Consider the following 144,179-nt stretch of genomic DNA (forward strand, 5'->3'; position numbering starts at 1 on the left):
AGTGATTTTCAAGCTTACAGGGGCCCTAAACACAAGATTTGAGAAATGGGTAAACGTGAATGAAAATGGCCAATTTACTCACTCTGCGGCCTTAAAAAGTGTTTCTCCTCCACGGGAAGTGAATAAAATAACATTTGGGGGCCTTTATTGCTCAATCAAAAACGCCCGTTTTTTGGTGAAAGAGATAACCACCCCCTTACGACATTCTTCAGAAATGAAAAAAATGGTCCATTTTCAAATGTTGCGTCTTTGAACTACAATTCACATTTGTACGTGGATAATCACTTTTAGAGATAAAATTAGATGTTTAAAGTGATTTTCAAGCTTCCAGGGGCCCTAAACACAAGATTTGAGGAATGGGTAAATGTGAATGAAAATGGCGAATTTATTCACTCTGAGGCCTTAAAAAGTTTTTCTCCACCCCAGAAAGTGAATTAAATAACATTTGTAGGCATTTATTGTTCAATCAACAACGCCCGAGTTTTTGATGAAAGAGATAACCACCCCCCCTTACGACATGCTTCAGAAACTAAAAAAATTGTCCGTTTTCAAATGTTGCCTCTTTGTACCACAATTCACATTTGTACGTGGAAAATCACTTTTAAAGATAAAATGAGATGTTTAAAGTGATTTTCATGCTTCCAGGGGCCTTCAACACGAGATTTGAGGACTGGGTAAAAGTGAATGAAAATGGCCAATTTACTCACTCTGCGGCCTTAAAAAGTGTTTCTCCTCCACGGGAAGTGAATAAAATACCATTTGGAGGCATTTATAGTTCAATCAAAAACGCCTGTATTTTGGTGAAAGAGATAACCACCCCCCCTTACGACATGCTTCAGAAACGAAAAAAATGGTCCATTTTCAAATGTTGCGCCTTTGAACTACAATTAACATTGTACGTGGATAATCACTTTTAGAGATAAAATGAGATGTTTAAAGTGATTTTCAAGCTTCCAGGGGCCCTAAACACAAGATTTGAGAAATGGGTAAACGTGAATGAAAATGGCCAATTTACTCACTCTGCGGCCTTAAAAAGTGTTTCTCCTCCACGGGAAGTGAATAAAATAACATTTGGAGGCCTTTATTGTTCAATCAAAAACACCTGTTTTTTGGTGAAAGAGATAACCACCCCCCCTTACGACATGCTTCAGAAACGAAAAAAATGGTCCATTTTCAAATGTTGCATCTTTGAACTACAATTCACATTTGTACGTGGATAATCACTTTTAGAGATAAAGTTAGATGTTTAAAGTGATTTTCAAGCTTCCAGGGGCCGTAAACACAAGATTTGAGGAATGGGTAAATGTGAATGAAAATGGCCAATTTATTCACTCTGAGGCCTTAAAAAGTTTTTCTCCACCCCAGCAAGTGAATTAAATAACATTTGTAGGCCTTTATTGTTCAATCAAAAACGCCCGTTTTTTGGTGAAAGAGATAACCACCCCCCCTTACGACATGCTTCAGAAACGAAAAAAATGGTCCATTTTCAAATGTTGCGCCTTTGAATTACAATTAACATTGTACGTGGATAATCACTTTTAGAGATAAAATCAGATGTTTAAAGTGATTTTCAAGCTTCCAGGGGCCGTAAACACAAGATTTGAGGAATGGGTAAATGTGAATGAAAATGGCCAATTTATTCACTCTGAGGCCTTAAAAAGTTTTTCTCCACCCCAGCAAGTGAATAAAATAACATTTGGAGGCCTTTATTGTTCAATCAAAAACGCCTGTTTTTTGTTGAAAGAGATAACCACCCCCCCTTACGACATGCTTCAGAAATGAAAAAAATGGTCCATTTTCAAATGTTGCGTCTTTGAACGACAATTCACATTGTACGTGGATAATCACTTTTAGAGATAAAATTAGATGTTTAAAGTGATTTTCAGCTTCCAGGGGCCCTAAATACAAGATTTGAGGTATGGGAAAATGTGAATGAAAATGGCCAATTTATTCACTCTAAGGCCTTAAAAAGGTTTTCTCCACCCCAGCAAGTGAATTAAATAACATTTGTAGGCCTTTATTGTTCAATCAAAAACGCCCGAGTTTTTGATGAAAGAGATAACCACCCCCCCTTACGACATGCTTCAGAAACTAAAAAAACGGTCCGTTTTCAAATGTTGCCTCTTTGAACTACAATTCACATTTGTACGTGGATAATCACTATTAGAGATAAAATTAGATGTTTAAAGTGATTTTCAAGCTTCCAGGGGCCCTAAATACAAGATTTGAGGAATGGGTAAAAGTGAATAAAAATGGCTAATTTACTCACTGTGCGGCCTTAAAAAGTTTTTCTCCGCCACGGGAAGTGAATTAAATAACATTTAGAGGCCTGTATTGTTCATGCAAAAACGCCCTATTTTTGACGAAAGAGATAACCACCCCCTCTTACGACATGCTTCAGAAACAAAAAAAACTGGTCAGTTTTCAAATGTTGCCTCTTTGAACTACAATTTACATTTGTACGTGGAAAATCACTTTTAAAGATAAAATGAGATGTTTAAAGTGATTTTCATGCTTCCAGGGGCCTTAAACACGAGATTTGAGGACTGGGTAAAAGTGAATGAAAATCGCCAATTTACTCACTCTGCGGCCTTAAAAAGTGTTTCTCCTCCACGGGAAGTGAATAAAATACCATTTGGAGGCATTTATAGTTCAATCAAAAACGCCTGTTTTTTGGTGAAAGAGATAACCACCCCCCTTTACGACATGCTTCAGAAACGAAAAAATGGTCCATTTTCAAATATTGCGCCTTTGAACTACAATTAACATTGTACGTGGATAATCACTTTTAGAGATAAATGAGATGTTTAAAGTGATTTTCAAGATTCCAGGGGCCCTAAACACAAGATTTGAGAAATGGGTAAATGTGAATGAAAATGGCCAATTTACTCACTCTGCGGCCTTAAAAAGTGTTTCTCCTCCACGGGAAGTGAATAAAATAACATTTGTAGGCCTTTATTGTTCAATCAAAAACGCCAGTTTTTTGGTGAAAGAGATAACCACCCCCCCTTACGACATGCTTCAGAAACGAAAAAAATGGTCCATTTTCAAATGTTGCGTCTTTGTACTACAATTAACATAGTACGTGGATTATCAATTTTAGAGATAAAATGAGATGTTTAAAGTGATTTTCAAGCTTCCAGGGGCCCTAAACACAAGATTTGAGAAATGGGTAAACGTGTATGAAAATGGCCAATTTATTCACTCTGAGGCCTTTAAAAGTGTTTCTCCTCGACGGGAAGTGAATTAAATTACATTTGTTGGCCTTTATTGTTCAATCAAAAACGCCCGATTTTTGATGAAAGAGATAACCACCCCCCCTTACGACATGCTTCAGAAACTAAAAAAACGGTCCGTTTTCAAATGTTGCCTCTTTGAACTACAACTCACATTTGTACGTGGATAATCACTATTAGAGATAAAGTTAGATGTTTAAAGTGATTTTCATGCTTCCAGGGGCCTTAAACACAAGATTTGAGAAATGTGTAAAAGTGAATGAAAATGGCTAATTTACTCTCTCTGCGGCCTTAAAAAGTTTTTCTTCACCACGGGAAGTGAATTAAATACCATTTGGAGGCCTTTATTGTTCAAGCGAAAATGCCTGATTTTTGATGAAAGAGATAACCACCCCCCCTTACAACATGCTTCTGAAACTAAAAAAATGGTTCATTTTCAAATGTTGCATCTTTGAACTACAATTAACATTGTACGTGGATAATCACTTTTAGAGATACAATGAGATGTTTAAAGTGATTTTCAAGCTTCCAGCGGCCATAAACACAAGATTTGAGAAATGGGTAAAAGTGAATGCAAATGGCCAATTTACTCACTCTGAGGCCTTAAAAAGTGTTTCTCCTCCACGGGATGTGAATTAAATAACATTTGGAGGCCTTTATTGTTCAATCAAAAACGCCTGTTTTTTGGTGAAAGAGATAACCACCCCCCCTTACGACATGCTTCAGAAACGAAACAAATGGTCCATTTTCAAATGTTGCGTCTTTGAACTACAACTAACATTGTACGTGGATAATCACTTTTAGAGATAAAATGAGATGTTTAAAGTGATTTTCAAGCTTACAGGGGCCCTAAACACAAGATTTGAGAAATGGGTAAACGTGAATGAAAATGGCCAATTTACTCACTCTGCGGCCTTAAAAAGTGTTTCTCCTCCACGGGAAGTGAATAAAATAACATTTGGAGGCCTTTATTGTTCAATCAAAAACGCCCGTTTTTTGGTGAAAGAGATAACCACCCCCTTACGACATTCTTCAGAAATGAAAAAAATGGTCCATTTTCAAATGTTGCGTCTTTGAACTACAATTCACATTTGTTCGTGGATAATCACTTTTAGAGATAAAATTAGATGTTTAAAGTGATTTTCAAGCTTCCAGGGGCCCTAAATACAAGATTTGAGGAATGGGTAAATGTGAATGAAAATGGCGAATTTATTCACTCTGAGGCCTTAAAAAGTTTTTCTCCACCCCAGAAAGTGAATTAAATAACATTTGTAGGCCTTTATTGTTCAAGCAAAAACGCCCGATTTTTGACGAAAGAGATAACCACGCCCCCTTACGACATGCTTCAGAAACAAAAAAAATGGTCCGTTTTCAAATGTTGCGCCTTTGAACTACAATTCACATTTGTACGTGGAAAATCACTTTTAAAGATAAAATGAGATGTTTAAAGTGATTTTCATGCTTCCAGGGGCCTTAAACACGAGATTTGAGGACTGGGTAAAAGTGAATGAAAATGGCCAATTTACTCACTCTGCGGCCTTAAAAAGTGTTTCTCCTCCACGGGAAGTGAATAAAATACCATTTGGAGGCATTTATAGTTCAATCAAAAACGCCTGTATTTTGGTGAAAGAGATAACCACCCCCCCTTACGACATGCTTCAGAAACGAAAAAAATGGTCCATTTTCAAATGTTGCGCCTTTGAACTACAATTAACATTGTACGTGGATAATGACTTTTAGAGATAAAATGAGATGTTTAAAGTGATTTTCAAGATTCAAGGGGCCCTAAACACAAGATTTGAGAAATGGGTAAACGTGAATGAAAATGGCCAATTTACTCACTCTGCGGCCTTAAAAAGTGTTTCTCCTCCCGGGAAGTGAATAAAATAACATTTGTAGGCCTTTATTGTTCAATCAAAAACACCAGTTTTTTGGTGAAAGAGATAACCACCCCCCCTTACGACATGCTTCAGAAACGAAAAAAAATGGTCCATTTTCAAATGTTGCGTCTTTGTACTACAATTAACATTGTACGTGGATTATCAATTTTAGAGATAAAATGAGATGTTTAACGTGATTTTCAAGCTTCCAGGGGCCCTAAACACAAGATTTGAGAAATGGGTAAACGTTTATGAAAATGGCCAATTTATTCACTCTGAGGCCTTTAAAAGTGTTTCTCCTCCACGTGAAGTGAATTAAATTACATTTGTAGGCCTTTATTGTTCAATCAAAAATGCCCGATTTTTGATGAAAGAGATAACCACCCCCCCTTACGACATGCTTCAGAAACGAAAAAAATGGTCCATTTTCAAATGTTGCGCCTTTGAATTACAATTAACATTGTACGTGGATAATCACTTTTAGAGATAAAATCAGATGTTTAAAGTGATTTTCAAGCTTCCAGGGGCCGTAAACACAAGATTTGAGGAATGGGTAAATGTGAATGAAAATGGCCAATTTATTCACTCTGAGGCCTTAAAAAGTTTTTCTCCACCCCAGCAAGTGAATAAAATAACATTTGGAGGCCTTTATTGTTCAATCAAAAACGCCTGTTTTTTGTTGAAAGAGATAACCACCCCCCCTTACGACATGCTTCAGAAATGAAAAAAATGGTCCATTTTCAAATGTTGCGTCTTTGAACGACAATTCACATTTGTACGTGGATAATCACTTTTAGAGATAAAATTAGATGTTTAAAGTGATTTTCAAGCTTCCAGGGGCCCTAAACCCAAGATGTGAGAAATGGGTAAAAGTGATTGAAAATGGCCAATTTACTCTCTCTGAGGCCTTAAAAAGTGTTTCTCCTCCACGGGAAGTGAATAAAATAAGATTTGGAGGCCTTTATTGTTCAATCAAAAACGCCTGTTTTTTGTTGAAAGAGATAACCACCCCCCCTTACGACATGCTTCAGAAACGAAAAAAATTGTCCATTTTCAAATGCTGCGTCTTTGAACTACAATTCACATTTGTACGTGGATAATCACTTTTAGAGATAAAATTAGATGTTTAAAGTGATTTTCAGCTTCCAGGGGCCCTAAATACAAGATTTGAGGTATGGGAAAATGTGAATGAAAATGGCCAATTTATTCACTCTAAGGCCTTAAAAAGGTTTTCTCCACCCCAGCAAGTGAATTAAATAACATTTGTAGGCCTTTATTGTTCAATCAAAAACGCCCGAGTTTTTGATGAAAGAGATAACCACCCCCCCTTACGACATGCTTCAGAAACTAAAAAAACGGTCCGTTTTCAAATGTTGCCTCTTTGAACTACAATTCACATTTGTACGTGGATAATCACTATTAGAGATAAAATTAGATGTTTAAAGTGATTTTCAAGCTTCCAGGGGCCCTAAATACAAGATTTGAGGAATGGGTAAAAGTGAATAAAAATGGCTAATTTACTCACTGTGCGGCCTTAAAAAGTTTTTCTCCGCCACGGGAAGTGAATTAAATAACATTTAGAGGCCTGTATTGTTCATGCAAAAACGCCCGATTTTTGACGAAAGAGATAACCACCCCCTCTTACGACATGCTTCAGAAACAAAAAAAACTGGTCAGTTTTCAAATGTTGCCTCTTTGAACTACAATTTACATTTGTACGTGGAAAATCACTTTTAAAGATAAAATGAGATGTTTAAAGTGATTTTCATGCTTCCAGGGGCCTTAAACACGAGATTTGAGGACTGGGTAAAAGTGAATGAAAATCGCCAATTTACTCACTCTGCGGCCTTAAAAAGTGTTTCTCCTCCACGGGAAGTGAATAAAATACCATTTGGAGGCATTTATAGTTCAATCAAAAACGCCTGTTTTTTGGTGAAAGAGATAACCACCCCCCTTTACGACATGCTTCAGAAACGAAAAAATGGTCCATTTTCAAATATTGCGCCTTTGAACTACAATTAACATTGTACGTGGATAATCACTTTTAGAGATAAAATGAGATGTTTAAAGTGATTTTCAAGATTCCAGGGGCCCTAAACACAAGATTTGAGAAATGGGTAAATGTGAATGAAAATGGCCAATTTACTCACTCTGCGGCCTTAAAAAGTGTTTCTCCTCCACGGGAAGTGAATAAAATAACATTTGTAGGCCTTTATTGTTCAATCAAAAACGCCAGTTTTTTGGTGAAAGAGATAACCACCCCCCCTTACGACATGCTTCAGAAACGAAAAAAATGGTCCATTTTCAAATGTTGCGTCTTTGTACTACAATTAACATTGTACGTGGATTATCAATTTTAGAGATAAAATGAGATGTTTAAAGTGATTTTCAAGCTTCCAGGGGCCCTAAACACAAGATTTGAGAAATGGGTAAACGTGTATGAAAATGGCCAATTTATTCACTCTGAGGCCTTTAAAAGTGTTTCTCCTCGACGGGAAGTGAATTAAATTACATTTGTAGGCCTTTAATGTTCAATCAAAAACGCCCGATTTTTGATGAAAGAGATAACCACCCCCCCTTACGACATGCTTCAGAAACTAAAAAAACGGTCCGTTTTCAAATGTTGCCTCTTTGAACTACAACTCACATTTGTACGTGGATAATCACTATTAGAGATAAAGTTAGATGTTTAAAGTGATTTTCATGCTTCCAGGGGCCTTAAACACAAGATTTGAGAAATGTGTAAAAGTGAATGAAAATGGCTAATTTACTCTCTCTGCGGCCTTAAAAAGTTTTTCTTCACCACGGGAAGTGAATTAAATACCATTTGGAGGCCTTTATTGTTCAAGCGAAAATGCCTGATTTTTGATGAAAGAGATAACCACCCCCCCTTACAACATGCTTCTGAAACTAAAAAAATGGTTCATTTTGAAATGTTGCATCTTTGAACTACAATTAACATTGTACGTGGATAATCACTTTTAGAGATACAATGAGATGTTTAAAGTGATTTTCAAGCTTCCAGCGGCCATAAACACAAGATTTGAGAAATGGGTAAAAGTGAATGCAAATGGCCAATTTACTCACTCTGAGGCCTTAAAAAGTGTTTCTCCTCCACGGGAAGTGAATTAAATAACATTTGGAGGCCTTTATTGTTCAATCAAAAACGCCTGTTTTTTGGTGAAAGAGATAACCACCCCCCCTTACGACATGCTTCAGAAACGAAACAAATGGTCCATTTTCAAATGTTGCGTCTTTGAACTACAACTAACATTGTACGTGGATAATCACTTTTAGAGATAAAATGAGATGTTTAAAGTGATTTTCAAGCTTACAGGGGCCCTAAACACAAGATTTGAGAAATGGGTAAACGTGAATGAAAATGGCCAATTTACTCACTCTGCGGCCTTAAAAAGTGTTTCTCCTCCACGGGAAGTGAATAAAATAACATTTGGAGGCCTTTATTGTTCAATCAAAAACGCCCGTTTTTTGGTGAAAGAGATAACCACCCCCTTACGACATTCTTCAGAAATGAAAAAAATGGTCCATTTTCAAATGTTGCGTCTTTGAACTACAATTCACATTTGTTCGTGGATAATCACTTTTAGAGATAAAATTAGATGTTTAAAGTGATTTTCAAGCTTCCAGGGGCCCTAAATACAAGATTTGAGGAATGGGTAAATGTGAATGAAAATGGCGAATTTATTCACTCTGAGGCCTTAAAAAGTTTTTCTCCACCCCAGAAAGTGAATTAAATAACATTTGTAGGCCTTTATTGTTCAAGCAAAAACGCCCGATTTTTGACGAAAGAGATAACCACGCCCCCTTACGACATGCTTCAGAAACAAAAAAAATGGTCCGTTTTCAAATGTTGCGCCTTTGAACTACAATTCACATTTGTACGTGGAAAATCACTTTTAAAGATAAAATGAGATGTTTAAAGTGATTTTCATGCTTCCAGGGGCCTTAAACACGAGATTTGAGGACTGGGTAAAAGTGAATGAAAATGGCCAATTTACTCACTCTGCGGCCTTAAAAAGTGTTTCTCCTCCACGGGAAGTGAATAAAATACCATTTGGAGGCATTTATAGTTCAATCAAAAACGCCTGTATTTTGGTGAAAGAGATAACCACCCCCCCTTACGACATGCTTCAGAAACGAAAAAAATGGTCCATTTTCAAATGTTGCGCCTTTGAACTACAATTAACATTGTACGTGGATAATCACTTTTAGAGATAAAATGAGATGTTTAAAGTGATTTTCAAGATTCAAGGGGCCCTAAACACAAGATTTGAGAAATGGGTAAACGTGAATGAAAATGGCCAATTTACTCACTCTGCGGCCTTAAAAAGTGTTTCTCCTCCCGGGAAGTGAATAAAATAACATTTGTAGGCCTTTATTGTTCAATCAAAAACACCAGTTTTTTGGTGAAAGAGATAACCACCCCCCCTTACGACATGCTTCAGAAACGAAAAAAAATGGTCCATTTTCAAATGTTGCGTCTTTGTACTACAATTAACATTGTACGTGGATTATCAATTTTAGAGATAAAATGAGATGTTTAACGTGATTTTCAAGCTTCCAGGGGCCCTAAACACAAGATTTGAGAAATGGGTAAACGTTTATGAAAATGGCCAATTTATTCACTCTGAGGCCTTTAAAAGTGTTTCTCCTCCACGGGAAGTGAATTAAATTACATTTGTAGGCCTTTATTGTTCAATCAAAAATGCCCGATTTTTGATGAAAGAGATAACCACCCCCCCTTACGACATGCTTCAGAAACGAAAAAAATGGTCCATTTTCAAATGTTGCGCCTTTGAATTACAATTAACATTGTACGTGGATAATCACTTTTAGAGATAAAATCAGATGTTTAAAGTGATTTTCAAGCTTCCAGGGGCCGTAAACACAAGATTTGAGGAATGGGTAAATGTGAATGAAAATGGCCAATTTATTCACTCTGAGGCCTTAAAAAGTTTTTCTCCACCCCAGCAAGTGAATAAAATAACATTTGGAGGCCTTTATTGTTCAATCAAAAACGCCTGTTTTTTGTTGAAAGAGATAACCACCCCCCCTTACGACATGCTTCAGAAATGAAAAAAATTGTCCATTTTCAAATGTTGCGTCGTTGAACTACAATTCACATTTGTACGTGGATAATCACTTTTAGAGATAAAATTAGATGTTTAAAGTGATTTTCAAGCTTCCAGGGGCCCTAAACACAAGATTTGAGAAATGGGTAAAAGTGATTTAAAATGGCCAATTTACTCTCTCTGAGGCCTTAAAAAGTGTTTCTCCTCCACGGGAAGTGAATAAAATAAGATTTGGAGGCCTTTATTGTTCAATCAAAAACGCCCGTTTTTTGGTGAAAGAGATAACCACCCCCCCTTACGACATGCTTCAGAAACTAAAAAAATGATCCGTTTTCAAATGTTGCCTCTTTGAACTACAATTCACATTTGTACGTGGAAAATCACTTTTAAAGATACAATGAGATGTTTAAAGTGATTTTCAAGCTTCCAGGGGCCCTAAACACAAGATTTGAGAAATGGGTAAACGTGAATGAAAATGGCCAATTTACTCACTCTGCGGCCTTAAAAAGTGTTTCTCCTCCACGGGAAGTGAATAAAATAACATTTGGAGGCCTTTATTGTTCAATCAAAAACACCTGTTTTTTGGTGAAAGAGATAACCACCCCCCCTTACGACATGCTTCAGAAACAAAAAAAATGGTCCATTTTCAAATGTTGCATCTTTGAACTACAATTCACATTTGTACGTGGATAATCACTTTTAGAGATAAAGTTAGATGTTTAAAGTGATTTTCAAGCTTCCAGGGGCCGTAAACACAAGATTTGAGGAATGGGTAAATGTGAATGAAAATGGCCAATTTATTCACTCTGAGGCCTTAAAAAGTTTTTCTCCACCCCAGCAAGTGAATAAAATAACATTTGGAGGCCTTTATTGTTCAATCAAAAACGCCTGTTTTTTGTTGAAAGAGATAACCACCCCCCCTTACGACATGCTTCAGAAATGAAAAAAATGGTCCATTTTCAAATGTTGCGTCTTTGAACGACAATTCACATTTGTACGTGGATAGTCACTTTTAGAGATAAAATTAGATGTTTAAAGTGATTTTCAAGCTTCCAGGGGCCCTAAACACAAGATTTGAGAAATGGGTAAAAGTGATTGAAAATGGCCAATTTACTCTCTCTGAGGCCTTAAAAAGTGTTTCTCCTCCACGGGAAGTGAATAAAATAACATTTGGAGGCCTTTATTGTTCAATCAAAAACGCCTGTTTTTTGGTGAAAGAGATAACCACCCCCCTTTACGACATGCTTCAGAAACTAAACAAATGGTCCATTTTCAAATGTTGCGTCTTTGAACTACAATTAACATTGTACGTGGATAATCACTTTTAGAGATAAAATGAGATGTTTAAAGTGATTTTCAAGCTTACAGGGGCCCTAAACACAAGATTTGAGAAATGGGTAAACGTGAATGAAAATGGCCAATTTACTCACTCTGCGGCCTTAAAAAGTGTTTCTCCTCCACGGGAAGTGAATAAAATAACATTTGGGGGCCTTTATTGTTCAATCAAAAACGCCCGTTTTTTGGTGAAAGAGATAACCACCCCCTTACGACATTCTTCAGAAATGAAAAAAATGGTCCATTTTCAAATGTTGCGTCTTTGAACTACAATTCACATTAGTACATGGATAATCACTTTTAGAGATAAAATTAGATGTTTAAAGTGATTTTCAAGCTTCCAGGGGCCCTAAATACAAGATTTGAGGAATGGGTAAATGTGAATGAAAATGGCGAATTTATTCACTCTGAGGCCTTAAAAAGTTTTTCTCCACCCCAGAAAGTGAATTAAATAACATTTGTAGGCATTTATTGTTCAATCAACAACGCCCGAGTTTTTGATGAAAGAGATAACCACCCCCCCTTACGACATGCTTCAGAAACTAAAAAAATTGTCCGTTTTCAAATGTTGCCTCTTTGTACCACAATTCACATTTGTACGTGGAAAATCACTTTTAAAGATAAAATGAGATGTTTAAAGTGATTTTCATGCTTCCAGGGGCCTTCAACACGAGATTTGAGGACTGGGTAAAAGTGAATGAAAATGGCCAATTTACTCACTCTGCGGCCTTAAAAAGTGTTTCTCCTCCACGGGAAGTGAATAAAATACCATTTGGAGGCATTTATAGTTCAATCAAAAACGCCTGTATTTTGGTGAAAGAGATAACCACCCCCCCTTACGACATGCTTCAGAAACGAAAAAAATGGTCCATTTTCAAATGTTGCGCCTTTGAACTACAATTAACATTGTACGTGGATAATCACTTTTAGAGATAAAATGAGATGTTTAAAGTGATTTTCAAGCTTCCAGGGGCCCTAAACACAAGATTTGAGAAATGGATAAACGTGAATGAAAATGGCCAATTTACTCACTCTGCGGCCTTAAAAAGTGTTTCTCCTCCACGGGAAGTGAATAAAATAACATTTGGAGGCCTTTATTGTTCAATCAAAAACACCTGTTTTTTGGTGAAAGAGATAACCACCCCCCCTTACAACATGCTTCAGAAACGAAAAAAATGGTCCATTTTCAAATGTTGCATCTTTGAACTACAATTCACATTTGTACGTGGATAATCACTTTTAGAGATAAAGTTAGATGTTTAAAGTGATTTTCAAGCTTCCAGGGGCCGTAAACACAAGATTTGAGGAATGGGTAAATGTGAATGAAAATGGCCAATTTATTCACTCTGAGGCCTTAAAAAGTTTTTCTCCACCCCAGCAAGTGAATTAAATAACATTTGTAGGCCTTTATTGTTCAATCAAAAATGCCCGTTTTTTGGTGAAAGAGATAACCACCCCCCCTTACGACATGCTTCAGAAACGAAAAAAATGGTCCATTTTCAAATGTTGCGCCTTTGAATTACAATTAACATTGTACGTGGATAATCACTTTTAGAGATAAAATCAGATGTTTAAAGTGATTTTCAAGCTTCCAGGGGCCGTAAACACAAGATTTGAGGAATGGGTAAATGTGAATGAAAATGGCCAATTTATTCACTCTGAGGCCTTAAAAAGTTTTTCTCCACCCCAGCAAGTGAATAAAATAACATTTGGAGGCCTTTATTGTTCAATCAAAAACGCCTGTTTTTTGTTGAAAGAGATAACCACCCCCCCTTATGACATGCTTCAGAAATGAAAAAAATGGTCCATTTTCAAATGTTGCGTCTTTGAACGACAATTCACATTTGTACGTGGATAGTCACTTTTAGAGATAAAATTAGATGTTTAAAGTGATTTTCAAGCTTCCAGGGGCCCTAAACACAAGATTTGAGAAATGGGTAAAAGTGATTGAAAATGGCCAATTTACTCTCTCTGAGGCCTTAAAAAGTGTTTCTCCTCCACGGGAAGTGAATAAAATAACATTTGGAGGCCTTTATTGTTCAATCAAAAACGCCTGTTTTTTGGTGAAAGAGATAACCACCCCCCCTTTACGACATGCTTCAGAAACTAAACAAATGGTCCATTTTCAAATGTTGCGTCTTTGAACTACAATTAACATTGTACGTGGATAATCACTTTTAGAGATAAAATGAGATGTTTAAAGTGATTTTCAAGCTTACAGGGGCCCTAAACACAAGATTTGAGAAATGGGTAAACGTGAATGAAAATGGCCAATTTACTCACTCTGCGGCCTTAAAAAGTGTTTCTCCTCCACGGGAAGTGAATAAAATAACATTTGGGGGCCTTTATTGTTCAATCAAAAACGCCCGTTTTTTGGTGAAAGAGATAACCACCCCCTTACGACATTCTTCAGAAATGAAAAAAATGGTCCATTTTCAAATGTTGCGTCTTTGAACTACAATTCACATTTGTACGTGGATAATCACTTTTAGAGATAAAATTAGATGTTTAAAGTGATTTTCAAGCTTCCAGGGGCCCTAAATACAAGATTTGAGGAATGGGTAAATGTGAATGAAAATGGCGAATTTATTCACTCTGAGGCCTTAAAAAGTTTTTCTCCACCCCAGAAAGTGAATTAAATAACATTTGTAGGCATTTATTGTTCAATCAACAACGCCCGAGTTTTTGATGAAAGAGATAACCACCCCCCCTTACGACATGCTTCAGAAACTAAAAAAATTGTCCGTTTTCAAATGTTGCCTCTTTGTACCACAATTCACATTTGTACGTGGAAAATCACTTTTAAAGATAAAATGAGATGTTTAAAGTGATTTTCATGCTTCCAGGGGCCTTAAACACGAGATTTGAGGACTGGGTAAAAGTGAATGAAAATGGCCAATTTACTCACTCTGCGGCCTTAAAAAGTGTTTCTCCTCCACGGGAAGTGAATAAAATACCATTTGGAGGCATTTATAGTTCAATCAAAAACGCCTGTATTTTGGTGAAAGAGATAACCACCCCCCCTTACGACATGCTTCAGAAACGAAAAAAATGGTCCATTTTCAAATGTTGCATCTTTGAACTACAATTCACATTTGTACGTGGATAATCACTTTTAGAGATAAAGTTAGATGTTTAAAGTGATTTTCAAGCTTCCAGGGGCCGTAAACACAAGATTTGAGGAATGGGTAAATGTGAATGAAAATGGCCAATTTATTCACTCTGAGGCCTTAAAAAGTTTTTCTCCACCCCAGCAAGTGAATTAAATAACATTTGTAGGCCTTTATTGTTCAATCAAAAACGCCCGTTTTTTGGTGAAAGAGATAACCACCCCCCCTTACGACATGCTTCAGAAACGAAAAAAATGGTCCATTTTCAAATGTTGCGCCTTTGAATTACAATTAACATTGTACGTGGATAATCACTTTTAGAGATAAAATCAGATGTTTAAAGTGATTTTCAAGCTTCCAGGGGCCGTAAACACAAGATTTGAGGAATGGGTAAATGTGAATGAAAATGGCCAATTTATTCACTCTGAGGCCTTAAAAAGTTTTTCTCCACCCCAGCAAGTGAATGAAATAACATTTGGAGGCCTTTATTGTTCAATCAAAAACGCCTGTTTTTTGTTGAAAGAGATAACCACCCCCCCTTACGACATGCTTCAGAAATGAAAAATATGGTCCATTTTCAAATGTTGCGTCTTTGAACGACAATTCACATTTGTACGTGGATAATCACTTTTAGAGATAAAATTAGATGTTTAAAGTGATTTTCAAGCTTCCAGGGGCCCTAAACACAAGATTTGAGAAATGGGTAAAAGTGATTGAAAATGGCCAATTTACTCTCTCTGAGGCCTTAAAAAGTGTTTCTCCTCCACGGGAAGTGAATAAAATAAGATTTGGAGGCCTTTATTGTTCAATCAAAAACGCCCGTTTTTTGGTGAAAGAGATAACCACCCCCCCTTACGACATGCTTCAGAAACAAAAAATATTGTCCATTTTCAAATGTTGCGTCTTTGAACTACAATTCACATTTGTACGTGGATAATCACTTTTAGAGATAAAATTAGATGTTTAAAGTGATTTTCATGCTTCCAGGGGCCTTAAACACGAGATTTGAGGAATGGGTAAATGTGAATGAAAATGGCCAATTTATTCACTCTGAGGCCTTAAAAAGTTTTTCTCCACCCCAGCAAGTGAATTAAATAACATTTGTAGGCCTTTATTGTTCAATCAAAAACGCCAGTTTTTTGGTGAAAGAGATAACCACCCCCCCTTACGACATGCTTCAGAAACTAAAAAAATGATCCGTTTTCAAATGTTGCCTCTTTGAACTACAATTTACATTTGTACGTGGAAAATCACTTTTAAAGATAAAATGAGATGTTTAAAGTGATTTTCATGCTTCCAGGGGCCTTAAACACAAGATTTGAGGAATGGGTAAAAGTGAATGAAAATGGCCAATTTATTCACTCTGAGGCCTTAAAAAGTTTTTCTCCACCCCAGAAAGTGAATTAAATAACATTTGTAGGCCTTTATTGTTCAATCAAAAACGCCCGAGTTTTTGATGAGAGATAACCACCCCCCCTTACGACATGCTTCAGAAACTAAAAAAATGGTCCGTTTTCAAATGTTGCCTCTTTGAACTACAATTCACATTTGTACGTGGAAAATCACTTTTAAAGATAAAATGAGATGTTTAAAGTGATTTTCATGCTTCCAGGGGCCTTAAACACAAGATTTGAGAAATGGGTAAAAGTGAATGCAAATGGCCAATTTACTCACTCTGAGGCCTTAAAAAGTTTTTCTCCACCCCAGCAAGTGAATAAAGTAACATTTGGAGGCCTTTATTGTTCAATCAAAAACGCCCGTTTTTTGGTGAAAGAGATAACCACCCCCCCTTACGACATGCTTCAGAAACGAAAAAAATGGTCCATTTTCAAATGTTGCGTCTTTGAACTACAATTCACATTTGTACGTGGATAATCACTTTTAGAGATAAAATTAGATGTTTAAAGTGATTTTCAAGCTTCCAGGGGCCCTAAATACAAGATTTGAGGAATGGGTAAATGTGAATGAAAATGGCGAATTTATTCACTCTGAGGCCTTAAAAAGTTTTTCTCCACCCCAGAAAGTGAATTAAATAAAATTTGTAGGCCTTTATTGTTCAATCAAAAACGCCCGAGTTTTTGATGAAAGAGATAACCACCCCCCCTTACGACATGCTTCAGAAACTAAAAAAAGATCTGTTTTCAAATGTTGCCTCTTTGAACTACAATTCACATTTGTACGTGGAAAATCACTTTTAAAGATAAAATGAGATGTTTAAAGTGATTTTTATGCTTCCAGGGGCCTTAAACACAAGATTTGAGAAATGTGTAAAAGTGAATGAAAATGGCTAATTTACTCACTCTGCGGCCTTAAAAAGTTTTTCTCCGCCACGGGAAGTGAATTAAATAACATTTGGAGGCCTTTATTGTTCAAGCGAAAACGCCTGATTTTTGATGAAAGAGATAACCACCCCCCCTTACGACATGCTTCAGAAACGAAAAAAATGGTCCATTTTCAAATGTTGCGTCTTTGAACGAAAATTCACATTTGTACGTGGATAATCACTTTTAGAGATAAAATTAGATGTTTAAAGTGATTTTCAGCTTCCAGGGGCCCTAAATTACAAGATTTGAGGAATGGGTAAATGTGAATGAAAATGGCCAATTTATTCACTCTGAGGCCTTAAAAAGTTTTTCTCCACCCCAGAAAGTGAATTAAATAACATTTGTAGGCATTTATTGTTCAATCAACAACGCCCGAGTTTTTGATGAAAGAGATAACCACCCCCCCTTACGACATGCTTCAGAAACTAAAAAAATTGTCCGTTTTCAAATGTTGCCTCTTTGTACCACAATTCACATTTGTACGTGGAAAATCACTTTTAAAGATAAAATGAGATGTTTAAAGTGATTTTCATGCTTCCAGGGGCCTTAAACACGAGATTTGAGGACTGGGTAAAAGTGAATGAAAATGGCCAATTTACTCACTCTGCGGCCTTAAAAAGTGTTTCTCCTCCACGGGAAGTGAATAAAATACCATTTGGAGGCATTTATAGTTCAATCAAAAACGCCTGTATTTTGGTGAAAGAGATAACCACCCCCCCTTACGACATGCTTCAGAAACGAAAAAAATGGTCCATTTTCAAATGTTGCGCCTTTGAACTACAATTAACATTGTACGTGGATAATCACTTTTAGAGATAAAATGAGATGTTTAAAGTGATTTTCAAGCTTCCAGGGGCCCTAAACACAAGATTTGAGAAATGGGTAAACGTGAATGAAAATGGCCAATTTACTCACTCTGCGGCCTTAAAAAGTGTTTCTCCTCCACGGGAAGTGAATAAAATAACATTTGGAGGCCTTTATTGTTCAATCAAAAACACCTGTTTTTTGGTGAAAGAGATAACCACCCCCCCTTACGACATGCTTCAGAAACGAAAAAAATGGTCCATTTTCAAATGTTGCATCTTTGAACTACAATTCACATTTGTACGTGGATAATCACTTTTAGAGATAAAGTTAGATGTTTAAAGTGATTTTCAAGCTTCCAGGGGCCGTAAACACAAGATTTGAGGAATGGGTAAATGTGAATGAAAATGGCCAATTTATTCACTCTGAGGCCTTAAAAAGTTTTTCTCCACCCCAGCAAGTGAATAAAATAACATTTGGAGGCCTTTATTGTTCAATCAAAAACGCCTGTTTTTTGTTGAAAGAGATAACCACCCCCCCTTACGACATGCTTCAGAAATGAAAAAAATGGTCCATTTTCAAATGTTGCGTCTTTGAACGACAATTCACATTTGTACGTGGATAGTCACTTTTAGATGTAAAAATTAGATGTTTAAAGTGATTTTCAAGCTTCCAGGGGCCCTAAACACAAGATTTGAGAAATGGGTAAAAGTGATTGAAAATGGCCAATTTACTCTCTCTGAGGCCTTAAAAAGTGTTTCTCCTCCACGGGAAGTGAATAAAATAACATTTGGAGGCCTTTATTGTTCAATCAAAAACGCCTGTTTTTTGGTGAAAGAGATAACCACCCCCCTTTACGACATGCTTCAGAAACTAAACAAATGGTCCATTTTCAAATGTTGCCTCTTTGAACTACAATTCACATTTGTACGTGGAAAATCACTTTTAAAGATAAAATGAGATGTTTAAAGTGATTTTCATGCTTCCAGGGGCCTTAAACACAAGATTTGAGGAATGGGTAAAAGTGAATGAAAATGGCCAATTTACTCATTCTGAGGCCTTAAAAAGTGTTTCTCCTCCACGGGAAGTGAATTAAGTAATATTTGTAGGCCTTTATTGTTCAAGCAAAAACGCCCGATTTTTGACGAAAGAGATAACCACCCCCCCTTACGACATGCTTCAGAAACTAAAAAAATGATCCGTTTTCAAATGTTGCCTCTTTGAACTACAATTCACATTTGTACGTGGAAAATCACTTTTAAAGATACAATGAGATGTTTAAAGTGATTTTCAAGCTTCCAGGGGCCATAAACACAAGATTTGAGAAATGGGTAAAAGTGAATGCAAATGGCCAATTTACTCACTCTGAGGCCTTAAAAAGTGTTTCTCCTCCACGGGAAGTGAATTAAATAACATTTGGAGGCCTTTATTGTTCAACCAAAAACGCCTGATTTTTGACGAAAGAGATAACCACCCCCCCTTACGACAAGCTTCAGAAACTAAAAAAATGGTCCGTTTTCAAATGTTGCCTCTTTGAACTACAATTCACATTTGTACGTGGATAATCACTTTTAGAGATAAAATTAGATGTTTAAAGTGATTTTCAAGCTTCCAGGGGCCCTAAATACAAGATTTGAGGAATGGGTAAATGTGAATGAAAATGGCGAATTTATTCACTCTGAGGCCTTAAAAAGTTTTTCTCCACCCCAGAAAGTGAATTAAATAACATTTGTAGGCCTTTATTGTTCAATCAAAAACGCCCGAGTTTTTGATGAAAGAGATAACCACCCCCCCTTACGACATGCTTCAGAAACTAAAAAAACGGTCCGTTTTCAAATGTTGCCTCTTTGAACTACAATTCACATTTGTACGTGGATAATCACTATTAGAGATAAAATTAGATGTTTAAAGTGATTTTCAAGCTTCCAGGGGCCCTAAATACAAGATTTGAGGAATGGGTAAAAGTGAATGAAAATGGCTAATTTACTCACTCTGCGGCCTTAAAAAGTTTTTCTCCGCCACGGGAAGTGAATTGAATAACATTTAGAGGCCTGTATTGTTCATGCAAAAACGCCCGATTTTTGACGAAAGAGATAACCACCCCCCTTAACGACATGCTTCAGAAACAAAAAAAATGGTCAGTTTTCAAATGTTGCCTCTTTGAACTACAATTTACATTTGTACGTGGAAAATCACTTTTAAAGATAAAATGAGATGTTTAAAGTGATTTTCATGCTTCCAGGGGCCTTAAACACGAGATTTGAGGACTGGGTAAAAGTGAATGAAAATGGCCAATTTACTCACTCTGCGGCCTTAAAAAGTGTTTCTCCTCCATGGGAAGTGAATAAAATACCATTTGGAGGCATTTATAGTTCAATCAAAAACGCCCGATTTTTGACGAAAGAGATAACCACCCCCCTTAACGACATGCTTCAGAAACAAAAAAAATGGTCAGTTTTCAAATGTTGCCTCTTTGAACTACAATTTACATTTGTACGTGGAAAATCACTTTTAAAGATAAAATGAGATGTTTAAAGTGATTTTCATGCTTCCAGGGGCCTTAAACACGAGATTTGAGGACTGGGTAAAAGTGAATGAAAATGGCCAATTTACTCACTCTGCGGCCTTAAAAAGTGTTTCTCCTCCATGGGAAGTGAATAAAATACCATTTGGAGGCATTTATAGTTCAATCAAAAACGCCTGTTTTTTGGTGAAAGAGATAACCACCCCCCCTTACGACATGCTTCAGAAACGATAAAAAATGGTCCATTTTCAAATATTGCGCCTTTGAACTACAATTAACATTGTACGTGGATAATCACTTTTAGAGATAAAATGAGATGTTTAAAGTGATTTTCAAGATTCCAGGGGCCCTAAACACAAGATTCGAGAAATGGGTAAATGTGAATGAAAATGGCCAATTTACTCACTCTGCGGCCTTAAAAAGTGTTTCTCCTCCACGGGAAGTGAATAAAATAACATTTGTAGGCCTTTATTGTTCAATCAAAAACGCCAGTTTTTTGGTGAAAGAGATAACCACCCCCCCTTACGACATGCTTCAGAAATGAAAAAAATGGTCCATTTACTTGTTTTCCCCTGCTAAATTTGTTAGTAACTTAATCCTCCGTGAGAGTGTGTGAATAGAAAGCCTATACTTTGTGTGGTGATTTGACGACCTCGTACAGTTACGCTAACCGGCATTTTTAACAATTGTACATATTTTAAATTGCTGTATTTTAATCATCGGACACTGACCGCCTGCATGTTTTGACGCGATCTAGTCGTCACAGGGGTCCCGATCTTCTCTCCTCTTCCGGTGCAGCCGAGCACAGCGCTCTCGCCGGCTGGGTAAAACGGAACCGCCATCTTGGGGGGAGGCAGGGTAGCGCTCCAGCTCCTGGACGCCTCCCACCCTCCTCCCACCCCACAGTAAGTTATGGATAAAAGGAAAGGGCTTTCCCGTCCGCGCAGCGGGCGGGCGCAGCGGGCGCGCCGATGGCGCGCCGAAGGCGCGCCTAAGGCAAGCCCGTCTGCGCCCGTCCGCGCCGGACTCGCGCCTAGCGCCAGCACCCCTGTTCCACTCGCCCCTAAAATCCGCTGGTCCTCAGATCAATTGCTTCACCTCCGTCCTGCCACTTGCGCCCCCGCTAGCGGCTGTAATACTTGTAGCCTGGAATTTACTGCATATTCCTGCCCTCACTGCAACTTCTCTCTTCCTGTGGTATCTAAAGTGCTGCTACTTTCCCCAATTGTTAATGTCCAGCCTCCCACCACCATAAAAGCCGCATTAGTTAATTGCAGATCTCTTCCAGCCCACGCCCATGATATCTGGTTATCTCTTGACACCCACAAATGGGATCTATTGTTTCTTACTGAAACTTGGATAAAAGACTCTTCTAAACCAGATATCACTCTAGCTACTCCCCCTGGTTACTGTTTTACTGGCATTAATCGAGACAATTCTAAGACCGGAGGGGGTCTTGCGATTATTGCTAAATCCCATCTCAAATTAAACCTTACAAAAATTCCCAATTTAGGTCTCATTGAAGCCGCTTACTTTACAATCTTGGACACTGCCAGGACCATCTGTGCTGGCATATTGGTTTATAACCCCCCTGCCGTTACCTCTTCCTCTCTTACTACCTTGATGCATTCTATCGCTGATTTTTCTCTTAAACACCCTCATTTCATTGTCTTAGGAGATTTTAAATTACATATTGATAATCCTTCCTGTACTCTAGCCTCCTCTTTGTTAGAAACTTTACAAGGACTCACCCTGTCCCAATTTGTGACAGACCCAACTCATAAAGCTGGCCACACACTTGACCTCATTTTTTCCAATCATCCTACCCTCTCCACCCTCCCCCCCACTCCTTTGATTTGGACCGATCACTTTCTCATTCCTTTTTCGTTCTCGGCCCCCACCCCTCTCCCCCTATCCCCCTTAATCGAGTTAAAGGACGTAAATGGGCCAAAGTTACTTGTGACTCTGTGGAAGCTCATCTCCATTTTCGTTTTAACCATCTAAAAGACCTCAATTCTGAAACTTTGAGATTTAATTTGTCTCTCTCCGATGCGCTTGACTCTGTTTCCCCTCTTGCTCCTCTTACTTCCTTCAGATCTCGCCCTTCTGCCCCTTGGTTTTCCCCTCTGCTGCGTGAGGAAAATAGCAAGTGTAAGCAGCTGGAACGCAAATGGAGAGTAAACTATGATCCTTTAGCCAAATCGGCTTACAAATCTGCCCTAAATCATTTCCACAAACTTAAACGCTCTTCTATGAGAGCTTACTTTTCCAATCTTATTCAACAGGCGCAGAATTCCTCTAAAACCCTCTTCTCCATTGTGAAAGATTTCGTAAACCCCCCTGCTTCAAAATCCCTCTGTACCCCCACTCAAGATCTCTGCAATGGATTGTCTGATTTCTTTCAAGAGAAGATAGTTAAACTTTCTTCCTCCTTTGCAGCGACGACTCCTGACCACTCTGAAGATCGCTCTTGCCCCCTCTCCTGTTCTTTCAATTCTTTTTGCGAGCTAACTCCAGACCCTGCGTTAGTCTTGCTACACAACGTCAAGTCTGGTTCCCCCCTAGACCCAGTCCCGGCCAAAGTTATGAGCACTCTCGCCCCCATTCTAGTGAACCCGTTTCTTTCCATCTGGAATGCCTCTTTGTCGCTTAGCCAATTTCCCTTAGTTTGGAAACAGGCCAGGATTGTCCCCATACTGAAAAAACCCGGTGCCGATCCTTTTCTCTTTAGCAATTACCGACCCATTTCGCTTCTGCCTAAACCTGCCAAGATTCTGGAGAAGGTGGTACAGAAACAGTTGGCACTGTACCTTGAGTCAAACCAGCTACTACACGACTCCCAGTCCGGCTTTAGAACCGGCTATAGCACTGAGACAGCGCTGCTTGAAGTCTCAGAAATCATCAGGGAATCAGTGGATAGGGGCGAGGAGGCCATGTTGGTCCTACTCGACCTATCCGCTGCTTTTGATACTGTTTCCCATAAAATACTTACCACCCGCTTACAACAGCTAGGGGTGGGTGGGACAGTGCTGGCCTGGATCACTTCTTTTTTGTCTACTCGTTCTCAGAGGGTTTTGATGCACCCTTTTGAATCCGAGGACAAACCCCTCTTGTGCGGAGTGCCCCAGGGCTCTGCTTTGAGCCCTCTACTCTTCAATGCTTATGTGGCTCCTCTGGCCAAGGTAGTTGAGTCCTGGGGTGTCAGGGTGGTCTCCTATGCTGACGATACTCAGCTTATTTTCTCCTTTCGAGACCATTCTGACTCCTTCTTTTCCAACTTTAGAAACTGCCTTGGCAACATTTGCACCTGGATGTCAGCTAATCATCTTGCCCTTAACACCGACAAAACGGAGGTTCTTTTTTTCAGTAAGAAATCCCCCCCCCCTGCTATCCTTTGGTGGCCTACCATCTTGAATCCTCCTCCCACCCCCGTTCAGGCAGCTCGTAACCTTGGCTTCACTTTTGACAATTCTTTGTCTGGAAGTGTACAAGTCAACAAAGTGGTAGGGGCCTGTTTCTCCAAATTACGTATGATCAGGAAAATCTTCCCCTTCCTTCCTCAATCTTCACGCAAAACTGTGGTCCAGGCTCTTATCACCACCCATTTGGACTATGCTAACAGTCTTTATGCTGGTGCCACTCTATACCTTATCGACCGCCTGCAAATAGTTCAAAACGCGGCAGCCCGGCTCATTGGTAATATCCCTGCCCGTACTTCAGTCAAAGCCTACCGAGAAGACCTTCACTGGCTTCCCATTTCACGTCGCATCGATTTTAAAATCCTGACCCTGACATTTCGGGCTATTCATGGAATTGGCCCGCTTTATTTGAGAAAGCGTCTCAAAATCTCTGTTTCAGTTAGGCATCTAAGATCCAACAACCTTCGTCTTCTGATGGTACCAAGATTCAAGCTTTCTCGGAGTGGCGGCAGATCTTTCACCGTCACTGCCGCAAAGCTCTGGAACGGCCTTCCCCTTGATCTCAGGTTTTGCGAATCTGAGCAAGCTTTTCGACGCAAACTTAAGACCTGGTTGTTCTCTAAGCGTTAGGGCCTGGCATTGTCAGATTCTCGCATTCTCCTAGTCCCTCTGTGGGATATGACTCTGGTTACTCTTTTTGGGGACAATTTTGTAATCTTAGCGCCGGGACACCTCCGCCAGAGGTAGCTGTGCGCTTTACAAGCTTCATAAATAAATAAATAAATTTTCAAATGTTGCGTCTTTGAACGACAATTCACATTTGTACGTGGATAATCACTTTTAGAGATAAAATTAGATGTTTAAAGTGATTTTCAAGCTTCCAGGGGCCCTAAACCCAAGATTTGAGAAATGGGTAAAAGTGATTGAAAATGGCCAATTTACTCTCTCTGAGGCCTTAAAAAGTGTTTCTCCTCCACGGGAAGTGAATAAAATAAGATTTGGAGTCCTTTATTGTTCAATCAAAAACGCCCGTTTTTTGGTGAAAGAGATAACCACCCCCCCTTACGACATGCTTCAGAAACGAAAAAAATTGTCCATTTTCAAATGTTGCGTCTTTGAACTACAATTCACATTTGTACGTGGATAATCACTTTTAGAGATAAAATTAGATGTTTAAAGTGATTTTCAGCTTCCAGGGGCCCTAAATACAAGATTTGAGGAATGGGAAAATGTGAATGAAAATGGCCAATTTATTCACTCTGAGGCCTTAAAACGTTTTTCTGCTCCACGGGAAGTGAATAAAATACCATTTGTAGGCCTTTATTGTTCAATCAAAAACGCCTGTTTTTTGGTGAAAGAGATAACCACCCCCCCTTACGACATGCTTCAGAAACGAAAAAAATGGTCCATTTTCAAATGTTGCCTCTTTGAACTACAATTCACATTGTACGTGGAAAATCACTTTTAGAGATAAAATGAGATGTTTAAAGTGATTTTCATGCTTCCAGGGGCCTTAAACACGAGATTTGAGGAATGGGTAAATGTGAATGAAAATGGCCAATTTATTCACTCTGAGGCCTTAAAAAGTTTTTCTCCACCCCAGCAAGTGAATTAAATAACATTTGTAGGCCTTTATTGTTCAATCAAAAACGCCTGTTTTTTGGTGAAAGAGATAACCACCCCCCCTTACGACATGCTTCAGAAACTAAAAAAATGGTCCGTTTTCAAATGTTGCCTCTTTGAACTACAATTCACATTTGTACGTGGAAAATCACTTTTAAAGATAAAATGAGATGTTTAAAGTGATTTTCATGCTTCCAGGGGCCTTAAACACAAGATTTGAGGAATGGGTAAAAGTGAATGAAAATGGCCAATTTATTCACTCTGAGGCCTTAAAAAGTTTTTTATCCACCCCAGAAAGTGAATTAAATAACATTTGTAGGCCTTTATTGTTCAATCAAAAACGCCTGTTTTTTGGTGAAAGAGATAACCACCCCCCCCCTTACGACATGCTTCAGAAACGAAAAAAATGGTCCATTTTCAAATGTTGCGTCTTTGAACTACAATTCACATTTGTACGTGGATAATCACTTTTAGAGATAAAATTAGATGTTTAAAGTGATTTTCAAGCTTCCAGGGGCCCTAAATACAAGATTTGAGGAATGGGTAAATGTGAATGAAAATGGCGAATTTATTCACTCTGAGGCCTTAAAAAGTTTTCTTCACCCCAGAAAGTGAATTAAATAAAATTTGTAGGCCTTTATTGTTCAATCAAAAACGCCAGAGTTTTTGATGAAAGAGATAACCACCCCCCTTACGACATGCTTCAGAAACTAAAAAAATGGTCCGTTTTCAAATGTTGCCACTTTGAACTACAATTCACATTTGTACGTGGAAAATCACTTTTAAAGATAAAATGAGATGTTTAAAGTGATTTTCATGCTTCCAGGGGCCTTAAACACAAGATTTGAGGAATGGGTAAAAGTGAATGAAAATGGCCAATTTACTCATTCTGAGGCCTTAAAAAGTGTTTCTCCTCCACGGGAAGTGAATTAAGTAATATTTGTAGGCCTTTATTGTTCAAGCAAAAACGCCCGATTTTTGACGAAAGAGATAACCACCCCCCCTTACGACATGCTTCAGAAACTAAAAAAATGATCCGTTTTCAAATGTTGCCTCTTTGAACTACAATTCACATTTGTACGTGGAAAATCACTTTTAAAGATACAATGAGATGTTTAAAGTGATTTTCAAGCTTCCAGGGGCCATAAACACAAGATTTGAGAAATGGGTAAAAGTGAATGCAAATGGCCAATTTACTCACTCTGAGGCCTTAAAAAGTGTTTCTCCTCCACGGGAAGTGAATTAAATAACATTTGGAGGCCTTTATTGTTCAACCAAAAACGCCCGATTTTTGACGAAAGAGATAACCACCCCCCCTTACGACATGCTTCAGAAACTAAAAAAATGGTCCGTTTTCAAATGTTGCCTCTTTGAACTACAATTCACATTTGTACGTGGAAAATCACTTTTAAAGATAAAATGAGATGTTTAAAGTGATTTTCATGCTTCCAGGGGCCTTAAACACAAGATTTGAGGAATGGGTAAAAGTGAATGAAAATGGCCAATTTATTCACTCTGAGGCCTTAAAAAGTTTTTTATCCACCCCAGAAAGTGAATTAAATAACATTTGTAGGCCTTTATTGTTCAATCAAAAACGCCTGTTTTTTGGTGAAAGAGATAACCACCCCCCCCCCTTACGACATGCTTCAGAAACGAAAAAAATGGTCCATTTTCAAATGTTGCGTCTTTGAACTACAATTCACATTTGTACGTGGATAATCACTTTTAGAGATAAAATTAGATGTTTAAAGTGATTTTCAAGCTTCCAGGGGCCCTAAATACAAGATTTGAGGAATGGGTAAATGTGAATGAAAATGGCGAATTTATTCACTCTGAGGCCTTAAAAAGTTTTTCTCAACCCCAGAAAGTGAATTAAATAACATTTGTAGGCCTTTATTGTTCAATCAAAAACGCCCGAGTTTTTGATGAAAGAGATAACCACCCCCCCTTACAACATGCTTCTGAAACTAAAAAATGGTTCATTTTCAAATGTTGCATCTTTGAACTACAATTAACATTGTACGTGGATAATCACTTTTAGAGATACAATGAGATGTTTAAAGTGATTTTCAAGCTTCCAGCGGCCATAAACACAAGATTTGAGAAATGGGTAAAAGTGAATGCAAATGGCCAATTTACTCACTCTGAGGCCTTAAAAAGTGTTTCTCCTCCACGGGAAGTGAATTAAATAACATTTGGAGGCCTTTATTGTTCAACCAAAAACGCCCGTTTTTTGGTGAAAGAGATAACCACCCCCCTTACGATATGCTTCAGAAACAAAAAAATGGTCCGTTTTCAAATGTTGCCTCTTTGAACTACAATTCACATTTGTACGTGGAAAATCACTTTTAAAGATAAAATGAGATGTTTAAAGTGATTTTCATGCTTCCAGGGGCCTTAAACACGAGATTTGAGGAATGGGTAAAAGTGAATGAAAATAGCCAAATTACTCACTCTGCGGCCTTAAAAAGTGTTTCTCCTCCACGGAAAGTGAATAAAATAACATTTGGAGGCCTTTATTGTTCAATCAAAAACGCCTGTATTTTGGTGAAAGAGATAACCACCCCCCCTTACGACATGCTTCAGAAACGAAAAAAATGGTCCATTTTCAAATGTTGCGCCTTTGAACTACAATTAACATTGTACGTGGATAATCACTTTTAGAGATAAAATGAGATGTTTAAAGTGATTTTCAAGATTCCAGGGGCCCTAAACACAAGATTTGAGAAATGGGTAAACGTGAATGAAAATGGCCAATTTACTCACTCTGCGGCCTTAAAAAGTGTTTCTCCTCCCGGGAAGTGAATAAAATACCATTTGTAGGCCTTTATTGTTCAATCAAAAACACCAGTTTTTTGGTGAAAGAGATAACCACCCCCCCTTACGACATGCTTCAGAAACGAAAAAAATGGTCCGTTTTCAAATGTTGCCTCTTTGAACTACAATTCACATTTGTACGTGGAAAATCACTTTTAAAGATAAAATGAGATGTTTAAAGTGATTTTCATGCTTCCAGGGGCCTTAAACACAAGATTTGAGGAATGGGTAAAAGTGAATGAAAATGGCCAATTTATTCACTCTGAGGCCTTAAAAAGTTTTTTATCCACCCCAGAAAGTGAATTAAATAACATTTGTAGGCCTTTATTGTTCAATCAAAAACGCCTGTTTTTTGGTGAAAGAGATAACCACCCCCCCCCCTTACGACATGCTTCAGAAACGAAAAAAATGGTCCATTTTCAAATGTTGCGTCTTTGAACTACAATTCACATTTGTACGTGGATAATCACTTTTAGAGATAAAATTAGATGTTTAAAGTGATTTTCAAGCTTCCAGGGGCCCTAAATACAAGATTTGAGGAATGGGTAAATGTGAATGAAAATGGCGAATTTATTCACTCTGAGGCCTTAAAAAGTTTTCTTCACCCCAGAAAGTGAATTAAATAAAATTTGTAGGCCTTTATTGTTCAATCAAAAACGCCAGAGTTTTTGATGAAAGAGATAACCACCCCCCTTACGACATGCTTCAGAAACTAAAAAAATGGTCCGTTTTCAAATGTTGCCTCTTTGAACTACAATTCACATTTGTACGTGGAAAATCACTTTTAAAGATAAAATGAGATGTTTAAAGTGATTTTCATGCTTCCAGGGGCCTTAAACACAAGATTTGAGGAATGGGTAAAAGTGAATGAAAATGGCCAATTTACTCATTCTGAGGCCTTAAAAAGTGTTTCTCCTCCACGAGAAGTGAATTAAGTAATATTTGTAGGCCTTTATTGTTCAAGCAAAAACGCCCGATTTTTGACGAAAGAGATAACCACCCCCCCTTACGACATGCTTCAGAAACTAAAAAAATGATCCGTTTTCAAATGTTGCCTCTTTGAACTACAATTCACATTTGTACGTGGAAAATCACTTTTAAAGATACAATGAGATGTTTAAAGTGATTTTCAAGCTTCCAGGGGCCATAAACACAAGATTTGAGAAATGGGTAAAAGTGAATGCAAATGGCCAATTTACTCACTCTGAGGCCTTAAAAAGTGTTTCTCCTCCACGGGAAGTGAATTAAATAACATTTGGAGGCCTTTATTGTTCAACCAAAAACGCCCGATTTTTGACGAAAGAGATAACCACCCCCCCTTACGACAAGCTTCAGAAACTAAAAAAATGGTCAGTTTTCAAATGTTGCCTCTTTGAACTACAATTCACATTTGTACGTGGATAATCACTTTTAGAGATAAAATTAGATGTTTAAAGTGATTTTCAAGCTTCCAGGGGCCCTAAATACAAGATTTGAGGAATGGGTAAATGGAAATGAAAATGGCGAATTTATTCACTCTGAGGCCTTAAAAAGTTTTTCTCAACCCCAGAAAGTGAATTAAATAACATTTGTAGGCCTTTATTGTTCAATCAAAAACGCCCGAGTTTTTGATGAAAGAGATAACCACCCCCCCTTACAACATGCTTCTGAAACTAAAAAATGGTTCATTTTCAAATGTTGCATCTTTGAACTACAATTAACATTGTACGTGGATAATCACATTTAGAGATACAATGAGATGTTTAAAGTGATTTTCAAGCTTCCAGCGGCCATAAACACAAGATTTGAGAAATGGGTAAAAGTGAATGCAAATGGCCAATTTACTCACTCTGAGGCCTTAAAAAGTGTTTCTCCTCCACGGGAAGTGAATTAAATAACATTTGGAGGCCTTTATTGTTCAACCAAAAACGCCCGTTTTTTGGTGAAAGAGATAACCCCCCCCTTACGATATGCTTCAGAAACAAAAAAATGGTCCGTTTTCAAATGTTGCCTCTTTGAACTACAATTCACATTTGTACGTGGAAAATCACTTTTAAAGATAAAATGAGATGTTTAAAGTGATTTTCATGCTTCCAGGGGCCTTAAACACGAGATTTGAGGAATGGGTAAAAGTGAATGAAAATAGCCAAATTACTCACTCTGCGGCCTTAAAAAGTGTTTCTCCTCCACGGAAAGTGAATAAAATAACATTTGGAGGCCTTTATTGTTCAATCAAAAACGCCTGTATTTTGGTGAAAGAGATAACCACCCCCCCTTACGACATGCTTCAGAAACGAAAAAAATGGTCCATTTTCAAATGTTGCGCCTTTGAACTACAATTAACATTGTACGTGGATAATCACTTTTAGAGATAAAATGAGATGTTTAAAGTGATTTTCAAGATTCCAGGGGCCCTAAACACAAGATTTGAGAAATGGGTAAACGTGAATGAAAATGGCCAATTTACTCACTCTGCGGCCTTAAAAAGTGTTTCTCCTCCCGGGAAGTGAATAAAATACCATTTGTAGGCCTTTATTGTTCAATCAAAAACACCAGTTTTTTGGTGAAAGAGATAACCACCCCCCCTTACGACATGCTTCAGAAACGAAAAAAATGGTCCATTTTCAAATGTTGCGTCTTTGTACTACAATTAACATTGTACGTGGATTATCAATTTTAGAGATAAAATGAGATGTTTAACGTGATTTTCAAACTTCCAGGGGCCCTAAACACAAGATTTGAGAAATGGGTAAACGTGAATGAAAATGGCCAATTTATTCACTCTGAGGCCTTTAAAAGTGTTTCTCCTCCACGGGAAGTGAATTAAATTACATTTGTAGGCCTTTATTGTTCAATCAAAAATGCCCGATTTTTGATGAAAGAGATAACCACCCCCCCTTACGACATGCTTCAGAAACTAAAAAAACGGTCCGTTTTCAAATGTTGCCTCTTTGAACTACAATTCACATTGTAAGTGGAAAATCACTTTTAGAGATAAAATGAGATGTTTAAAGTGATTTTCAAGCTTCCAGGGGCCCTAAACACAAGATTTGAGAAATGGGTAAACGTGAATGAAAATAGCCAATTTACTCACTCTGCGGCCTTAAAAAGTGTTTCTCCTCCACGGGAAGTGAATAAAATAACATTTGGAGGCCTTTATTGTTCAATCAAAAACGCCTGTTTTTTGGTGAAAGAGATAACCACCCCCCCTTACGACATGCTTCAGAAACGAAAAAAATGGTCCATTTTCAAATGTTGCATCTTTGAACTACAATTCACATTTGTACGTGGATAATCACTTTTAGAGATAAAGTTAGATGTTTAAAGTGATTTTCAAGCTTCCAGGGGCCGTAAACACAAGATTTGAGGAATGGGTAAATGTGAATGAAAATGGCCAATTTATTCACTCTGAGGCCTTAAAAAGTTTTTCTCCACCCCAGCAAGTGAATTAAATAACATTTGTAGGCCTTTATTGTTCAATCAAAAACACCCGTTTTTTGGTGAAAGAGATAACCACCCCCCCTTACGACATGCTTCAGAAACGAAAAAAATGGTCCATTTTCAAATGTTGCACCTTTGAATTACAATTAACATTGTACGTGGATAATCACTTTTAGAGATAAAATCAGATGTTTAAAGTGATTTTCAAGCTTCCAGGGGCCGTAAACACAAGATTTGAGGAATGGGTAAATGTGAATGAAAATGGCCAATTTATTCACTCTGAGGCCTTAAAAAGTTTTTCTCCACCCCAGCAAGTGAATAAAATTACATTTGGAGGCCTTTATTGTTCAATCAAAAACGCCTGTTTTTTGTTGAAAGAGATAACCACCCCCCCTTACGACATGCTTCAGAAATGAAAAAAATGGTCCATTTTCAAATGTTGCGTCTTTGAACGACAATTCACATTTGTACGTGGATAATCACTTTTAGAGATAAAATTAGATGTTTAAAGTGATTTTCATGCTTCCAGGGGCCTTAAACACAAGATTTGAGAAATGGGTAAAAGTGAATGAAAATGGCCAATTTACTCATTTTGAGGCCTTAAAAAGTGTTTCTCCTCCACGGGAAGTGAATTTTGTAGGCCTTTATTGTTCAAGAAAAAAGGCCCGATTTTTGACGAAAGAGATAACCACCCCCCTTACGACATGCTTCAGAAACGAAAAAAATGGTCCATTTTCAAATGTTGCGTCTTTGTACTACAATTAACATTGTACGTGGATTATCAATTTTAGAGATAAAATGAGATGTTTAAAGTGATTTTCAAGCTTCCAGGGGCCCTAAACACAAGATTTGAGAAATGGGTAAACGTGAATGAAAATGGCCAATTTATTCACTCTGAGGCCTTTAAAAGTGTTTCTCCTCCACGGGAAGTGAATAAAATAACATTTGGAGGCCTTTATTGTTCAATCAAAAACGCCTGTTTTTTGGTGAAAGAGATAACCACCCCCCCTTACGACATGCTTCAGAAAGGAAACAAATGGTCCATTTTCAAATGTTGCGTCTTTGAACTACAATTAACATTGTACGTGGATAATCACTTTTAGAGATAAAATGAGATGTTTAAAGTGATTTTCAAGCTTACAGGGGCCCTAAACACAAGATTTGAGAAATGGGTAAACGTGAATGAAAATGGCCAATTTACTCACTCTGCGGCCTTAAAAAGTGTTTCTCCTCCACGGGAAGTGAATAAAATAACATTTGGAGGCCTTTATTGTTCAATCAAAAATGCCCGATTTTTGATGAAAGAGATAACCACCCCCCCTTACGACATGCTTCAGAAACTAAAAAAACGGTCCGTTTTCAAATGTTGCGTCTTTGAACTACAATTCACATTTGTACGTGGAAAATCACTTTTAAAGATCAAATGAGATGTTTAAAGTGATTTTCATGCTTCCAGGGGCCTTAAACACGAGATTAGAGGACTGGGTAAAAGTGAATGAAAATGGCCAATTTACTCACTCTGCGGCCTTAAAAAGTGTTTCTCCTCCCGGGAAGTGAATAAAATAACATTTGTAGGCCTTTATTGTTCAATCAAAAACGCCAGTTTTTTGGTGAAAGAGATAACCACCCCCCCTTACGACATGCTTCAGAAACGAAAAAAATGATCCATTTTCAAATGTTTCGTCTTTGTACTACAATTAACATTGTACGTGGATTATCAATTTTAGAGCTAAAATGAGATGTTTAACGTGATTTTCAAGCTTCCAGGGGCCCTAAACACAAGATTTGAGAAATGGGTAAACGTGAATGAAAATGGCCAATTTATTCACTCTGAGGCCTTTAAAAGTGTTTCTCCTCCACGGGAAGTGAATTAAATTACATTTGTAGGCCTTTATTGTTCAATCAAAAATGCCCGATTTTTAATGAAAGAGATAACCACCCCCCTTACGACATGCTTCAGAAACTAAAAAAACGGTCTGTTTTCAAATGTTGCCTCTTTGAACTACAATTCACATTTGTACGTGGAAAATCACTTTGATAGATAAAATGAGATGTTTAAAGTGATTTTCAAGCTTCCAGGGGTCCTAACGATAAGATTTGAGAAATGGGTAAATGTGAATAAAAATGGCCAATTTATTCACTCTGAGGCCTTAAAAAGTTTTTCTGCTCCACGGGAAGTGAATAAAATACCATTTGTAGGCCTTTATTGTTCAATCAAAAACGCCAGTTTTTTGGTGAAAGAGATAACCACCCCCCCTTACGACATGCTTCAGAAACGAAAAAAATGGTCCATTTTCAAATGTTGCCTCTTTGAACTACAATTCACATTGGAAGTGGAAAATCACTTTTAGAGATAAAATGAGATGTTTAAAGTGATTTTCAAGCTTCCAGGGGCCCTAAACACAAGATTTGAGAAATGGGTAAACGTGAATGAAAATGGCCAATTTACTCACTCTGCGGCCTTAAAAAGTGTTTCTCCTCCACGGGAAGTGAATAAAATAACATTTGGAGGCCTTTATTGTTCAATCAAAAACGCCTGTTTTTTGGTGAAAGAGATAACCACCCCCCCTTACGACATGCTTCAGAAACGAAAAAAATGGTCCATTTTCAAATGTTGCATCTTTGAACTACAATTCACATTTGTACGTGGATAATCACTTTTAGAGATAAAGTTAGATGTTTAAAGTGATTTTCAAGCTTCCAGGGGCCGTAAACACAAGATTTGAGGAAGAGGTAAATGTGAATGAAAATGGCCAATTTATTCACTCTGAGGCCTTAAAAAGTTTTTCTCCACCCCAGCAAGTGAATTAAATAACATTTGTAGGCCTTTATTGTTCAATCAAAAACGCCCGTTTTTTGGTGAAAGAGAACCCCACCCCCCCTTACGACATGCTTCAGAAACGAAAAAAATGGTCCATTTTCAAATGTTGCGCCTTTGAATTACAATTAACATTGTACGTGGATAATCACTTTTAGAGATAAAATTAGATGTTTAAAGTGATTTTCAAGCTTCCAGGGGCCGTAAACACAAGATTTGAGAAATGGGTAAACGTGAATGAAAATGTCCAATTTACTCACTCTGCGGCCTTAAAAAGTGTTTCTCCTCCCGGGAAGTGAATAAAATAACATTTGTAGGCCTTTATTGTTCAATCAAAAATGCCCGATTTTTGATGAAAGAGATAACCACCCCCCCTTACGACATGCTTCAGAAACGAAAAAAATGATCCATTTTCAAATGTTGCGTCTTTGTACTACAATTAACATTCTACGTGGATTATCAATTTTAGAGATAAAATTAGATGTTTAACGTGATTTTCAAGCTTCCAGGGGCCCTAAACACAAGATTTGAGAAATGGGTAAACGTGAATGAAAATGGCCAATTTATTCACTCTGAGGCCTTTAAAAGTGTTTCTCCTCCACGGGAAGTGAATTAAATTACATTTGTAGGCCTTTATTGTTCAATCAAAAATGCCCGATTTTTGATGAAAGAGATAACCACCCCCCCTTACGACATGCTTCAGAAACTAAAAAAACGGTCCGTTTTCAAATGTTGCCTCTTTGAACTACAATTCACATTTGTACGTGGAAAATCACTTTTATAGATAAAATGAGATGTTTAAAGTGATTTTCAAGCTTCCAGGGGCCCTAACAATAAGATTTGAGAAATGGGTAAATGTGAATAAAAATGGCCAATTTATTCACTCTGAGGCCTTAAAAAGTTTTTCTGCTCCACGGGAAGTGAATAAAATACCATTTGTAGGCCTTTATTGTTCAATCAAAAACGCCAGTTTTTTGGTGAAAGAGATAACCACCCCCCCTTACGACATGCTTCAGAAACGAAAAAAATGGTCCATTTTCAAATGTTGCCTCTTTGAACTACAATTCACATTGTAAGTGGAAAATCACTTTTAGAGATAAAATGAGATGTTTAAAGTGATTTTCAAGCTTCCAGGGGCCCTAAACACAAGATTTGAGAAATGGGTAAACGTGAATGAAAATGGCCAATTTACTCACTCTGCGGCCTTAAAAAGTGTTTCTCCTCCACGGGAAGTGAATAAAATAACATTTGGAGGCCTTTATTGTTCAATCAAAAACGCCTGTTTTTTGGTGAAAGAGATAACCACCCCCCCTTACGACATGCTTCAGAAACGAAAAAAATGGTCCATTTTCAAATGTTGCATCTTTGAACTACAATTCACATTTGTACGTGGATAATCACTTTTAGAGATAAAGTTAGATGTTTAAAGTGATTTTCAAGCTTCCAGGGGCCGTAAACACAAGATTTGAGGAAGAGGTAAATGTGAATGAAAATGGCCAATTTATTCACTCTGAGGCCTTAAAAAGTTTTTCTCCACCCCAGCAAGTGAATTAAATAACATTTGTAGGCCTTTATTGTTCAATCAAAAACGCCCGTTTTTTGGTGAAAGAGAACCCCACCCCCCCTTACGACATGCTTCAGAAACGAAAAAAATGGTCCATTTTCAAATGTTGCGCCTTTGAATTACAATTAACATTGTACGTGGATAATCACTTTTAGAGATAAAATTAGATGTTTAAAGTGATTTTCAAGCTTCCAGGGGCCGTAAACACAAGATTTGAGGAATGGGTAAATGTGAATGGAAATGGCCAATTTATTCACTCTGAGGCCTTAAAAAGTTTTTCTCCACCCCAGCAAGTGAATAAAATAACATTTGGAGGCCTTTATTGTTCAATCAAAAACGCCTGTTTTTTGTTGAAAGAGATAACCACCCCCCTTACGACATGCTTCAGAAATGAAAAAAATGGTCCATTTTCAAATGTTGCGTCTTTGAACGACAATTCACATTTGTACGTGGATAATCACTTTTAGAGATAAAATTAGATGTTTAAAGTGATTTTCAAGCTTCCAGGGGCCCTAAACCCAAGATTTGAGAAATGGGTAAAAGTGATTGAAAATGGCCAATTTACTCTCTCTGAGGCCTTAAAAAGTGTTTCTCCTCCACGGGAAGTGAATAAAATAAGATTTGAAGGCCTTTATTGTTCAATCAAAAACGCCCGTTTTTTGGTGAAAGAGATAACCACCCCCCCTTACGACATGCTTCAGAAACAAAAAAAATTATCCATTTTCAAATGTTGCGTCTTTGAACTACAATTCACATTTGTACGTGGATAATCACTTTTAGAGATAAAATTAGATGTTTAAAGTGATTTTCAGCTTCCAGGGGCCCTAAATACAAGATTTGAGGAATGGGTAAATGTGAATGAAAATGGCCAATTTATTCACTCTGAGGCCTTAAAAAGTTTTTCTGCTCCACGGGAAGTGAATAAAATACCATTTGTAGGCCTTTATTGTTCAATCAAAAACGCCTGTTTTTTGTTGAAAGAGATAACCACCCCCCCTTACGACATGCTTCAGAAACGAAAAAAATGGTCCATTTTCAAATGTTGCCTCTTTGAACTACAATTCACATTGTACGTGGAAAATCACTTTTAGAGATAAAATGAGATGTTTAAAGTGATTTTCATGGTTCCAGGGGTCTTAAACACAAGATTTGAGAAATGGGTAAAAGTGAATGAAAATGGCCAATTTACTCATTTTGAGGCCTTAAAAAGTGTTTCTCCTCCACGGGAAGTGAATTTTGTAGGCCTTTATTGTTCATGAAAAAAGGCCCGATTTTTGACGAAAGAGATAACCACCCCCCTTACGACATGCTTCAGAAACGAAAAAAATGGTCCATTTTCAAATGTTGCGTCTTTGTACTACAATTAACATTGTACGTGGATTATCAATTTTAGAGATAAAATGAGATGTTTAAAGTGATTTTCAAGCTTCCAGGGGCCCTAAACACAAGATTTGAGAAATGGGTAAACGTGAATGAAAATGGCCAATTTATTCACTCTGAGGCCTTTAAAAGTGTTTCTCCTCCACGGGAAGTGAATAAAATAACATTTGGAGGCCTTTATTGTTCAATCAAAAACGCCTGTTTTTTGGTGAAAGAGATAACCACCCCCCCTTACGACATGCTTCAGAAACTAAACAAATGGTCCATTTTCAAATGTTGCCACTTTGAACTACAATTCACATTGTACGTGGAAAATCACTTTTAGAGATAAAATGAGATGTTTAAAGTGATTTTCATGGTTCCAGGGGTCTTAAACACAAGATTTGAGAAATGGGTAAAAGTGAATGAAAATGGCCAATTTACTCATTTTGAGGCCTTAAAAAGTGTTTCTCCTCCACGGGAAGTGAATTTTGTAGGCCTTTATTGTTCAAGAAAAAAGGCCCGATTTTTGACGAAAGAGATAACCACCCCCCTTACGACATGCTTCAGAAACGAAAAAAATGGTCCATTTTCAAATGTTGCGTCTTTGTACTACAATTAACATTGTACGTGGATTATCAATTTTAGAGATAAAATGAGATGTTTAAAGTGATTTTCAAGCTTCCAGGGGCCCTAAACACAAGATTTGAGAAATGGGTAAACGTGAATGAAAATGGCCAATTTATTCACTCTGAGGCCTTTAAAAGTGTTTCTCCTCCACGGGAAGTGAATAAAATACCATTTGGAGGCCTTTATTGTTTAATCAAAAACGCCTGTTTTTTGGTGAAAGAGATCACCACCCCCCCTTACGACATGCTTCAGAAACGAAAAAAATGGTCCATTTTCAAATGTTGCATCTTTGAACTACAATTCACATTTGTACGTGGATAGTCACTTTTAGAGATAAAGTTAGATGTTTAAAGTGATTTTCAAGCTTCCAGGGGCCGTAAACACAAGATTTGAGGAATGGGTAAATGTGAATGAAAATGGCCAATTTATTCACTCTGAGGCCTTAAAAAGTTTTTCTCCACCCCAGCAAGTGAATTAAATAACATTTGTAGGCCTTTATTGTTCAATCAAAAACACCCGTTTTTTGACGAAAGAGATAACCACCCCCCCCTTACGACATGCTTCAGAAACTAAAAAAATGGTCCGTTTTCCAATGTTGCCTCTTTGAACTACAATTCACATTTGTACGTGGATAATCACTATTAGAGATAAAATTAGATGTTTAAAGTGATTTTCAAGCTTCCAGGGGCCCTAAATACAAGATTTGAGGAATGGGTAAAAGTGAATGAAAATGGCTAATTTACTCACTCTGCGGCCTTAAAAAGTTTTTCTCCGCCACGGGAAGTGAATTAAATAACATTTAGAGGCCTGTATTGTTCATGCAAAAACGCCCGATTTTTGACGAAAGAGATAACCACCCCCCTTTACGACATGCTTCAGAAACAAAAAAAATGGTCAGTTTTCAAATGTTGCCTCTTTGAACTACAATTTACATTTGTACGTGGAAAATCACTTTTAAAGATAAAATGAGATGTTTAAAGTGATTTTCATGCTTCCAGGGGCCTTAAACACGAGATTTGAGGACTGGGTAAAAGTGAATGAAAATGGCCAATTTACTCACTCTGCGGCCTTAAAAAGTGTTTCTCCTCCACGGGAAGTGAATAAAATACCATTTGGAGGCATTTACAGTTCAATCAAAAACGCCAGTTTTTTGGTGAAAGAGATAACCACCCCCCCTTACGACATGCTTCAGAAACGAAAAAAATGGTCCATTTTCAAATGTTGCGTCTTTGTACTACAATTAAAATTGTATGTGGATTATCAATTTTAGAGATAAAATGAGATGTTTAAAGTGATTTTCAAGCTTCCAGTGGCCCTAAACACAAGATTTGAGAAATGGGTAAACGTGAATGAAAATGGCCAATTTATTCACTCTGAGGCCTTTAAAAGTGTTTCTCCTCCACGGGAAGTGAATTAAATTACATTTGTAGGCCTTTATTGTTCAATCAAAAATGCCCGAATTTTGATGAAAGAGATAACCACCCCCCCTTACGACATGCTTCAGAAACTAAAAAAACGGTCCGATTTCAAATGTTGCCTCTTTGAACTACAACTCACATTTGTACGTGGATAATCACTATTAGAGATAAAGTTAGATGTTTAAAGTGATTTTCATGCTTCCAGGGGCCTTAAACACAAGATTTGAGAAATGTGTAAAAGTGAATGAAAATGGCTAATTTACTCTCTCTGCGGCCTTAAAAAGTATTTCTCCACCACGGGAAGTGAATTAAATAACATTTGGAGGCCTTTATTGTTCAAGCGAAAATGCCTGATTTTTGATGAAAGAGATAACCACCCCCCTTACAACATGCTTCTGAAACTAAAAAAATGGTTCATTTTCAAATGTTGCATCTTTGAACTACAATTAACATTGTACGTGGATAATCACTTTTAGAGATACAATGAGATGTTTAAAGTGATTTTCAAGCTTCCAGCGGCCATAAACACAAGATTTGAGAAATGGGTAAAAGTGAATGCAAATGGCCAATTTACTCACTCTGAGGCCTTAAAAAGTGTTTCTCCTCCACGGGAAGTGAATTAAATAACATTTGGAGGCCTTTATTGTTCAACCAAAAACGCCCGTTTTTTGGTGAAAGAGATAACCACCCCCCTTACGATATGCTTCAGAAACAAAAAAATGGTCCGTTTTCAAATGTTGCGTCTTTGAACTACAATTCACATTTGTACGTGGAAAATCACTTTTAAAGATAAAATGAGATGTTTAAAGTGATTTTCATGCTTCCAGGGGCCTTAAACACGAGATTTGAGGACTGGGTAAAAGTGATTGAAAATGGCCAATTTACTCACTCTGCGGCCTTAAAAAGTGTTTCTCCTCCACGGGAAGTGAATAAAATACCATTTGGAGGCATTTATAGTTCAATCAAAAACGCCTGTATTTTGGTGAAAGAGATAACCACCCCCCCTTACGACATGCTTCAGAAACGAAAAAAATGGTCCATTTTCAAATGTTGCGCCTTTGAACTACAATTAACATTGTACGTGGATAATCACTTTTAGAGATAAAATGAGATGTTTAAAGTGATTTTCAAGATTCAAGGGGCCCTAAACACAAGATTTGAGAAATGGGTAAACGTGAAGGAAAATGGCCAATTTACTCACTCTGCGGCCTTAAAAAGTGTTTCTCCTCCCGGGAAGTGAATAAAATACCATTTGTAGGCCTTTATTGTTCAAGCAAAAACGCCCGATTTTTGACGAAAGAGATAACCACCCCCCCTTACGACATGCTTCAGAAACTAAAAAAATGGTCCGTTTTCAAATGTTGCCTCTTTGAACTACAATTCACATTGTAAGTGGAAAATCACTTTTAGAGATAAAATGAGATGTTTAAAGTGATTTTCAAGCTTCCAGGGGCCCTAAACACAAGATTTGAGAAATGGGTAAACGTGAATGAAAATGGCCAATTTACTCACTCTGCGGCCTTAAAAAGTGTTTCTCCTCCACGGGAAGTGAATAAAATAACATTTGGAGGCCTTTTTGTTCAATCAAAAACGCCTGTTTTTTGGTGAAAGAGATAACCACCCCCCCTTACGACATGCTTCAGAAACGAAAAAAATGGTCCATTTTCAAATGTTGCATCTTTGAACTACAATTCACATTTGTACGTGGATAATCACTTTTAGAGATAAAGTTAGATGTTTAAAGTGATTTTCAAGCTTCCAGGGGCCGTAAACACAAGATTTGAGGAATGGGTAAATGTGAATGAAAATGGCCAATTTATTCACTCTGAGGCCTTAAAAAGTTTTTCTCCACCCCAGCAAGTGAATTAAATAACATTTGTAGGCCTTTATTGTTCAATCAAAAACACCCGTTTTTTGGTGAAAGAGATAACCACCCCCCCTTACGACATGCTTCAGAAACGAAAAAAATGGTCCATTTTCAAATGTTGCACCTTTGAATTACAATTAACATTGTACGTGGATAATCACTTTTAGAGATAAAATCAGATGTTTAAAGTGATTTTCAAGCTTCCGGGGGCCGTAAACACAAGATTTGAGGAATGGGTAAATGTGAATGAAAATGGCCAATTTATTCACTCTGAGGCCTTAAAAAGTTTTTCTCCACCCCAGCAAGTGAATAAAATAACATTTGGAGGCCTTTATTGTTCAATCAAAAACGCCTGTTTTTTGTTGAAAGAGATAACCACCCCCCCTTACGACATGCTTCAGAAATGAAAAAAATGGTCCATTTTCAAATGTTGCGTCTTTGAACGACAATTCACATTTGTACGTGGATAATCACTTTTAGAGATAAAATTAGATGTTTAAAGTGATTTTCAAGCTTCCAGGGGCCCTAAACACAAGATTTGAGAAATGGGTAAAAGTGATTGAAAATGGCCAATTTACTCTCTCTGAGGCCTTAAAAAGTGTTTCTCCTCCACGGGAAGTGAATACAATAAGATTTGGAGGCCTTTATTGTTCAATCAAAAACGCCCGTTTTTTGGTGAAAGAGATAACCACCCCCCCTTACGACATGCTTCAGAAACAAAAAAAATTATCCATTTTCAAATGTTGCGTCTTTGAACTACAATTCACATTTGTACGTGGATAATCACTTTTAGAGATAAAATTAGATGTTTAAAGTGATTTTCAGCTTCCAGGGGCCCTAAATACAAGATTTGAGGAATGGGTAAATGTGAATGAAAATGGCCAATTTATTCACTCTGAGGCCTTAAAAAGTTTTTCTCCTCCACGGGAAGTGAATAAAATACCATTTGTAGGCCTTTATTGTTCAATCAAAAACGCCTGTTTTTTGGTGAAAGAGATAACCACCCCCCCTTACGACATGCTTCAGAAACGAAAAAAATGGTCCATTTTCAAATGTTGCCTCTTTGAACTACAATTCACATTGTACGTGGAAAATCACTTTTAGAGATAAAATGAGATGTTTAAAGTGATTTTCATGCTTCCAGGGGCCTTAAACACGAGATTTGAGGAATAGGTAAATGTGAATGAAAATGGCCAATTTATTCACTCTGAGGCCTTAAAAAGTTTTTCTCCACCGCAGCCAGTGAATTAACTAACATTTGTAGGCCTTTATTGTTCAATCAAAAACGCCCGTTTTTTGGTGAAAGAGATAACCACCCCCCCTTACGACATGCTTCAGAAACTAAAAAAATGATCAGTTTTCAAATGATGCCTCTTTGAACTACAATTCACATTTGTACGTGGAAAATCACTTTTAAAGATAAAATGAGATGTTTAAAGTGATTTTCATGCTTCCAGGGGCCTTAAACACAAAATTTGAGAAATGGGTAAAAGTGAATGCAAATGGCCAATTTACTCACTCTGAGGCCTTAAAAAGTTTTTCTCCACCCCAGCAAGTGAATAAAATAACATTTGGAGGCCTTTATTGTTCAATCAAAAACGCCCGTTTTTTGGTGAAAGAGATAACCACCCCCCCTTACGACATGCTTCAGAAACGAAAAAAATGGTCCATTTTCAAATGTTGCGTCTTTGAACTACAATTCACATTTGTACGTGGATAATCACTTTTAGAGATAAAATTAGATGTTTAAAGTGATTTTCAAGCTTCCAGGGGCCCTAAATACAAGATTTGAGGAATGGGTAAAAGTGAATGAAAATGGCCAATTTACTCACTCTGCGGCCTTAAAAAGTGTTTCTCCTCCACGGGAAGTGAATTAAATAACATTTGTAGGCCTTTATTGTTCAAGCGAAAACGCCCGATTTTTGACGAAAGAGATAACCACCCCCCCTTACGACATGCTTCAGAAACTAAAAAAATGGTCCGTTTTCAAATGTTGCCTCTTTGAACTACAATTCACATTAGTATGTGGAAAATCACTTTTAAAGATAAAATGAGATGTTTAAAGTGATTTTCATGCTTCCAGGGGCCCTAAACACAAGATTTGAGAAATGGGTAAACGTGAATGAAAATGGCCAATTTACTCACTCTGCGGCCTCAAAAAGTGTTTCTCCTCCACGGGAAGTGAATAAAATACCATTTGGAGGCCTTTATTGTTCAATCAAAAACGCCTGTTTTTTGGTGAAAGAGATCACCACCCTCCCTTACGACATGCTTCAGAAACGAAAAAAATGGTCCATTTTCAAATGTTACATCTTTGAACTACAATTCACATTTGTACGTGGATAATCACTTTTAGAGATAAAGTTAGATGTTTAAAGTGATTTTCAAGCTTCCAGGGGCCGTAAACACAAGATTTGAGGAATGGGTAAATGTGAATGAAAATGGCCAATTTATTCACTCTGAGGCCTTAAAAAGTTTTTCTCCACCCCAGCAAGTGAATTAAATAACATTTGTAGGCCTTTATTGTTCAATCAAAAACACCCGTTTTTTGACGAAAGAGATAACCACCCCCCCCTTACGACATGCTTCAGAAACTAAAAAAATGGTCCGTTTTCAAATGTTGCCTCTTTGAACTACAATTCACATTAGTACGTGGAAAATCACTTTTAAAGATAAAATGAGATGTTTAAAGTGATTTTCATGCTTCCAGGGGCCTTAAACACAAGATTTGAGAAATGGGTAAAAGTGAATGAAAATGGCCAATTTACTCATTCTGAGGCCTTAAAAAGTGTTTCTCCTCCACGGGAAGTGAATTTTGTAGGCCTTTATTGTTCAAGAAAAAAGGCCCGATTTTTGACGAAAGAGATAACCACCCCCCCTTACGACATGCTTCAGAAACGAAAAAAATGGACCATTTTCAAATGTTGCTTCTTTGTACTACAATTAACATTGTACGTGGATTATCAATTTTAGAGATAAAATGAGATGTTTAAAGTGATTTTCAAGCTTCCAGGGGCCCTAAACACAAGATTTGAGAAATGGGTAAACGTGAATGAAAATGGCCAATTTATTCACTCTGAGGCCTTTAAAAGTGTTTCTCCTCCACAGGAAGTGAATTAAATTACATTTGTAGGCCTTTATTGTTCAATCAAAAACGCCCGATTTTTGATGAAAGAGATAACCACCCCCCCTTACGACATGCTTCAGAAACTAAAAAAACGGTCCGTTTTCAAATGTTGCCTCTTTGAACTACAATTCACATTTGTACGTGGAAAATCACTTTTATAGACAAAATGAGATGTTTAAAGTGATTTTCAAGCTTCCAGGGGCCCTAAAGACAAGATTTGAGAAATGGGTAAATGTGAATAAAAATGGCCAATTTATTCACTCTGAGGCCTTAAAAAGTTTTTCTGCTCGACGGGAAGTGAATAAAATACCATTTGTAGGCCTTTATTGTTCAATCAAAAAACGCCCGTTTTTTGGTGAAAGAGATAACCACCCCCCCTTACGACATGCTTCAGAAACAACAAAAATGGTCCATTTTCAAATGTTGCCTCTTTGAACTACAATTCACATTGTACGTGGAAAATCACTTTTAGAGATAAAATGAGATGTTTAAAGTGATTTTCAAGCTTCCAGGGGCCCTAAACACAAGATTTGAGAAATGGGTAAACGTGAATGAAAATGGCCAATTTACTCACTCTGCGGCCTTAAAAAGTGTTTCTCCTCCACGGGAAGTGAATAAAATAACATTTGGAGGCCTTTATTGTTCAATCAAAAACGCCTGTTTTTTGGTGAAAGAGATAACCACCCCCCCTTACGACATGCTTCAGAAACGAAAAAAATGGTCCATTTTCAAATGTTGCATCTTTGAACTACAATTCACATTTGTACGTGGATAATCACTTTTAGAGATAAAGTTAGATGTTTAAAGTGATTTTCAAGCTTCCAGGGGCCGTAAACACAAGATTTGAGGAATGGGTAAATGTGAATGAAAATGGCCAAATTATTCACTCTGAGGCCTTAAAAAGGTTTTCTCCACCCCAGCAAGTGAATTAAATAACATTTGTAGGCCTTTATTGTTCAATCAAAAACGCCCGTTTTTTGGTGAAAGAGATAACCACCCCCCCTTACGACATGCTTCAGAAACTAAAAAAACGGTCCGTTTTCAAATGTTGCCTCTTTGAACTACAATTCACATTTGTACGTGGAAAATCACTTTTAAAGATAAAATGAGATGTTTAAAGTGATTTTCATGCTTCCAGGGGCCTTAAACACAAGATTTGAGAAATGTGTAAAAGTTAATGCAAATGGCCAATTTACTCACTCTGAGGCCTTAAAAAGTGTTTCTCCTCCACGGGAAGTGAATTAAATAACATTTGGAGGCCTTTATTGTTCAACCAAAAACGCCTGTTTTTTGGTGAAAGAGATAACCACCCCCCCTTACGATATGCTTCAGAAACAAAAAAATGGTCCGTTTTCAAATGTTGCCTCTTTGAACTACAATTCACATTTGTACGTGGAAAATCACTTTTAAAGATAAAATGAGATGTTTAAAGTGATTTGTATGCTTCCAGGGGCCTTAAACACGAGATTTGAGGAATGGGTAAAAGTGAATGAAAATAGCCAAATTACTCACTCTGCGGCCTTAAAAAGTGTTTCTCCTCCACGGGAAGTGAATAAAATAACATTTGGAGGCCTTTATTGTTCAATCAAAAACGCCTGTTTAGTGGTGAAAGAGATAACCACCCCCCCTTACGACATGCTTCAGAAACGAAACAAATGGTCCATTTTCAAATGTTGCGTCCTTGAACTACAATTAACATTGTACGTGGATAATCACTTTTAGAGATAAAATGAGATGTTTAAAGTGATTTTCAAGATTCAAGGGGCCCTAAACACAAGATTTGAGAAATGGGTAAACGTGAAGGAAAATGGCCAATTTACTCACTCTGCGGCCTTAAAAAGTGTTTCTCCTCCCGGGAAGTGAATAAAATACCATTTGTAGGCCTTTATTGTTCAAGCAAAAACACCCGATTTTTGACGAAAGAGATAACCACCCCCCCCCCTTACGACATGCTTCAGAAACTAAAAAAATGGTCCGTTTTCAAATGTTGCCTCTTTGAACTACAATTCACATTGTAAGTGGAAAATCACTTTTAGAGATAAAATGAGATGTTTAAAGTGATTTTCAAGCTTCCAGGGGCCCTAAACACAAGATTTGAGAAATGGGTAAACGTGAATGAAAATGGCCAATTTACTCACTCTGCGGCCTTAAAAAGTGTTTCTCCTCCACGGGAAGTGAATAAAATAACATTTGGAGGCCTTTATTGTTCAATCAAAAACGCCTGTTTTTTGGTGAAAGAGATAACCACCCCCCCTTACGACATGCTTCAGAAACGAAAAAAATGGTCCATTTTCAAATGTTGCATCTTTGAACTACAATTCACATTTGTACGTGGATAATCACTTTTAGAGATAAAGTTAGATGTTTAAAGTGATTTTCAAGCTTCCAGGGGCCGTAAACACAAGATTTGAGGAATGGGTAAATGTGAATGAAAATGGCCAATTTATTCACTCTGAGGCCTTAAAAAGTTTTTCTCCACCCCAGCAAGTGAATTAAATAACATTTGTAGGCCTTTATTGTTCAATCAAAAACACCCGTTTTTTGGTGAAAGAGATAACCACCCCCCCTTACGACATGCTTCAGAAACGAAAAAAATGGTCCATTTTCAAATGTTGCACCTTTGAATTACAATTAACATTGTACGTGGATAATCACTTTTAGAGATAAAATCAGATGTTTAAAGTGATTTTCAAGCTTCCAGGGGCCGTAAACACAAGATTTGAGGAATGGGTAAATGTGAATGAAAATGGCCAATTTATTCACTCTGAGGCCTTAAAAAGTTTTTCTCCACCCCAGCAAGTGAATAAAATAACATTTGGAGGCCTTTATTGTTCAATCAAAAACGCCTGTTTTTTGGTGAAAGAGATAACCACCCCCCCTTACGACATGCTTCAGAAACGAAACAAATGGTCCATTTTCAAATGTTGCGTCTTTGAACTATAATTAACATTGTACGTGGATAATCACTTTTAGAGATAAAATGAGATGTTTAAAGTGATTTTCAAGCTTACAGGGGCCCTAAACACAAGATTTGAGAAATGGGTAAACGTGAATGAAAATGGCCAATTTACTCACTCTGCGGCCTTAAAAAGTGTTTCTCCTCCACGGGAAGTGAATAAAATAACATTTGGAGGCCTTTATTGTTCAATCAAAAATGCCCGATTTTTGATGAAAGAGATAACCACCCCCCCTTACGACATGCTTCAGAAACGAAAAAAATGGTCCATTTTCAAATGTTGCCTCTTTGAACTACAATTCACATTGTAAGTGGAAAATCACTTTTAGAGATAAAATGAGATGTTTAAAGTGATTTTCAAGCTTCCAGGTGCCCTAAACACAAGATTTGAGAAATGGGTAAACGTGAATGAAAATGGCCAATTTACTCACTCTGCGGCCTTAAAAAGTGTTTCTCCTCCACGGGAAGTGAATAAAATAACATTTGGAGGCCTTTATTGTTCAATCAAAAACACCTGTTTTTTGGTGAAAGAGATAACCACCCCCCCTTACGACATGCTTCAGAAACGAAAAAAATGGTCCATTTTCAAATGTTGCATCTTTGAACTACAATTCACATTTGTACGTGGATAATCACTTTTAGAGATAAAGTTAGATGTTTAAAGTGATTTTCAAGCTTCCAGGGGCCCTAAATACAAGATTTGAGGAATGGGTAAATGTGAATGAAAATGGCGAATTTATTCACTCTGAGGCCTTAAAAAGTTTTTCTCCACCCCAGAAAGTGAATTAAATAACATTTGTAGGCCTTTATTGTTCAATCAAAAACGCCCGAGTTTTTGATGAAAGAGATAACCACCCCCCCTTACGACATGCTTCAGAAACTAAAAAAACGGTCCGTTTTCAAATGTTGCCTCTTTGAACTACAATTCACATTTGTACGTGGATAATCACTATTAGAGATAAAATTAGATGTTTAAAGTGATTTTCAAGCTTCCAGGGGCCCTAAATACAAGATTTGAGGAATGGGTAAAAGTGAATGAAAATGGCTAATTTACTCACTCTGCGGCCTTAAAAAGTTTTTCTCCTCCACGGGAAGTGAATAAAATACCATTTGGAGGCATTTATAGTTCAATCAAAAACGCCAGTTTTTTGGTGAAAGAGATAACCACCCCCCCTTACGACATGCTTCAGAAACGAAAAAAATGGTCCATTTTCAAATGTTGCGTCTTTGTACTACAATTAAAATTGTATGTGGATTATCAATTTTAGAGATAAAATGAGATGTTTAAAGTGATTTTCAAGCTTCCAGGGGCCCTAAACACAAGATTTGAGAAATGGGTAAACGTGAATGAAAATGGCCAATTTATTCACTCTGAGGCCTTTAAAAGTGTTTCTCCTCCACGGGAAGTGAATTAAATTACATTTGTAGGCCTTTATTGTTCAATCAAAAATGCCCGATTTTTGATGAAAGAGATAACCACCCCCCCTTACGACATGCTTCAGAAACTAAAAAAACGGTCCGATTTCAAATGTTGCCTCTTTGAACTACAACTCACATTTGTACGTGGATAATCACTATTAGAGATAAAGTTAGATGTTTAAAGTGATTTTCATGCTTCCAGGGGCCTTAAACACAAGATTTGAGAAATGTGTAAAAGTGAATGAAAATGGCTAATTTACTCTCTCTGCGGCCTTAAAAAGTATTTCTCCACCACGGGAAGTGAATTAAATAACATTTGGAGGCCTTTATTGTTCAAGCGAAAATGCCTGATTTTTGATGAAAGAGATAACCACCCCCCTTACAACATGCTTCTGAAACTAAAAAAATGGTTCATTTTCAAATGTTGCATCTTTGAACTACAATTAACATTGTACGTGGATAATCACTTTTAGAGATACAATGAGATGTTTAAAGTGATTTTCAAGCTTCCAGCGGCCATAAACACAAGATTTGAGAAATGGGTAAAAGTGAATGCAAATGGCCAATTTACTCACTCTGAGGCCTTAAAAAGTGTTTCTCCTCCACGGGAAGTGAATTAAATAACATTTGGAGGCCTTTATTGTTCAACCAAAAACGCCCGTTTTTTGGTGAAAGAGATAACCACCCCCCTTACGATATGCTTCAGAAACAAAAAAATGGTCCGTTTTCAAATGTTGCGTCTTTGAACTACAATTCACATTTGTACGTGGAAAATCACTTTTAAAGATAAAATGAGATGTTTAAAGTGATTTTCATGCTTCCAGGGGCCTTAAACACGAGATTTGAGGACTGGGTAAAAGTGAATGAAAATGGCCAATTTACTCACTCTGCGGCCTTAAAAAGTGTTTCTCCTCCACGGGAAGTGAATAAAATACCATTTGGAGGCATTTATAGTTCAATCAAAAACGCCTGTATTTTGGTGAAAGAGATAACCACCCCCCCTTACGACATGCTTCAGAAACGAAAAAAATGGTCCATTTTCAAATGTTGCGCCTTTGAACTACAATTAACATTGTACGTGGATAATCACTTTTAGAGATAAAATGAGATGTTTAAAGTGATTTTCAAGATTCAAGGGGCCCTAAACACAAGATTTGAGAAATGGGTAAACGTGAAGGAAAATGGCCAATTTACTCACTCTGCGGCCTTAAAAAGTGTTTCTCCTCCCGGGAAGTGAATAAAATACCATTTGTAGGCCTTTATTGTTCAAGCAAAAACGCCCGATTTTTGACGAAAGAGATAACCACCCCCCCCTTACGACATGCTTCAGAAACTAAAAAAATGGTCCGTTTTCAAATGTTGCCTCTTTGAACTACAATTCACATTGTAAGTGGAAAATCACTTTTAGAGATAAAATGAGATGTTTAAAGTGATTTTCAAGCTTCCAGGGGCCCTAAACACAAGATTTGAGAAATGGGTAAACGTGAATGAAAATGGCCAATTTACTCACTCTGCGGCCTTAAAAAGTGTTTCTCCTCCACGGGAAGTGAATAAAATAACATTTGGAGGCCTTTATTGTTCAATCAAAAACGCCTGTTTTTGGTGAAAGAGATAACCACCCCCCCTTACGACATGCTTCAGAAACAAAAAAAATTATCCATTTTCAAATGTTGCGTCTTTGAACTACAATTCACATTTGTACGTGGATAATCACTTTTAGAGATAAAATTAGATGTTTAAAGTGATTTTCAGCTTCCAGGGGCCCTAAATACAAGATTTGAGGAATGGGTAAATGTGAATGAAAATGGCCAATTTATTCACTCTGAGGCCTTAAAAAGTTTTTCTGCTCCACGGGAAGTGAATAAAATACCATTTGTAGGCCTTTATTGTTCAATCAAAAACGCCTGTTTTTTGTTGAAAGAGATAACCACCCCCCCTTACGACATGCTTCAGAAACGAAAAAAATGGTCCATTTTCAAATGTTGCCTCTTTGAACTACAATTCACATTGTACGTGGAAAATCACTTTTAGAGATAAAATGAGATGTTTAAAGTGATTTTCATGGTTCCAGGGGTCTTAAACACAAGATTTGAGAAATGGGTAAAAGTGAATGAAAATGGCCAATTTACTCATTTTGAGGCCTTAAAAAGTGTTTCTCCTCCACGGGAAGTGAATTTTGTAGGCCTTTATTGTTCAAGAAAAAAGGCCCGATTTTTGACGAAAGAGATAACCACCCCCCTTACGACATGCTTCAGAAACGAAAAAAATGGTCCATTTTCAAATGTTGCGTCTTTGTACTACAATTAACATTGTACGTGGATTATCAATTTTAGAGATAAAATGAGATGTTTAAAGTGATTTTCAAGCTTCCAGGGGCCCTAAACACAAGATTTGAGAAATGGGTAAACGTGAATGAAAATGGCCAATTTATTCACTCTGAGGCCTTTAAAAGTGTTTCTCCTCCACGGGAAGTGAATAAAATAACATTTGGAGGCCTTTATTGTTCAATCAAAAACGCCTGTTTTTTGGTGAAAGAGATAACCACCCCCCCTTACGACATGCTTCAGAAACGAAAAAAATGGTCCATTTTCAAATGTTGCATCTTTGAACTACAATTCACATTTGTACGTGGATAATCACTTTTAGAGATAAAGTTAGATGTTTAAAGTGATTTTCAAGCTTCCAGGGGCCCTAAATACAAGATTTGAGGAATGGGTAAATGTGAATGAAAATGGCGAATTTATTCACTCTGAGGCCTTAAAAAGTTTTTCTCCACCCCAGAAAGTGAATTAAATAACATTTGTAGGCCTTTATTGTTCAATCAAAAACGCCCGAGTTTTTGATGAAAGAGATAACCACCCCCCCTTACGACATGCTTCAGAAACTAAAAAAACGGTCCGTTTTCAAATGTTGCCTCTTTGAACTACAATTCACATTTGTACGTGGATAATCACTATTAGAGATAAAATTAGATGTTTAAAGTGATTTTCAAGCTTCCAGGGGCCCTAAATACAAGATTTGAGGAATGGGTAAAAGTGAATGAAAATGGCTAATTTACTCACTCTGCGGCCTTAAAAAGTTTTTCTCCGCCACGGGAAGTGAATTAAATAACATTTAGAGGCCTGTATTGTTCATGCAAAAACGCCCGATTTTTGACGAAAGAGATAACCACCCCCCTTTACGACATGCTTCAGAAACAAAAAAAATGGTCAGTTTTCAAATGTTGCCTCTTTGAACTACAATTTACATTTGTACGTGGAAAATCACTTTTAAAGATAAAATGAGATGTTTAAAGTGATTTTCATGCTTCCAGGGGCCTTAAACACGAGATTTGAGGACTGGGTAAAAGTGAATGAAAATGGCCAATTTACTCACTCTGCGGCCTTAAAAAGTGTTTCTCCTCCACGGGAAGTGAATAAAATACCATTTGGAGGCATTTATAGTTCAATCAAAAACGCCAGTTTTTTGGTGAAAGAGATAACCACCCCCCCTTACGACATGCTTCAGAAACGAAAAAAATGGTCCATTTTCAAATGTTGCCTCTTTGAACTACAATTCACATTGTACGTGGAAAATCACTTTTAGAGATAAAATGAGATGTTTAAAGTGATTTTCATGCTTCCAGGGGCCTTAAACACGAGATTTGAGGAATAGGGAAATGTGAATGAAAATGGCGAATTTATTCACTCTGAGGCCTTAAAAAGTTTTTCTCCACCCCAGAAAGTGAATTAAATAACATTTGTAGGCCTTTATTGTTCAATCAAAAACGCCCGAGTTTTTGATGAAAGAGATAACCACCCCCCCTTACGACATGCTTCAGAAACTAAAAAAACGGTCCGTTTTCAAATGTTGCCTCTTTGAACTACAATTCACATTTGTACGTGGATAATCACTATTAGAGATAAAATTAGATGTTTAAAGTGATTTTCAAGCTTCCAGGGGCCCTAAATACAAGATTTGAGGAATGGGTAAAAGTGAATGAAAATGGCTAATTTACTCACTCTGCGGCCTTAAAAAGTTTTTCTCCGCCACGGGAAGTGAATTAAATAACATTTAGAGGCCTGTATTGTTCATGCAAAAACGCCCGATTTTTGACGAAAGAGATAACCACCCCCCTTTACGACATGCTTCAGAAACAAAAAAAATGGTCAGTTTTCAAATGTTGCCTCTTTGAACTACAATTTACATTTGTACGTGGAAAATCACTTTTAAAGATAAAATGAGATGTTTAAAGTGATTTTCATGCTTCCAGGGGCCTTAAACACGAGATTTGAGGACTGGGTAAAAGTGAATGAAAATGGCCAATTTACTCACTCTGCGGCCTTAAAAAGTGTTTCTCCTCCACGGGAAGTGAATAAAATACCATTTGGAGGCATTTATAGTTCAATCAAAAACGCCAGTTTTTTGGTGAAAGAGATAACCACCCCCCCTTACGACATGCTTCAGAAACGAAAAAAATGGTCCATTTTCAAATGTTGCGTCTTTGAACTACAATTAAAATTGTATGTGGATTATCAATTTTAGAGATAAAATGAGATGTTTAAAGTGATTTTCAAGCTTCCAGGGGCCCTAAACACAAGATTTGAGAAATGGGTAAACGTGAATGAAAATGGCCAATTTATTCACTCTGAGGCCTTTAAAAGTGTTTCTCCTCCACGGGAAGTGAATTAAATTACATTTGTAGGCCTTTATTGTTCAATCAAAAATGCCCGATTTTTGATGAAAGAGATAACCACCCCCCCTTACGACATGCTTCAGAAACTAAAAAAACGGTCCGATTTCAAATGTTGCCTCTTTGAACTACAACTCACATTTGTACGTGGATAATCACTATTAGAGATAAAGTTAGATGTTTAAAGTGATTTTCATGCTTCCAGGGGCCTTAAACACAAGATTTGAGAAATGTGTAAAAGTGAATGAAAATGGCTAATTTACTCTCTCTGCGGCCTTAAAAAGTATTTCTCCACCACGGGAAGTGAATTAAATAACATTTGGAGGCCTTTATTGTTCAACCAAAAACGCCCGTTTTTTGGTGAAAGAGATAACCACCCCCCTTACGATATGCTTCAGAAACAAAAAAATGGTCCGTTTTCAAATGTTGCGTCTTTGAACTACAATTCACATTTGTACGTGGAAAATCACTTTTAAAGATAAAATGAGATGTTTAAAGTGATTTTCATGCTTCCAGGGGCCTTAAACACGAGATTTGAGGACTGGGTAAAAGTGAATGAAAATGGCCAATTTACTCACTCTGCGGCCTTATAAAGTGTTTCTCCTCCACGGGAAGTGAATAAAATACCATTTGGAGGCATTTATAGTTCAATCAAAAACGCCTGTATTTTGGTGAAAGAGATAACCACCCCCCCTTACGACATGCTTCAGAAACAAAAAAAATGGTCCATTTTCAAATGTTGCGCCTTTGAACTACAATTAACATTGTACGTGGATAATCACTTTTAGAGATAAAATGAGATGTTTAAAGTGATTTTCAAGATTCAAGGGGCCCTAAACACAAGATTTGAGAAATGGCTAAACGTGAAGGAAAATGGCCAATTTACTCACTCTGCGGCCTTAAAAAGTGTTTCTCCTCCCGGGAAGTGAATAAAATACCATTTGTAGGCCTTTATTGTTCAAGCAAAAACGCCCGATTTTTGACGAAAGAGATAACCACCCCCCCCTTACGACATGCTTCAGAAACTAAAAAAATGGTCCGTTTTCAAATGTTGCCTCTTTGAACTACAATTCACATTGTAAGTGGAAAATCACTTTTAGAGATAAAATGAGATGTTTAAAGTGATTTTCAAGCTTCCAGGGGCCCTAAACACAAGATTTGAGAAATGGGTAAACGTGAATGAAAATGGCCAATTTACTCACTCTGCGGCCTTAAAAAGTGTTTCTCCTCCACGGGAAGTGAATAAAATAACATTTGGAGGCCTTTATTGTTCAATCAAAAACGCCTGTTTTTTGGTGAAAGAGATAACCACCCCCCCTTACGACATGCTTCAGAAACGAAAAAAATGGTCCATTTTCAAATGTTGCATCTTTGAACTACAATTCACATTTGTACGTGGATAATCACTTTTAGAGATAAAGTTAGATGTTTAAAGTGATTTTCAAGCTTCCAGGGGCCGTAAACACAAGATTTGAGGAATGGGTAAATGTGAATGAAAATGGCCAATTTATTCACTCTGAGGCCTTAAAAAGTTTTTCTCCACCCCAGCAAGTGAATTAAATAACATTTGTAGGCCTTTATTGTTCAATCAAAAACACCCGTTTTTTGGTGAAAGAGATAACCACCCCCCCTTACGACATGCTTCAGAAACGAAAAAAATGGTCCATTTTCAAATGTTGCACCTTTGAATTACAATTAACATTGTACGTGGATAATCACTTTTAGAGATAAAATCAGATGTTTAAAGTGATTTTCAAGCTTCCAGGGGCCGTAAACACAAGATTTGAGGAATGGGTAAATGTGAATGAAAATGGCCAATTTATTCACTCTGAGGCCTTAAAAAGTTTTTCTCCACCCCAGCAAGTGAATAAAATAACATTTGGAGGCCTTTATTGTTCAATCAAAAACGCCTGTTTTTTGTTGAAAGAGATAACCACCCCCCCTTACGACATGCTTCAGAAATGAAAAAAATGGTCCATTTTCAAATGTTGCGTCTTTGAACGACAATTCACATTTGTACGTGGATAATCACTTTTAGAGATAAAATTAGATGTTTAAAGTGATTTTCAAGCTTCCAGGGGCCCTAAACACAAGATTTGAGAAATGGGTAAAAGTGATTGAAAATGGCCAATTTACTCTCTCTGAGGCCTTAAAAAGTGTTTCTCCTCCACGGGAAGTGAATACAATAAGATTTGGAGGCCTTTATTGTTCAATCAAAAACGCCCGTTTTTTGGTGAAAGAGATAACCACCCCCCCTTACGACATGCTTCAGAAACAAAAAAAATTATCCATTTTCAAATGTTGCGTCTTCGAACTACAATTCACATTTGTACGTGGATAATCACTTTTAGAGATAAAATTAGATGTTTAAAGTGATTTTCAAGCTTCCAGGGGCCCTAAATACAAGATTTGAGGAATGGGTAAATGTGAATGAAAATGGCGAATTTATTCACTCTGAGGCCTTAAAAAGTTTTTCTCCACCCCAGAAAGTGAATTAAATACCATTTTTAGGCCTTTATTGTTCAATCAAAAACGCCCGAGTTTTTGATGAAAGAGATAACCACCCCCCCTTACGACATGCTTCAGAAACTAAAAAAATGGTCCGTTTTCAAATGTTGCCTCTTTGTACCACAATTCACATTTGTACGTGGAAAATCACTTTTAAAGATAAAATGAGATGTTTCAAGTGATTTTCATGCTTCCAGGGGCCTTAAACACAAGATTTGAGAAATGGGTAAAAGTGAAAGAAAATGGCCAATTTACTCATTCTGAGGCCTTAAAAAGTGTTTCTCCTCCACGGGAAGTGAATTAAGTAATATTTGTAGGCCTTTATTGTTCAAGCAAAAACGCCCGATTTTTGACGAAAGAGATAACCACCCCCCCTTACGACATGCTTCAGAAACAAAAAAAATGGTCCATTTTCAAATGTTGCGTCTTTGAACTACAATTCACATTTGTACGTGGAAAATCACTTTTTAAGATAAAATGAGATGTTTAAAGTGATTTTCATGCTTCCAGGGGCCTTAAACACGAGATTTGAGGACTGGGTAAAAGTGAATGAAAATGGCCAATTTACTCACTCTGCGGCCTTAAAAAGTGTTTCTCCTCCACGGGAAGTGAATTAAGTTATATTTGTAGGCCTTTATTGTTCAAGCAAAAACGCCCGATTTTTGACGAAAGAGATAACCACCCCCCCTTACGACATGCTTCAGAAACAAAAAAAATGGTCCATTTTCAAATGTTGCGTCTTTGAACTACAATTCACATTTGTACGTGGATAATCACTTTTAGAGATACAATGAGATGTTTAAAGTGATTTTCAAGCTTCCAGGGGCCATAAACACAAGATTTGAGAAATGGGTAAAAGTGAATGCAAATGGCCAATTTACTCACTCTGAGGCCTTAAAAAGTGTTTCCCCTCCACGGGAAGTGAATTAAATAGCATTTGGAGGCCTTTATTGTTCAACCAAAAACGCCTGTTTTTTGGTGAAAGAGATAACGACCCCCCCTTACGATATGCTTCAGAAACAAAAAAATGGTCCGTTTTCAAATGTTGCCTCTTTGAACTACAATTCACATTTGTACGTGGAAAATAACTTTTAAAGATAAAATGAGATGTTTAAAGTGATTTTCATGCTTCCAGGGGCCTTAAACACGAGATTTGAGGAATGGGTAAAAGTGAATGAAAATAGCCAAATTACTCACTCTGCGGCCTTAAAAAGTGTTTCTCCTCCACGGGAAGTGAATAAAATAACATTTGGAGGCCTTTATTGTTCAATCAAAAACGCCTGTTTTTTGGTGAAAGAGATAACCACCCCCCCCTTACGACATGCTTGAGAAACGAAACAAATGGTCCATTTTCAAATGTTGCGTCTTTGAACTACAATTAACATTGTACGTGGATAATCACTTTTAGAGATAAAATGAGATGTTTTAAAGTGATTTTCAAGCTTACAGGGGCCCTAAACACAAGATTTGAGAAATGGGTAAACGTGAATGAAAATGGCCAATTTACTCACTCTGCGGCCTTAAAAAGTGTTTCTCCTCCACGGGAAGTGAATAAAATAACATTTGGAGGCCTTTATTGTTCAATCAAAAACGCCCGTTTTTTGGTGAAAGAGATAACCACCCCCTTACGACATTCTTCAGAAATGAAAAAAATGGTCCATTTTCAAATGTTGCGTCTTTGAACTACAATTCACATTTGTACGTGGATAATCACTTTTAGAGATAAAATTAGATGTTTAAAGTGATTTTCAAGCTTCCAGGGGCCCTAAATACAAGATTTGAGAAATGTGTAAATGTGAATGAAAATGGCGAATTTATTCACTCTGAGGCCTTAAAAAGTTTTTCTCCACCCCAGAAAGTGAATTAAATAACATTTGTAGGCCTTTATTGTTCAATCAAAAACGCCCGAGTTTTTGATGAAAGAGATAACCACCCCCCCTTACGACATGCTTCAGAAACTAAAAAAATGGTCCGTTTTCAAATGTTGCCTCTTTGTACCACAATTCACATTTGTACGTGGAAAATCACTTTTAAAGATAAAATGAGATGTTTAAAGTGATTTTCATGCTTCCAGGGGCCTTAAACACAAGATTTGAGAAATGTGTAAAAGTGAATGAAAATGGCTAATTTACTCACTCTGCGGCCTTAAAAAGTTTTTCTCCACCACGGGAAGTGAATTAAATAACATTTGGAGGCCTTTATTGTTCAAGCGAAAACGCCTGATTTTTGATGAAAGAGATAACCACCCCCCTTACAACATGCTTCTGAAACTAAAAAAATGGTTCATTTTCAAATGTTGCATCTTTGAACTACAATTAACATTGTACGTGGATAATCACTTTTAGAGATACAATGAGATGTTTAAAGTGATTTTCAGGCTTCCAGGGGCCTTAAACACGAGATTTGAGGAATGGGTAAAAGTGAATGAAAATAGCCAAATTACTCACTCTGCGGCCTTAAAAAGTGTTTCTCCTCCACGGGAAGTGAATAAAATAACATTTGGAGGCCTTTATTGTTCAATCAAAAACGCCCGTTTTTTGGTGAAAGAGATAACCACCCCCTTACGACATTCTTCAGAAATGAAAAAAATGGTCCATTTTCAAATGTTGCGTCTTTGAACTACAATTCACATTTGTACGTGGATAATCACTTTTAGAGATAAAATTAGATGTTTAAAGTGATTTTCAAGCTTCCAGGGGCCCTAAATACAAGATTTGAGGAATGGGTAAATGTGAATGAAAATGGCGAATTTATTCACTCTGAGGCCTTAAAAAGTTTTTCTCCACCCCAGAAAGTGAATTAAATAACATTTGTAGGCCTTTATTGTTCAATCAAAAACGCCGAGTTTTTGATGAAAGAGATAACCACCCCCCCTTACGACATGCTTCAGAAACTTAAAAAATGGTCCGTTTTCAAATGTTGCCTCTTTGTACCACAATTCACATTTGTACGTGGAAAATCACTTTTAAAGATAAAATGAGATGTTTCAAGTGATTTTCATGCTTCCAGGGGCCTTAAACACAAGATTTGAGGACTGGGTAAAAGTGAATAAAAATGGCCAATTTACTCACTCTGCGGCCTTAAAAAGTGTTTCTCCTCCACGGGAAGTGAATAAAATACCATTTGGAGGCATTTATAGTTCAATCAAAAATGCCTCTATTTTGGTGAAAGAGATAACCACCCCCCTTACGACATGCTTCAGAAACTAAAAAAACGGTCCGTTTTCAAATGTTGCCTCTTTGAACTACAATTCACATTTGTACGTGGAAAATCACTTTTATAGATAAAATGAGATGTTTAAAGTGATTTTCAAGCTTCCAGGGGCCCTAAAGACAAGATTTGAGAAATGGGTAAATGTGAATAAAAATGGCCAATTTATTCACTCTGAGGCCTTAAAAAGTTTTTCTGCTCCACGGGAAGTGAATAAAATACCATTTGTAGGCCTTTATTGTTCAATCAAAAACGCCAGTTTTTTGGTGAAAGAGATAACCACCCCCCCTTACGACATGCTTCAGAAACGAAAAAAATGGTCCATTTTCAAATGTTGCATCTTTGAACTACAATTCACATTTGTACGTGGATAATCACTTTTAGAGATAAAGTTAGATGTTTAAAGTGATTTTCAAGCTTCCAGGGGCCGTAAACACAAGATTTGAGGAATGGGTAAATGTGAATGAAAATGGCCAATTTATTCACTCTGAGGCCTTAAAAAGTTTTTCTCCACCCCAGCAAGTGAATTAAATAACATTTGTAGGCCTTTATTGTTCAATCAAAAACGCCCGTTTTTTGGTGAAAGAGAACCCCACCCCCCCCTTACGACATGCTTCAGTGACGAAAAAAATGGTCCATTTTCAAATGTTGCGCCTTTGAATTACAATTAACATTGTACGTGGATAATCACTTTTAGAGATAAAATGAGATGTTTAAAGTGATTTTCAAGCTTCCAGGGGCCGTAAACACAAGATTTGAGGAATGGGTAAATGTGAATAAAAATGGCCAATTTATTCACTCTGAGGCCTTAAAAAGTTTTTCTCCACCCCAGCAAGTGAATAAAATAACATTTGGAGGCCTTTATTGTTCAATCAAAAACGCCTGTTTTTTGTTGAAAGAGATAACCACCCCCCCTTACGACATGCTTCAGAAATGAAAAAAATGGTCCATTTTCAAATGTTGCATCTTTGAACGACAATTCACATTTGCACGTGGATAATCACTTTTAGAGATAAAATTAGATGTTTAAAGTGATTTTCAAGCTTCCAGGGGCCCTAAACCCAAGATTTGAGAAATGGGTAAAAGTGATTGAAAATGGCCAATTTACTCTCTCTGAGGCCTTAAAAAGTGTTTCTCCTCCACGGGAAGTGAATAAAATAAGATTTGGAGGCCTTTATTGTTCAATCAAAAACGCCCGTTTTTTGGTGAAAGAGATAACCACCCCCCCTTACGACATGCTTCAGAAACGAAAAAAATTGTCCATTTTCAAATGTTGCGTCTTTGAACTACAATTCACATTTGTACGTGGATAATCAGTTTTAGAGATAAAATTAGATGTTTAAAGTGATTTTCAGCTTCCAGGGGCCCTAAATACAAGATTTGAGGAATGGGTAAATGTGAATGAAAATGGCCAATTTATTCACTCTGAGGCCTTAAAAAGTTTTTCTCCACCCCAGCAAGTGAATAAAATAACATTTGGAGGCCTTTATTGTTCAATCAAAAACGCCTGTTTTTTGTTGAAAGAGATAACCACCCCCCCTTACGACATGCTTCAGAAACGAAAAAAATGGTCCATTTTCAAATGTTGCCTCTTTGAACTACAATTCACATTTGTACGTGGAAAATCACTTTTAAAGATAAAATGAGATGTTTAAAGTGATTTTCATGCTTCCAGGGGCCTTAAACACAAGATTTGAGGAATGGGTAAAAGTGAATGAAAATGGCCAATTTATTCACTCTGAGGCCTTAAAAAGTTTTTCTCCACCCCAGAAAGTAAATTAAATAACATTTGTAGGCCTTTATTGTTCAATCAAAAATGCCCGAGTTTTTGATGAAAGAGATAACCACCCCCCCTTACGACATGCTTCAGAAACTAAAAAAATGGTCCGTTTTCAAATGTTGCCTCTTTGTACCACAATTCACATTTGTACGTGGAAACTTACTTTTAAAGATAAAATGAGATGTTTAAAGTGATTTTCATGCTTCCAGGGGCCTTAAACACAAGATTTGAGAAATGTGTAAAAGTGAATGAAAATGGCTAATTTACTCACTCTGCGGCCTTAAAAAGTTTTTCTCCACCACGGGAAGTGAATTAAATAACATTTGGAGGCCTTTATTGTTCAAGCGAAAACGCCTGATTTTTGATGAAAGAGATAACCACCCCCCTTACAACATGCTTCTGAAACTAAAAAAATGGTTCATTTTCAAATGTTGCATCTTTGAACTACAATTAACATTGTACGTGGATAATCACTTTTAGTGATACAATGAGATGTTTAAAGTGATTTTCAAGCTTCCAGGGGCCATAATCACAAGATTTGAGAAATGGGTAAAAGTGAATGCAAATGGCCAATTTACTCACTCTGAGGCCTTAAAAAGTGTTTCCCCTCCACGGGAAGTGAATTAAATAACATTTGGAGGCCTTTATTGTTCAACCAAAAACGACTGTTTTTTGGTGAAAGAGATAACCACCCCCCCTTACGATATGCTTCAGAAACAAAAAAATGGTCCGTTTTCAAATGTTGCCTCTTTGAACTACAATTCACATTTGTACGTGGAAAATAACTTTTAAAGATAAAATGAGATGTTTAAAGTGATTTTCATGCTTCCAGGGGCCTTAAACACGAGATTTGAGGAATGGGTAAAAGTGAATGAAAATAGCCAAATTACTCACTCTGTGGCCTTAAAAAGTGTTTCTCCTCCACGGGAAGTGAATAAAATAACATTTGGAGGCCTTTATTGTTCAATCAAAAACGCCTGTTTTTTGGTGAAAGAGATAACCACCCCCCCTTACGACATGCTTCAGAAACGAAACAAATGGTCCATTTTCAAATGTTGCGTCTTTGAACTACAATTAACATTGTACGTGGATAATCACTTTTAGAGATAAAATGAGATGTTTAAAGTGATTTTCAAGCTTACAGGGGTCCTAAACACAAGATTTAAGAAATGGGTAAACGTGAATGAAAATGGCCAATTTACTCACTCTGCGGCCTTAAAAAGTGTTTCTCCTCCACGGGAAGTGAATAAAATAACATTTGGAGGCCTTTATTGTTCAATCAAAAACGCCCGTTTTTTGGTGAAAGAGATAACCACCCCCTTACGACATTCTTCAGAAATAAAAAAAATGGTCCATTTTCAAATGTTGCGTCTTTGAACTACAATTCACATTTGTACGTGGATAATCACTTTTAGAGATAAAATTAGATGTTTAAAGTGATTTTCAAGCTTCCAGGGGCCCTAAATACAAGATTTGAGGAATGGGTAAATGTGAATGAAAATGGCGAATTTATTCACTCTGAGGCCTTAAAAAGTTTTTCTCCACCCCGGAAAGTGAATTAAATAACATTTGTAGGCCTTTATTGTTCAATCAAAAACGCCGAGTTTTTGATGAAAGAGATAACCACCCCCCCTTACGACATGCTTCAGAAACTAAAAAAATGGTCCGTTTTCAAATGTTGCCTCTTTGTACCACAATTCACATTTGTACGTGGAAAATCACTTTTAAAGATGAAATGAGATGTTTCAAGTGATTTTCATGCTTCCAGGGGCCTTAAACACAAGATTTGAGAAATGGGTAAAAGTGAATGAAAATGGCCAATTTACTCATTCTGAGGCCTTAAAAAGTGTTTCTCCTCCACGGGAAGTGAATTAAGTAATATTTGTAGGCCTTTATAGTTCAATCAAAAACGCCTGTATTTTGGTGAAAGAGATAACCACCCCCCCTTACGACATGCTTCAGAAACTTAAAAAACGGTCCGTTTTCAAATGTTGCCTCTTTGAACTACAATTCACATTTGTACGTGGAAAATCACTTTTATAGATAAAATGAGATGTTTAAAGTGATTTTCAAGCTTCCAGGGGCCCTAAAGACAAGATTTGAGAAATGGGTAAATGTGAATAAAAATGGCCAATTTATTCACTCTGAGGCCTTAAAAAGTTTTTCTGCTCCACGGGAAGTGAATAAAATACCATTTGTAGGCCTTTATTGTTCAATCAAAAACGCCAGTTTTTTGGTGAAAGAGATAACCACCCCCCCTTACGACATGCTTCAGAAACGAAAAAAATGGTCCATTTTCAAATGTTGCTTCTTTGAACTACAATTCACATTTGTACGTGGAAAATCACTTTTATAGATAAAATGAGATGTTTAAAGTGATTTTCAAGCTTCCAGGGGCCCTAAAGACAAGATTTGAGAAATGGGTAAATGTGAATAAAAATGGCCAATTTATTCACTCTGAGGCCTTAAAAAGTTTTTCTGCTCCACGGGAAGTGAATAAAATACCATTTGTAGGCCTTTATTGTTCAATCAAAAACGCCAGTTTTTTGGTGAAAGAGATAACCACCCCCCTTACGACATGCTTCAGAAACGAAAAAAATGGTCCATTTTCAAATGTTGCCTCTTTGAACTACAATTCACATTGTAAGTGGAAAATCACTTTTAGAGATAAAATGAGATGTTTAAAGTGATTTTCAAGCTTCCAGGGGCCCTAAACACAAGATTTGAGAAATGGGTAAACGTGAATGAAAATGGCCAATTTACTCACTCTGCGGCCTTAAAAAGTGTTTCTCCTCCACGGGAAGTGAATAAAATAACATTTGGAGGCCTTTATTGTTCAATCAAAAACGCCTGTTTTTTGGTGAAAGAGATAACCACCCCCCCTTACGACATGCTTCAGAAACGAACAAAATGGTCCATTTTCAAATGTTGCATCTTTGAACTACAATTCACATTTGTACGTGGATAATCACTTTTAGAGATAAAGTTAGATGTTTAAAGTGATTTTCAAGCTTCCAGGGGCCGTAAACACAAGATTTGAGGAATGGGTAAATGTGAATGAAAATGGCCAATTTATTCACTCTGAGGCCTTAAAAAGTTTTTCTCCACCCCAGCAAGTGAATAAAATAACATTTGGAGGCCTTTATTGTTCAATCAAAAACGCCTGTTTTTTGTTGAAAGAGATAACCACCCCCCCTTACGACATGCTTCAGAAATGAAAAAAATGGTCCATTTTCAAATGTTGCGTCTTTGAACGACAATTCACATTTGTACGTGGATAATCACTTTTAGAGATAAAATTAGATGTTTAAAGTGATTTTCAAGCTTCCAGGGGCCCTAAACCCAAGATTTGAGAAATGGGTAAAAGTGATTGAAAATGGCCAATTTACTCTCTCTGAGGCCTTAAAAAGTGTTTCTCCTCCACGGGAAGTGAATAAAATAAGATTTGGAGGCCTTTATTGTTCAATCAAAAACGCCCGTTTTTTGGTGAAAGAGATAACCACCCCCCCTTACGACATGCTTCAGAAACGAAAAAAATGGTCCATTTTCAAATGTTGCCTCTTTGAACTACAATTCACATTGTACGTGGAAAATCACTTTTAGAGATAAAATGAGATGTTTAAAGTGATTTTCATGCTTCCAGGGGCCTTAAACACGAGATTTGAGGAATGGGTAAAAGTGAATGAAAATGGCCAATTTATTCACTCTGAGGCCTTAAAAAGTTGTTCTGCTCCACGGGAAGTGAATAAAATACCATTTGTAGGCCTTTATTGTTCAATCAAAAACGCCTGTTTTTTGGTGAAAGAGATAACCACCCCCCCTTACGACATGCTTCAGAAACGAAAAAAATGGTCCATTTTCAAATGTTGCCTCTTTGAACTACAATTCACATTGTACGTGGAAAATCACTTTTAGAGATAAAATGAGATGTTTAAAGTGATTTTCAAGCTTCCAGGGGCCCTAAACACAAGATTTGAGAGATGGGTAAATGTGAATGAAAATAGCCAATTTACTCACTCTGCGGCCTTAAAAAGTGTTTCTCCTCCACGGGAAGTGAATAAAATAACATTTGGAGGCCTTTATTGTTCAATCAAAAACGCCCGTTTTTTGCTGAAAGAGATAACCACCCCCTTACGACATTCTTCAGAAATGAAAAAAATGGTCCATTTTCAAATGTTGCGTCTTTGAACTACAATTCACATTTGTACGTGGATAATCACTTTTAGAGATAAAATTAGATGTTTAAAGTGATTTTCAAGATTCCAGGGGCCCTAAATACAAGATTTGAGGAAAGGGTAAATGTGAATGAAAATGGCGAATTTATTCACTCTGAGGCCTTAAAAAGTTTTTCTCCACCCCAGAAAGTGAATTAAATAACATTTGTAGGCCTTTATTGTTCAATCAAAAACGCCCGAGTTTTTGATGAAAGAGATAACCACCCCCCCTTACGACATGCTTCAGAAACTAAAAAAATGGTCCGTTTTCAAATGTTGCCTCTTTGTACCACAATTCACATTTGTACGTGGAAAATCACTTTTAAAGATAAAATGAGATGTTTAAAGTGATTTTCATGCTTCCAGGGGCCTTAAACACAAGATTTGAGAAATGTGTAAAAGTGAATGAAAATGGCTAATTTACTCACTCTGCGGCCTTAAAAAGTTTTTCTCCACCACGGGAAGTGAATTAAATAACATTTGGAGGCCTTTATTGTTCAAGCGAAAACGCCTGATTTTTGATGAAAGAGATAACCACCCCCCTTACAACATGCTTCTGAAACTAAAAAAATGGTTCATTTTCAAATGTTGCATCTTTGAACTACAATTAACATTGTACGTGGATAATCACTTTTAGAGATACAATGAGATGTTTAAAGTGATTTTCAAGCTTCCAGGGGCCATAAACACAAGATTTGAGAAATGGGTAAAAGTGAATGCAAATGGCCAATTTACTCACTCTGAGGCCTTAAAAAGTGTTTCCCCTCCACGGGAAGTGAATTAAATAACATTTGGAGGCCTTTATTGTTCAATCAAAAACGCCCGTTTTTTGGTGAAAGAGATAACCACCCCCTTACGACATTCTTCAGAAATGAAAAAAATGGTCCATTTTCAAATGTTGCGTCTTTGAACTACAATTCACATTTGTACGTGGAAAATAACTTTTAAAGATAAAATGAGATGTTTAAAGTGATTTTCATGCTTCCAGGGGCCTTAAACACGAGATTTGAGGAATGGGTAAAAGTGAATGAAAATAGCCAAATTACTCACTCTGCGGCCTTAAAAAGTGTTTCTCCTCCACGGGAAGTGAATAAAATAACATTTGGAGGCCTTTATTGTTCAATCAAAAACGCCCGTTTTTTGGTGAAAGAGATAACCACCCCCTTACGACATTCTTCAGAAATGAAAAAAATGGTCCATTTTCAAATGTTGCGTCTTTGAACTACAATTCACATTTGTACGTGGATAATCACTTTTAGAGATACAATTAGATGTTTAAAGTGATTTTCAAGCTTCCAGGGGCCCTAAATACAAGATTTTAGGAATGGGTAAATGTGAATGAAAATGGCGAATTTATTCACTCTGAGGCCTTAAAAAGTTTTTCTCCACCCCAGAAAGTGAATTAAATACATTTGTAGGCCTTTATTGTTCATTCAAAAACGCCGAGTTTTTGATGAAAGAGATAACCACCCCCCCTTACGACATGCTTCAGAAACTAAAAAAATGGTCCGTTTTCAAATGTTGCCTCTTTGTACCACAATTCACATTTGTACGTGGAAAATCACTTTTAAAGATAAAATGAGATGTTTCAAGTGATTTTCATGCTTCCAGGGGCCTTAAACACAAGATTTGAGAAATGGGTAAAAGTGAATGAAAATGGCCAATTTACTCATTCTGAGGCCTTAAAAAGTGTTTCTCCTCCACGGGAAGTGAATTAAGTTATATTTGTAGGCCTTTATTGTTCAAGCAAAAACGCCCGATTTTTGACGAAAGAGATAACCACCCCCCCTTACGACATGCTTCAGAAACAAAAAAAATGGTCCATTTTCAAATGTTGCGTCTTTGAACTACAATTCACATTTGTACGTGGAAAATCACTTTTAAAGATAAAATGAGATGTTTAAAGTGATTTTCATGCTTCCAGGGGCCTTAAACACGTGATTTGAGGACTGGGTAAAAGTGAATGAAAATGGCCAATTTACTCACTCTGCGGCCTTAAAAAGTGTTTCTCCTCCACGGGAAGTGAATAAAATACCATTTGGAGGCATTTATAGTTCAATCAAAAACGCCTGTATTTTGGTGAAAGAGATAACCACCCCCCCTTACGACATGCTTCAGAAACTAAAAAAACGGTCCGTTTTCAAATGTTGCCTCTTTGAACTACAATTCACATTTGTACGTGGAAAATCACTTTTATAGATAAAATGAGATGTTTAAAGTGATTTTCAAGCTTCCAGGGGCCCTAAAGACAAGATTTGAGAAATGGGTAAATGTGAATAAAAATGGCCAATTTATTCACTCTGAGGCCTTAAAAAGTTTTTCTGCTCCACGGGAAGTGAATAAAATACCATTTGTAGGCCTTTATTGTTCAATCAAAAACGCCAGTTTTTTGGTGAAAGAGATAACCACCCCCCCTTACGACATGCTTCAGAAACGAAAAATTTGGTCCATTTTCAAATGTTGCCTCTTTGAACTACAATTCACATTTGTACGTGGAAAATCACTTTTATAGATAAAATGAGATGTTTAAAGTGATTTTCAAGCTTCCAGGGGCCCTAAAGACAACATTTGAGAAATGGGTAAATGTGAATAAAAATGGCCAATTTATTCACTCTGAGGCCTTAAAAAGTTTTTCTGCTCCACGGGAAGTGAATAAAATACCATTTGTAGGCCTTTATTGTTCAATCAAAAACGCCAGTTTTTTGGTGAAAGAGATAACCACCCCCCCTTACGACATGCTTCAGAAACGAAAAAAATGGTCCATTTTCAAATGTTGCCTCTTTGAACTACAATTCACATTGTACGTGGAAAATCACTTTTAGAGATAAAATGAGATGTTTAAAGTGATTTTCATGCTTCCAGGGGCCTTAAACACGAGATTTGAGGAATGGGTAAATGTGAATGAAAATGGCCAATTTATTCACTCTGAGGCCTTAAAAAGTTTTTCTCCACCACGGGAAGTGAATTAAATAACATTTGGAGGCCTTTATTGTTCAAGCGAAAACGCCTGATTTTTGATGAAAGAGATAACCACCCCCCTTACAACATGCTTCTGAAACTAAAAAAATGGTTCATTTTCAAATGTTGCATCTTTGAACTACAATTAACATTGTACGTGGATAATCACTTTTAGAGATAAAATGAGATGTTTAAAGTGATTTTCAAGCTTACAGGGGCCCTAAACACAAGATTTGAGAAATGGGTAAACGTGAATGAAAATGGCCAATTTACTCACTCTGCGGCCTTAAAAAGTGTTTCTCCTCCACGGGAAGTGAATAAAATAACATTTGGAGGCCTTTATTGTTCAATCAAAAACGCCCGTTTTTTGGTGAAAGAGATAACCACCCCCTTACGACATTCTTCAGAAATGAAAAAAATGGTCCATTTTCAAATGTTGCGTCTTTGAACTACAATTCACATTTGTACGTGGATAATCACTTTTAGAGATAAAATTAGATGTTTAAAGTGATTTTCAAGCTTCCAGGGGCCCGAAATACAAGATTTGAGGAAAGGGTAAATGTGAATGAAAATGGCGAATTTATTCACTCTGAGGCCTTAAAAAGTTTTTCTCCACCCCAGAAAGTGAATTAAATAACATTTGTAGGCCTTTATTGTTCAATCAAAAACGCCTGATTTTTGATGAAAGAGATAACCACCCCCCTTACAACATGCTACTGAAACTAAAAAAATGGTTCATTTTCAAATGTTGCATCTTTGAACTACAATTAACATTGTACGTGGATAATCACTTTTAGAGATACAATGAGATGTTTAAAGTGATTTTCAAGCTTCCAGGGGCCATAAACACAAGATTTGAGAAATGGGTAAAAGTGAATGCAAATGGCCAATTTACTCACTCTGCGGCCTTAAAAAGTGTTTCTCCTCCACGGGAAGTGAATAAAATACCATTTGGAGGCATTTATTGTTCAATCAAAAATGCCCGATTTTTGATGAAAGAGATAACCACCCCCCCTTACGACATCCTTCAGAAACTAAAAAAACGGTCCGTTTTCAAATGTTGCCTCTTTGAACTACAATTCACATTGTAAGTGGAAAATCACTTTTAGAGATAAAATGAGATGTTTAAAGTGATTTTCAAGCTTCCAGGGGCCCTAAACACAAGATTTGAGAAATGGGTAAACGTGAATGAAAATGGCCAATTTACTCACTCTGCGGCCTTAAAAAGAGTTTCTCCTCCACGGGAAGTGAATAAAATAACATTTGGAGGTCTTTATTGTTCAATAAAAAACGCCTGTTTTTTGGTGAAAGAGATAACCACCCCCCCTTACGACATGCCTCAGAAACGAAAAATATGGTCCCTTTTCAAATGTTGCATCTTTGAACTACAATTCACATTTGTACGTGGATAATCACTTTTAGAGATAAAGTTAGATGTTTAAAGTGATTTTCAAGCTTCCAGGGGCCGTAAACACAAGATTTGAGGAATGGGTAAATGTGAATGAAAATGGCCAATTTATTCACTCTGAGGCCTTAAAAAGTTTTTCTCCACCCCAGCAAGTGAATTAAATAACATTTGTAGGCCTTTATTGTTCAATCAAAAACGCCCGTTTTTTGGTGAAAGAGAACCCCAGCCCCCCTTACGACATGCTTCAGAAACGAAAAAAATGGTCCATTTTCAAATGTTGCGCCTTTGAATTACAATGAACATTGTACGTGGATAATCACTTTTAGAGATAATGTTTAAAGTGATTTTCAAGCTTCCAGGGGCCGTAAACACAAGATTTGAGGAATGGGTAAATGTGAATGAAAATGGCCAATTTATTCACTCTGAGGCCTTAAAAAGTTTTTCTCCACCCCAGCAAGTGAATTAAATAACATTTGTAGGCCTTTATTGTTCAATCAAAAACGCCTGTTTTTTGTTGAAAGAGATAACCACCCCCCCTTACGACATGCTTCAGAAATGAAAAAAATGGTCCATTTTCAAATGTTGCATCTTTGAACGACAATTCACATTTGTACGTGGATAATCACTTTTAGAGATAAAATTAGATGTTTAAAGTGATTTTCAAGCTTCCAGGGGCCCTAAACCCAAGATTTGAGAAATGGGTAAAAGTGATTGAAAATGGCCAATTTACTCTCTCTGAGGCCTTAAAAAGTGTTTCTCCTCCACGGGAAGTGAATAAAATAAGATTTGGAGGCCTTTATTGTTCAATCAAAAACGCCCGTTTTTTGGTGAAAGAGATAACCACCCCCCCTTACGACATGCTTCAGAAACGAAAAAAATTGTTCATATTCAAATGTTGCGTCTTTGAACTACAATTCACATTTGTACGTGGATAATCACTTTTAGAGATAAAATTAGATGTTTAAAGTGATTTTCAGCTTCCAGGGGCCCTAAATACAAGATTTGAGGAATGGGTAAATGTGAATGAAAATGGCCAATTTATTCACTCTGAGGCCTTAAAAAGTTTTTCTGCTCCACGGGAAGTGAATAAAATACCATTTGTAGGCCTTTATTGTTCAATCAAAAACGCCCGTTTTTTGGTGAAAGAGATAACCACCCCCCCTTACGACATGCTTCAGAAACGAAAAAAATGGTCCATTTTCAAATGTTGCCTCTTTGAACTACAATTCACATTGTAAGTGGAAAATCACTTTTAGAGATAAAATGAGATGTTTAAAGTGATTTTCAAGCTTCCAGGGGCCCTAAACACAAGATTTGAGAAATGGGTAAACGTGAATGAAAATGGCCAATTTACTCACTCTGCGGCCTTAAAAAGTGTTTCTCCTCCACGGGAAGTGAATTAAGTAATATTTGTAGGCCTTTATTGTTCAAGCAAAAACGCCCGATTTTTGACGAAAGAGATAACCACCCCCCCTTACGACATGCTTCAGAAACAGAAAAAATGGTCCATTTTCAAATGTTGCGTCTTTGAACTACAATTCACATTTGTACGTGGAAAATCACTTTTAAAGATAAAATGAGATGTTTAAAGTGATTTTCATGCTTCCAGGGGCCTTAAACACAAGATTTGAGGACTGGGTAAAAGTGAATGAAAATGGCCAATTTACTCACTCTGCGGCCTTAAAAAGTGTTTCTCCTCCACGGGAAGTGAATAAAATACCATTTGGAGGCATTTATAGTTCAATCAAAAACGCCTGTATTTTGGTGAAAGAGATAACCACCCCCCCTTACGAAATGCTTCAGAAACGAAAAAAATAGTCCATTTTCAAATGTTGCGCCTTTGAACTACAATTAACATTGTACGTGGATAATCACTTTTAGAGATAAAATGAGATGTTTAAAGTGATTTTCAAGATTCCAGGGGCCCTAAACACAAGATTTGAGAAATGGGTAAACGTGAATGAAAATGGCCAATTTACTCACTCTGCGGCCTTAAAAAGTGTTTCTCCTCCACGGGAAGTGAATAAAATAAAATTTGGAGGTCTTTATTGTTCAATAAAAAACGCCTGTTTTTTGGTGAAAGAGATAACCACCCCCCCTTACGACATGCTTCAGAAACGAAAAAAATGGTCCATTTTCAAATGTTGCATCTTTGAACTACAATTCACATTTGTACGTGGATAATCACTTTTAGAGATAAAGTTAGATGTTTAAAGTGATTTTCAAGCTTCCAGGGGCCGTAAACACAAGATTTGAGGAATGGGTAAATGTGAATGAAAATGGCCAATTTATTCACTCTGAGGCCTTAAAAAGTTTTTCTCCACCCCAGCAAGTGAATTAAATAACATTTGTAGGCCTTTATTGTTCAATCAAAAACGCCCGTTTTTTGGTGAAAGAGAACCCCAGCCCCCCTTACGACATGCTTCAGAAACGAAAAAAATGGTCCATTTTCAAATGTTGCGCCTTTGAATTACAATTAACATTGTACGTGGATAATCACTTTTAGAGATAAAATGAGATGTTTAAAGTGATTTTCAAGCTTCCAGGGGCCGTAAACACAAGGTTTGAGGAATGGGTAAATGTGAATGAAAATGGCCAATTTATTCACTCTGAGGCCTTAAAATGTTTTTCTCCACCCCAGCAAGTGAATAAAATAACATTTGGAGGCCTTTATTGTTCAATCAAAAACGCCTGTTTTTTGTTGAAAGAGATAACCACCCCCCCTTACGACATGCTTCAGAAATGAAAAAAATGGTCCATTTTCAAATGTTGCATCTTTGAACGACAATTCACATTTGTACGTGGATAATCACTTTTAGAGATAAAATTAGATGTTTAAAGTGATTTTCAAGCTTCCAGGGGCCCTAAACCCAAGATTTGAGAAATGGGTAAAAGTGATTGAAAATGGCCAATTTACTCTCTCTGAGGCCTTAAAAAGTTTTTCTCCTCCACGGGAAGTGAATAAAATAAGATTTGGAGGCCTTTATTGTTCAATCAAAAACGCCTGTTTTTTGGTGAAAGAGATAACCACCCCCCCTTACGACATGCTTCAGAAACGAAAAAAAATGGTCCATTTTCAAATGTTGCGTCTTTAAACTACAATTCACATTTGTACGTGGATAATCACTTTTAGAGATAAAATTAGATGTTTAAAGTGATTTTCAAGCTTCCAGGGGCCCTAAATACAAGATTTGAGGAATGGGTAAATGTGAATGAAAATGGCGAATTTATTCACTTTGAGGCCTTAAAAAGTTTTTCTCCACCCCAGAAAGTGAATTAAATAACATTTGTAGGCCTTTATTGTTCAATCAATAACGCCCGAGTTTTTGATGAAAGAGATAACCACCCCCCTTACGACATGCTTCAGAAACTAAAAAAATGGTCCGTTTTCAAATGTTGCCTCTTTGTACCACAATTCACATTTGTACGTGGAAAATCACTTTTAAAGATAAAATGAGATGTTTAAAGTGATTTTCAAGCTTCCAGGGGCCCTAAATACAAGATTTGAGGAATAGGTAAATGTGAATGAAAATGGCCAATTTATTCACTCCGAGGCCTTTAAAAGTGTTTCTCCTCCACGGGAAGTGAATTAAGTAATATTTGTAGGCCTTTATTGTTCAAGCCAAAACGCCCGATTTTTGATGAAAGAGATAACCACCCCCCCCTTACGACATGCTTCAGAAACTAAAAAAATGGTCCGTTTTCAAATGTTGCCTCTTTGAACTACAATTCACATTTGTACATGGAAAATCACTTTTAAAGATAAAATGAGATGTTTAAAGTGATTTTCATGCTTCCAGGGGCCTTAAACACAAGATTTGAGAAATGTGTAAAAGTGAATGAAAATGGCTAATTTACTCACTCTGCGGCCTTAAAAAGTTTTTCTCCACCATGGGAAGTGAATTAAATAACATTTGGAGGCCTTTATTGTTCAAGCGAAAACGCCTGATTTTTGATGAAAGAGATAACCACCCCCCTTACAACATGCTTCTGAAACTAAAAAAATGGTTCATTTTCAAATGTTGCATCTTTGAACTACAATTAACATTGTACGTGGATAATCACTTTTAGAGATACAATGAGATGTTTAAAGTGATTTTCAAGCTTCCAGGGGCCATAAACACAAGATTTGAGAAATGGGTAAAAGTGAATGCAAATGGCCAATTTACTCACTCTGAGGCCTTAAAAAGTGTTTCTCCTCCACGGGAAGTGAATTAAATAACATTTGGAGGCCTTTATTGTTCAACCAAAAACGCCTGTTTTTTGGTGAAAGAGATAACCACCCCCCCTTACGATATGCTTCAGAAACAAAAAAATGGTCCGTTTTCAAATGTTGCCTCTTTGAACTACAATTCACATTTGTACGTGGAAAATAACTTTTAAAGATAAAATGAGATGTTTAAAGTGATTTTCATGCTTCCAGGGGCCTTAAACACGAGATTTGAGGAATGGGTAAAAGTGAATGAAAATAGCCAAATTACTCACTCTGCGCCCTTAAAAAGTGTTTCTCCTCCACGGGAAGTGAATAAAATAACATTTGGAGGCCTTTATTGTTCAATCAAAAACGCCTGTTTTTTGGTGAAAGAGATAACCACCCCCCCTTACGACATGCTTCAGAAACGAAACAAATGGTCCATTTTCAAATGTTGCGTCTTTGAACTACAATTAACATTGTACGTGGATAATCACTTTTAGAGATAAAATGAGATGTTTAAAGTGATTTTCAAGCTTACAGGGGCCCTAAACACAAGATTTGAGAAATGGGTAAACGTTAATGAAAATGGCCAATTTACTCACTCTGCGGCCTTAAAAAGTGTTTCTCCTCCACGGGAAGTGAATAAAATAACATTTGGAGGCCTTTATTGTTCAATCAAAAACGCCCGTTTTTTGGTGAAAGAGATAACCACCCCCCCTTACGACATGCTTCAGAAACGAAAAAAATTGTCCATTTTCAAATGTTGCGTCTTTGAACTACAATTCACATTTGTACATGGATAATCACTTTTAGAGATAAAATTAGATGTTTAAAGTGATTTTCAAGCTTCCAGGGGCCCTAAATACAAGATTTGAGGAATGGGTAAATGTGAATGAAAATGGCGAATTTATTCACTCTGAGGCCTTAAAAAGATTTCTCCACCCCAGAAAGTGAATTAAATACCATTTTTAGGCCTTTATTGTTCAATCAAAAACGCCCGAGTTTTTGATGAAAGAGATAACCACCCCCCCTTACGACATGCTTCAGAAACTAAAAAAATGGTCCGTTTTCAAATGTTGCCTCTTTGTACCACAATTCACATTTGTACGTGGAAAATCACTTTTAAAGATAAAATGAGATGTTTCAAGTGATTTTCATGCTTCCAGGGGCCTTAAACACAAGATTTGAGAAATGGGTAAAAGTGAATGAAAATGGCCAATTTACTCATTCTGAGGCCTTAAAAAGTGTTTCTCCTCCACGGGAAGTGAATTAAGTAATATTTGTAGGCCTTTATTGTTCAAGCAAAAACGCCTGATTTTTGACAAAAGAGATAACCACCCCCCCTTACGACATGCTTCAGAAACAAAAAAAATGGTCCATTTTCAAATGCTGCGTCTTTGAACTACAATTCACATTTGTACGTGGAAAATCACTTTTAAAGATAAAATGAGATGTTTAAAGTGATTTTCATGCTTCCAGGGGCCTTAAACACGAGATTTGAGGACTGGGTAAAAGTGAATGAAAATGGCCAATTTACTCACTCTGCGGCCTTAAAAAGTGTTCTCCTCCACGGGAAGTGAATAAAATACCATTTGGAGGCATTTATAGTTCAATCAAAAACGCCTGTATTTTGGTGAAAGAGATAACCACCCCCCCTTACGACATGCTTCAGAAACGAAAAAAATGGTCCATTTTCAAATGTTGCGCCTTTGAACTACAATTAACATTGTACGTGGATAATCACTTTTAGAGATAAAATGAGATGTTTAAAGTGATTTTCAAGATTCCAGGGGCCCTAAACACAAGATTTGAGAAATGGGTAAACGTGAATGAAAATGGCCAATTTACTCACTCTGCGGCCTTAAAAAGAGTTTCTCCTCCCGGGAAGTGAATAAAATAACATTTGTAAGCCTTTATTGTTCAATCAAAAACGCCAGTTTTTTGGTGAAAGAGATAACCACCCCCCCTTACGACATGCTTCAGAAACGGAAAAAATGATCCATTTTCAAATTTTGCGTCTTTGTACTACAATTAACATTGTACGTGGATTATCAATTTTAGAGATAAAATGAGATGTTTAACGTGATTTTCAAGCTTCCAGGGGCCCTAAACACAAGATTTGAGAAATGGGTAAACGTGAATGAAAATGGCCAATTTATTCACTCTGAGGCCTTTAAAAGTGTTTCTCCTCCACGGGAAGTGAATTAAATTACATTTGTAGGCCTTTATTGTTCAATCAAAAATGCCCGATTTTTGATGAAAGAGATAACCACCCCCCCTTACGACATGCTTCAGAAACTAAAAAAACGGTCCGTTTTCAAATGTTGCCTCTTTGAACTACAATTCACATTTGTACGTGGAAAATCACTTTTATAGATAAAATGAGATGTTTAAAGTGATTTTCAAGCTTCCTGGGGCCCTAAAGACAAGATTTGAGAAATGGGTAAATGTGAATAAAAATGGCCAATTTATTCACTCTGAGGCCTTAAAAAGTTTTTCTGCTCCACGGGAAGTGAATAAAATACCATTTGTAGGCCTTTATTGTTCAATCAAAAACGCCAGTTTTTTGGTGAAAGAGATAACCACCCCCCCTTACGACATGCTTCAGAAACGAAAAAAATGGTCCATTTTCAAATGTTGCCTCTTTGAACTACAATTCACATTGTAAGTGGAAAATCACTTTTAGAGATAAAATGAGATGTTTAAAGTGATTTTCAAGCTTCCAGGGGCCCTAAACACAAGATTTGAGAAATGGGTAAACGTGAATGAAAATGGCCAATTTACTCACTCTGCGGCCTTAAAAAGTGTTTCTCCTCCACGGGAAGTGAATAAAATAACATTTGGAGGCCTTTATTGTTCAATAAAAAACGCCTGTTTTTTGGTGAAAGAGATAACCACCCCCCCTTACGACATGCTTCAGAAACGAAAAAAATGGTCCATTTTCAAATGTTGCATCTTTGAACTACAATTCACATTTGTACGTGGATAATCACTTTTAGAGATAAAGTTAGATGTTTAAAGTGATTTTCAAGCTTCCAGGGGCCGTAAACACAAGATTTGAGGAATGGGTAAATGTGAATGAAAATGGCCAATTTATTCACTCTGAGGCCTTAAAAAGTTTTTCTCCACCCCAGCAAGTGAATTAAATAACATTTGTAGGCCTTTATTGTTCAATCAAAAACGCCCGTTTTTTGGTGAAAGAGAACCCCACCCCCCCTTACGACATGCTTCAGAAACGAAAAAAATGGTCCATTTTCAAATGTTGCGCCTTTGAATTACAATTAACATTGTACGTGGATAATCACTTTTAGAGATAAAATGAGATGTTTAAAGTGATTTTCAAGCTTCCAGGGGCCGTAAACACAAGATTTGAGGAATGGGTAAATGTGAATGAAAATGGCCAATTTATTCACTCTGAGGCCTTAAAAAGTTTTTCTCCACCCCAGCAAGTGAATAAAATAACATTTGGAGGCCTTTATTGTTCAATCAAAAACGCCTGTTTTTTGTTGAAAGAGATAACCACCCCCCCTTACGACATGCTTCAGAACCGAAATCAATGGTCCGTTTTCAAATGTTGCGTCTTTGAACTACAATTCACATTTGTACGTGGATAATCACTTTTAGAGATAAAATTAGATGTTTAAAGTGATTTTCAAGCTTCCAGGGGCCCTAAACCCAAGATTTGAGAAATGGGTAAAAGTGATTGAAAATGGCCAATTTACTCTCTCTGAGGCCTTAAAAAGTGTTTCTCCTCCACGGGAAGTGAATAAAATAAGATTTGGAGGCCTTTATTGTTCAATCAAAAACGCCCGTTTTTTGGTGAAAGAGATAACCACCCACCCTTACGACATGCTTCAGAAACGAAAAAAATTGTCAATTTTCAAATGTTGCGTCTTTGAACTACAATTCACATTTGTACGTGGATAATCACTTTTAGAGATAAAATTAGATGTTTAAAGTGATTTTCAGCTTCCAGGGGCCCTAAATACAAGATTTGAGGAATGGGTAAATGTGAATGAAAATGGCCAATTTATTCACTCTGAGGCCTTAAAAAGTTTTTCTGCTCCACGGGAAGTGAATAAAATACCATTTGTAGGCCTTTATTGTTCAATCAAAAACGCCTGTTTTTTGGTGAAAGAGATAACCACCCCCCCTTACGACATGCTTCAGAAACGAAAAAAAATGGTCCATTTTCAAATGTTGCCTCTTTGAACTACAATTCACATTGTACGTGGAAAATCACTTTTAGAGATAAAATGAGATGTTTCAAGTGATTTTCATGCTTCCAGGGGCCTTAAACACGAGATTTGAGGAATGGGTAAATGTGAATGAAAATGGCCAATTTATTCACTCTGAGGCCTTAAAAAGTTTTTCTCCACCCCAGCAAGTGAATTAAATAACATTTGTAGGCCTTTATTGTTCAATCAAAAACGCCCGTTTTTTGGTGAAAGAGATAACCACCCCCCCTTACGACATGCTTCAGAAACTAAAAAAATGGTCCGTTTTCAAATGTTGCCTCTTTGAACTACAATTCACATTTGTACGTGGAAAATCACTTTTAAAGATAAAATGAGATGTTTAAAGTGATTTTCATGCTTCCAGGGGCCTTAAACACAAGATTTGAGGAATGGGTAAAAGTGAATGAAAATGGCCAATTTATTCACTCTGAGGCCTTAAAAAGTTTTTCTCCACCCCAGAAAGTGAATTAAATAACATTTGTAGGCCTTTATTGTTCAATCAAAAACGCCCGAGTTTTTGATGAAAGAGATATCCACCCCCCCCTTACGACATGCTTCAGAAACTAAAAAAATGGTCCGTTTTCAAATGTTGCCTCTTTGAACTACAATTCACATTTGTACGTGGAAAATCACTTTTAAAGATAAAATGAGATGTTTAAAGTGATTTTCATGCTTCCAGGGGCCTTAAACACAAGATTTGAGAAATGTGTAAAAGTGAATGAAAATGGCTAATTTACTCACTCTGCGGCCTTAAAAAGTTTTTCTCCACCACGGGAAGTGAATTAAATAACATTTGGAGGCCTTTATTGTTCAAGCGAAAACGCCTGATTTTTGATGAAAGAGATAACCACCCCCCTTACAACATGCTTCTGAAACTAAAAAAATGGTTCATTTTCAAATGTTGCATCTTTGAACTACAATTAACATTGTACGTGGATAATCACTTTTAGAGATACAATGAGATGTTTAAAGTGATTTTCAAGCTTCCAGGGGCCATAAACACAAGATTTGAGAAATGGGTAAAAGTGAATGCAAATGGCCAATTTACTCACTCTGAGGCCTTAAAAAGTGTTTCTCCTCCACGGGAAGTGAATAAAATAACATTTGGAGGCCTTTATTGTTCAATCAAAAACGCCCGTTTTTTGGTGAAAGAGATAACCACCCCCTTACGACATTCTTCAGAAATGAAAAAAATGGTCCATTTTCAAATGTTGCGTCTTTGAACTACAATTCACATTTGTACGTGGATAATCACTTTTAGAGATAAAATTAGATGTTTAAAGTGATTTTCAAGCTTCCAGGGGCCCTAAATACAAGATTTGAGGAATGGGTAAATGTGAATGAAAATGGCGAATTTATTCACTCTGAGGCCTTAAAAAGTGTTTCTCCTCCACGGGAAGTGAATTAAGTAATATTTGTAGGCCTTTATTGTTCAAGCAAAAACGCCCGATTTTTGATGAAATAGATAACCACCCCCCCCCTTACGACATGCTTCAGAAACTAAAAAAATTGTCCGTTTTCAAATGTTGCCTCTTTGAACTACAATTCACATTTGTACGTGGAAAATCACTTTTAAAGATAAAATAAGATGTTTAAAGTGATTTTCATGCTTCCAGGGGCCTTAAACACAAGATTTGAGACATGTGTAAAAGTGAATGAAAATGGCTAATTTACTCACTCTGCTGCCTTAAAAAGTTTTTCTCCACCATGGGAAGTGAATTAAATAACATTTGGAGGCCTTTATTGTTCAAGCGAAAACGCCTGATTTTTGATGAAAGAGATAACCACCCCCTTACAACATGCTTCTGAAACTAAAAAAATGGTTCATTTTCAAATGTTGCATCTTTGAACTACAATTAACATTGTACGTGGATAATCACTTTTAGAGATACAATGAGATGTTTAAAGTGATTTTCAAGCTTCCAGGGGCCATAAACACAAGATTTGAGAAATGGGTAAAAGTGAATGAAAATAGCCAAATTACTCACTCTGCGCCCTTAAAAAGTGTTTCTCCTCCACGGGAAGTGAATAAAATAACATTTGGAGGCCTTTATTGTTCAATCAAAAATGCCCGTTTTTTGGTGAAAGAGATAACCACCCCCTTACGACATTCTTCAGAAATGAAAAAAATGGTCCATTTTCAAATGTTGCGTCTTTGAACTACAATTCACATTTGTACGTGGATAATCACTTTTAGAGATAAAATTAGATGTTTAAAGTGATTTTCAAGCTTCCAGGGGCCCTAAATACAAGATTTGAGGAATGGGTAAATGTGAATGAAAATGGCGAATTTATTCACTCTGAGGCCTTAAAAAGTTTTTCTCCACCCCAGAAAGTGAATTAAATACCATTTTTTGGCCTTTATTGTTCAATCAAAAACGCCCGAGTTTTTGATGAAAGAGATAACCACCCCCTTACGACATGCTTCAGAAACTAAAAAAATGGTCCGTTTTCAAATGTTGCCTCTTTGTACCACAATTCACATTTGTACGTGGAAAATCACTTTTAAAGATAAAATGAGATGTTTCAAGTGATTTTCATGCTTCCAGGGGCCTTAAACACAAGATTTGAGAAATGGGTAAAAGTGAATGAAAATGGCCAATTTACTCATTCTGAGGCCTTAAAAAGTGTTTCTCCTCCACGGGAAGTGAATTAAGTAATATTTGTAGGCCTTTATTGTTCAAGCAAAAACGCCCGATTTTTGACGAAAGAGATAACCACCCCCCCTTACGACATGCTTCAGAAACAAAAAAATGGTCCATTTTCAAATGTTGCGTCTTTGAACTACAATTCACATTTGTACGTGGAAAATCACTTTTTAAGATAAAATGAGATGTTTAAAGTGATTTTCATGCTTCCAGGGGCCTTAAACACGAGATTTGAGGACTGGGTAAAAGTGAATGAAAATGGCCAATTTACTCACTCTGCGGCCTTAAAAAGTGTTTCTCCTCCACGGGAAGTGAATAAAATACCATTTGGAGGCATTTATAGTTCAATCAAAAACGCCTGTATTTTGGTGAAAGAGATAACCACCCCCCCTTACGACATGATTCAGAAACGAAAAAAATGGTCCATTTTCAAATGTTGCGCCTTTGAACTACAATTAACATTGTACGTGGATAATCACTTTTAGAGATAAAATGAGATGTTTAAAGTGATTTTCAAGATTCCAGGGGCCCTAAACACAAGATTTGAGAAATGGGTAAACGTGAATGAAAATGGCCAATTTACTCACTCTGCGGCCTTAAAAAGAGTTTCTCCTCCCGGGAAGTGAATAAAATAACATTTGTAGGCCTTTATTGTTCAATCAAAAACGCCAGTTTTTTGGTGAAAGAGATAACCACCCCCCCTTACGACATGCTTCAGAAACGGAAAAAATGATCCATTTTCAAATGTTGCGTCTTTGTACTACAATTAACATTGTACGTGGATTATCAATTTTAGAGATAAAATGAGATGTTTAACGTGATTTTCAAGCTTCCAGGGGCCCTAAACACAAGATTTGAGAAATGGGTAAACGTGAATGAAAATGGCCAATTTATTCACTCTGAGGCCTTTAAAAGTGTTTCTCCTCCACGGGAAGTGAATTAAATACCATTTTTAGGCCTTTATTGTTCAATCAAAAACGCCCGAGTTTTTGATGAAAGAGATAACCACCCCCCCTTACGACATGCTTCAGAAACTAAAAAAATGGTCCGTTTTCAAATGTTGCCTCTTTGTACCACAATTCACATTTGTACGTGGAAAATCACTTTTAAAGATAAAATGAGATGTTTCAAGTGATTTTCATGCTTCCAGGGGCCTTAAACACAAGATTTGAGAAATGGGTAAAAGTGAATGAAAATGGCCAATTTACTCATTCTGAGGCCTTAAAAAGTGTTTCTCCTCCACGGGAAGTGAATTAAGTAATATTTGTAGGCCTTTATTGTTCAAGCAAAAACGCCCGATTTTTGACGAAAGAGATAACCACCCCCCCTTACGACATGCTTCAGAAACAAAAAAAATGGTCCATTTTCAAATGTTGCGTCTTTGAACTACAATTCACATTTGTACGTGGAAAATCACTTTTAAAGATACAATGAGATGTTTAAAGTGATTTTCATGCTTCCAGGGGCCTTAAACACAAGATTTGAGGACTGGGTAAAAGCGAATGAAAATGGCCAATTTACTCACTCTGCGGCCTTAAAAAGTGTTTCTCCTCCACGGGAAGTGAATTAAGTTATATTTGTAGGCCTTTATTGTTCAAGCAAAAACGCCCGATTTTTGACGAAAGAGATAACCACCCCCCCTTACGACATGCTTCAGAAACTAAAAAAACGGTCCGTTTTCAAATGTTGCCTCTTTGAACTACAATTCACATTTGTACGTGGAAAATCACTTTTATAGACAAAATGAGATGTTTAAAGTGATTTTCAAGCTTCCAGGGGCCCTAAAGACAAGATTTGAGAAATGGGTAAATGTGAATAAAAATGGCCAATTGATTCACTCTGAGGCCTTAAAAAGTTTTTCTGCTCCACGGGAAGTGAATAAAATACCATTTGTAGGCCTTTATTGTTCAATCAAAAACGCCAGTTTTTTGGTGAAAGAGATAACCACCCCCCTTACGACATGCTTCAGAAACGAAAAAAATGGTCCATTTTCAAATGTTGCCTCTTTGAACTACAATTCACATTGTACGTGGAAAATCACTTTTAGAGATAAAATGAGATGTTTAAAGTGATTTTCATGCTTCCAGGGGCCTTAAACACGAGATTTGAGGAATGGGTAAATGTGAATGAAAATGGCCAATTTATTCACTCTGAGGCCTTAAAAAGTTTTTCTCCACCACGGGTAGTGAATTAAATAACATTTGGAGGCCTTTATTGTTCAAGCGAAAACGCCTGATTTTTGATGAAAGAGATAACCACCCCCCTTACAACATGCTTCTGAAACTAAAAAAATGGTTCATTTTCAAATGTTGCATCTTTGAACTACAATTAACATTGTACGTGGATAATCACTTTTAGAGATAAAATGAGATGTTTAAAGTGATTTTCAAGCTTACAGGGGCCCTAAACACAAGATTTGAGAAATGGGTAAACATGAATGAAAATGGCCAATTTACTCACTCTGCGGCCTTAAAAAGTGTTTCTCCTCCACGGGAAGTGAATAAAATAACATTTGGAGGCCTTTATTGTTCAATCAAAAACGCCCGTTTTTTGGTGAAAGAGATAACCACCCCCTTACGACATTCTTCAGAAATGAAAAAAATGGTCCATTTTCAAATGTTGCGTCTTTGAACTACAATTCACATTTGTACGTGGATAATCACTTTTAGAGATAAAATTAGATGTTTAAAGTGATTTTCAAGCTTCCAGGGGCCCGAAATACAAGATTTGAGGAAAGGGTAAATGTGAATGAAAATGGCGAATTTATTCACTCTGAGGCCTTAAAAAGTTTTTCTCCACCCCAGAAAGTGAATTAAATAACATTTGTAGGCCTTTATTGTTCAATCAAAAACGCCCGAGTTTTTGATGAAAGGGATAACCACCGCCCCTTACGACATGCTTCAGAAACTAAAAAAATGGTCCGTTTTCAAATGTTGCCTCTTTGTACCACAATTCACATTTGTACGTGGAAAATCACTTTTAAAGATAAAATGAGATGTTTAAAGTGATTTTCATGCTTCCAGGGGCCTTAAACACAAGATTTGAGAAATGTGTAAAAGTGAATGAAAATGGCTTATTTACTCACTCTGCGGCCTTAAAAAGTTTTTCTCCACCACGGGAAGTGAATTAAATAACATTTGGAGGCCTTTATTGTTCAAGCGAAAACGCCTGATTTTTGATGAAAGAGATAACCACCCCCCTTACAACATGCTTCTGAAACTAAAAAAATGGTTCATTTTCAAATGTTGCATCTTTGAACTACAATTAACATTGTACGTGGATAATCACTTTTAGAGATACAATGAGATGTTTAAAGTGATTTTCAAGCTTCCAGGGGCCATAAACACAAGATTTGAGAAATGGGTAAACGTGAATGAAAATGGCCAATTTACTCACTCTGCGGACTTAAAAAGAGTTTCTCCTCCCGGGAAGTGAATAAAATAACATTTGTAGGCCTTTATTGTTCAATCAAAAACGCCAGTTTTTTGGTGAAAGAGATAACCACCCCCCCTTACGACATGCTTCAGAAACGGAAAAAATGATCCATTTTCAAATGTTGCGTCTTTGTACTACAATTAACATTGTACGTGGATTATCAATTTTAGAGATAAAATGAGATGTTTAACGTGATTTTCAAGCTTCCAGGGGCCCTAAACACAAGATTTGAGAAATGGGTAAACGTGAATGAAAATGGCCAATTTATTCACTCTGAGGCCTTTAAAAGTGTTTCTCCTCCACGGGAAGTGAATTAAATACCATTTTTAGGCCTTTATTGTTCAATCAAAAACGCCCGAGTTTTTGATGAAAGAGATAACCACCCCCCCTTACGACATGCTTCAGAAACTAAAAAAATGGTCCGTTTTCAAATGTTGCCTCTTTGTACCACAATTCACATTTGTACGTGGAAAATCACTTTTAAAGATAAAATGAGATGTTTCAAGTGATTTTCATGCTTCCAGGGGCCTTAAACACAAGATTTGAGAAATGGGTAAAAGTGAATGAAAATGGCCAATTTACTCATTCTGAGGCCTTAAAAAGTGTTTCTCCTCCACGGGAAGTGAATTAAGTAATATTTGTAGGCCTTTATTGTTCAAGCAAAAACGCCCGATTTTTGACGAAAGAGATAACCACCCCCCCTTACGACATGCTTCAGAAACAAAAAAAATGGTCCATTTTCAAATGTTGCGTCTTTGAACTACAATTCACATTTGTACGTGGAAAATCACTTTTTAAGATAAAATGAGATGTTTAAAGTGATTTTCATGCTTCCAGGGGCCTTAAACACGAGATTTGAGGACTGGGTAAAAGTGAATGAAAATGGCCAATTTACTCACTCTGCGGCCTTAAAAAGTGTTTCTCCTCCACGGGAAGTGAATAAAATACCATTTGGAGGCATTTATAGTTCAATCAAAAACGCCTGTTTTTTGTTGAAAGAGATAACCACCCCCCCTTACGACATGCTTCAGAAATGAAAAAAATGGTCCATTTTCAAATGTTGCATCTTTGAACGACAATTCACATTTGCACGTGGATAATCACTTTTAGAGATAAAATTAGATGTTTAAAGTGATTTTCAAGCTTCCAGGGGCCCTAAACCCAAGATTTGAGAAATGGGTAAAAGTGATTGAAAATGGCCAATTTACTCTCTCTGAGGCCTTAAAAAGTGTTTCTCCTCCACGGGAAGTGAATAAAATAAGATTTGGAGGCCTTTATTGTTCAATCAAAAACGCCCGTTTTTTGGTGAAAGAGATAACCACCCCCCCTTACGACATGCTTCAGAAACGAAAAAAATTGTCTGTTGGACTTGGCCCTTCTGGCAGGTTCACCCCTGAACTTTTTTTGCTTTTATTGATGACATGGTGTAGTGATTTTGGGGTTTCTGCGCACTTTACCGCTGTGTCCCAGGGTAAAGTGCGTGCGTGTGTTGAGGTTGGCCTGCCCTCTCATAGGAATGCATGGGGGAATGTATGTGTCCCAGTAGTTCCTGATGCGTGGGGTGTGCAGGCCCGTGTTTGGTATGTGCGGACTCGTGTGAGTGAATGCTGCGCGTTGATGTGTGCGGCGTGCATGTACCTGGTGTGGAAGTGCCACTTCTAGAAGTGGGCACTTCAGTGTGCAGTCTGAAATGTGTGGCTTGTCTGATGATTGGCTGGTGAGGTCAGGTGACGGACTAGGGAATTCCCCAGAGTCAGGAGGAGTCACCCAGTGGTGAATGGGGAGTTAGCACGTTGATGGCTGGGGAGGAGTGTACCTGGGTCCTGAATAGGACAGGGCTTCCCCCACACAATGCTGGCGCCGGCCCCTGTGGTGCGTCTAATGACCCTAGCCCTGCCAGTGAATAGAGTGAGGGGCTGAGCACATCAAGGGTGCTCCCCAACCAGCTGCGACTGGTTTTCCCCCTCACCCTGAACCCAGAACAAAGGGATTTGGTGTATAAAAAGGGGCTGTGTCCCCTTACAAAATGTTCTTGTTCTAACTCGAATCTACCAGGGGCGTGCTGCTGCTGGGGCCCAGGGGAAGGCTTGCCTCCCTGGGCCCTGCCCAGCCCCTGGATGCCAGATGGACTTACTGGACCTTTTTCCTTGGCTGGGAGCTGCTTTGCTCCCTTTTCTAATGCCCAGGACTGATTAGAACTTTTCCCTTTGCCAAGGCTTGTTACAGCCTACCAAGGGCCCTGGGAGCGCGTGGGCCTCGCAGCACGGCGCTGCACAACGAGCAAGAGAGAGGGAATCCCCAGCGTAGGGATTCCCCCATGATGCTGCTTTCGCGGGTGCCCACCCCGCTTCTTTGGTCATTAATAGCGGGAGCCTACTCCGCTTTATGTTAAGTATATGCGGGTGCCCACCCCGTGACTTTGCCCGTGATGATCGCGGGTGCCCACCCCACGTCATGGCCGCCTTCTAAATATTTCTCACGTCGCGGGTGCCCACCCCGCGACGTAACTGTCTCCTCAATCACCGCTGTGGCCCGAGTCGCGGGAGAACCGGAAGCCAGGCAGCCCGCGCCAAAACGTGGGCGGGGCTTGGCCCAGCGCGAGGGAAGTTCCGGCCAGCGAGCCGGGGAGCGGAAGAAGCCGTTGTCTTCCCCCGGGGCTCCCGAGAGCGAGGGGGAGCCCCGGGTGACCAGCTGAAGTAAGGAGGCGTGGTTGCGGGCCGAGAGGGGCTCCCAGGGTGTTGAGAGAGCCCCGCCCGTTGCACCGGTGAAGCCTGCGGCGAGAGTGGTGGCAGCTGAATCCTCGGCGAGGCTCTCATGAGCAAGAGAGAGCCCCGCCTGCTGCCTGCTGCATCTGGAGAGGAGCCCCCCCTGAGAACAGCCCGGTGAGTAAGAAGGGGCTGGGGGGGATGCTCCGTATGGCCTCTGGTTGGTGCCTGATTGAGGCACGATGCGGTACTACCAGTTTCGAGCGGCCCCGTCTTGCAGCGGGCCGCTCCCACGTTATTCTGGGCAATCTATGGTTTGGGCCCACGAGGCTCCCACGGGGCCATCAGTAGTCTAGAGCCAGAGGGCTCCAACGCTCTGGGGGCCCCAGTTAATCACGGAGCCGGTGCGCTCCAGAGGGGCTATGTATTTCCAGAGCCAGATGGCTCCAACAAGGGGGCAATATTGTTTCTAGAGCCTAGGTGGCTCCAACGTTGTGACAGTGTATCAAGGACCGTTGGAGGGCCCATGCCTCATTTTACTTCCACAGCTGCGCAGCACTTAGTGCCAGCTGCAGCGTTTAGGCCCTGCCTTGTCCCCAGCTGCCCAGCAAGTAGTGGGCAGCTGCTACGTTTAGGTTCTGGCGCAACCGGGACTATAATGCGATTTTGGTGCTAGGAAATGTACGGTGTAGTATGTTTTGCGCACCCTGTGTTCATGCTTTTGGTGCTAGGAAATGTACTGTGTATAGTATGTTTGGCGCACCCTGTGTCTTGTACCTCTAAATGTGTTTAGTTCTGCCTAGGAGGTTGTTTTACCTGCGTAGGTTGATGGTAGGAAGAATGTACTTCCCTGTGTTGTGTACGCCCCTAGTGTAGGTGTACTTAGGGGGCTAGGTCTAAGGCGTTAGACTTGCGAGAATTGCATAATGTGATTTATGCCCCTGTGATAGATACAGGATAGGTTTTATACCTGATGCGAGTGTGATGACGCTGAGGCCATTATTGCGCCAGTAGATACTGGTTATGTTCTACATGTCCACTTGGTAATTTGTGTTATGTTCTAAGTGCTAATTCCTGACAGTGGTCCATGTGGCCCTGTCCCCTGTACATATAATCCCTTGTAAATTCTGCCCGTGCCTGTTGGCACATTGTAAAGTGTGTGGTTTTATCTAATGTGTTGTGTATAATACAAAGGCTATTTTTATAGAATACCTAGTGTGGAGTTTCCTTTGTGGTGGGCCTTGGGTGTTGTTGCTGGGTGCGCGCGCAAACGCTTTACACATTGCCTCAGGGATAAGCCTGTCTGCTCGTGCCAAGCTACCAAGGGGGTGAGCAGGGGTTATCTTTGGCGTGTAACTTCCTTGCCCTGACTAGAGTGGTGGTTTCTGCCTGGCTTTGGCGCAAGCCTCAGCCAACCAGAAATCCCATTTCTAACATTGGTGGCAGCGGTGGGATTTGGACTTGCGTTTGCGCTGTACCGCAGCAGCAACTGGCCGCACTACAAAACTCTGCATTTAGATAAATCACATGGTTTAGGGATTATTGTTTTAAAAATTGTTTTTAAATGTCATTTCTTTGGAAATGTGTTCTTGTGCACTGTGAGTTAGGTGTCCCTAGCTCGGGAGGGTAGATCATCCCCCTTAGTGCATTGTGTTTTCTGGATTCACCAGAGGGTGGGATCCAGTGGTGGCAGCAGATGTGTGTCCAGTGCATGTATTCCCATTCCCAGTTCCCGGGGTAGTGGTACCTGTGTCACGTGGTGGTCAGGTTGAGAAATCAGGGGCGGTAGAAACTGTCTTACCAGTCTTGGGAGGGGTTTGGAGATGAATGTGTAATGCGCTGGATGAATGTGAATGTCCCATTCCCAGTTCCCAGAGTGATAGTACCTGTGTCACGTGGTGGTCAGGTTGAGAAATCAGGGGCGGTAGAAACTGTCTTACTAGTCTGGGGGGTGTGAGTGTGGATGAATGTTGTGTTGCACTGGAAGATTGAGTGTTAAATGGTGTGTGTAAAATTATTTTGAGCTTGTTTTTGGGAGTAACCCTAGAAGAATGGTGCAGGTATCTCCACAAACCCTTGCGGCGGAGATGGTTTAGAGTAGCCCAGCTAGGTACCCTTATTTGTGAGGAGGTTGAGTGGTCTCACGCCTGAACTGGTTGAGGGCGTGACCCTGGGTTGTATTCCCAACCCCAACCTCAGTCTCCAGGACTGGTTGGTTCCATGAGGGAACACCAGGTAGGGAGCCTAGTCTGTCCTGTTGTACTGTTCTTCGAGGTGGTTCTTCCTGTTTGAGGTAAGCTGGGAGTGTCTGTAGTCAGGCCTCCATCAGTTTTGGTGTCGAGCAGTGCCACTCCTAGGTGGAGGGTGCAGAGGTTCAGTTTTGAGGGGTGAGAGGGGGAAGAGTCCCCAGTGGGAGCCAGTGGGTCAGGGGCCGGCCAGAAGGGCTGGGCCACCAATGAGTGACCATGGTGACGCCACTTCTGTCCTGGGGCATCTTCACGCACTGTCAGAGGGACAGGAGGTCGTGAGCTCTGCGCCAGGCAGACTGCCACACGACACGCTAGGTATGTGTCACCCTCGGGAGGGTATATGTACTCCCAGGAAGTCCTGGTTCTCCGGGCAATTGTGATGTGATACCCCCCTGATAGCAGGTGGGGTACAGTTGTGAGGGGTGAGAGGGGGAGAGGTCCCCAGTGGGAACCAGTGGGTCAGGGGGCCGGCCAGATGGGCTGAGCCACCAATGAGTGACCATGGTGACGCCACTTCTGTCCTGGGGCATCTTCACGCACTGTCGGAGGGACAGGAGGTCGTGAGCTCTGCGCCAGGTTGCTGGGGCATCTTCACGCACTGTCGGAGGGACAGGAGGTCGTGAGCTCTGCGCCAGGTTGCTGGGGCATCTTCACGCACTGTCAGAGGGACAGGAGGTCGTGAGCTCTGCGCCAGGCAGACTGTCACACGACACGCTAGGTATGTGTCACCCTTAGGAAGTCCTGGTCCGCCAGGCATCTGACCAAAAGGGTACGTCCCTCGGTTGGGGAGCCAGTAGCCGGTGTTTCCGGATCTGGACGTAAGGACGACTGTAGTCAGTGTCCTGGCCGGTTTGCCTTCTAGGGGTACCACTCCAGTTGGGAGGGTGCGGAACTCTGGAAGGGGGTGCAGAGGGAGGGCGGCCTCGCCTCTGACCCCGGTGCAGCCGGCGAACTTGGATCCCAGGTGGTAGACCAGTTGGTGGAGAGAGGTCCTGAACTGGTGGGAGAGTTGTGTTCTGGTGGGTGCTTCCCTGGGAGGGTGCGGAACCCCAGAAGTAGAGGTAGGGTGGGGCCTTCTTGCCCGTGACCTCTGGTCAGCCTGAGGGTGCGGACCCTAGGTTGAAGAATCAGTGGTAGTTGGGAACTACACTGAGAGGGAGAGTGGAGAATGGCTTGTATGCCAGGGGTTACTACCCCCCACTCTGGGTTTGGCAAGGACCAGTGGTATCTGGGTGGCCTAGGGCCTGGTCCTGGCCGTGGACAACTAGGTAGTACCAGTGGGGTAGCCTAGTTGGGCCTGAGTTCTTTAGGGTTGTTTTTTTCAGATGGAATCATGTTGATTGAGAATGGCGTAGAACCGGAGAGTGTCCCTGCAGTGCGGGCCTGCGTCCGTGTTCTATCGCCCCAAGCAGGGAAGTCCATCACGGTGGTGATTGGTCTGCCCTGCGTTTTGGCTGGAAGGGGGTTGTGTTGGACTTGGCCCTTCTGGCAGGTTCACCCCTGAACTTTTTTTGCTTTTATTGATGACATGGTGTAGTGATTTTGGGGTTTCTGCGCACTTTACCGCTGTGTCCCAGGGTAAAGTGCGTGCGTGTGTTGAGGTTGGCCTGCCCTCTCATAGGAATGCATGGGGGAATGTATGTGTCCCAGTAGTTCCTGATGCGTGGGGTGTGCAGGCCCGTGTTTGGTATGTGCGGACTCGTGTGAGTGAATGCTGCGCGTTGATGTGTGCGGCGTGCATGTACCTGGTGTGGAAGTGCCACTTCTAGAAGTGGGCACTTCAGTGTGCAGTCTGAAATGTGTGGCTTGTCTGATGATTGGCTGGTGAGGTCAGGTGACGGACTAGGGAATTCCCCAGAGTCAGGAGGAGTCACCCAGTGGTGAATGGGGAGTTAGCACGTTGATGGCTGGGGAGGAGTGTACCTGGGTCCTGAATAGGACAGGGCTTCCCCCACACAATGCTGGCGCCGGCCCCTGTGGTGCGTCTAATGACCCTAGCCCTGCCAGTGAATAGAGTGAGGGGCTGAGCACATCAAGGGTGCTCCCCAACCAGCTGCGACTGGTTTTCCCCCTCACCCTGAACCCAGAACAAAGGGATTTGGTGTATAAAAAGGGGCTGTGTCCCCTTACAAAATGTTCTTGTTCTAACTCGAATCTACCAGGGGCGTGCTGCTGCTGGGGCCCAGGGGAAGGCTTGCCTCCCTGGGCCCTGCCCAGCCCCTGGATGCCAGATGGACTTACTGGACCTTTTTCCTTGGCTGGGAGCTGCTTTGCTCCCTTTTCTAATGCCCAGGACTGATTAGAACTTTTCCCTTTGCCAAGGCTTGTTACAGCCTACCAAGGGCCCTGGGAGCGCGTGGGCCTCGCAGCACGGCGCTGCACAACGAGCAAGAGAGAGGGAATCCCCAGCGTAGGGATTCCCCCATGATGCTGCTTTCGCGGGTGCCCACCCCGCTTCTTTGGTCATTAATAGCGGGAGCCTACTCCGCTTTATGTTAAGTATATGCGGGTGCCCACCCCGTGACTTTGCCCGTGATGATCGCGGGTGCCCACCCCACGTCATGGCCGCCTTCTAAATATTTCTCACGTCGCGGGTGCCCACCCCGCGACGTAACTGTCTCCTCAATCACCGCTGTGGCCCGAGTCGCGGGAGAACCGGAAGCCAGGCAGCCCGCGCCAAAACGTGGGCGGGGCTTGGCCCAGCGCGAGGGAAGTTCCGGCCAGCGAGCCGGGGAGCGGAAGAAGCCGTTGTCTTCCCCCGGGGCTCCCGAGAGCGAGGGGGAGCCCCGGGTGACCAGCTGAAGTAAGGAGGCGTGGTTGCGGGCCGAGAGGGGCTCCCAGGGTGTTGAGAGAGCCCCGCCCGTTGCACCGGTGAAGCCTGCGGCGAGAGTGGTGGCAGCTGAATCCTCGGCGAGGCTCTCATGAGCAAGAGAGAGCCCCGCCTGCTGCCTGCTGCATCTGGAGAGGAGCCCCCCCTGAGAACAGCCCGGTGAGTAAGAAGGGGCTGGGGGGGATGCTCCGTATGGCCTCTGGTTGGTGCCTGATTGAGGCACGATGCGGTACTACCAGTTTCGAGCGGCCCCGTCTTGCAGCGGGCCGCTCCCACGTTATTCTGGGCAATCTATGGTTTGGGCCCACGAGGCTCCCACGGGGCCATCAGTAGTCTAGAGCCAGAGGGCTCCAACGCTCTGGGGGCCCCAGTTAATCACGGAGCCGGTGCGCTCCAGAGGGGCTATGTATTTCCAGAGCCAGATGGCTCCAACAAGGGGGCAATATTGTTTCTAGAGCCTAGGTGGCTCCAACGTTGTGACAGTGTATCAAGGACCGTTGGAGGGCCCATGCCTCATTTTACTTCCACAGCTGCGCAGCACTTAGTGCCAGCTGCAGCGTTTAGGCCCTGCCTTGTCCCCAGCTGCCCAGCAAGTAGTGGGCAGCTGCTACGTTTAGGTTCTGGCGCAACCGGGACTATAATGCGATTTTGGTGCTAGGAAATGTACGGTGTAGTATGTTTTGCGCACCCTGTGTTCATGCTTTTGGTGCTAGGAAATGTACTGTGTATAGTATGTTTGGCGCACCCTGTGTCTTGTACCTCTAAATGTGTTTAGTTCTGCCTAGGAGGTTGTTTTACCTGCGTAGGTTGATGGTAGGAAGAATGTACTTCCCTGTGTTGTGTACGCCCCTAGTGTAGGTGTACTTAGGGGGCTAGGTCTAAGGCGTTAGACTTGCGAGAATTGCATAATGTGATTTATGCCCCTGTGATAGATACAGGATAGGTTTTATACCTGATGCGAGTGTGATGACGCTGAGGCCATTATTGCGCCAGTAGATACTGGTTATGTTCTACATGTCCACTTGGTAATTTGTGTTATGTTCTAAGTGCTAATTCCTGACAGTGGTCCATGTGGCCCTGTCCCCTGTACATATAATCCCTTGTAAATTCTGCCCGTGCCTGTTGGCACATTGTAAAGTGTGTGGTTTTATCTAATGTGTTGTGTATAATACAAAGGCTATTTTTATAGAATACCTAGTGTGGAGTTTCCTTTGTGGTGGGCCTTGGGTGTTGTTGCTGGGTGCGCGCGCAAACGCTTTACACATTGCCTCAGGGATAAGCCTGTCTGCTCGTGCCAAGCTACCAAGGGGGTGAGCAGGGGTTATCTTTGGCGTGTAACTTCCTTGCCCTGACTAGAGTGGTGGTTTCTGCCTGGCTTTGGCGCAAGCCTCAGCCAACCAGAAATCCCATTTCTAACATTGTCCATTTTCAAATGTTGCGTCTTTGAACTACAATTCACATTTGTACGTGGATAATCACTTTTAGAGATAAAATTAGATGTTTAAAGTGATTTTCAGCTTCCAGGGGCCCTAAATACAAGATTTGAGGAATGGGTAAATGTGAATGAAAATGGCCAATTTATTCACTCTGAGGCCTTAAAAAGTTTTTCTGCTCCACGGGAAGTGAATAAAATACCATTTGTAGGCCTTTATTGTTCAATCAAAAACGGCTGTTTTTTGGTGAAAGTGATAACCACCCCCCCTTACGACATGCTTCAGAAACGAAAAAAATGGTCCATTTTCAAATGTTGCCTCTTTGAACTACAATTCACATTGTACGTGGAAAATCACTTTTAGAGATAAAATGAGATGTTTAAAGTGATTTTCATGCTTCCAGGGGCCTTAAACACGAGATTTGAGGAATGGGTAAATGTGAATGAAAATGGCCAATTTATTCACTCTGAGGCCTTAAAAAGTTTTTCTCCATCCCAGCAAGTGAATTAAATAACATTTGTAGGCCTTTATTGTTCAATCAAAAACGCCCGTTTTTTGGTGAAAGAGATAACCACCCCCCCTTACGACATGCTTCAGAAACTAAAAAAATGGTCCGTTTTCAAATGTTGCCTCTTTGAACTACAATTCACATTTGTACGTGGAAAATCACTTTTAAAGATAAAATGAGATGTTTAAAGTGATTTTCATGCTTCCAGGGGCCTTAAACACAAGATTTGAGGAATGGGTAAAAGTGAATGAAAATGGCCAATTTATTCACTCTGAGGCCTTAAAAAGTTTTTCTCCACCCCAGAAAGTAAATTAAATAACATTTGTAGGCCTTTATTGTTCAATCAAAAACGCCCGAGTTTTTGATGAAAGAGATAACCACCCCCCCTTACGACATGCTTCAGAAACTAAAAAAATGGTCCGTTTTCAAATGTTGCCTCTTTGTACCACAATTCACATTTGTACGTGGAAACTTACTTTTAAAGATAAAATGAGATGTTTAAAGTGATTTTCATGCTTCCAGGGGCCTTAAACACAAGATTTGAGAAATGTGTAAAAGTGAATGAAAATGGCTAATTTACTCACTCTGCGGCCTTAAAAAGTTTTTCTCCACCACGGGAAGTGAATTAAATAACATTTGGAGGCCTTTATTGTTCAAGCGAAAACGCCTGATTTTTGATGAAAGAGATAACCACCCCCCTTACAACATGCTTCTGAAACTAAAAAAATGGTTCATTTTCAAATGTTGCATCTTTGAACTACAATTAACATTGTACGTGGATAATCACTTTTAGAGATACAATGAGATGTTTAAAGTGATTTTCAAGCTTCCAGGGGCCATAATCACAAGATTTGAGAAATGGGTAAAAGTGAATGCAAATGGCCAATTTACTCACTCTGAGGCCTTAAAAAGTGTTTCCCCTCCACGGGAAGTGAATTAAATAACATTTGGAGGCCTTTATTGTTCAACCAAAAACGACTGTTTTTTGGTGAAAGAGAGAACCACCCCCCCTTACGATATGCTTCAGAAACAAAAAAATGGTCCGTTTTCAAATGTTGCCTCTTTGAACTACAATTCACATTTGTACGTGGAAAATAACTTTTAAAGATAAAATGAGATGTTTAAAGTGATTTTCATGCTTCCAGGGGCCTTAAACACGAGATTTGAGGAATGGGTAAAAGTGAATGAAAATAGCCAAATTACTCACTCTGTGGCCTTAAAAAGTGTTTCTCCTCCACGGGAAGTGAATAAAATAACATTTGGAGGCCTTTATTGTTCAATCAAAAACGCCTGTTTTTTGGTGAAAGAGATAACCACCCCCCCCTTACGACATGCTTCAGAAACGAAACAAATGGTCCATTTTCAAATGTTGCGTCTTTGAACTACAATTAACATTGTACGTGGATAATCACTTTTAGAGATAAAATGAGATGTTTAAAGTGATTTTCAAGCTTACAGGGGTCCTAAACACAAGATTTGAGAAATGGGTAAACGTGAATGAAAATGGCCAATTTACTCACTCTGCGGCCTTAAAAAGTGTTTCTCCTCCACGGGAAGTGAATAAAATAACATTTGGAGGCCTTTATTGTTCAATAAAAAAACGCCCGTTTTTTGGTGAAAGAGATAACCACCCCCTTACGACATTCTTCAGAAATAAAAAAAATGGTCCATTTTCAAATGTTGCGTCTTTGAACTACAATTTACATTTGTACGTGGATAATCACTTTTAGAGATAAAATTAGATGTTTAAAGTGATTTTCAAGCTTCCAGGGGCCCTAAAGACAAGATTTGAGAAATGGGTAAATGTGAATAAAAATGGCCAATTTATTCACTCTGAGGCCTTAAAAAGTTTTTCTGCTCCACGGGAAGTGAATAAAATACCATTTGTAGGCCTTTATTGTTCAATCAAAAACGCCAGTTTTTTGGTGAAAGAGATAACCACCCCCCCTTACGACATGCTTCAGAAACGAAAAAAATGGTCCATTTTCAAATGTTGCCTCTTTGAACTACAATTCACATTTGTACGTGGAAAATCACTTTTATAGATAAAATGAGATGTTTAAAGTGATTTTCAAGCTTCCAGGGGCCCTAAAGACAAGATTTGAGAAATGGGTAAATGTGAATAAAAATGGCCAATTTATTCACTCTGAGGCCTTAAAAAGTTTTTCTGCTCCACGGGAAGTGAATAAAATACCATTTGTAGGCCTTTATTGTTCAATCAAAAACGCCAGTTTTTTGGTGAAAGAGATAACCACCCCCCTTACGACATGCTTCAGAAACGAAAAAAATGGTCCATTTTCAAATGTTGCCTCTTTGAACTACAATTCACATTGTAAGTGGAAAATCACTTTTAGAGATAAAATGAGATGTTTAAAGTGATTTTCAAGCTTCCAGGGGCCCTAAACACAAGATTTGAGAAATGGGTAAACGTGAATGAAAATGGCCAATTTACTCACTCTGCGGCCTTAAAAAGTGTTTCTCCTCCACGGGAAGTGAATAAAATAACATTTGGAGGCCTTTATTGTTCAATCAAAAACGCCTGTTTTTTGTTGAAAGAGATAACCACCCCCCCTTACGACATGCTTCAGAAATGAAAAAAATGGTCCATTTTCAAATGTTGCGTCTTTGAACGACAATTCACATTTGTACGTGGATAATCACTTTTAGAGATAAAATTAGATGTTTAAAGTGATTTTCAAGCTTCCAGGGGCCCTAAACCCAAGATTTGAGAAATGGGTAAAAGTGATTGAAAATGGCCAATTTACTCTCTCTGAGGCCTTAAAAAGTGTTTCTCCTCCACGGGAAGTGAATAAAATAAGATTTGGAGGCCTTTATTGTTCAATCAAAAACGCCCGTTTTTTGGTGAAAGAGATAACCACCCCCCCTTACGACATGCTTCAGAAACGAAAAAAATGGTCCATTTTCAAATGTTGCCTCTTTGAACTACAATTCACATTGTACGTGGAAAATCACTTTTAGAGATAAAATGAGATGTTTAAAGTGATTTTCATGCTTCCAGGGGCCTTAAACACGAGATTTGAGGAATGGGTAAAAGTGAATGAAAATGGCCAATTTATTCACTCTGAGGCCTTAAAAAGTTGTTCTGCTCCACGGGAAGTGAATAAAATATCATTTGTAGGCCTTTATTGTTCAATCAAAAACGCCTGTTTTTTGGTGAAAGAGATAACCACCCCCCCTTACGACATGCTTCAGAAACGAAAAAAATGGTCCATTTTCAAATGTTGCCTCTTTGAACTACAATTCACATTGTACGTGGAAAATCACTTTTAGAGATAAAATGAGATGTTTAAAGTGATTTTCAAGCTTCCAGGGGCCCTAAACACAAGATTTGAGAGATGGGTAAATGTGAATGAAAATAGCCAATTTACTCACTCTGCGGCCTTAAAAAGTGTTTCTCCTCCACGGGAAGTGAATAAAATAACATTTGGAGGCCTTTATTGTTCAATCAAAAACGCCCGTTTTTTGCTGAAAGAGATAACCACCCCCTTACGACATTCTTCAGAAATGAAAAAAATGGTCCATTTTCAAATGTTGCGTCTTTGAACTACAATTCACATTTGTACGTGGATAATCACTTTTAGAGATAAAATTAGATGTTTAAAGTGATTTTCAAGCTTCCAGGGGCCCTAAATACAAGATTTGAGGAAAGGGTAAATGTGAATGAAAATGGCGAATTTATTCACTCTGAGGCCTTAAAAAGTTTTTCTCCACCCCAGAAAGTGAATTAAATAACATTTGTAGGCCTTTATTGTTCAATCAAAAACGCCCGAGTTTTTGATGAAAGAGATAACCACCCCCCCTTACGACATGCTTCAGAAACTAAAAAAATGGTCCGTTTTCAAATGTTGCCTCTTTGTACCACAATTCACATTTGTACGTGGAAAATCACTTTTAAAGATAAAATGAGATGTTTAAAGTGATTTTCATGCTTCCAGGGGCCTTAAACACAAGATTTGAGAAATGTGTAAAAGTGAATGAAAATGGCTAATTTACTCACTCTGCGGCCTTAAAAAGTTTTTCTCCACCACGGGAAGTGAATTAAATAACATTTGGAGGCCTTTATTGTTCAAGCGAAAACGCCTGATTTTTGATGAAAGAGATAACCACCCCCCTTACAACATGCTTCTGAAACTAAAAAAATGGTTCATTTTCAAATGTTGCATCTTTGAACTACAATTAACATTGTACGTGGATAATCACTTTTAGAGATACAATGAGATGTTTAAAGTGATTTTCAAGCTTCCAGGGGCCATAAACACAAGATTTGAGAAATGGGTAAAAGTGAATGCAAATGGCCAATTTACTCACTCTGAGGCCTTAAAAAGTGTTTCCCCTCCACGGGAAGTGAATTAAATAACATTTGGAGGCCTTTATTGTTCAATCAAAAACGCCCGTTTTTTGGTGAAAGAGATAACCACCCCCTTACGACATTCTTCAGAAATGAAAAAAATGGTCCATTTTCAAATGTTGCGTCTTTGAACTACAATTCACATTTGTACGTGGAAAATAACTTTTAAAGATAAAATGAGATGTTTAAAGTGATTTTCATGCTTCCAGGGGCCTTAAACACGAGATTTGAGGAATGGGTAAAAGTGAATGAAAATAGCCAAATTACTCACTCTGCGGCCTTAAAAAGTGTTTCTCCTCCACGGGAAGTGAATAAAATAACATTTGGAGGCCTTTATTGTTCAATCAAAAACGCCCGTTTTTTGGTGAAAGAGATAACCACCCCCCCTTACGACATGCTTCAGAAACGAAAAAAATGGTCCATTTTCAAATGTTGCCTCTTTGAACTACAATTCACATTGTACGTGGAAAATCACTTTTAGAGATAAAATGAGATGTTTAAAGTGATTTTCATGCTTCCAGGGGCCTTAAACACGAGATTTGAGGAATGGGTAAAAGTGAATGAAAATGGCCAATTTATTCACTCTGAGGCCTTAAAAAGTTGTTCTGCTCCACGGGAAGTGAATAAAATATCATTTGTAGGCCTTTATTGTTCAATCAAAAACGCCTGTTTTTTGGTGAAAGAGATAACCACCCCCCCTTACGACATGCTTCAGAAACGAAAAAAATGGTCCATTTTCAAATGTTGCCTCTTTGAACTACAATTCACATTGTACGTGGAAAATCACTTTTAGAGATAAAATGAGATGTTTAAAGTGATTTTCAAGCTTCCAGGGGCCCTAAACACAAGATTTGAGAGATGGGTAAATGTGAATGAAAATAGCCAATTTACTCACTCTGCGGCCTTAAAAAGTGTTTCTCCTCCACGGGAAGTGAATAAAATAACATTTGGAGGCCTTTATTGTTCAATCAAAAACGCCCGTTTTTTGCTGAAAGAGATAACCACCCCCTTACGACATTCTTCAGAAATGAAAAAAATGGTCCATTTTCAAATGTTGCGTCTTTGAACTACAATTCACATTTGTACGTGGATAATCACTTTTAGAGATAAAATTAGATGTTTAAAGTGATTTTCAAGCTTCCAGGGGCCCTAAATACAAGATTTGAGGAAAGGGTAAATGTGAATGAAAATGGCGAATTTATTCACTCTGAGGCCTTAAAAAGTTTTTCTCCACCCCAGAAAGTGAATTAAATAACATTTGTAGGCCTTTATTGTTCAATCAAAAACGCCCGAGTTTTTGATGAAAGAGATAACCACCCCCCCTTACGACATGCTTCAGAAACTAAAAAAATGGTCCGTTTTCAAATGTTGCCTCTTTGTACCACAATTCACATTTGTACGTGGAAAATCACTTTTAAAGATAAAATGAGATGTTTAAAGTGATTTTCATGCTTCCAGGGGCCTTAAACACAAGATTTGAGAAATGTGTAAAAGTGAATGAAAATGGCTAATTTACTCACTCTGCGGCCTTAAAAAGTTTTTCTCCACCACGGGAAGTGAATTAAATAACATTTGGAGGCCTTTATTGTTCAAGCGAAAACGCCTGATTTTTGATGAAAGAGATAACCACCCCCCTTACAACATGCTTCTGAAACTAAAAAAATGGTTCATTTTCAAATGTTGCATCTTTGAACTACAATTAACATTGTACGTGGATAATCACTTTTAGAGATACAATGAGATGTTTAAAGTGATTTTCAAGCTTCCAGGGGCCATAAACACAAGATTTGAGAAATGGGTAAAAGTGAATGCAAATGGCCAATTTACTCACTCTGAGGCCTTAAAAAGTGTTTCCCCTCCACGGGAAGTGAATTAAATAACATTTGGAGGCCTTTATTGTTCAATCAAAAACGCCCGTTTTTTGGTGAAAGAGATAACCACCCCCTTACGACATTCTTCAGAAATGAAAAAAATGGTCCATTTTCAAATGTTGCGTCTTTGAACTACAATTCACATTTGTACGTGGAAAATAACTTTTAAAGATAAAATGAGATGTTTAAAGTGATTTTCATGCTTCCAGGGGCCTTAAACACGAGATTTGAGGAATGGGTAAAAGTGAATGAAAATAGCCAAATTACTCACTCTGCGGCCTTAAAAAGTGTTTCTCCTCCACGGGAAGTGAATAAAATAACATTTGGAGGCCTTTATTGTTCAATCAAAAACGCCCGTTTTTTGGTGAAAGAGATAACCACCCCCTTACGACATTCTTCAGAAATGAAAAAAATGGTCCATTTTCAAATGTTGCGTCTTTGAACTACAATTCACATTTGTACGTGGATAATCACTTTTAGAGATAAAATTAGATGTTTAAAGTGATTTTCAAGCTTCCAGGGGCCCTAAATACAAGATTTTAGGAATGGGTAAATGTGAATGAAAATGGCGAATTTATTCACTCTGAGGCCTTAAAAAGTTTTTCTCCACCCCAGAAAGTGAATTAAATACATTTGTAGGCCTTTATTGTTCATTCAAAAACGCCGAGTTTTTGATGAAAGAGATAACCACCCCCCCTTACGACATGCTTCAGAAACTAAAAAAATGGTCCGTTTTCAAATGTTGCCTCTTTGTACCACAATTCACATTTGTACGTGGAAAATCACTTTTAAAGATAAAATGAGATGTTTCAAGTGATTTTCATGCTTCCAGGGGCCTTAAACACAAGATTTGAGAAATGGGTAAAAGTGAATGAAAATGGCCAATTTACTCATTCTGAGGCCTTAAAAAGTGTTTCTCCTCCACGGGAAGTGAATTAAGTTATATTTGTAGGCCTTTATTGTTCAAGCAAAAACGCCCGATTTTTGACGAAAGAGATAACCACCCCCCCTTACGACATGCTTCAGAAACAAAAAAAATGGTCCATTTTAAATGTTGCGTCTTTGAACTACAATTCACATTTGTACGTGGAAAATCACTTTTAAAGATAAAATGAGATGTTTAAAGTGATTTTCATGCTTCCAGGGGCCTTAAACACGAGATTTGAGGACTGGGTAAAAGTGAATGAAAATGGCCAATTTACTCACTCTGCGGCCTTAAAAAGTGTTTCTCCTCCACGGGAAGTGAATAAAATACCATTTGGAGGCATTTATAGTTCAATCAAAAACGCCTGTATTTTGGTGAAAGAGATAACCACCCCCCCTTACGACATGCTTCAGAAACTAAAAAAACGGTCCGTTTTCAAATGTTGCCTCTTTGAACTACAATTCACATTTGTACGTGGAAAATCACTTTTATAGATAAAATGAGATGTTTAAAGTGATTTTCAAGCTTCCAGGGGCCCTAAAGACAAGATTTGAGAAATGGGTAAATGTGAATAAAAATGGCCAATTTATTCACTCTGAGGCCTTAAAAAGTTTTTCTGCTCCACGGGAAGTGAATAAAATACCATTTGTAGGCCTTTATTGTTCAATCAAAAACGCCAGTTTTTTGGTGAAAGAGATAACCACCCCCCCTTACGACATGCTTCAGAAACGAAAAATTTGGTCCATTTTCAAATGTTGCCTCTTTGAACTACAATTCACATTTGTACGTGGAAAATCACTTTTATAGATAAAATGAGATGTTTAAAGTGATTTTCAAGCTTCCAGGGGCCCTAAAGACAACATTTGAGAAATGGGTAAATGTGAATAAAAATGGCCAATTTATTCACTCTGAGGCCTTAAAAAGTTTTTCTGCTCCACGGGAAGTGAATAAAATACCATTTGTAGGCCTTTATTGTTCAATCAAAAACGCCAGTTTTTTGGTGAAAGAGATAACCACCCCCCCTTACGACATGCTTCAGAAACGAAAAAAATGGTCCATTTTCAAATGTTGCCTCTTTGAACTACAATTCACATTGTACGTGGAAAATCACTTTTAGAGATAAAATGAGATGTTTAAAGTGATTTTCATGCTTCCAGGGGCCTTAAACACGAGATTTGAGGAATGGGTAAATGTGAATGAAAATGGCCAATTTATTCACTCTGAGGCCTTAAAAAGTTTTTCTCCACCACGGGAAGTGAATTAAATAACATTTGGAGGCCTTTATTGTTCAAGCGAAAACGCCTGATTTTTGATGAAAGAGATAACCACCCCCCTTACAACATGCTTCTGAAACTAAAAAAATGGTTCATTTTCAAATGTTGCATCTTTGAACTACAATTAACATTGTACGTGGATAATCACTTTTAGAGATAAAATGAGATGTTTAAAGTGATTTTCAAGTTTACAGGGGCCCTAAACACAAGATTTGAGAAATGGGTAAACGTGAATGAAAATGGCCAATTTACTCACTCTGCGGCCTTAAAAAGTGTTTCTCCTCCACGGGAAGTGAATAAAATAACATTTGGAGGCCTTTATTGTTCAATCAAAAACGCCCGTTTTTTGGTGAAAGAGATAACCACCCCCTTACGACATTCTTCAGAAATGAAAAAAATGGTCCATTTTCAAATGTTGCGTCTTTGAACTACAATTCACATTTGTACGTGGATAATCACTTTTAGAGATAAAATTAGATGTTTAAAGTGATTTTCAAGCTTCCAGGGGCCCGAAATACAAGATTTGAGGAAAGGGTAAATGTGAATGAAAATGGCGAATTTATTCACTCTGAGGCCTTAAAAAGTTTTTCTCCACCCCAGAAAGTGAATTAAATAACATTTGTAGGCCTTTATTGTTCAATCAAAAACGCCTGATTTTTGATGAAAGAGATAACCACCCCCCTTACAACATGCTACTGAAACTAAAAAAATGGTTCATTTTCAAATGTTGCATCTTTGAACTACAATTAACATTGTACGTGGATAATCACTTTTAGAGATACAATGAGATGTTTAAAGTGATTTTCAAGCTTCCAGGGGCCATAAACACAAGATTTGAGAAATGGGTAAAAGTGAATGCAAATGGCCAATTTACTCACTCTGAGGCCTTAAAAAGTGTTTCCCCTCCACGGGAAGTGAATTAAATAACATTTGGAGGCCTTTATTGTTCAACCAAAAACGCCTGTTTTTTGGTGAAAGAGATAACGACCCCCCCTTACGATATGCTTCAGAAACAAAAAAATGGTCCGTTTTCAAATGTTGCCTCTTTGAACTACAATTCACATTTGTACGTGGAAAATAACTTTTAAAGATAAAATGAGATGTTTAAAGTGATTTTCATGCTTCCAGGGGCCTTAAACACGAGATTTGAGGAATGGGTAAAAGTGAATGAAAATAGCCAAATTACTCACTCTGCGGCCTTAAAAAGTGTTTCTCCTCCACGGGAAGTGAATAAAATAACATTTGGAGGCCTTTATTGTTCAATCAAAAACGCCTGTTTTTTGGTGAAAGAGATAACCACCCCCCCTTACGACATGCTTCAGAAACGAAAAAAATGGTCCATTTTCAAATGTTGCATCTTTGAACTACAATTCACATTTGTACGTGGATAATCACTTTTAGAGATAAAGTTAGATGTTTAAAGTGATTTTCAAGCTTCCAGGGGCCGTAAACACAAGATTTGAGGAATGGGTAAATGTGAATGAAAATGGCCAATTTATTCACTCTGAGGCCTTAAAAAGTTTTTCTCCACCCCAGCAAGTGAATTAAAGAACATTTGTAGGCCTTTATTGTTCAATCAAAAACGCCCGTTTTTTGGTGAAAGAGAACCCCAGCCCCCCTTACGACATGCTTCAGAAACGAAAAAAATGGTCCATTTTCAAATGTTGCGCCTTTGAATTACAATTAACATTGTACGTGGATAATCACTTTTAGAGATAAAATGATATGTTTAAAGTGATTTTCAAGCTTCCAGGGGCCGTAAACACAAGATTTGAGGAATGGGTAAATGTGAATGAAAATGGCCAATTTATTCACTCTGAGGCCTTAAAAAGTTTTTCTCCACCCCAGCAAGTGAATTAAATAACATTTGTAGGCCTTTATTGTTCAATCAAAAACGCCTGTTTTTTGTTGAAAGAGATAACCACCCCCCCTTACGACATGCTTCAGAAATGAAAAAAATGGTCCATTTTCAAATGTTGCATCTTTGAACGACAATTCACATTTGTACGTGGATAATCACTTTTAGAGATAAAATTAGATGTTTAAAGTGATTTTCAAGCTTCCAGGGGCCCTAAACAAAAGATTTGAGAAATGGGTAAAAGTGATTGAAAATGGCCAATTTACTCTCTCTGAGGCCTTAAAAAGTGTTTCTCCTCCACGGGAAGTGAATAAAATAAGATTTGGAGGCCTTTATTGTTCAATCAAAAACGCCCGTTTTTTGGTGAAAGAGATAACCACCCCTTCCCTTACGACATGCTTCAGAAACGAAACAAATTGTCCATTTTCAAATGTTGCGTCTTTGAACTACAATTCACATTTGTACGTGGATAATCACTTTTAGAGATAAAATGAGATGTTTAAAGTGATTTTCATGCTTCCAGGGGCCTTAAACACGAGATTTGAGGAATGGGTAAAAGTGAATGAAAATGGCCAATTTACTCATTCTGAGGCCTTAAAAAGTGTTTCTCCTCCACGGGAAGTGAATTAAGTAATATTTGTAGGCCTTTATTGTTCAAGCAAAAACGCCCGATTTTTGACGAAAGAGATAACCACCCCCCCTTACGACATGCTTCAGAAACAGAAAAAATGGTCCATTTTCAAATGTTGCGTCTTTGAACTACAATTCACATTTGTACGTGGAAAATCACTTTTAAAGATAAAATGAGATGTTTAAAGTGATTTTCATGCTTCCAGGGGCCTTAAACACGAGATTTGAGGACTGGGTAAAAGTGAATGAAAATGGCCAATTTACTCACTCTGCGGCCTTAAAAAGTGTTTCTCCTCCACGGGAAGTGAATAAAATACCATTTGGAGGCATTTATTGTTCAATCAAAAATGCCCGATTTTTGATGAAAGAGATAACCACCCCCCCTTACGACATCCTTCAGAAACTAAAAAAACGGTCCGTTTTCAAATGTTGCCTCTTTGAACTACAATTCACATTGTAAGTGGAAAATCACTTTTAGAGATAAAATGAGATGTTTAAAGTGATTTTCAAGCTTCCAGGGGCCCTAAACACAAGATTTGAGAAATGGGTAAACGTGAATGAAAATGGCCAATTTACTCACTCTGCGGCCTTAAAAAGAGTTTCTCCTCCACGGGAAGTGAATAAAATAACATTTGGAGGTCTTTATTGTTCAATAAAAAACGCCTGTTTTTTGGTGAAAGAGATAACCACCCCCCCTTACAACATGCTTCAGAAACGAAAAATATGGTCCATTTTCAAATGTTGCATCTTTGAACTACAATTCACATTTGTACGTGGATAATCACTTTTAGAGATAAAGTTAGATGTTTAAAGTGATTTTCAAGCTTCCAGGGGCCGTAAACACAAGATTTGAGGAATGGGTAAATGTGAATGAAAATGGCCAATTTATTCACTCTGAGGCCTTAAAAAGTTTTTCTCCACCCCAGCAAGTGAATTAAATAACATTTGTAGGCCTTTATTGTTCAATCAAAAACGCCCGTTTTTTGGTGAAAGAGAACCCCAGCCCCCCTTACGACATGCTTCAGAAACGAAAAAAATGGTCCATTTTCAAATGTTGCGCCTTTGAATTACAATGAACATTGTACGTGGATAATCACTTTTAGAGATAAAATGAGATGTTTAAAGTGATTTTCAAGCTTCCAGGGGCCGTAAACACAAGATTTGAGGAATGGGTAAATGTGAATGAAAATGGCCAATTTATTCACTCTGAGGCCTTAAAAAGTTTTTCTCCACCCCAGCAAGTGAATTAAATAACATTTGTAGGCCTTTATTGTTCAATCAAAAACGCCTGTTTTTTGTTGAAAGAGATAACCACCCCCCCTTACGACATGCTTCAGAAATGAAAAAAATGGTCCATTTTCAAATGTTGCATCTTTGAACGACAATTCACATTTGTACGTGGATAATCACTTTTAGAGATAAAATTAGATGTTTAAAGTGATTTTCAAGCTTCCAGGGGCCCTAAACCCAAGATTTGAGAAATGGGTAAAAGTGATTGAAAATGGCCAATTTACTCTCTCTGAGGCCTTAAAAAGTGTTTCTCCTCCACGGGAAGTGAATAAAATAAGATTTGGAGGCCTTTATTGTTCAATCAAAAACGCCCGTTTTTTGGTGAAAGAGATAACCACCCCCCCTTACGACATGCTTCAGAAACGAAAAAAATTGTTCATATTCAAATGTTGCGTCTTTGAACTACAATTCACATTTGTACGTGGATAATCACTTTTAGAGATAAAATTAGATGTTTAAAGTGATTTTCAGCTTCCAGGGGCCCTAAATACAAGATTTGAGGAATGGGTAAATGTGAATGAAAATGGCCAATTTATTCACTCTGAGGCCTTAAAAAGTTTTTCTGCTCCACGGGAAGTGAATAAAATACCATTTGTAGGCCTTTATTGTTCAATCAAAAACGCCCGTTTTTTGGTGAAAGAGATAACCACCCCCCCTTACGACATGCTTCAGAAACGAAAAAAATGGTCCATTTTCAAATGTTGCCTCTTTGAACTACAATTCACATTGTAAGTGGAAAATCACTTTTAGAGATAAAATGAGATGTTTAAAGTGATTTTCAAGCTTCCAGGGGCCCTAAACACAAGATTTGAGAAATGGGTAAACGTGAATGAAAATGGCCAATTTACTCACTCTGCGGCCTTAAAAAGTGTTTCTCCTCCACGGGAAGTGAATTAAGTAATATTTGTAGGCCTTTATTGTTCAAGCAAAAACGCCCGATTTTTGACGAAAGAGATAACCACCCCCCCTTACGACATGCTTCAGAAACAGAAAAAATGGTCCATTTTCAAATGTTGCGTCTTTGAACTACAATTCACATTTGTACGTGGAAAATCACTTTTAAAGATAAAATGAGATGTTTAAAGTGATTTTCATGCTTCCAGGGGCCTTAAACACGAGATTTGAGGACTGGGTAAAAGTGAATGAAAATGGCCAATTTACTCACTCTGCGGCCTTAAAAAGTGTTTCTCCTCCACGGGAAGTGAATAAAATACCATTTGGAGGCATTTATAGTTCAATCAAAAACGCCTGTATTTTGGTGAAAGAGATAACCACCCCCCCTTACGAAATGCTTCAGAAACGAAAAAAATAGTCCATTTTCAAATGTTGCGCCTTTGAACTACAATTAACATTGTACGTGGATAATCACTTTTAGAGATAAAATGAGATGTTTAAAGTGATTTTCAAGATTCCAGGGGCCCTAAACACAAGATTTGAGAAATGGGTAAACGTGAATGAAAATGGCCAATTTACTCACTCTGCGGCCTTAAAAAGTGTTTCTCCTCCACGGGAAGTGAATAAAATAACATTTGGAGGTCTTTATTGTTCAATAAAAAACGCCTGTTTTTTGGTGAAAGAGATAACCACCCCCCCTTACGACATGCTTCAGAAACGAAAAAAATGGTCCATTTTCAAATGTTGCATCTTTGAACTACAATTCACATTTGTACGTGGATAATCACTTTTAGAGATAAAGTTAGATGTTTAAAGTGATTTTCAAGCTTCCAGGGGCCGTAAACACAAGATTTGAGGAATGGGTAAATGTGAATGAAAATGGCCAATTTATTCACTCTGAGGCCTTAAAAAGTTTTTCTCCACCCCAGCAAGTGAATTAAATAACATTTGTAGGCCTTTATTGTTCAATCAAAAACGCCCGTTTTTTGGTGAAAGAGAACCCCAGCCCCCCTTACGACATGCTTCAGAAACGAAAAAAATGGTCCATTTTCAAATGTTGCGCCTTTGAATTACAATTAACATTGTACGTGGATAATCACTTTTAGAGATAAAATGAGATGTTTAAAGTGATTTTCAAGCTTCCAGGGGCCGTAAACACAAGGTTTGAGGAATGGGTAAATGTGAATGAAAATGGCCAATTTATTCACTCTGAGGCCTTAAAATGTTTTTCTCCACCCCAGCAAGTGAATAAAATAACATTTGGAGGCCTTTATTGTTCAATCAAAAACGCCTGTTTTTTGTTGAAAGAGATAACCACCCCCCCTTACGACATGCTTCAGAAATGAAAAAAATGGTCCATTTTCAAATGTTGCATCTTTGAACGACAATTCACATTTGTACGTGGATAATCACTTAAAGAGATAAAATTAGATGTTTAAAGTGATTTTCAAGCTTCCAGGGGCCCTAAACCCAAGATTTGAGAAATGGGTAAAAGTGATTGAAAATGGCCAATTTACTCTCTCTGAGGCCTTAAAAAGTTTTTCTCCTCCACGGGAAGTGAATAAAATAAGATTTGGAGGCCTTTATTGTTCAATCAAAAACGCCTGTTTTTTGGTGAAAGAGATAACCACCCCCCCTTACGACATGCTTCAGAAACGAAAAAAAATGGTCCATTTTCAAATGTTGCGTCTTTAAACTACAATTAACATTGTACGTGGATAATCACTTTTAGAGATAAAATGAGATGTTTAAAGTGATTTTCATGCTTCCAGGGGCCTTAAACACGAGATTTGAGGAATGGGTAAAAGTGAATGAAAATAGCCAAATTACTCACTCTGCAGCCTTAAAAAGTGTTTCTCCTCCACGGGAAGTGAATAAAATAACATTTGGAGGCCTTTATTGTTCAATCAAAAACGCCCGTTTTTTGGTGAAAGAGATAACCACCCCCTTATGACATTCTTCAGAAATGAAAAAAATGGTCCATTTTCAAATGTTGCGTCTTTAAACTAAAATTCACATTTGTACGTGGATAATCACTTTTAGAGATAAAATTAGATGTTTAAAGTGATTTTCAAGCTTCCAGGGGCCCTAAATACAAGATTTGAGGAATGGGTAAATGTGAATGAAAATGGCGAATTTATTCACTCTGAGGCCTTAAAATGTTTTTCTCCACCCCAGAAAGTGAATTAAATAACATTTGTAGGCCTTTATTGTTCAATCAATAACGCCCGAGTTTTTGATGAAAGAGATAACCACCCCCCTTACGACATGCTTCAGAAACTAAAAAAATGGTCCGTTTTCAAATGTTGCCTCTTTGTACCACAATTCACATTTGTACGTGGAAAATCACTTTTAAAGATAAAATGAGATGTTTAAAGTGATTTTCAAGCTTCCAGGGGCCCTAAATACAAGATTTGAGGAATAGGTAAATGTGAATGAAAATGGCCAATTTATTCACTCCGAGGCCTTTAAAAGTGTTTCTCCTCCACGGGAAGTGAATTAAGTAATATTTGTAGGCCTTTATTGTTCAAGCCAAAACGCCCGATTTTTGATGAAAGAGATAACCACCCCCCCCTTACGACATGCTTCAGAAACTAAAAAAATGGTCCGTTTTCAAATGTTGCCTCTTTGAACTACAATTCACATTTGTACATGGAAAATCACTTTTAAAGATAAAATGAGATGTTTAAAGTGATTTTCATGCTTCCAGGGGCCTTAAACACAAGATTTGAGAAATGTGTAAAAGTGAATGAAAATGGCTAATTTACTCACTCTGCGGCCTTAAAAAGTTTTTCTCCACCATGGGAAGTGAATTAAATAACATTTGGAGGCCTTTATTGTTCAAGCGAAAACGCCTGATTTTTGATGAAAGAGATAACCACCCCTCTTACAACATGCTTCTGAAACTAAAAAAATGGTTCATTTTCAAATGTTGCATCTTTGAACTACAATTAACATTGTACGTGGATAATCACTTTTAGAGATACAATGAGATGTTTAAAGTGATTTTCAAGCTTCCAGGGGCCATAAACACAAGATTTGAGAAATGGGTAAAAGTGAATGCAAATGGCCAATTTACTCACTCTGAGGCCTTAAAAAGTGTTTCTCCTCCACGGGAAGTGAATTAAATAACATTTGGAGGCCTTTATTGTTCAACCAAAAACGCCTGTTTTTTGGTGAAAGAGATAACCACCCCCCCTTACGATATGCTTCAGAAACAAAAAAATGGTCCGTTTTCAAATGTTGCCTCTTTGAACTACAATTCACATTTGTACGTGGAAAATAACTTTTAAAGATAAAATGAGATGTTTAAAGTGATTTTCATGCTTCCAGGGGCCTTAAACACGAGATTTGAGGAATGGGTAAAAGTGAATGAAAATAGCCAAATTACTCACTCTGCGCCCTTAAAAAGTGTTTCTCCTCCACGGGAAGTGAATAAAATAACATTTGGAGGCCTTTATTGTTCAATCAAAAACGCCTGTTTTTTGGTGAAAGAGATAACCACCCCCCCTTACGACATGCTTCAGAAACGAAACAAATGGTCCATTTTCAAATGTTGCGTCTTTGAACTACAATTAACATTGTACGTGGATAATCACTTTTAGAGATAAAATGAGATGTTTAAAGTGATTTTCAAGCTTACAGGGGCCCTAAACACAAGATTTGAGAAATGGGTAAACGTTAATGAAAATGGCCAATTTACTCACTCTGCGGCCTTAAAAAGTGTTTCTCCTCCACGGGAAGTGAATAAAATAACATTTGGAGGCCTTTATTGTTCAATCAAAAACGCCCGTTTTTTGGTGAAAGAGATAACCACCCCCCCTTACGACATGCTTCAGAAACGAAAAAAATTGTCCATTTTCAAATGTTGCGTCTTTGAACTACAATTCACATTTGTACGTGGATAATCACTTTTAGAGATAAAATTAGATGTTTAAAGTGATTTTCAAGCTTCCAGGGGCCCTAAATACAAGATTTGAGGAATGGGTAAATGTGAATGAAAATGGCGAATTTATTCACTCTGAGGCCTTAAAAAGATTTCTCCACCCCAGAAAGTGAATTAAATACCATTTTTAGGCCTTTATTGTTCAATCAAAAACGCCCGAGTTTTTGATGAAAGAGATAACCACCCCCCCTTACGACATGCTTCAGAAACTAAAAAAATGGTCCGTTTTCAAATGTTGCCTCTTTGTACCACAATTCACATTTGTACGTGGAAAATCACTTTTAAAGATAAAATGAGATGTTTCAAGTGATTTTCATGCTTCCAGGGGCCTTAAACACAAGATTTGAGAAATGGGTAAAAGTGAATGAAAATGGCCAATTTACTCATTCTGAGGCCTTAAAAAGTGTTTCTCCTCCACGGGAAGTGAATTAAGTAATATTTGTAGGCCTTTATTGTTCAAGCAAAAACGCCTGATTTTTGACAAAAGAGATAACCACCCCCCCTTACGACATGCTTCAGAAACAAAAAAAATGGTCCATTTTCAAATGCTGCGTCTTTGAACTACAATTCACATTTGTACGTGGAAAATCACTTTTAAAGATAAAATGAGATGTTTAAAGTGATTTTCATGCTTCCAGGGGCCTTAAACACGAGATTTGAGGACTGGGTAAAAGTTAATGAAAATGGCCAATTTACTCACTCTGCGGCCTTAAAAAGTGTTTCTCCTCCACGGGAAGTGAATAAAATACCATTTGGAGGCATTTATAGTTCAATCAAAAACGCCTGTATTTTGGTGAAAGAGATAACCACCCCCCCTTACGACATGCTTCAGAAACGAAAAAAATGGTCCATTTTCAAATGTTGCGCCTTTGAACTACAATTAACATTGTACGTGGATAATCACTTTTAGAGATAAAATGAGATGTTTAAAGTGATTTTCAAGATTCCAGGGGCCCTAAACACAAGATTTGAGAAATGGGTAAACGTGAATGAAAATGGCCAATTTACTCACTCTGCGGCCTTAAAAAGAGTTTCTCCTCCCGGGAAGTGAATAAAATAACATTTGTAAGCCTTTATTGTTCAATCAAAAACGCCAGTTTTTTGGTGAAAGAGATAACCACCCCCCCTTACGACATGCTTCAGAAACGGAAAAAATGATCCATTTTCAAATTTTGCGTCTTTGTACTACAATTAACATTGTACGTGGATTATCAATTTTAGAGATAAAATGAGATGTTTAACGTGATTTTCAAGCTTCCAGGGGCCCTAAACACAAGATTTGAGAAATGGGTAAACGTGAATGAAAATGGCCAATTTATTCACTCTGAGGCCTTTAAAAGTGTTTCTCCTCCACGGGAAGTGAATTAAATTACATTTGTAGGCCTTTATTGTTCAATCAAAAATGCCCGATTTTTGATGAAAGAGATAACCACCCCCCCTTACGACATGCTTCAGAAACTAAAAAAACGGTCCGTTTTCAAATGTTGCCTCTTTGAACTACAATTCACATTTGTACGTGGAAAATCACTTTTATAGATAAAATGAGATGTTTAAAGTGATTTTCAAGCTTCCAGGGGCCCTAAAGACAAGATTTGAGAAATGGGTAAATGTGAATAAAAATGGCCAATTTATTCACTCTGAGGCCTTAAAAAGTTTTTCTGCTCCACGGGAAGTGAATAAAATACCATTTGTAGGCCTTTATTGTTCAATCAAAAACGCCAGTTTTTTGGTGAAAGAGATAACCACCCCCCCTTACGACATGCTTCAGAAACGAAAAAAATGGTCCATTTTCAAATGTTGCCTCTTTGAACTACAATTCACATTGTAAGTGGAAAATCACTTTTAGAGATAAAATGAGATGTTTAAAGTGATTTTCAAGCTTCCAGGGGCCCTAAACACAAGATTTGAGAAATGGGTAAACGTGAATGAAAATGGCCAATTTACTCACTCTGCGGCCTTAAAAAGTGTTTCTCCTCCACGGGAAGTGAATAAAATAACATTTGGAGGCCTTTATTGTTCAATAAAAAACGCCTGTTTTTTGGTGAAAGAGATAACCACCCCCCCTTACGACATGCTTCAGAAACGAAAAAAATGGTCCATTTTCAAATGTTGCATCTTTGAACTACAATTCACATTTGTACGTGGATAATCACTTTTAGAGATAAAGTTAGATGTTTAAAGTGATTTTCAAGCTTCCAGGGGCCGTAAACACAAGATTTGAGGAATGGGTAAATGTGAATGAAAATGGCCAATTTATTCACTCTGAGGCCTTAAAAAGTTTTTCTCCACCCCAGCAAGTGAATTAAATAACATTTGTAGGCCTTTATTGTTCAATCAAAAACGCCCGTTTTTTGGTGAAAGAGAACCCCACCCCCCCTTACGACATGCTTCAGAAACGAAAAAAATGGTCCATTTTCAAATGTTGCGCCTTTGAATTACAATTAACATTGTACGTGGATAATCACTTTTAGAGATAAAATGAGATGTTTAAAGTGATTTTCAAGCTTCCAGGGGCCGTAAACACAAGATTTGAGGAATGGGTAAATGTGAATGAAAATGGCCAATTTATTCACTCTGAGGCCTTAAAAAGTTTTTCTCCACCCCAGCAAGTGAATAAAATAACATTTGGAGGCCTTTATTGTTCAATCAAAAACGCCTGTTTTTTGTTGAAAGAGATAACCACCCCCCCTTACGACATGCTTCAGAACCGAAATCAATGGTCCGTTTTCAAATGTTGCGTCTTTGAACTACAATTCACATTTGTACGTGGATAATCACTTTTAGAGATAAAATTAGATGTTTAAAGTGATTTTCAAGCTTCCAGGGGCCCTAAACCCAAGATTTGAGAAATGGGTAAAAGTGATTGAAAATGGCCAATTTACTCTCTCTGAGGCCTTAAAAAGTGTTTCTCCTCCACGGGAAGTGAATAAAATAAGATTTGGAGGCCTTTATTGTTCAATCAAAAACGCCCGTTTTTTGGTGAAAGAGATAACCACCCCCCCTTACGACATGCTTCAGAAACGAAAACAATTGTCCATTTTCAAATGTTGCGTCTTTGAACTACAATTCACATTTGTACGTGGATAATCACTTTTAGAGATAAAATTAGATGTTTAAAGTGATTTTCAGCTTCCAGGGGCCCTAAATACAAGATTTGAGGAATGGGTAAATGTGAATGAAAATGGCCAATTTATTCACTCTGAGGCCTTAAAAAGTTTTTCTGCTCCACGGGAAGTGAATAAAATACCATTTGTAGGCCTTTATTGTTCAATCAAAAACGCCTGTTTTTTGGTGAAAGAGATAACCACCCCCCCTTACGACATGCTTCAGAAACGAAAAAAAATGGTCCATTTTCAAATGTTGCCTCTTTGAACTACAATTCACATTGTACGTGGAAAATCACTTTTAGAGATAAAATGAGATGTTTCAAGTGATTTTCATGCTTCCAGGGGCCTTAAACACGAGATTTGAGGAATGGGTAAATGTGAATGAAAATGGCCAATTTATTCACTCTGAGGCCTTAAAAAGTTTTTCTCCACCCCAGCAAGTGAATTAAATAACATTTGTAGGCCTTTATTGTTCAATCAAAAACGCCCGTTTTTTGGTGAAAGAGATAACCACCCCCCCTTACGACATGCTTCAGAAACTAAAAAAATGGTCCGTTTTCAAATGTTGCCTCTTTGAACTACAATTCACATTTGTACGTGGAAAATCACTTTTAAAGATAAAATGAGATGTTTAAAGTGATTTTCATGCTTCCAGGGGCCTTAAACACAAGATTTGAGGAATGGGTAAAAGTGAATGAAAATGGCCAATTTATTCACTCTGAGGCCTTAAAAAGTTTTTCTCCACCCCAGAAAGTGAATTAAATAACATTTGTAGGCCTTTATTGTTCAATCAAAAACGCCCGAGTTTTTGATGAAAGAGATAACCACCCCCCCCTTACGACATGCTTCAGAAACTAAAAAAATGGTCCGTTTTCAAATGTTGCCTCTTTGAACTACAATTCACATTTGTACGTTGAAAATCACTTTTAAAGATAAAATGAGATGTTTAAAGTGATTTTCATGCTTCCAGGGGCCTTAAACACAAGATTTGAGAAATGTGTAAAAGTGAATGAAAATGGCTAATTTACTCACTCTGCGGCCTTAAAAAGTTTTTCTCCACCACGGGAAGTGAATAAAATAACATTTGGAGGCCTTTATTGTTCAATCAAAAACGCCCGTTTTTTGGTGAAAGAGATAACCACCCCCTTACGACATTCTTCAGAAATGAAAAAAATGGTCCATTTTCAAATGTTGCGTCTTTGAACTACAATTCACATTTGTACGTGGATAATCACTTTTAGAGATAAAATTAGATGTTTAAAGTGATTTTCAAGCTTCCAGGGGCCCTAAATACAAGATTTGAGGAATGGGTAAATGTGAATGAAAATGGCGAATTTATTCACTCTGAGGCCTTAAAAAGTTTTTCTCCACCCCAGAAAGTGAATTAAATAACATTTGTAGGCCTTTATTGTTCAATCAAAAACGCCCGAGTTTTTGATGAAAGAGATAACCACCCCCCTTACGACATGCTTCAGAAACTAAAAAATTGGTCCGTTTTCAAATGTTGCCTCTTTGTACCACAATTCACATTTGTACGTGGAAAATCACTTTTAAAGATAAAATGAGATGTTTAAAGTGATTTTCATGCTTCCAGGGGCCTTAAACACAAGATTTGAGAAATGGGTAAAAGTGAATGAAAATGGCCAATTTACTCATTCTGAGGCCTTAAAAAGTGTTTCTCCTCCACGGGAAGTGAATTAAGTAATATTTGTAGGCCTTTATTGTTCAAGCAAAAACGCCCGATTTTTGATGAAAGAGATAACCACCCCCCCCCCTTACGACATGCTTCAGAAACTAAAAAAATGGTCCGTTTTCAAATGTTGCCTCTTTGAACTACAATTCACATTTGTACGTGGAAAATCACTTTTAAAGATAAAATTAGATGTTTAAAGTGATTTTCAAGCTTCCAGGGGCCCTAAATACAAGATTTGAGGAATGGGTAAATGTGAATGAAAATGGCGAATTTATTCACTCTGAGGCCTTAAAAAGTTTTTCTCCACCCCAGAAAGTGAATTAAATAACATTTGTAGGCCTTTATTGTTCAATCAAAAACGCCCGAGTTTTTGATGAAAGAGATAACCACCCCCTTACAACATGCTTCTGAAACTAAAAAAATGGTTCATTTTCAAATGTTGCATCTTTGAACTACAATTAACATTGTACGTGGATAATCACTTTTAGAGATACAATGAGATGTTTAAAGTGATTTTCAAGCTTCCAGGGGCCATAAACACAAGATTTGAGAAATGGGTAAAAGTGAATGAAAATAGCCAAATTACTCACTCTGCGCCCTTAAAAAGTGTTTCTCCTCCACGGGAAGTGAATAAAATAACATTTGGAGGCCTTTATTGTTCAATCAAAAATGCCCGTTTTTTGGTGAAAGAGATAACCACCCCCTTACGACATTCTTCAGAAATGAAAAAAATGGTCCATTTTCAAATGTTGCGTCTTTGAACTACAATTCACATTTGTACGTGGATAATCACTTTTAGAGATAAAATTAGATGTTTAAAGTGATTTTCAAGCTTCCAGGGGCCCTAAATACAAGATTTGAGGAATGGGTAAATGTGAATGAAAATGGCGAATTTATTCACTCTGAGGCCTTAAAAAGTTTTTCTCCACCCCAGAAAGTGAATTAAATACCATTTTTTGGCCTTTATTGTTCAATCAAAAACGCCCGAGTTTTTGATGAAAGAGATAACCACCCCCCCTTACGACATGCTTCAGAAACTAAAAAAATGGTCCGTTTTCAAATGTTGCCTCTTTGTACCACAATTCACATTTGTACGTGGAAAATCACTTTTAAAGATAAAATGAGATGTTTCAAGTGATTTTCATGCTTCCAGGGGCCTTAAACACAAGATTTGAGAAATGGGTAAAAGTGAATGAAAATGGCCAATTTACTCATTCTGAGGCCTTAAAAAGTGTTTCTCCTCCACGGGAAGTGAATTAAGTAATATTTGTAGGCCTTTATTGTTCAAGCAAAAACGCCCGATTTTTGACGAAAGAGATAACCACCCCCCCTTACGACATGCTTCAGAAACAAAAAAAATGGTCCATTTTCAAATGTTGCGTCTTTGAACTACAATTCACATTTGTACGTGGAAAATCACTTTTTAAGATAAAATGAGATGTTTAAAGTGATTTTCATGCTTCCAGGGGCCTTAAACACGAGATTTGAGGACTGGGTAAAAGTGAATGAAAATGGCCAATTTACTCACTCTGCGGCCTTAAAAAGTGTTTCTCCTCCACGGGAAGTGAATAAAATACCATTTGGAGGCATTTATAGTTCAATCAAAAACGCCTGTATTTTGGTGAAAGAGATAACCACCCCCCCTTACGACATGATTCAGAAACGAAAAAAATGGTCCATTTTCAAATGTTGCGCCTTTGAACTACAATTAACATTGTACGTGGATAATCACTTTTAGAGATAAAATGAGATGTTTAAAGTGATTTTCAAGATTCCAGGGGCCCTAAACACAAGATTTGAGAAATGGGTAAACGTGAATGAAAATGGCCAATTTACTCACTCTGCGGCCTTAAAAAGAGTTTCTCCTCCCGGGAAGTGAATAAAATAACATTTGTAGGCCTTTATTGTTCAATCAAAAACGCCAGTTTTTTGGTGAAAGAGATAACCACCCCCCCTTACGACATGCTTCAGAAACGGAAAAAATGATCCATTTTCAAATGTTGCGTCTTTGTACTACAATTAACATTGTACGTGGATTATCAATTTTAGAGATAAAATGAGATGTTTAACGTGATTTTCAAGCTTCCAGGGGCCCTAAACACAAGATTTGAGAAATGGGTAAACGTGAATGAAAATGGCCAATTTATTCACTCTGAGGCCTTTAAAAGTGTTTCTCCTCCACGGGAAGTGAATTAAATACCATTTTTAGGCCTTTATTGTTCAATCAAAAACGCCCGAGTTTTTGATGAAAGAGATAACCACCCCCCCTTACGACATGCTTCAGAAACTAAAAAAATGGTCCGTTTTCAAATGTTGCCTCTTTGTACCACAATTCACATTTGTACGTGGAAAATCACTTTTAAAGATAAAATGAGATGTTTCAAGTGATTTTCATGCTTCCAGGGGCCTTAAACACAAGATTTGAGAAATGGGTAAAAGTGAATGAAAATGGCCAATTTACTCATTCTGAGGCCTTAAAAAGTGTTTCTCCTCCACGGGAAGTGAATTAAGTAATATTTGTAGGCCTTTATTGTTCAAGCAAAAACGCCCGATTTTTGACGAAAGAGATAACCACCCCCCCTTACGACATGCTTCAGAAACAAAAAAAATGGTCCATTTTCAAATGTTGCGTCTTTGAACTACAATTCACATTTGTACGTGGAAAATCACTTTTAAAGATAAAATGAGATGTTTAAAGTGATTTTCATGCTTCCAGGGGCCTTAAACACAAGATTTGAGGACTGGGTAAAAGTGAATGAAAATGGCCAATTTACTCACTCTGCGGCCTTAAAAAGTGTTTCTCCTCCACGGGAAGTGAATTAAGTTATATTTGTAGGCCTTTATTGTTCAAGCAAAAACGCCCGATTTTTGACGAAAGAGATAACCACCCCCCCTTACGACATGCTTCAGAAACTAAAAAAACGGTCCGTTTTCAAATGTTGCCTCTTTGAACTACAATTCACATTTGTACGTGGAAAATCACTTTTATAGACAAAATGAGATGTTTAAAGTGATTTTCAAGCTTCCAGGGGCCCTAAAGACAAGATTTGAGAAATGGGTAAATGTGAATAAAAATGGCCAATTTATTCACTCTGAGGCCTTAAAAAGTTTTTCTGCTCCACGGGAAGTGAATAAAATACCATTTGTAGGCCTTTATTGTTCAATCAAAAACGCCAGTTTTTTGGTGAAAGAGATAACCACCCCCCTTACGACATGCTTCAGAAACGAAAAAATTGGTCCATTTTCAAATGTTGCCTCTTTGAACTACAATTCACATTTGTACGTGGAAAATCACTTTTATAGATAAAATGAGATGTTTAAAGTGATTTTCAAGCTTCCAGGGGCCCTAAAGACAAGATTTGAGAAATGGGTAAATGTGAATAAAAATGGCCAATTTATTCACTCTGAGGCCTTAAAAAGTTTTTCTGCTCCACGGGAAGTGAATAAAATACCATTTGTAGGCCTTTATTGTTCAATCAAAAACGCCAGTTTTTTGGTGAAAGAGATAACCACCCCCCCTTACGACATGCTTCAGAAACGAAAAAAATGGTCCATTTTCAAATGTTGCCTCTTTGAACTACAATTCACATTGTACGTGGAAAATCACTTTTAGAGATAAAATGAGATGTTTAAAGTGATTTTCATGCTTCCAGGGGCCTTAAACACGAGATTTGAGGAATGGGTAAATGTGAATGAAAATGGCCAATTTATTCACTCTGAGGCCTTAAAAAGTTTTTCTCCACCACGGGTAGTGAATTAAATAACATTTGGAGGCCTTTATTGTTCAAGCGAAAACGCCTGATTTTTGATGAAAGAGATAACCACCCCCCTTACAACATGCTTCTGAAACTAAAAAAATGGTTCATTTTCAAATGTTGCATCTTTGAACTACAATTAACATTGTACGTGGATAATCACTTTTAGAGATAAAATGAGATGTTTAAAGTGATTTTCAAGCTTACAGGGGCCCTAAACACAAGATTTGAGAAATGGGTAAACATGAATGAAAATGGCCAATTTACTCACTCTGCGGCCTTAAAAAGTGTTTCTCCTCCACGGGAAGTGAATAAAATAACATTTGGAGGCCTTTATTGTTCAATCAAAAACGCCCGTTTTTTGGTGAAAGAGATAACCACCCCCTTACGACATTCTTCAGAAATGAAAAAAATGGTCCATTTTCAAATGTTGCGTCTTTGAACTACAATTCACATTTGTACGTGGATAATCACTTTTAGAGATAAAATTAGATGTTTAAAGTGATTTTCAAGCTTCCAGGGGCCCGAAATACAAGATTTGAGGAAAGGGTAAATGTGAATGAAAATGGCGAATTTATTCACTCTGAGGCCTTAAAAAGTTTTTCTCCACCCCAGAAAGTGAATTAAATAACATTTGTAGGCCTTTATTGTTCAATCAAAAACGCCCGAGTTTTTGATGAAAGGGATAACCACCGCCCCTTACGACATGCTTCAGAAACTAAAAAAATGGTCCGTTTTCAAATGTTGCCTCTTTGTACCACAATTCACATTTGTACGTGGAAAATCACTTTTAAAGATAAAATGAGATGTTTAAAGTGATTTTCATGCTTCCAGGGGCCTTAAACACAAGATTTGAGAAATGTGTAAAAGTGAATGAAAATGGCTTATTTACTCACTCTGCGGCCTTAAAAAGTTTTTCTCCACCACGGGAAGTGAATTAAATAACATTTGGAGGCCTTTATTGTTCAAGCGAAAACGCCTGATTTTTGATGAAAGAGATAACCACCCCCCTTACAACATGCTTCTGAAACTAAAAAAATGGTTCATTTTCAAATGTTGCATCTTTGAACTACAATTAACATTGTACGTGGATAATCACTTTTAGAGATACAATGAGATGTTTAAAGTGATTTTCAAGCTTCCAGGGGCCATAAACACAAGATTTGAGAAATGGGTAAACGTGAATGAAAATGGCCAATTTACTCACTCTGCGGACTTAAAAAGAGTTTCTCCTCCCGGGAAGTGAATAAAATAACATTTGTAGGCCTTTATTGTTCAATCAAAAACGCCAGTTTTTTGGTGAAAGAGATAACCACCCCCCCTTACGACATGCTTCAGAAACGGAAAAAATGATCCATTTTCAAATGTTGCGTCTTTGTACTACAATTAACATTGTACGTGGATTATCAATTTTAGAGATAAAATGAGATGTTTAACGTGATTTTCAAGCTTCCAGGGGCCCTAAACACAAGATTTGAGAAATGGGTAAACGTGAATGAAAATGGCCAATTTATTCACTCTGAGGCCTTTAAAAGTGTTTCTCCTCCACGGGAAGTGAATTAAATACCATTTTTAGGCCTTTATTGTTCAATCAAAAACGCCCGAGTTTTTGATGAAAGAGATAACCACCCCCCCTTACGACATGCTTCAGAAACTAAAAAAATGGTCCGTTTTCAAATGTTGCCTCTTTGTACCACAATTCACATTTGTACGTGGAAAATCACTTTTAAAGATAAAATGAGATGTTTCAAGTGATTTTCATGCTTCCAGGGGCCTTAAACACAAGATTTGAGAAATGGGTAAAAGTGAATGAAAATGGCCAATTTACTCATTCTGAGGCCTTAAAAAGTGTTTCTCCTCCACGGGAAGTGAATTAAGTAATATTTGTAGGCCTTTATTGTTCAAGCAAAAACGCCCGATTTTTGACGAAAGAGATAACCACCCCCCCTTACGACATGCTTCAGAAACAAAAAAAATGGTCCATTTTCAAATGTTGCGTCTTTGAACTACAATTCACATTTGTACGTGGAAAATCACTTTTAAAGATAAAATGAGATGTTTAAAGTGATTTTCATGCTTCCAGGGGCCTTAAACACGAGATTTGAGGACTGGGTAAAAGTGAATGAAAATGGCCAATTTACTCACTCTGCGGCCTTAAAAAGTGTTTCTCCTCCACGGGAAGTGAATTAAGTTATATTTGTAGGCCTTTATTGTTCAAGCAAAAACGCCCGATTTTTGACGAAAGAGATAACCACCCCCCCTTACGACATGCTTCAGAAACTAAAAAAACGGTCCGTTTTCAAATGTTGCCTCTTTGAACTACAATTCACATTTGTACGTGGAAAATCACTTTTATAGACAAAATGAGATGTTTAAAGTGATTTTCAAGCTTCCAGGGGCCCTAAAGACAAGATTTGAGAAATGGGTAAATGTGAATAAAAATGGCCAATTTATTCACTCTGAGGCCTTAAAAAGTTTTTCTGCTCCACGGGAAGTGAATAAAATACCATTTGTAGGCCTTTATTGTTCAATCAAAAACGCCAGTTTTTTGGTGAAAGAGATAACCACCCCCCTTACGACATGCTTCAGAAACGAAAAAATTGGTCCATTTTCAAATGTTGCCTCTTTGAACTACAATTCACATTTGTACGTGGAAAATCACTTTTATAGATAAAATGAGATGTTTAAAGTGATTTTCAAGCTTCCAGGGACCCTAAAGACAAGATTTGAGAAATGGGTAAATGTGAATAAAAATGGCCAATTTATTCACTCTGAGGCCTTAAAAAGTTTTTCTGCTCCACGGGAAGTGAATAAAATACCATTTGTAGGCCTTTATTGTTCAATCAAAAACGCCAGTTTTTTGGTGAAAGAGATAACCACCCCCCCTTACGACATGCTTCAGAAACGAAAAAAATGGTCCATTTTCAAATGTTGCCTCTTTGAACTACAATTCACATTGTACATGGAAAATCACTTTTAGAGATAAAATGAGATGTTTAAAGTGATTTTCATGCTTCCAGGGGCCTTAAACACGAGATTTGAGGAATGGGTAAATGTGAATGAAAATGGCCAATTTATTCACTCTGAGGCCTTAAAAAGTTTTTCTCCACCACGGGTAGTGAATTAAATAACATTTGGAGGCCTTTATTGTTCAAGCGAAAACGCCTGATTTTTGATGAAAGAGATAACCACCCCCCTTACAACATGCTTCTGAAACTAAAAAAATGGTTCATTTTCAAATGTTGCATCTTTGAACTACAATTAACATTGTACGTGGATAATCACTTTTAGAGATAAAATGAGATGTTTAAAGTGATTTTCAAGCTTACAGGGGCCCTAAACACAAGATTTGAGAAATGGGTAAACATGAATGAAAATGGCCAATTTACTCACTCTGCGGCCTTAAAAAGTGTTTCTCCTCCACGGGAAGTGAATAAAATAACATTTGGAGGCCTTTATTGTTCAATCAAAAACGCCCGTTTTTTGGTGAAAGAGATAACCACCCCCTTACGACATTCTTCAGAAATGAAAAAAATGGTCCATTTTCAAATGTTGCGTCTTTGAACTACAATTCACATTTGTACGTGGATAATCACTTTTAGAGATAAAATTAGATGTTTAAAGTGATTTTCAAGCTTCCAGGGGCCCGAAATACAAGATTTGAGGAAAGGGTAAATGTGAATGAAAATGGCGAATTTATTCACTCTGAGGCCTTAAAAAGTTTTTCTCCACCCCAGAAAGTGAATTAAATAACATTTGTAGGCCTTTATTGTTCAATCAAAAACGCCCGAGTTTTTGATGAAAGGGATAACCACCGCCCCTTACGACATGCTTCAGAAACTAAAAAAATGGTCCGTTTTCAAATGTTGCCTCTTTGTACCACAATTCACATTTGTACGTGGAAAATCACTTTTAAAGATAAAATGAGATGTTTAAAGTGATTTTCATGCTTCCAGGGGCCTTAAACACAAGATTTGAGAAATGTGTAAAAGTGAATGAAAATGGCTAATTTACTCACTCTGCGGCCTTAAAAAGTTTTTCTCCACCACGGGAAGTGAATTAAATAACATTTGGAGGCCTTTATTGTTCAAGCGAAAACGCCTGATTTTTGATGAAAGAGATAACCACCCCCCTTACAACATGCTTCTGAAACTAAAAAAATGGTTCATTTTCAAATGTTGCATCTTTGAACTACAATTAACATTGTACGTGGATAATCACTTTTAGAGATACAATGAGATGTTTAAAGTGATTTTCAAGCTTCCAGGGGCCATAAACACAAGATTTGAGAAATGGGTAAAAGTGAATGCAAATGGCCAATTTACTCACTCTGAGGCCTTAAAAAGTGTTTCCCCTCCACGGGAAGTGAATTAAATAACATTTCAGGCCTTTATTGTTCAACCAAAAACGCCTGTTTTTTGGTGAAAGAGATAACGACCCCCCCTTACGATATGCTTCAGAAACAAAAAAATGGTCCGTTTTCAAATGTTGCCTCTTTGAACTACAATTCACATTTGTACGTGGAAAATAACTTTTAAAGATAAAATGAGATGTTTAAAGTGATTTTCATGCTTCCAGGGGCCTTAAACACGAGATTTGAGGAATGGGTAAAAGTGAATGAAAATAGCCAAATTACTCACTCTGCGGCCTTAAAAAGTGTTTCTCCTCCACGGGAAGTGAATAAAATAACATTTGGAGGCCTTTATTGTTCAATCAAAAACGCCTGTTTTTTGGTGAAAGAGATAACCACCCCCCCTTACGACATGCTTGAGAAACGAAACAAATGGTCCATTTTCAAATGTTGCGTCTTTGAACTACAATTAACATTGTACGTGGATAATCACTTTTAGAGATAAAATGAGATGTTTTAAAGTGATTTTCAAGCTTACAGGGGCCCTAAACACAAGATTTGAGAAATGGGTAAACGTGAATGAAAATGGCCAATTTACTCACTCTGCGGCCTTAAAAAGTGTTTCTCCTCCACGGGAAGTGAATAAAATAACATTTGGAGGCCTTTATTGTTCAATCAAAAATGCCCGTTTTTTGGTGAAAGAGATAACCACCCACTTACGACATTCTTCAGAAATGAAAAAAATGGTCCATTTTCAAATGTTGCGTCTTTGAACTACAATTCACATTTGTACGTGGATAATCACTTTTAGAGATAAAATTAGATGTTTAAAGTGATTTTCAAGCTTCCAGGGGCCCTAAATACAAGATTTGAGGAATGGGTAAATGTGAATGAAAATGGCGAATTTATTCACTCTGAGGCCTTAAAAAGTTTTTCTCCACCCCAGAAAGTGAATTAAATACCATTTTTAGGCCTTTATTGTTCAAGCGAAAACGCCTGATTTTTGATGAAAGAGATAACCACCCCCCTTACAACATGCTTCTGAAACTAAAAAAATGGTTCATTTTCAAATGTTGCATCTTTGAACTACAATTAACATTGTACGTGGATAATCACTTTTAGAGATACAATGAGATGTTTAAAGTGATTTTCATGCTTCCAGGGGCCCTAAACACGAGATTTGAGGAATGGGTAAAAGTGAATGAAAATAGCCAAATTACTCACTCTGCGGCCTTAAAAAGTGTTTCTCCTCCACGGGAAGTGAATAAAATAACATTTGGAGGCCTTTATTGTTCAATCAAAAACGCCCGTTTTTTGGTGAAAGAGATAACCACCCCCTTACGACATTCTTCAGAAATGAAAAAAATGGTCCATTTTCAAATGTTGCGTCTTTGAACTACAATTCACATTTGTACGTGGATAATCACTTTTAGAGATAAAATTAGATGTTTAAAGTGATTTTCAAGCTTCCAGGGGCCCTAAATACAAGATTTGAGGAATGGGTAAATGTGAATGAAAATGGCGAATTTATTCACTCTGAGGCCTTAAAAAGTTTTTCTCCACCCCAGAAAGTGAATTAAATACCATTTTTAGGCCTTTATTGTTCAATCAAAAACGCCCGAGTTTTTGATGAAAGAGATAACCACCCCCCCTTACGACATGCTTCAGAAACTAAAAAAATGGTCCGTTTTCAAATGTTGCCTCTTTGTACCACAATTCACATTTGTACGTGGAAAATCACTTTTAAAGATAAAATGAGATGTTTCAAGTTATTTTCATGCTTCCAGGGGCCTTAAACACAAGATTTGAGGACTGGGTAAAAGTGAATGAAAATGGCCAATTTACTCACTCTGCGGCCTTAAAAAGTGTTTCTCCTCCACGGGAAGTGAATAAAATACCATTTGGAGGCATTTATAGTTCAATCAAAAATGCCTCTATTTTGGTGAAAGAGATAACCACCCCCCCTTACGACATGCTTCAGAAACTAAAAAAACGGTCCGTTTTCAAATGTTGCCTCTTTGAACTACAATTCACATTTGTACGTGGAAAATCACTTTTATAGATAAAATTAGATGTTTAAAGTGATTTTCAAGCTTCCAGGGGCCCCAAAGACAAGATTTGAGAAATGGGTAAATGTGAATAAAAATGGCCAATTTATTCACTCTGAGGCCTTAAAAAGTTTTTCTGCTCCACGGGAAGTGAATAAAATACCATTTGTAGGCCTTTATTGTTCAATCAAAAACGCCAGTTTTTTGGTGAAAGAGATAACCACCCCCCCTTACGACATGCTTCAGAAACGAAAAAAATGGTCCATTTTCAAATGTTGCCTCTTTGAACTACAATTCACATTTGTACGTGGAAAATCACTTTTATAGATAAAATGAGATGTTTAAAGTGATTTTCAAGCTTCCAGGGGCCCTAAAGACAAGATTTGAGAAATGGGTAAATGTGAATAAAAATGGCCAATTTATTCACTCTGAGGCCTTAAAAAGTTTTTCTGCTCCACGGGAAGTGAATAAAATACCATTTGTAGGCCTTTATTGTTCAATCAAAAACGCCAGTTTTTTGGTGAAAGAGATAACCACCCCCCCTTACGACATGCTTCAGAAACGAAAAAAATGGTCCATTTTCAAATGTTGCCTCTTTGAACTACAATTCACATTGTAAGTGGAAAATCACTTTTAGAGATAAAATGAGATGTTTAAAGTGATTTTCAAGCTTCCAGGGGCCCTAAACACAAGATTTGAGAAATGGGTAAATGTGAATAAAAATGGCCAATTTATTCACTCTGAGGCCTTAAAAAGTTTTTCTCCACCCCAGCAAGTGAATAAAATAACATTTGGAGGCCTTTATTGTTCAATCAAAAACGCCTGTTTTTTGTTGAAAGAGATAACCACCCCCCCTTACGACATGCTTCAGAAATGAAAAAAATGGTCCATTTTCAAATGTTGCATCTTTGAACGACAATTCACATTTGTACGTGGATAATCACTTTTAGAGATAAAATTAGATGTTTAAAGTGATTTTCAAGCTTCCAGGGGCCCTAAACCCAAGATTTGAGAAATGGGTAAAAGTGATTGAAAATGGCCAATTTACTCTCTCTGAGGCCTTAAAAAGTGCTTCTCCTCCACGGGAAGTGAATAAAATAACATTTGGAGGCCTTTATTGTTCAATCAAAAACGCCCGTTTTTTGGTGAAAGAGATAACCACCCCCCCTTACGACATGCTTCAGAAACGAAAAAAATTGTCCATTTTCAAATGTTGCGTCTTTGAACTACAATTCACATTTGTACGTGGATAATCACTTTTAGAGATAAAATTAGATGTTTAAAGTGATTTTCAGCTTCCAGGGGCCCTAAATACAAGATTTGAGGAATGGGTAAATGTGAATGAAAATGGCCAATTTATTCACTCTGAGGCCTTAAAAAGTTTCTCTGCTCCATGGGAAGTGAATAAAATACCATTTGTAGGCCTTTATTGTTCAATCAAAAACGGCTGTTTTTTGGTGAAAGTGATAACCACCCCCCCTTACGACATGCTTCAGAAACGAAAAAAATGGTCCATTTTCAAATGTTGCCTCTTTGAACTACAATTCACATTGTACGTGGAAAATCACTTTTAGAGATAAAATGAGATGTTTAAAGTGATTTTCATGCTTCCATTGGCCTTAAACACGAGATTTGAGGAATGGGTAAATGTGAATGAAAATGGCCAATTTATTCACTCTGAGGCCTTAAAAAGTTTTTCTCCACCCCAGCAAGTGAATTAAATAACATTTGTAGGCCTTTATTGTTCAATCAAAAACGCCCGTTTTTTGGTGAAAGAGATAACCACCCCCCCTTACGACATGCTTCAGAAACTAAAAAAATGGTCCGTTTTCAAATGTTGCCTCTTTGAACTACAATTCACATTTGTACGTGGAAAATCACTTTTAAAGATAAAATGAGATGTTTAAAGTGATTTTCATGCTTCCAGGGGCCTTAAACACAAGATTTGAGGAATGGGTAAAAGTGAATGAAAATGGCCAATTTATTCACTCTGAGGCCTTAAAAAGTTTTTCTCCACCCCAGAAAGTGAATTAAATAACATTTGTAGGCCTTTATTGTTCAATCAAAAACGCCCGAGTTTTTGATGAAAGAGATAACCACCCCCCCTTACGACATGCTTCAGAAACTAAAAAAATGGTCCGTTTTCAAATGTTGCCTCTTTGTACCACAATTCACATTTGTACGTGGAAACTTACTTTTAAAGATAAAATGAGATGTTTAAAGTGATTTTCATGCTTCCAGGGGCCTTAAACACAAGATTTGAGAAATGTGTAAAAGTGAATGAAAATGGCTAATTTACTCACTCTGCGGCCTTAAAAAGTTTTTCTCCACCACGGGAAGTGAATTAAATAACATTTGGAGGCCTTTATTGTTCAAGCGAAAACGCCTGATTTTTGATGAAAGAGATAACCACCCCCCTTACAACATGCTTCTGAAACTAAAAAAATGGTTCATTTTCAAATGTTGCATCTTTGAACTACAATTAACATTGTACGTGGATAATCACTTTTAGAGATACAATGAGATGTTTAAAGTGATTTTCAAGCTTCCAGGGGCCTTAAACACGAGATTTGAGGAATGGGTAAAAGTGAATGAAAATAGCCAAATTACTCACTCTGCGGCCTTAAAAAGTGTTTCTCCTCCACGGGAAGTGAATAAAATAACATTTGGAGGCCTTTATTGTTCAATCAAAAACGCCTGTTTTTTGGTGAAAGAGATAACCACCCCCCCTTACGACATGCTTCAGAAACGAAACAAATGGTCCATTTTCAAATGTTGCGTCTTTGAACTACAATTAACATTGTACGTGGATAATCACTTTTAGAGATAAAATGAGATGTTTAAAGTGATTTTCAAGCTTACAGGGGTCCTAAACACAAGATTTGAGAAATGGGTAAACGTGAATGAAAATGGCCAATTTACTCACTCTGCGGCCTTAAAAAGTGTTTCTCCTCCACGGGAAGTGAATAAAATAACATTTGGAGGCCTTTATTGTTCAATCAAAAACGCCCGTTTTTTGGTGAAAGAGATAACCACCCCCTTACGACATTCTTCAGAAATAAAAAAAATGGACCATTTTCAAATGTTGCGTCTTTGAACTACAATTCACATTTGTACGTGGATAATCACTTTTAGAGATAAAATTAGATGTTTAAAGTGATTTTCAAGCTTCCAGGGGCCCTAAATACAAGATTTGAGGAATGGGTAAATGTGAATGAAAATGGCGAATTTATTCACTCTGAGGCCTTAAAAAGTTTTTCTCCACCCCGGAAAGTGAATTAAATAACATTTGTAGGCCTTTATTGTTCAATCAAAAACGCCGAGTTTTTGATGAAAGAGATAACCACCCCCCCTTACGACATGCTTCAGAAACTAAAAAAATGGTCCGTTTTCAAATGTTGCCTCTTTGTACCACAATTCACATTTGTACGTGGAAAATCACTTTTAAAGATAAAATGAGATGTTTCAAGTGATTTTCATGCTTCCAGGGGCCTTAAACACAAGATTTGAGAAATGGGTAAAAGTGAATGAAAATGGCCAATTTACTCATTCTGAGGCCTTAAAAAGTGTTTCTCCTCCACGGGAAGTGAATTAAGTAATATTTGTAGGCCTTTATAGTTCAATCAAAAACGCCTGTATTTTGGTGAAAGAGATAACCACCCCCCCTTACGACATGCTTCAGAAACTTAAAAAACGGTCCGTTTTCAAATGTTGCCTCTTTGAACTACAATTCACATTTGTACGTGGAAAATCACTTTTATAGATAAAATGAGATGTTTAAAGTGATTTTCAAGCTTCCAGGGGCCCTAAAGACAAGATTTGAGAAATGGGTAAATGTGAATAAAAATGGCCAATTTATTCACTCTGAGGCCTTAAAAAGTTTTTCTGCTCCACGGGAAGTGAATAAAATACCATTTGTAGGCCTTTATTGTTCAATCAAAAACGCCAGTTTTTTGGTGAAAGAGATAACCACCCCCCCTTACGACATGCTTCAGAAACGAAAAAAATGGTCCATTTTCAAATGTTGCCTCTTTGAACTACAATTCACATTTGTACGTGGAAAATCACTTTTATAGATAAAATGAGATGTTTAAAGTGATTTTCAAGCTTCCAGGGGCCCTAAAGACAAGATTTGAGAAATGGGTAAATGTGAATAAAAATGGCCAATTTATTCACTCTGAGGCCTTAAAAAGTTTTTCTGCTCCACGGAAAGTGAATAAAATACCATTTGTAGGCCTTTATTGTTCAATCAAAAACGCCAGTTTTTTGGTGAAAGAGATAACCACCCCCCTTACGACATGCTTCAGAAACGAAAAAAATGGTCCATTTTCAAATGTTGCCTCTTTGAACTACAATTCACATTGTAAGTGGAAAATCACTTTTAGAGATAAAATGAGATGTTTAAAGTGATTTTCAAGCTTCCAGGGGCCCTAAACACAAGATTTGAGAAATGGGTAAACGTGAATGAAAATGGCCAATTTACTCACTCTGCGGCCTTAAAAAGTGTTTCTCCTGCACGGGAAGTGAATAAAATAACATTTGGAGGCCTTTATTGTTCAATCAAAAACGCCTGTTTTTTGGTGAAAGAGATAACCACCCCCCCTTACGACATGCTTCAGAAACGAAAAAAATGGTCCATTTTCAAATGTTGCAACTTTGAACTACAATTCACATTTGTACGTGGATAATCACTTTTAGAGATAAAGTTAGATGTTTAAAGTGATTTTCAAGCTTCCAGGGGCCGTAAACACAAGATTTGAGGAATGGGTAAATGTGAATGAAAATGGCCAATGTATTCACTCTGAGGCCTTAAAAAGTTTTTCTCCACCCCAGCAAGTGAATAAAATAACATTTGGAGGCCTTTATTGTTCAATCAAAAACGCCTGTTTTTTGTTGAAAGAGATAACCACCCCCCCTTACGACATGCTTCAGAAATGAAAAAAATGGTCCATTTTCAAATGTTGCGTCTTTGAACGACAATTCACATTTGTACGTGGATAATCACTTTTAGAGATAAAATTAGATGTTTAAAGTGATTTTCAAGCTTCCAGGGGCCCTAAACCCAAGATTTGAGAAATGGGTAAAAGTGATTGAAAATGGCCAATTTACTCTCTCTGAGGCCTTAAAAAGTGTTTCTCCTCCACGGGAAGTGAATAAAATAAGATTTGGAGGCCTTTATTGTTCAATCAAAAACGCCAGTTTTTTGGTGAAAGAGATAACCACCCCCCCCCTTACGACATGCTTCAGAAACGAAAAAAATGGTCCATTTTCAAATGTTGCCTCTTTGAACTACAATTCACATTGTACGTGGAAAATCACTTTTAGAGATAAAATGAGATGTTTAAAGTGATTTTCATGCTTCCATTGGCCTTAAACACGAGATTTGAGGAATGGGTAAATGTGAATGAAAATGGCCAATTTATTCACTCTGAGGCCTTAAAAAGTTTTTCTCCACCCCAGCAAGTGAATTAAATAACATTTGTAGGCCTTTATTGTTCAATCAAAAACGCCCGTTTTTTGGTGAAAGAGATAACCACCCCCCCTTACGACATGCTTCAGAAACTAAAAAAATGGTCCGTTTTCAAATGTTGCCTCTTTGAACTACAATTCACATTTGTACGTGGAAAATCACTTTTAAAGATAAAATGAGATGTTTAAAGTGATTTTCATGCTTCCAGGGGCCTTAAACACAAGATTTGAGGAATGGGTAAAAGTGAATGAAAATGGCCAATTTATTCACTCTGAGGCCTTAAAAAGTTTTTCTCCACCCCAGAAAGTGAATTAAATAACATTTGTAGGCCTTTATTGTTCAATCAAAAACGCCCGAGTTTTTGATGAAAGAGATAACCACCCCCCCTTACGACATGCTTCAGAAACTAAAAAAATGGTCCGTTTTCAAATGTTGCCTCTTTGTACCACAATTCACATTTGTACGTGGAAACTTACTTTTAAAGATAAAATGAGATGTTTAAAGTGATTTTCATGCTTCCAGGGGCCTTAAACACAAGATTTGAGAAATGTGTAAAAGTGAATGAAAATGGCTAATTTACTCACTCTGCGGCCTTAAAAAGTTTTTCTCCACCACGGGAAGTGAATTAAATAACATTTGGAGGCCTTTATTGTTCAAGCGAAAACGCCTGATTTTTGATGAAAGAGATAACCACCCCCCTTACAACATGCTTCTGAAACTAAAAAAATGGTTCATTTTCAAATGTTGCATCTTTGAACTACAATTAACATTGTACGTGGATAATCACTTTTAGAGATACAATGAGATGTTTAAAGTGATTTTCAAGCTTCCAGGGGCCTTAAACACGAGATTTGAGGAATGGGTAAAAGTGAATGAAAATAGCCAAATTACTCACTCTGCGGCCTTAAAAAGTGTTTCTCCTCCACGGGAAGTGAATAAAATAACATTTGGAGGCCTTTATTGTTCAATCAAAAACGCCTGTTTTTTGGTGAAAGAGATAACCACCCCCCCTTACGACATGCTTCAGAAACGAAACAAATGGTCCATTTTCAAATGTTGCGTCTTTGAACTACAATTAACATTGTACGTGGATAATCACTTTTAGAGATAAAATGAGATGTTTAAAGTGATTTTCAAGCTTACAGGGGTCCTAAACACAAGATTTGAGAAATGGGTAAACGTGAATGAAAATGGCCAATTTACTCACTCTGCGGCCTTAAAAAGTGTTTCTCCTCCACGGGAAGTGAATAAAATAACATTTGGAGGCCTTTATTGTTCAATCAAAAACGCCCGTTTTTTGGTGAAAGAGATAACCACCCCCTTACGACATTCTTCAGAAATAAAAAAAATGGACCATTTTCAAATGTTGCGTCTTTGAACTACAATTCACATTTGTACGTGGATAATCACTTTTAGAGATAAAATTAGATGTTTAAAGTGATTTTCAAGCTTCCAGGGGCCCTAAATACAAGATTTGAGGAATGGGTAAATGTGAATGAAAATGGCGAATTTATTCACTCTGAGGCCTTAAAAAGTTTTTCTCCACCCCGGAAAGTGAATTAAATAACATTTGTAGGCCTTTATTGTTCAATCAAAAACGCCGAGTTTTTGATGAAAGAGATAACCACCCCCCCTTACGACATGCTTCAGAAACTAAAAAAATGGTCCGTTTTCAAATGTTGCCTCTTTGTACCACAATTCACATTTGTACGTGGAAAATCACTTTTAAAGATAAAATGAGATGTTTCAAGTGATTTTCATGCTTCCAGGGGCCTTAAACACAAGATTTGAGAAATGGGTAAAAGTGAATGAAAATGGCCAATTTACTCATTCTGAGGCCTTAAAAAGTGTTTCTCCTCCACGGGAAGTGAATTAAGTAATATTTGTAGGCCTTTATAGTTCAATCAAAAACGCCTGTATTTTGGTGAAAGAGATAACCACCCCCCCTTACGACATGCTTCAGAAACTTAAAAAACGGTCCGTTTTCAAATGTTGCCTCTTTGAACTACAATTCACATTTGTACGTGGAAAATCACTTTTATAGATAAAATGAGATGTTTAAAGTGATTTTCAAGCTTCCAGGGGCCCTAAAGACAAGATTTGAGAAATGGGTAAATGTGAATAAAAATGGCCAATTTATTCACTCTGAGGCCTTAAAAAGTTTTTCTGCTCCACGGGAAGTGAATAAAATACCATTTGTAGGCCTTTATTGTTCAATCAAAAACGCCAGTTTTTTGGTGAAAGAGATAACCACCCCCCCTTACGACATGCTTCAGAAACGAAAAAAATGGTCCATTTTCAAATGTTGCCTCTTTGAACTACAATTCACATTTGTACGTGGAAAATCACTTTTATAGATAAAATGAGATGTTTAAAGTGATTTTCAAGCTTCCAGGGGCCCTAAAGACAAGATTTGAGAAATGGGTAAATGTGAATAAAAATGGCCAATTTATTCACTCTGAGGCCTTAAAAAGTTTTTCTGCTCCACGGAAAGTGAATAAAATACCATTTGTAGGCCTTTATTGTTCAATCAAAAACGCCAGTTTTTTGGTGAAAGAGATAACCACCCCCCTTACGACATGCTTCAGAAACGAAAAAAATGGTCCATTTTCAAATGTTGCCTCTTTGAACTACAATTCACATTGTAAGTGGAAAATCACTTTTAGAGATAAAATGAGATGTTTAAAGTGATTTTCAAGCTTCCAGGGGCCCTAAACACAAGATTTGAGAAATGGGTAAACGTGAATGAAAATGGCCAATTTACTCACTCTGCGGCCTTAAAAAGTGTTTCTCCTGCACGGGAAGTGAATAAAATAACATTTGGAGGCCTTTATTGTTCAATCAAAAACGCCTGTTTTTTGGTGAAAGAGATAACCACCCCCCCTTACGACATGCTTCAGAAACGAAAAAAATGGTCCATTTTCAAATGTTGCAACTTTGAACTACAATTCACATTTGTACGTGGATAATCACTTTTAGAGATAAAGTTAGATGTTTAAAGTGATTTTCAAGCTTCCAGGGGCCGTAAACACAAGATTTGAGGAATGGGTAAATGTGAATGAAAATGGCCAATGTATTCACTCTGAGGCCTTAAAAAGTTTTTCTCCACCCCAGCAAGTGAATAAAATAACATTTGGAGGCCTTTATTGTTCAATCAAAAACGCCTGTTTTTTGTTGAAAGAGATAACCACCCCCCCTTACGACATGCTTCAGAAATGAAAAAAATGGTCCATTTTCAAATGTTGCGTCTTTGAACGACAATTCACATTTGTACGTGGATAATCACTTTTAGAGATAAAATTAGATGTTTAAAGTGATTTTCAAGCTTCCAGGGGCCCTAAACCCAAGATTTGAGAAATGGGTAAAAGTGATTGAAAATGGCCAATTTACTCTCTCTGAGGCCTTAAAAAGTGTTTCTCCTCCACGGGAAGTGAATAAAATAAGATTTGGAGGCCTTTATTGTTCAATCAAAAACGCCAGTTTTTTGGTGAAAGAGATAACCACCCCCCCCCTTACGACATGCTTCAGAAACGAAAAAAATGGTCCATTTTCAAATGTTGCCTCTTTGAACTACAATTCACATTGTACGTGGAAAATCACTTTTAGAGATAAAATGAGATGTTTAAAGTGATTTTCATGCTTCCATTGGCCTTAAACACGAGATTTGAGGAATGGGTAAATGTGAATGAAAATGGCCAATTTATTCACTCTGAGGCCTTAAAAAGTTTTTCTCCACCCCAGCAAGTGAATTAAATAACATTTGTAGGCCTTTATTGTTCAATCAAAAACGCCCGTTTTTTGGTGAAAGAGATAACCACCCCCCCTTACGACATGCTTCAGAAACTAAAAAAATGGTCCGTTTTCAAATGTTGCCTCTTTGAACTACAATTCACATTTGTACGTGGAAAATCACTTTTAAAGATAAAATGAGATGTTTAAAGTGATTTTCATGCTTCCAGGGGCCTTAAACACAAGATTTGAGGAATGGGTAAAAGTGAATGAAAATGGCCAATTTATTCACTCTGAGGCCTTAAAAAGTTTTTCTCCACCCCAGAAAGTGAATTAAATAACATTTGTAGGCCTTTATTGTTCAATCAAAAACGCCCGAGTTTTTGATGAAAGAGATAACCACCCCCCCTTACGACATGCTTCAGAAACTAAAAAAATGGTCCGTTTTCAAATGTTGCCTCTTTGTACCACAATTCACATTTGTACGTGGAAACTTACTTTTAAAGATAAAATGAGATGTTTAAAGTGATTTTCATGCTTCCAGGGGCCTTAAACACAAGATTTGAGAAATGTGTAAAAGTGAATGAAAATGGCTAATTTACTCACTCTGCGGCCTTAAAAAGTTTTTCTCCACCACGGGAAGTGAATTAAATAACATTTGGAGGCCTTTATTGTTCAAGCGAAAACGCCTGATTTTTGATGAAAGAGATAACCACCCCCCTTACAACATGCTTCTGAAACTAAAAAAATGGTTCATTTTCAAATGTTGCATCTTTGAACTACAATTAACATTGTACGTGGATAATCACTTTTAGAGATACAATGAGATGTTTAAAGTGATTTTCAAGCTTCCAGGGGCCTTAAACACGAGATTTGAGGAATGGGTAAAAGTGAATGAAAATAGCCAAATTACTCACTCTGCGGCCTTAAAAAGTGTTTCTCCTCCACGGGAAGTGAATAAAATAACATTTGGAGGCCTTTATTGTTCAATCAAAAACGCCTGTTTTTTGGTGAAAGAGATAACCACCCCCCCTTACGACATGCTTCAGAAACGAAACAAATGGTCCATTTTCAAATGTTGCGTCTTTGAACTACAATTAACATTGTACGTGGATAATCACTTTTAGAGATAAAATGAGATGTTTAAAGTGATTTTCAAGCTTACAGGGGTCCTAAACACAAGATTTGAGAAATGGGTAAACGTGAATGAAAATGGCCAATTTACTCACTCTGCGGCCTTAAAAAGTGTTTCTCCTCCACGGGAAGTGAATAAAATAACATTTGGAGGCCTTTATTGTTCAATCAAAAACGCCCGTTTTTTGGTGAAAGAGATAACCACCCCCTTACGACATTCTTCAGAAATAAAAAAAATGGACCATTTTCAAATGTTGCGTCTTTGAACTACAATTCACATTTGTACGTGGATAATCACTTTTAGAGATAAAATTAGATGTTTAAAGTGATTTTCAAGCTTCCAGGGGCCCTAAATACAAGATTTGAGGAATGGGTAAATGTGAATGAAAATGGCGAATTTATTCACTCTGAGGCCTTAAAAAGTTTTTCTCCACCCCGGAAAGTGAATTAAATAACATTTGTAGGCCTTTATTGTTCAATCAAAAACGCCGAGTTTTTGATGAAAGAGACCCCCCCTTACGACATGCTTCAGAAACTAAAAAAATGGTCCGTTTTCAAATGTTGCCTCTTTGTACCACAATTCACATTTGTACGTGGAAAATCACTTTTAAAGATAAAATGAGATGTTTCAAGTGATTTTCATGCTTCCAGGGGCCTTAAACACAAGATTTGAGAAATGGGTAAAAGTGAATGAAAATGGCCAATTTACTCATTCTGAGGCCTTAAAAAGTGTTTCTCCTCCACGGGAAGTGAATTAAGTAATATTTGTAGGCCTTTATAGTTCAATCAAAAACGCCTGTATTTTGGTGAAAGAGATAACCACCCCCCCTTACGACATGCTTCAGAAACTTAAAAAACGGTCCGTTTTCAAATGTTGCCTCTTTGAACTACAATTCACATTTGTACGTGGAAAATCACTTTTATAGATAAAATGAGATGTTTAAAGTGATTTTCAAGCTTCCAGGGGCCCTAAAGACAAGATTTGAGAAATGGGTAAATGTGAATAAAAATGGCCAATTTATTCACTCTGAGGCCTTAAAAAGTTTTTCTGCTCCACGGGAAGTGAATAAAATACCATTTGTAGGCCTTTATTGTTCAATCAAAAACGCCAGTTTTTTGGTGAAAGAGATAACCACCCCCCCTTACGACATGCTTCAGAAACGAAAAAAATGGTCCATTTTCAAATGTTGCCTCTTTGAACTACAATTCACATTTGTACGTGGAAAATCACTTTTATAGATAAAATGAGATGTTTAAAGTGATTTTCAAGCTTCCAGGGGCCCTAAAGACAAGATTTGAGAAATGGGTAAATGTGAATAAAAATGGCCAATTTATTCACTCTGAGGCCTTAAAAAGTTTTTCTGCTCCACGGGAAGTGAATAAAATACCATTTGTAGGCCTTTATTGTTCAATCAAAAACGCCAGTTTTTTGGTGAAAGAGATAACCACCCCCTTACGACATGCTTCAGAAACGAAAAAAATGGTCCATTTTCAAATGTTGCCTCTTTGAACTACAATTCTTATTGTAAGTGGAAAATCACTTTTAGAGATAAAATGAGATGTTTAAAGTGATTTTCAAGCTTCCAGGGGCCCTAAACACAAGATTTGAGAAATGGGTAAACGTGAATGAAAATGGCCAATTTACTCACTCTGCGGCCTTAAAAAGTGTTTCTCCTCCACGGGAAGTGAATAAAATAACATTTGGAGGCCTTTATTGTTCAATCAAAAACGCCTGTTTTTTGGTGAAAGAGATAACCACCCCCCCTTACGACATGCTTCAGAAACGAAAAAAATGGTCCATTTTCAAATGTTGCATCTTTGAACTACAATTCACATTTGTACGTGGATAATCACTTTTAGAGATAAAGTTAGATGTTTAAAGTGATTTTCAAGCTTCCAGGGGCCGTAAACACAAGATTTGAGGAATGGGTAAATGTGAATGAAAATGGCCAATTTATTCACTCTGAGGCCTTAAAAAGTTTTTCTCCACCCCAGCAAGTGAATAAAATAACATTTGGAGGCCTTTATTGTTCAATCAAAAACGCCTGTTTTTTGTTGAAAGAGATAACCACCCCCCCTTACGACATGCTTCAGAAATGAAAAAAATGGTCCATTTTCAAATGTTGCGTCTTTGAACGACAATTCACATTTGTACGTGGATAATCACTTTTAGAGATAAAATTAGATGTTTAAAGTGATTTTCAAGCTTCCAGGGGCCCTAAACCCAAGATTTGAGAAATGGGTAAAAGTGATTGAAAATGGCCAATTTACTCTCTCTGAGGCCTTAAAAAGTGTTTCTCCTCCACGGGAAGTGAATAAAATAAGATTTGGAGGCCTTTATTGTTCAATCAAAAACGCCCGTTTTTTGGTGAAAGAGATAACCACCCTCCCTTACGACATGCTTCAGAAACGAAAAAAATGGTCCATTTTCAAATGTTGCCTCTTTGAACTACAATTCACATTGTACGTGGAAAATCACTTTTAGAGATAAAATGAGATGTTTAAAGTGATTTTCATGCTTCCAGGGGCCTTAAACACGAGATTTGAGGAATGGGTAAATGTGAATGAAAATGGCCAATTTATTCACTCTGAGGCCTTAAAAAGTTTTTCTCCACCACGGGAAGTGAATTAAATAACATTTGGAGGCCTTTATTGTTCAATCAAAAACGCCAGTTTTTTGGTGAAAGAGATAACCACCCCCCTTACGACATGCTTCAGAAACGAAAAAAATGGTCCATTTTCAAATGTTGCCTCTTTGAACTACAATTCACATTGTAAGTGGAAAATCACTTTTAGAGATAAAATGAGATGTTTAAAGTGATTTTCAAGCTTCCAGGGGCCCTAAACACAAGATTTGAGAAATGGGTAAACGTGAATGAAAATGGCCAATTTACTCACTCTGCGGCCTTAAAAAGTGTTTCTCCTGCACGGGAAGTGAATAAAATAACATTTGGAGGCCTTTATTGTTCAATCAAAAACGCCTGTTTTTTGGTGAAAGAGATAACCACCCCCCCTTACGACATGCTTCAGAAACGAAAAAAATGGTCCATTTTCAAATGTTGCATCTTTGAACTACAATTCACATTTGTACGTGGATAATCACTTTTAGAGATAAAGTTAGATGTTTAAAGTGATTTTCAAGCTTCCAGGGGCCGTAAACACAAGATTTGAGGAATGGGTAAATGTGAATGAAAATGGCCAATTTATTCACTCTGAGGCCTTAAAAAGTTTTTCTCCACCCCAGCAAGTGAATAAAATAACATTTGGAGGCCTTTATTGTTCAATCAAAAACGCCTGTTTTTTGTTGAAAGAGATAACCACCCCCCCTTACGACATGCTTCAGAAATGAAAAAAATGGTCCATTTTCAAATGTTGCGTCTTTGAACGACAATTCACATTTGTACGTGGATAATCACTTTTAGAGATAAAATTAGATGTTTAAAGTGATTTTCAAGCTTCCAGGGGCCCTAAACCCAAGATTTGAGAAATGGGTAAAAGTGATTGAAAATGGCCAATTTACTCTCTCTGAGGCCTTAAAAAGTGTTTCTCCTCCACGGGAAGTGAATAAAATAAGATTTGGAGGCCTTTATTGTTCAATCAAAAACGCCCGTTTTTTGGTGAAAGAGATAACCACCCCCCCTTACGACATGCTTCAGAAACGAAAAAAATGGTCCATTTTCAAATGTTGCCTCTTTGAACTACAATTCACATTGTACGTGGAAAATCACTTTTAGAGATAAAATGAGATGTTTAAAGTGATTTTCATGCTTCCAGGGGCCTTAAACACGAGATTTGAGGAATGGGTAAATGTGAATGAAAATGGCCAATTTATTCACTCTGAGGCCTTAAAAAGTTTTTCTCCACCCCAGCAAGTGAATTAAATAACATTTGTAGGCCTTTATTGTTCAATCAAAAACGCCCGTTTTTTGGTGAAAGAGATAACCACCCCCCCTTACGACATGCTTCAGAAACTAAAAAAATGGTCCATTTTCAAATGTTGCCTCTTTGAACTACAATTCACACTTGTACGTGGAAAATCACTTTTAAAGATAAAATGAGATGTTTAAAGTGATTTTCAAGCTTCCAGGGGCCCTAAACACAAGATTTGAGAGATGGGTAAATGTGAATGAAAATAGCCAATTTACTCACTCTGCGGCCTTAAAAAGTGTTTCTCCTCCACGGGAAGTGAATAAAATAACATTTGGAGGCCTTTATTGTTCAATCAAAAACGCCTGTTTTTTGGTGAAAGAGATAACCACCCCCTTACGACATTCTTCAGAAATGAAAAAAATGGTCCATTTTCAAATGTTGCGTCTTTGAACTACAATTCACATTTGTACGTGGATAATCACTTTTAGAGATAAAATTAGATGTTTAAAGTGATTTTCAAGCTTCCAGGGGCCCTAAATACAAGATTTGAGGAAAGGGTAAATGTGAATGAAAATGGCGAATTTATTCACTCTGAGGCCTTAAAAAGTTTTTCTCCACCCCAGAAAGTGAATTAAATAACATTTGTAGGCCTTTATTGTTCAATCAAAAACGCCCGAGTTTTTGATGAAAGAGATAACCACCCCCCCTTACGACATGCTTCAGAAACTAAAAAAATGGCCCGTTTTCAAATGTTGCCTCTTTGTACCACAATTCACATTTGTACGTGGAAAATCACTTTTAAAGATAAAATGAGATGTTTAAAGTGATTTTCATGCTTCCAGGGGCCTTAAACACAAGATTTGAGAAATGTGTAAAAGTGAATGAAAATGGCTAATTTACTCACTCTGCGGCCTTAAAAAGTTTTTCTCCACCACGGGAAGTGAATTAAATAACATTTGGAGGCCTTTATTGTTCAAGCGAAAACGCCTGATTTTTGATGAAAGAGATAACCACCCCCCTTACAACATGCTTCTGAAACTAAAAAAATGGTTCATTTTCAAATGTTGCATCTTTGAACTACAATTAACATTGTACGTGGATAATCACTTTTAGAGATACAATGAGATGTTTAAAGTGATTTTCAAGCTTCCAGGGGCCATAAACACAAGATTTGAGAAATGGGTAAAAGTGAATGCAAATGGCCAATTTACTCACTCTGAGGCCTTAAAAAGTGTTTCCCCTCCACGGGAAGTGAATTAAATAACATTTGGAGGCCTTTATTGTTCAATCAAAAACGCCCGTTTTTTGGTGAAAGAGATAACCACCCCCTTACGACATTCTTCAGAAATGAAAAAAATGGTCCATTTTCAAATGTTGCGTCATTGAACGACAATTCACATTTGTACGTGGATAATCACTTTTAGAGATAAAATTAGATGTTTAAAGTGATTTTCAAGCTTCCAGGGGCCCTAAACCCAAGATTTGAGAAATGGGTAAAAGTGATTGAAAATGGCCAATTTACTCTCTCTGAGGCCTTAAAAAGTGTTTCTCCTCCACGGGAAGTGAATAAAATAAGATTTGGAGGCCTTTATTGTTCAATCAAAAACGCCCGTTTTTTGGTGAAAGGGATAACCACCCCCCCTTACGACATGCTTCAGAAACGAAAAAAATGGTCCATTTTCAAATGTTGCCTCTTTGAACTACAATTCACATTGTACGTGGAAAATCACTTTTAGAGAAAAAATGAGATGTTTAAAGTGATTTTCATGCTTCCAGGGGCCTTAAACACGAGATTTGAGGAATGGGTAAATGTGAATGAAAATGGCCAATTTATTCACTCTGAGGCCTTAAAAAGTTTTTCTCCACCCCAGCAAGTGAATTAAATAACATTTGTAGGCCTTTATTGTTCAATCAAAAACGCCCGTTTTTTGGTGAAAGAGATAACCACCCCCCCTTACGACATGCTTCAGAAACTAAAAAAATGGTCCATTTTCAAATGTTGCCTCTTTGAACTACAATTCACATTTGTACGTGGAAAATCACTTTTAAAGATAAAATGAGATGTTTAAAGTGATTTTCAAGCTTCCAGGGGCCTTCAACACAAGATTTGAGGAATGGGTAAAAGTGAATGAAAATGGCCAATTTATTCACTCTGAGGCCTTAAAAAGTTTTTCTGCTCCACGGGAAGTGAATAAAATACCATTTGTAGGCCTTTATTGTTCAATCAAAAACGCCTGTTTTTTGGTGAAAGAGATAACCACCCCCCCTTACGACATGCTTCAGAAACGAAAAAAATGGTCCATTTTCAAATGTTGCCTCTTTGAACTACAATTCACATTGTACGTGGAAAATCACTTTTAGAGATAAAATGAGATGTTTAAAGTGATTTTCAAGCTTCCAGGGGCCCTAAACACAAGATTTGAGAGATGGGTAAATGTGAATGAAAATAGCCAATTTACTCACTCTGCGGCCTTAAAAAGTGTTTCTCCTCCACGGGAAGTGAATAAAATAACATTTGGAGGCCTTTATTGTTCAATCAAAAACGCCCGTTTTTTGCTGAAAGAGATAACCACCCCCTTACGACATTCTTCAGAAATGAAAAAAATGGTCCATTTTCAAATGTTGCGTCTTTGAACTACAATTCACATTTGTACGTGGATAATCACTTTTAGAGATAAAATTAGATGTTTAAAGTGATTTTCAAGCTTCCAGGGGCCCTAAATACAAGATTTGAGGAAAGGGTAAATGTGAATGAAAATGGCGAATTTATTCACTCTGAGGCCTTAAAAAGTTTTTCTCCACCCCAGAAAGTGAATTAAATAACATTTGTAGGCCTTTATTGTTCAATCAAAAACGCCCGAGTTTTTGATGAAAGAGATAACCACCCCCCCTTACGACATGCTTCAGAAACTAAAAAAATGGTCCGTTTTCAAATGTTGCCTCTTTGTACCACAATTCACATTTGTACGTGGAAAATCACTTTTAAAGATAAAATGAGATGTTTAAAGTGATTTTCATGCTTCCAGGGGCCTTAAACACAAGATTTGAGAAATGTGTAAAAGTGAATGAAAATGGCTAATTTACTCACTCTGCGGCCTTAAAAAGTTTTTCTCCACCACGGGAAGTGAATTAAATAACATTTGGAGGCCTTTATTGTTCAAGCGAAAACGCCTGATTTTTGATGAAAGAGATAACCACCCCCCTTACAACATGCTTCTGAAACTAAAAAAATGGTTCATTTTCAAATGTTGCATCTTTGAACTACAATTAACATTGTACGTGGATAATCACTTTTAGAGATACAATGAGATGTTTAAAGTGATTTTCAAGCTTCCAGGGGCCATAAACACAAGATTTGAGAAATGGGTAAAAGTGAATGCAAATGGCCAATTTACTCACTCTGAGGCCTTAAAAAGTGTTTCCCCTCCACGGGAAGTGAATTAAATAACATTTGGAGGCCTTTATTGTTCAATCAAAAACGCCCGTTTTTTGGTGAAAGAGATAACCACCCCCTTACGACATTCTTCAGAAATGAAAAAAATGGTCCATTTTCAAATGTTGCGTCTTTGAACTACAATTCACATTTGTACGTGGAAAATAACTTTTAAAGATAAAATGAGATGTTTAAAGTGATTTTCATGCTTCCAGGGGCCTTAAACACGAGATTTGAGGAATGGGTAAAAGTGAATGAAAATAGCCAAATTACTCACTCTGCGGCCTTAAAAAGTGTTTCTCCTCCACGGGAAGTGAATAAAATAACATTTGGAGGCCTTTATTGTTCAATCAAAAACGCCCGTTTTTTGGTGAAAGAGATAACCACCCCCTTACGACATTCTTCAGAAATGAAAAAAATGGTCCATTTTCAAATGTTGCGTCTTTGAACTACAATTCACATTTGTACGTGGATAATCACTTTTAGAGATAAAATTAGATGTTTAAAGTGATTTTCAAGCTTCCAGGGGCCCTAAATACAAGATTTTAGGAATGGGTAAATGTGAATGAAAATGGCGAATTTATTCACTCTGAGGCCTTAAAAAGTTTTTCTCCACCCCAGAAAGTGAATTAAATACATTTGTAGGCCTTTATTGTTCAATCAAAAACGCCGAGTTTTTGATGAAAGAGATAACCACCCCCCCTTACGACATGCTTCAGAAACTAAAAAAATGGTCCGTTTTCAAATGTTGCCTCTTTGTACCACAATTCACATTTGTACGTGGAAAATCACTTTTAA

Source organism: Triturus cristatus, chromosome 9 (assembly GCF_964204655.1).
Source record: "Triturus cristatus chromosome 9, aTriCri1.1, whole genome shotgun sequence".
Lineage (NCBI taxonomy): Eukaryota > Metazoa > Chordata > Amphibia > Caudata > Salamandridae > Triturus > Triturus cristatus.